The sequence below is a fragment of the Neoarius graeffei genome, chromosome 5 (assembly GCF_027579695.1).
Source record: "Neoarius graeffei isolate fNeoGra1 chromosome 5, fNeoGra1.pri, whole genome shotgun sequence".
NCBI classification, from domain to species: domain Eukaryota; kingdom Metazoa; phylum Chordata; class Actinopteri; order Siluriformes; family Ariidae; genus Neoarius; species Neoarius graeffei.
In genome coordinates this window covers 73,813,418-73,957,596 of record NC_083573.1, presented here as the reverse complement: position 1 = coordinate 73,957,596, position 144,179 = coordinate 73,813,418, and the positions used below count along the sequence as shown (strand labels likewise).

Below are 144,179 nucleotides of genomic sequence, written 5' to 3'. Positions count from 1 at the left end.
TATTATTCCCTACCTTTTTCACCAAGTCAATTTGAGGCGTTGGTCTACCCTGCTTTTTAATTTTAATTTTTTCCTCGAAAGAAAGACTGGCAAATGGCTTCGCCAAAATTAAATCAGCAATGCTTTGCATCCGTGCGCAGCTTTCTTGCTAGCTGACTAGCCCCCTCAAGTTCAAGTTCAGTCACTCAAATAAACAAAATTTCTGGAACTAAGATAGCAAACTTGACAACACTATATTAACACTTTATTTACAATGAAAATATATACAAACTAAAAAAGCTGGTAGAAACCGTATGTAATGAATGAAATCGAAATGTAAGCCGATCTCTTACAATACACCACAGCACTTGCGAATCCGCATGGGACTGAACTGATGTTGCCAGATACTGCTGACGTTATCCAGCCCAACATATGTTCAAAACCCGCCAAAATGCACTTAAAACTGCCCAATTGGGTGGGAAATCGCCCAATCTGGCAACACTGTCTGCTGCCTGTCTATAATTGAAACGAGCTGTCAATCAAAGAAAATATCCGGCCGCTTTCACCAATCACCAGTCTCCTCGCGGAAACTGCCATGTCCCTCCCATGTGAGGCTCGGAGTCCGTGGGCGGGCATTTTCGCAGTATTTGTCCAATAACCGTTTTGCATTTTGAGATTGAAAAGCGCATAGCTCCCAAATGCTGTTGAAGTCCATTGAGGCTGGGAGTCCGTGAGAGTCCGTGGGCGGGCATTTTCGCAGTATTTGTCCAATAATCGTCTTGCATTTTGAGATTGACAAGCACATAGCTCCCAATCCACTGAGGCTGGGCTGCATCGCGCTGTCACGAGGGGGAAAAACTCACGCACACATTAGGGGAACTGGGGAAAGTTATAAGGGAATGATTTCGCACTGTAGTTGGGTTGAGCACATATATTTCTATGATTCTGGATCTGAAATAGCAATGTTATAAGGTCGGCTATAACATAAGCCTAGCGCAATTCATCCTACACGATGTTCGTCATTTTTAGAGGAGGCTGAGCCTCCCTCGTTGTCTTAGAGCAATCGCCCGTGGTGGAGTAAAACACACAGCCAGGCTGTTTTTCTCTTTTGGTTTTGGCATTAAATGTTCAGTATATAAAGTGGCCTCCATGATTATGGAGGCTTTTTTCTGGCATACCTTCCAAATCTGTTGGCATGGAGGTGGAGTCTGATGGTGGTTTTGGAGACTTAGAAACCCCAAGATTTTACTTTTTCTCTTAATTTACCAAAAGTGACTCTTGGAGAATCTCATCTCATTATCTCTAGCTGCTTTATCCTTCTACAGGGTCACAGGCAAGCTGGAGCCTATCCCAGCTGACTACGGGCGAAAGGCGGGGTACACCCTGCAGGGATCCCAGACGTCCGCTATTTAGCGGAATTCCGCTATTTTCTAGCGAAAGTGTTTTTTTTTTTTAATCTCTTGTATATCCATTAAAAATATGTTTAAGTAAAATGACCAGCAGAATACGTTCTGATTTGGTTTGCTTGTTTAGCGATGTTTTCGTCGGCTTCGTTTGTTCTCGTTGACATTCGGGAACACTCGGAAGTTAAATTGATGTAAATACCACGAGCAGTGTTGCCAGATTGCGTGGTTCTCCGCCCAGTTGGGAGGTTTCAAATGCATTTTGGCGGGTTTTGAACATATTTTGGGCTGGAAAATGTCAGGAGTATCTGGCAACACTGACCGCGAGACTGTACGCGATAGAACAAGAAAACAATATGGCTGCGCCCATTTGCTAGAAAACATGTTTTAACTCCGTTCGTGCTTTTGTTTCTAATGCGCTGAACCTAATTCAGAGCACTGCAGGAACATCACAAAAGCAGAGAAAACTGGAGGAAAGACAGAATGCACCCCAGAAAAGAGCATTAAATTCCTTTGCAGTGAAACCTTTCAAAAAGAGAGAGGTTTAAATCAAATATCTCCAGTATTTGCTGTACATATGTACTGTACAGTGGTGCTTTAAAGTTTGTGAACCCTTTAGAATTTTCTATATTTCTGCATAAATATGGCCTAAAACATCATCAGATTTTCACACAAGTCCTAAAAGTAGATAAAGAGAACCCAGTTAAACAAATGAGACAAAAATATTATACTTCCTCATTTATTTATTGAGGAAAATGATCCAATATTACATATCTGTGAATGGCAAAAGTATGTGAACCTCGAGGATTAGCAGTTAATTTGAAGGTGAAATTAGAGTCAGGTGTTTTCAATCAATGGGATGACAATCAGGTGTGAGTGGGCACCCTGTTTTATTTAAAGAATAGGGATCTATCAAAGCCTGATCTTCACAACACATGTTTGTGGAAGTGTATCATGGCACAAACAAAGGAGATTTCTGAGGACCTCAGAAAAAGCGTTGTTGATGCTCATCAGGCTGGAAAAGGTTACAAAACCATCTCTAAAGAGTTTGGATTCCACCAGTCCACAGTCAGACAGGTTGCGTACAAATGGAGGAAATTCAAGACCATCATTACCCTCTCCAGGAGTGGTCGACCAACAATGATCACTGCAAGAGCAAGGCGTGTAATAGTCGACGAAGTCACAAAGAACCCCAGGGTAACTTCTAAGCAACTGAAGGCCTCTATCACATTGGCTAATGTTAATGTTCATGAGTCCACCATCAGGAGAACACTGAACAACAATGGTGTGCCTGGCAGGGTTGCAAGGAGAAAGCCACTGCTCTCCAAAAAGAACATTGCTGCTCGTCTACAGTTTGCTAAAGATCATGTGGACAAGCCAGAAGGCTGTTGGAAATATGTTTTGTGGATGGATGAGACCAAAATAGAACTTTTTGATTTAAATGAGAAGCGTTATGTTTGGAGAAAGGAAAACACTGCATTCCAGCATAAGAACCTTATCCCATCTGTGAAACATGGTGGTGGTAGTATCATGGTTTGGGCCTGTTTTGCTGCATTTGGACCAGGACAGCTTGCCATCATTGATGGAACAATGAATTCTGAATTATACCAGCGAATTCTAAAGGAAAATGCCAGGAAATCCATCCATGAACTGAATCTCAAGAGAAGGTGGGTCACACAGCAAGACAACGACCCTAAGCACACAAGCCGTTCTACCAAAGAATGGTTAAAGAAGAATAAAGTTAATGTTTTGGAATGGCCAAGTCAAAGTCCTGACCTTAATCCAATCAAAATGTTGTGGAAGGACCTGAAGCAAGCAGTTCATGTGAGGAAACCCACCAACATCCCAGAGTTGAAGCTGTTCTGTACGGAGGAATGGGTTAAAATTCCTCCAAGCCAGTGTGAAGGACTGATCAACAGTTACCGCAAATGTTTAGTTGCAGTTATTGCTGCACAAGGGGGTCACACCAGATACTGAAAGCAAAGGTTCACATACTTTTGCCATCACAGATACGTAATATTGGATCATTTTCCTCAATAAATAAATGACCAAGTATAATATTTTTTGTCTCATTTGTTTAACTGGGTTCTCTTTATCTACTTTTAGGACTTGTGTGAAAATCTGATGATGTTTTAGGTCATATTTAGGGAGAAATATAGAAAATTCTGAAGGGTTCACAAACTTTCAAGCACCACTGTATATATCTAATATTACTGAATCATTGATTTCTGCTCATATTCATGATTTTTGAAAAATGAATGTGGCTTATATTAGACTAGTTTTGACATTAACTTGAAACAAAAAAAATAAACAAATGAGATGAACTATGGATACTATTGTTATAACAAAATCAGTGGAATATTTAGGCAAGTATATTCTTCAAAGCTACATTTTCGTCTAATTTTTATAATTTTTTTTTGCCACTTATGTCATTGATTACAAAATATGGCATCAAATAGATACACATTATGGTTAAATTCTGTTGCTTTTCTATGTTAAATCTATGTAAAAAATGTGTTCTATAGCATCTTTAAATGTTAAAATCTCAACAGCTTCAGGCAGCCCCCTTGACCCCTGCTGATAGTTTCTCATCTCATCTCATTATCTGCAGCCACTTTATCCTGTTCTACAGGGTCGCAGGCAAGCTGGAGCCTATCCCAGCTGACTACGGGCGAAAGGCGGGGTACACCCTGGACAAGTCGCCAGGTCATCACAGGGCTGACACATAGACACAGACAACCATTCACACTCACATTCACACCTACAGTCAATTTAGAGTCACCAGTTAACCTAACCTGCATGTCTTTGGACTGTGGGGGAAACCGGAGCACCCGGAGGAAACCCACGCGGACACGGGAAGAACATGCAAACTCCGCACAGAAAGGCCCTTGCTGGCCACGGGGCTCGAACCCGGACCTTCTTGCTGTGAGGCGACAGCGCTAACCACTAGCCTACACCACCGTGCCGCCCGGTGATAGTTTCTTACATTCCTCTATTTTTTTCAATTACTGCTGGGATCCCTGACCCTGGACAAGTCGCCAGGTCATCACAGGGCTGACACATAGACACAGACAACCATTCACACTCACACCTACGGTCAATTTAGAGTCACCAGTTAACCTAACCTGCATGTCTTTGGACTGTGGGGGAAACCGGAGCACCCGGAGGAAACCCACGTAGACACGGGGAGAACATGCAAACTCCGCACAGAAAGGCCCTCGCCGGCCATGGGGCTCGAACCCGGACCTTCTTGCTGTGAGGCGACAGCGCTAACCACTACACCACCGTGCCGCCCGACTCTTGGAGAATTTTTATTTTTTGCCTCTCTTACCGCCCCCCTCACTATACGTGAGGGCAAAATAAACTTGGGTCCTCTTCCAGGCAAGTTTGTAACAGTTCCAGTTGGTGTCCACTTTTTTTTTAATTGTCCTAGCAGTAGAAATGGACATTTTCAGGTGAGTAGCCATTTTTTAAATAACTATTCCTTGACTTATGAAGGTTAACACACTTCTCCCTCATTTGGTTTGTGTGTTCTCTTATCTTTCCCATGTTGATGGATGACTAAGGGAATTTGGTCTCTGTCACCTCATATTTGTGCCCCAGTTAATCAAGAAGTCATGGATTACAACTTGAAAGTTCCCACACACTCCAATCAATTCAAACATGTACAATTTAAATGCTTCAGTTACATTGTGTTCACTATAATTTCCAGGGGTGTGAATAATACTTGTAGTGGCACGTGTTTTTGTTGAAAATAATTATTTCTTGATGAGAGATTTGTTTTTCTCTGAATAAATTTATTTCAATTAAAGGCTGGAATTTTCTCATTTTCTCAGTGTGACATGAAGCTACTTCACCAAAAGGCGGAATTTTTTCTAACCCTTTTTACTGATCATTACAAGGGGTGCTAATACTCATGGAGGGCACTGTATTTCACTCATAAAAAGATACAGAAAACACAGCAGGACCAGAAAGGCTTGAGCACTTATGTTATTCTTGTTGTCTGCCCTTTAGACTCTGCTCTTCAGCACTCAGTATTGAAATGTGCATGGAACACACTGGTATGGGATAACTAGTCATAGGAAAAATAATTAACTCCAAGAGGAAATTGAATCCATCTTAAAAAGGTTGACTATCAATAACATTGTAGACATTTTAAACATAGATTTATACCATCCAGAGTACAAAATCATTTCTGATGAAAAATAACTGCTAGAGCAGTTAAATCCCATTAAAATTGAATTTTAATTTTACAATTAATTGCCTGTAATTTTATCCTGCCACAAAGCAAACATTAGTGCTACACTAATTCTTTGACTTGCCCTGCTACACTAATTCACTGAAATCATGTGAGACATGACATGATTTCTAACAGCATGAAAGAAAATATACATTTCCTTAGGTATCTCATCATAAACTTTATAATCATGTTAAACTTTTTTTCATTTCATTTAAATTTCATTTAATCCACTATATTTTCTTGTTGCTAATCTTTTGTGTGTCTTGCACATAAAAGGAAAAATTCACACAGTGAGGTTGAATCTAAAATGGCTTTACATTCACTAAATTATGTATAGGATGGCATAATAGTCTTACACAATGAGGTATACGCTAAATAGTAGGTCTGGTTACTTTTTTTGCCGTTTAAAGGCTGCATTTAAAGAAGCAGGAAAAGTATTTCGGTTAAGCTGCCAGGTTCATCAGTGTGGCCTTGTACAGCATATACATCCACCATGTACATGCTATTTATTTAATCAGATGCCATTTCTACTGATTGCCGTGCATAGCATGAATCTGATTTGGTCCCAGCCGATGTGCAGGGCTGATCAACAGTTACTGGAAATGTTTAGTTGCAGTTATTACTGCACATGAGGATCACACCAAATACTGAAAACAAAGGCTCACATATTTCTGCCACTCACAGATATGTAATTTTGGATCATTTTAAGTATAATCTTTTTGTCTCATTTGTTATTTTTGCAGAAACATAAAAAATTTAAAAGATTTCACAAACTTTTAAGCACCAGTGTAAGCACTGTGAATTACCGCTCTCATTCAAAACCTATACTATATGCACTACACTGTGAATCATACAAAAAGTAAATCAACCTCCCTTTTCACACATGCACTTTTATGCAGAAATTCAGGGGTAATTATTCAGGAAGGGGTTAAATAAGAACGCCAGCCAGAATCTAAATCCTGCTAAGATGGAAGTGGTAAATGACCAAGATGATAAAAATTACAGAAAGGACTTGTGCGAACAGAAGTCAGTACATTTCTGGGAATGAGGACAGTGTCCTGATGACTTTGTCCTGCAGCTCTGAAGAACACAAAGCCTGAAAAAAGAAAACTGCATCTGATAAGGGAGTGTCTGAAGAAGACACAGTAGGATTGAATTAAAAAAAAACAAAACACTGCAGCTCAGTTCTTACTGTGGTTAGGTACAGTGGTGCTTGAAAGTTTGTGAACCCTTTAGAATTTTCTATATTTCTGCATAAATATGGCCTAAAACATCATCAGATTTTCACACAAGTCCTAAAAGTAGATAAAGAGAACCCAGTTAAACAAATGAGACAAAAATGTTATACTTGGTCATTTATTTATTGAGGAAAATGATCCAATATTACATATTGTGAGTGGCAAAAGTATGTGAACCTCTAGGATTAGCAGTTAATTTGAAGGTGAAATTAGAGTCAGGTGTTTTCAATCAATGGGATGACAATCAGGTGTGAGTGGGCACCCTGTTTTATTTAAAGAACAGGGATCTATCAAAGTCTGATCTTCACAGCACATGTTTGTGGAAGTGCGTCATGGCACGAACAAAGGAGATTTCTGAGGACCTCAGAAAAAGCATTGTTGATGCTCATCGGGCTGGAAAAGGTTACAAAACCATCTCTAAAGTGTTTGGACTGCACCAATCCACAGTCAGACAGATTGTGTACAAATGGAGGAAATTCAAGACCATTGTTACCCTCCCCAGGAGTGGTCGACCAACAAAGATCACTCCAAGAACAAGGCGTGTAATAGTCGGCGAGGTCACAAAGGACCCCAGGGCAACTTCTAAGCAACTGAAGGCCTCTCTCACATTGGCTAATATTAATGTTCATGAGTCCACCATCAGGAGAACACTGAACAACAATGGTGTGCATGGTAGGGTTGCAAGGAGAAAGCCACTGCTCTCCAAAAAGAACATTGCTGCTTGTCTGCAGTTTGCTAAAGATCACGTGGACAAGCCAGAAGACTTTTGGAAAAATGTTTTGTGGATGGATGAGACCAAAATAGAGCTTTTTAGTTTAAATGAGAAGCGTCATGTTTGGAGAAAGGAAAACACTGCATTCTAGCATAAGAACCTATCCCATCTGTGAAACATGGTGGTGGTAGTATCATGGTTTGCACCTGTTTTGCTGCATCTGGGCCAGGACGGCTTGCCATCATTGATGGAACAATGAATTCTGAATTATATCAGTGAATTCTAAAGGAAGATGTCAGGACATCTGTCCATGAACTGAATCTCAAGAGAAGGTGGGTCATGCAGCAAGACAACGACCCTCAGCACACAAGTCGTTCTACCAAAGAATGGTTAAAGAAGAATAAAGTTAATGTTTTGGAATGGCCAAGTCAAAGTCCTGACCTTAATCCAATCGAAATGTTGTGGAAGGACCTGAAGCGAGCAGTTCATGTGAGGAAGCCCACCAACATCCCAGAGTTGAAGCTGTTGTGTACAGAGAAATAGGCTAAAATTCCTCCAAGCCGGTGTGCAGGACTGATCAACAGTTACTGGAAACATTTAGTTGCAGTTATTGCTGCACAAGGGCGGCACACCAGATACTGAAAGCAAAGGTTCACATACTTTTTCCACTCACAGATATGTAATATTGGATCGTTTTCCTCAATAAATAAATGACCAAGTATAATATTTTTGTCTCATTTGTTTAACTGGGTTCGCTTTATCTACTTTTAGGACTTGTGTGAAAATCTGATGATGTTTTAGGTTATATTTATGCAGAAATACAGAAAATTCTAAACAGTTCACAAACTTTCAAGTGCCACTGTAAGTAACTGAAAAAAGCAGATGTTTCCTGAAAACAAACAAACAAACAAATAAAAACTCATACTGCATAATGAGACCAGTGAGGAACTCAGAGCAAACAAAGACCACCTCTGCCGAATGTATGTGTACCTGCTGGGCAAGGTACACCTTTTTTTTGGTATCTCCAGGTCCTTCACTTTCTTCTGCTGCTGGTTAGTTTGCTTGGCCACATCCATCTTCAGGTTCTCCACGTTAAAGAAACACACACATTGTACATGTACTGCAGTGACTCAACAGCATGAAGGACAGCATGATCACAATGACCCAACCACTCTCTGACACCAGATTACACAAAAATCCTTTGGTGTTTTGCTGGTAGCAGGGTGCCACTGTGAAATTTAATCATTTTTGTCAAATTTGTTTGTGCACTGAAAGAGCCAAATTGTCTCCTCTGTTGTTGTTTTTTTTTTTCAAAAAATGACTTTGAGCCTCACTGTTACTCTGCTGCACAGCAGTTTTCTAAAAGTAAAAGCTTTTAATATTATGTAATAAATGTTCTTCTGCTTTAACCCACACATTAATACAATTTGAAATACCTCAGTAAATAGCGATTAAATTTATGCATTTTATGAGCTGTTCAGAAAGCGTGGAAGAATAGTTACCTTCCACAGATAGAAGATAGTCATTTAAAAGACTCATGGGTAAAGTATGCACACATTGGGAACATGTGGGAGGGCACTAATAGCAACCAGATTAAAGAAATAAGAATACACAATGGGAAGCCAAAGCAGCCCCTTTCTGGTTCAAATCAAGTTTTCTGTCTACAAAACCAAATAAGTATGAAATCTTTTTACTGACAATTTTATATCAGTAAGATTTCTCCAAAGAAAAGTTATATTTTACAAAAAATACACTTTGTTATATTTATTTCTCAAGGAATTTTTCAACCAGACAGCAAATCCGCTTCATAACGGTGGAGCGGCTGGCTGCTTTATGTCCCAGGGCTCCCTTTAAAAAGATACACTCCTTTAGTGCCAGCAACATGTTTCAAAACAGTTGGAACAGTGGAAACAAAATACAAAAAGAAAGAAAGTTTCATATTTAATGTTAAAAGTGTAATGTAAAAAAACAATTACGTTAATTGGCAACAGGTCAGTAATATGATTGGGTATAAAAAGAGCATCCCAGAGTGTCTGAGTCTCTCAGAAGTAAAGATGGGGAGGGATTCATCGCTCTGTGAAAGACTGCGTGGGCAAAAAGTGCAACAATTTAAGAATAACGTTCCTCAGTGTGAAATTGTAAAGAATTTGGGGATCACACCATCTGTGTTACATAATATTAAAAGATTCAGAGAATCTGGAGAAATCTCTGTATGCAAGAGACAAGGCTGAAAACTGACATTGGATGCCTGTGATTTTCAGGCCCTCAGGCGACAATGCATTAAAAACAGACACGTGTCTGTAGTGGAAATCACTGTATGGACTCAGGAACACTTCAGAAAACCATAGTCTGTGAAAACAGTTCATTACTGCATCCACAAATGCAAGTTAAAACCAGGTATAAACAATATCCAGAAACACCGCCACCTTTTCTGGGACTGAGCTCTTTTATGATGGACTGAGGTGACGTGGAAAATTGTCCCGAGGTTTGATGAATCAAAAGTAGAAATTCTTTTTAGAAATCATGGACACCACGTCCTCCAGGCTAAAGAGGAGAGGGACCATCCGGCTTATCAGTGCACAGTTCAAAAGCCAGCATCTGTGATGGTATGAGGGTGCATTAGTGCACATGACATGGGTAGCTTGTATATCTGGGACGGCATCATTAATGCTGAATGATATATACATGTTTCAGAGCAATATGCTGCCATCCAGACAAAATCTTTTTCAGGGAAGGCCTTCCTTCATTCAGCAAGACAATGCCAAACCACTTTCTGCACATACCGGTATTAAAACTCCATGGCTCCATAGTAAAAGAGTCTGGGTGCTAAACTGGCCTGCCTGCAGTCGAGCCCTGTCTCCCATTTAAAACATTTAGTGCATTATGAAGTGCAAAATATGACAAAGGAGACCCTGAACTGTTGAGCAACTGAAACTGTATATCAGGTAAGAATGGGACAACATTTCTCTTTCAAAACTACAGCAATTGGTCTCCTCAGTTCCCAAACATTTACAGGATAAAGCGGCTAGAGATAATGAGATGGGTTGTTCCTTGGCCCATAGCCCACCTTTCCTCAAAATTTCATCAAAATCTGTTCACTACTTGTTGAGTTATGTTGGGAAAAGGCAAACAAACGGAGTTGACAGAGACAATGTTGGCAGAGAGAATGAAGTTATGCAATTAAAATGGTTAATTAAGTGCATTAATTCACATGTTTATGCACACAGCTAAATATTAAAATGCTGCTATTTTATCAGTAGAGAATTATAGTGCCTTGAAAAAGTATTCATACCCCTTGAACTTTTTCACATTTTTCCACCTTACAACCACAAACTTAAAAGTTTTTTATTGAGATTTTATGTGATAGACCAACACAGAGTAGCACATAATTGTGAAGTGAAACGAAAATGATAAATGGTCTTCAAAATCTTAAAGAAATAAAAATCTGAAAAATGTGGTGTGCATTAGTATTCAGCCCCCTGTACTCTGATACCTCTAAATACAATCCAGTGCAATCAATTGCCTTCAGAAGTCATCTAATTAGTTAATAGAGTCCTACTGTGTGTAATTTACTCTCAGCATTAATACACTTGTTCTGTGAAGGCCTCAATGGTTTGTTAGAGAACACTGAAGAACAAACAGCATCATGAAGACCAAATAACTCACCAGACAGGTCAGGGATAAAGTTCTGGAGAAGTTTAAAGCAGGGTTAGGTTATAAAAAAATATCCCAAGCTCTGAACATCTCAAGAAGCACTGTTCAATCCATCATTCAAAAATGGAAAAAGTATGGCACAACTGCAAACCTACCAAGACATGGCCGTCCACCTAAACTGACCAAGCGAGCAAGGACAGCACTGGTCAGAGAAGCAGCCAAGAGCCCCATGATCACTCTGGAGGAGCTGCAGAAATCCACAGCTCAGGTGGGAGAATCTGTGCACAGGACAACTATAAGTCGTACACTCCACAAATCTGGCCTTTTTGGAAGAGTGGCAAGAAGAAAGCCATTGTTGAAAGACAGGCATAAGAAGTCTTGTTTGCAGTTTGCCAGAAGCCATGTAGGGGACACAGCAAACATGTGGAAGAAGGTGCTTTGGTCAGATGAGATCAAATTTGAACTTTTTGGCCTAAATGCAAAGCGCTATGTGTGGCGGAAAACTAACACTGCTCATCACCCTGCACTAGGGGTGGGCGTATCGATCTGAGTATCAATAGTATCGATACCAAGGTGAGTATCGGAATCGAATCGATACTAGCGTGATGAGATCGATACTTTCGTCGCAGTTTCTCTTCAATACGTCCAGTAAATTACTCGAATTTACTCACAGAGTTCATGCGAGCGTAGTTTCTCTCTAAATCTGTCTGTGTAAACAGCGCACCTCTCTCTCTCTCTCTCTCTGCCGCTCACACCTTGCCCCTCACCCTCCCTGCTTTGTCGGAGAGCAGAGATTCAGAGCACTGACTGACAGCAGGCCGTGATGGCAGAGAGAAAGAGAAGCGCCGTGTGGACATTATTCACTGCAGTTGACAAAGACAATGCCACATGTGATGTGTGCAGAAAAGTTATTCGCTGCTGTGGTAACACCACCAATTTATTTAAACATATTGAAGCAGTTCACCCCAGAGAGAACACTGAACTGCAAAAAAAGTTGAGGAAGGGGGAGATCCCCAAACCCAGGCCAGACCTCCCCAAACCCAGGCCAGACCTCCGACACAGAGGCAGAGGTCTCTGGAAGAGACTCTTCAACCCAAAACTCAGGAATATCCAGGTAATCTCCAGCATAAAGTAATATTTTCACAGCGTAATTGGTGATCAGAGATGCAATTTCAGCAGACTAATTAAACTATTATCATATATTCAGCCAGTTGAAAAAAAATTAGTTGTTTTACTGAAACTAAAAAATATACACTTATATATGTCTCAAAACTGAAATATGAACATGGCTGAAAATAAAAACCCTTTTGTGTTAACTGTTGAAGGAAAAATAGTATTCTTATTTAGGCTACATGCAGATTACAGTTACAGAATTAATTATCTTAATCATTTTGTTATGTCACCTAGATAATTCACAAAGAGCCATGGATATCACGAAGAGCATTGCCGAGATGATCGTGAAGGACCTACAACCCCTCTCTGTGGTTGAACAGGAGGGTTTTAAGAGTTTAATCAAGACACTTGATCCCTGCTACAGAATTCCAAGTAGGAATTTTTTCACGGGAGAGAAAATACCTTCAATGTATGAAGAGTGTCGCTCAAAAATAAGAATGTCTGGATGCTGCTGACAGTGCTGTATTGACCACTGATATGTGGACATCAAGAGCCACAGAGGCTTATTTAACTGTCACTTGCCATATTATTGATGAAAACTGGCAAATGCAAGCATATGTGCTAGAAACCAGTAGTTTCTCAGGAAAGCACAGTGCTGATAATATTTGCTCGGAATTAAAAAAAATCACAGATAAATGGGGCATAACTGCCAAAATTCAGGCTGTGGTCACTGATAATGCTGCCAATGTGGTTGCTGCTGTACACAGAGCAGGTTGGGCACATTATCCATGTTTTGCACACACCCTTAATCTGGTAGTAAAAGACTCCATTAAGACCCTCCCTGAGCTTCTTGACATCCAACACAGATGCAGTGCTATTGTAGCTTTTTTCCATCACAGCACAAAAGCAACAGAGAAGCTCAAAGAAATACAGAAACAATTGAAGTTTCCAGAGCACAAACTGATCCAATCAGTTGAAACACGCTGGAACTCTGTATTTTACATGTTTGAGAGACTTTGTGAGCAAAAGGAAGCAGTGACCACCGTACTTTGCCTTCTTGGCAAGAGCTCACTGTGCTTGAGTGAAGAGGATTAGTCCATGGTTTGTCTCTCCCTTGATGCCTTGAGACCATTTGAAGAAGTCACGAGGGAGATATCATCTGAAAAACACGTGTCAGTTTCAAAGATGATCCCCCTGGTAACATTACTTCTTAGATCAGCTACATCTCATGAGGCCCAAGGCAGCAAGCTAGCTGCTGTGCTGTCAGCACAGTGCCAGCACCGTTTCAGGAATATTGAAACCCACTATGGTCTCAGTACCAGCACCTACCTGGACACAAGATTTAAAAACTTTGGGTTCCGGGACATGGCAAATGTTAACAGAGTGAAAAAAAACTTGTTGCTTTAATGCAGTCACTGAGCCAGTCCTCAGTCTATTCAGAATCAGATCCTCAACCTAGCACAAGCTCTGCCACCAGCACTGCGTCAGCAATGGCTCCTGCAACTACCTCATACTACCCTGCAGGAGCTTCTCCATCCCCAGCTGCAGCAAAAGGCGGGATATGGACAGAGTTTGACCCTCAAATCCTGGAATCGCAGCAGCATCGCACAGCTGGCACTGATGCGACTATTGAAATGTGCCGGTACACGGAAGAGAAGCCAATTCCACGAGATGGAGACCCACTTCTTGGGTGGAAAATGAATGAACCTACATTTCCCTCTCTGAGCAAGATTGCAAAAAACCATCTGGGAGTAATTGCAACATCCATACCTGCAGAAAGGATTTTCTCTAAGGCGGGACAGTTAATAACTCAGAGAAGAAGTGCAATAAAAGGGAAGAATGTAAACATGTTCCTGAACAAAAACCTTTAAATCTGTTATCAACATGGGAACAGAGCCAAAAGGGCACCTCAAGGGATACTTCCTTGGAGGGCTTTGTGAGCAAAGAGCCAAAGGTTACGAGCCACTTGTAGTTTACACCTGATTTGCACTACTGACTTTATTTTTCACACATATTTGCGTGCAATGGAAGGGTTTTTTTTGTTGTTGTGTTGTTTATATTGTTATATTTATATTTATTACATTGTTGCTTTTGTTTACTTATTTTGCACTACTGACTTTGTTACTTTATTACTGACTTTATTTTTCACAAATATTTGTGTGCAATGGAAGGTTTTTTTTGTGGTGTTGTTGACATTGTTATATTTATATTTTTGTTACATTGTTATATTTATATTTTTGTTACATTGTTGCTTTTTTGTTATTTTGCACTAGTGACTTTTTTCTTAAACAATTTTGTGTAGCAGAAGGTGATAAGGGAATTATTTTATTATTAATATACTGTTATGTTGTTTTATATTGTTGTAGTTAGTTAATAAAAAACATTTTTATTTGCCTAAAATCTTTGTCCTGTGTTTAATCATACTCATAATCAACTAAAAAAGGCAAAATCACAAAATTATTCAATGATCATAACATTTCAAGTAAAAAGTATCAGTATCGGCAATACTAGCCCTGTATTTACTTGGTATCGGATCGATACCCAAATTACCAGTATCGCCCACCCCTACCCTGCACACACCATCCCCACTGTGAAACATGGTGGTGGCAGCATCATGCTATGGGGATGCTTTTCTTCAGCAGGGACAGGGAAGCTGGTCAGAGTTGATGGGAAGATGGATGGAGTTAAATACAGAGCAATCCTGGAAGAAAACCTGTTGGAGGCTGCAAAAGACTTGAGACTGGGAAGGAGATTCACCTTCCAGCAAGACAATGACCCTAAACATACAGCCAGAGCTACAATGGAATGGTTTAGATCAAAGAATATTCATGTGTTAGAATGGCCCAGTCAAAGTCCAGACCTAAATCCCATTGAGCATCTGTGGCAACACTTGAAAATTGCTGTTCACAGACGCTCTCCATCCAATCTGGCTGAGCTTGAGCTATTTTGCAAAGAAGAATGGGCAAAAATTTCAGTGTCTAGATGTGCAAAGCTGGTAGAGACATACCACAAAAGACTTGCAGCTGTAATTGCAGCAAAAGGTGGCTCTACAAAGTATTGACGCAAGGGGGCTGAATACTAATGCATATCACATTTTTCAGATTTTTATTTGTTTAAAATTTTGAAGACCATTTATCATTTTCGCTTCACTTCACAATTATGTGCTACTCTGTGTTGGTCTATCACATAAAATCTCAATAAAAAACTTTTAAGTTCATGGTTGTAAGGTGGAAAAATGTGAAAAAGTTCAAGGGGTATGAATACTTTTTCAAGGCACTGTAAGTCACCCAATTAGGGCTGTGATGGAGCATGTTGTAGAGAGGTCATGGTCTAGACAAACAGACCCACTAAAAGCTTTGTGTTGCATCATCTTCGAAGTCCATCTTAGAATAAGTCACTCACACCAACCGTCCCTTCTCCCCAATACCCGTAGGTGAAATGAACACCATGGCAACCATTGAAATAAATCCAGCCCTTATTATGACCTTCCTAAAAGATAAATTCATCCGATAAAACACAAAGTCTGCTGTAAACATGTAGAGTGAGACAACATTAGATGCACTTGAAGTTCGAGGCCCTTCTTTCTAGTTTTGTTAAACAGAAAAATTCCTCCTCACCTTCAGAGCATACACCCAACTATGGGACCAAAGACGTACCTAATGATCATTCGCCACTCTGTTGTTAAAAAACAGGTTTATTTACAACCCCGATTCCAAAAAAGTTGGGACAAAGTACAAATTGCAAATAAAAATGGAATGCAATAATTTACAAATCTCAAAAAGTGATATTGTATTCACAATAGAACATAGACAACATATCAAATGTCAAAAGTGAGACATTTTGAAATTTCATGCCAAATATTGGCTCATTTGAAATTTCATGACAGCAACACATCTCAAAAAAGTTGGGACAGGGGCAATAAGAGGCTGGAAAAGTTAAAGGTACAAAAAAGGAACAGCTGGAGAACCAAATTGCAACTTATTAGGTCAATTGGCAATAGGTCATTAACATGACTGGGTATAAAAAGAGCATCTTGGAGTGGCAGCGGCTCTCAGAAGTAAAGATGGGAAGAGGCTCACCAATCCCCCTAATTCTGCGCCGACAAATAGTGGAGCAATATCAGAAAGGAGTTCAACAGTGTAAAATTGCAAAGAGTTTGAACATATCATCATCTACAGTGCATAATATCATCAAAAGATTCAGAGAATCTGGAAGAATCTCTGTGCGTAAGGGTCAAGGCCGGAAAATCATACTGGGTGTCCGTCATCTTCAGGCCCTTAGACAGCATTGCATCACATACAGGCATGCTTCTGTATTGGAAATCACAAAATGGGCTCAGGAATATTTCCAGAGAACATTATCTGTGAACACAATTCACCATGCCAGCCGCCGTTGCCAGCTAAAACTCTATAGTTCAAAGAAGAAGCCGTATCTAAACATGATCCAGAAGCGCAGACGTCTTCTCTGGGCCAAAGCTCATTTAAACTGTTCTGTGGTCAGATGAATCAAAATTCGAAGTTCTTTATGGAAATCAGGGACGCCGTGTCATTCGGACTAAAGAGGAGAAGGATGACCCAAGTTGTTATCAGCGCTCAGTTCAGAAGCCTGCATCTCTGATGGTATGGGGTTGCATTAGTGCATGTGGCATGGGCAGCTTACACATCTGGAAAGACACCATCAATGCTGAAAGGTATATCCAGGTTCTAGAGCAACATATGCTCCCATCCAGACGACGTCTCTTTCAGGGAAGACCTTGCATTTTCCAACATGTCAACGCCAAACCACATACAATGCCAAACCACATCAATTACAGCATCATGGCTGCGTAGAAGAAGGGTCCGGGTACTGAACTGGCCAGTCTGCAGTCCAGATCTTTCACCCATAGAAAACATTTGGCGCCTCATAAAACGGAAGATACGACAAAAAAGACCTAAGACAGTTGAGCAACTAGAATCCTACATTAGACAAGAATGGGTTAACATTCCTATCCCTAAACTTGAGCAACTTGTCTCCTCAGTCCCCAGACGTTTACAGACTGTTGTAAAGAGAAAAGGGGATGTCTCACAGTGGTAAAAATGGCCTTGTTCCAACTTTTTTGAGATGTGTTGTTGTCATGAAATTTAAAATCACCTAATTTTTCTCTTTAAATTATACATTTTCTCAGTTTAAACATTTGATATGTCGTCTATGTTCTATTCTGAATAAAATATGGAATTTTGAAATGTCCACATCATTGCATTCCGTTTTTATTTACAATTTGTACTTTGTCCCAACTTTTTTGGAATCGGGGTTGTACAAGCCATCTTTGCTGAGTAATTTTGTCCACAACAGCTAAAAGTATTAAACTAGACCTTGTCAGGAAAAGTAACCACAGAGTTCCTTTCTGTGGTTTAGGAAATCCAGTATACTGAGATGACATGCAGTTATGATTACATTTATATGGATTACAAAAAAATATATGCAGTTTATATTGTATAATCAAGACACAAATAAAAAATAATAATAATTTACTGCCAAGTTCTCCTGTTTGAGAGCACTGATCTCCTTGCTGTGAACCTCCTGGAGCTGCTTCTCTCTGAGGACAAATTCTCTCTCATTCTGAGCCAGCTGCAGATGTATACGCTCCGGTGAGGAGTACAGCAAAATAAGGTCATAGCCTCTGATTGCAGCTCCCTCTTTCTCTCATTTTCACGTAAATGATGCAGAGGAAACAAACTGTTGATGACATTTGCACATTGCTGGCTAAAAAAGTGTAATAATAGTGTTTACTCACTTTGCTCTGTTTCTGCTGTGTGTTGCTGTCTGACTGATCAGGACAGCCAGTGTGTGGACTGTCTGCTTCTATTCAGTGTTAGAAAAATGCACAAATGGACTCTGTTGAAGTACCAAGTTCACCGTTTTAAACCAGAGTCTGACCTACACAGAAACATGCAGGGCAGTGAATGTTAATAAAGAAAAGAAAATACATCCCAAAACTGCCCATCAGCACAAAACAATTGCTTGGCAATAATTCTGAATACAGTTCTTGGTTTCACGTGTTTGTTACACATCACTCCTGAGATACCAGTGATGCTGACCTCTCCTGCTTTCTGGATCTGCCTGATCCATCCTGTGGCCTACTTCTGGCTGAAGTTCTCATTACTTCACTCCTGTGAGGATGGCCCCATATGTACAGCTCCTGATCCATCTTGATGCCTTACTTCTAGCAGAGGTTCTCATCGCTTTGCTCCTGTGGAGAGTGGCCCTATATGGACGGCCTAAAAATAGACTTAGAAGATGGCTCTGGACAATTAATACGAACAGTTTTGCTATGATGGTTTAGGACTACGATTGCCATAATAATTTTCGGACTGCAGTTATCATGAACAATTTTACCATCAATGAACAGTTGATAACTTCAACAAAATAGACTTCATACTAAAACTATAATGGATAGCTTGGTTACACAATTGCACTTTTTGACCATATAGGACACACTTAGAGAAACAAGTTATTTATAATCACACTACCTGTTATCACCCAAATGAGGATGGGTTCCCTTGTGAGACTGGTTCCTCTCAAGGTTTCTTCATCATGTCATCTCAGGGAGTTTTTCCTTGCCAGCATCACCTCAGCCTTGCTCATTAGGGATGAATTTATGAGTTCATATTTTTAAAATCTATATTTTTCTGTAAAGCTGCTTTGCAACAATGTCTATTGTTAAAAGTGCTATACAAATAAATTGACTTGACCTGACCCCAGGTTGAAAATATGTCTTCTTCTTCTTTTGGCTGCTTCCGATTAGGGGTCGCCACAGCGGATCTTTCGTCTCTATTGCTCCCTGTCTTCCGCATCCTTCTCTACCACACCTGCCACTTTCATGTCCTCTCTCACCACATCCATGTATCTCCTCTTTGGCCTTCCTCATTTTCGTGTGCCTGGCAGCTCCATCCTCAACATTCTCCTTCCAACATGCTCTGCATCTCTTCTCAGGATGTGCCCATACCATCTCAGTCTCATCTCGTCTCGTCTTCTTCCGCTTATCCAGGACCGGGTCGCGGAGGCAGCAGTCTAAGCATGGAAGCCCAAACTTCCCTTTCCCCAGACACCTCGGCCAGCTCCTCGGGAAGAACACCGAGGCGTTCCCAGGCCAGCTGAGAGACATAGTCCCTCCAGCGTGTCCTGGGTCTTCCCCGGGGCCTCCTCCCGGGGGGACATGCCTGGAACACCTCCCCAGGGAGGCGTCCAGGAGGGATCCGAAAAAGATGCCCGAGCCACCTCAGCTGGTTCCTCTCGATGTGGAGGAGCAGCGGCTCTACTCCGAGCTCCTCCCGAGTGACTGTGCTTCTCACCCTATCTCTAAGGGAGCGCCCAGCCACCCTGCGAAGGAAACTCATTTCAGCCGCTTGTATCCGCGATCTTGTTCTTTCTGTCATTACCCAAAGCTCATGACCATAGGTGAGAGTCGGAACGTAGATCGACCGGTAAATTGAGAGCTTCGCCTTTTGGCTCAGCTCCTTCTTCACCACGACGGACCGGTAAAGCGACCGCATCACTGCGGAGGCTGCACCGATCCGCCTGTCGATCTCACGCTCCATCCTTCCCTCACTCGTGAACAAGATCCCGAGATACTTAAACTCCTCCACTTGAGGCAGGACTTCTCCACCAACCTGGAGAGGGCAAGCCACCCTTTTCCGGTCGAGAACCATGGCCTCGGACTTGGAGGTGCTGATTCTCATCCCAGCCGCTTCACACTCGACTGCAAACCGCCCCAGTGCATGCTGAAGGTCCTGGTTTGAAGAAGCCAACAGGACAACATCATCCGCAAAAAGCAGAGATGAAATCCTGTGGTTCCCAAACAGGATTCCTTCCGGCCCCTGGCTGCGCCTAGAAATTCTGTCCATAAAAATTATGAACAGAACCGGTGACAAAGGGCAGCCCTGACGGAGTCCAACATGCACTGGGAACAGGTCTGACTTACTGCCGGCAATGCGAACCAGACTCCTGCTCCGTTCGTACAGGGACCGGACAGCCCTTAGCAAAGAGCCCCGAACCCCGTACTCCCGAAGCACCCCCCACAGAATACCACGGGGGACACGGTCGAATGCCTTCTCCAGATCCACAAAGCACATGTGGACTGGTTGGGCAAACTCCCATGAACCCTCGAGCACCCTATGAAGGGTATAGAGCTGGTCCAGTGTTCCGCGACCAGGACGAAAACCGCATTGTTCCTCCTGGATCCGAGGTTCGACTATTGGTCGAATTCTCCTCTCCAGTACCCTGGAGTAAACTTTCCCTGGGAGGCTGAGAAGTGTGATTCCCCTATAATTGGAGCACACTCTCCGGTCCCCTTTCTTAAAAAGAGGGACCACCACCCCAGTCTGCCACTCCAGAGGCACTGTCCCCGACCGCCACGCGATGTTGCAGAGGCGTGTCAACCAAGACAGCCCCACAACATCCAGAGACTTAAGATACTCAGGGCGGATCTCATCCACCCCCGGTGCCTTGCCACCGAGGAGCTTGCAAACCACCTCAGTGACTTCGGCTTGGGTAATGGACGAGTCCACCTCTGAGTCATCAGCCTCAGTCTCCTCAGTGGAAGACATGACGGTGGGATTGAGGAGATCCTCAAAGTATTCCTTCCACCGCCCGACAATGTCCCCAGTCGAGGTCAACAGCTCCCCACCTGCACTGTAAACAGTGTTGGCAGAGTACTGCTTCCCCCTCCTGAGGCGCCGGACGGTTTGCCAGAATTTCTTCGAGGCCGACCAATAGTCCTTCTCCATGGCCTCCCCGAACTCCTCCCAGTTCCGAGTTTTTGCCTCCGCAACTGCCCGAGCTGCAGCACGCCTGGCCTGCCGATACCCGTCGGCTGCCTCAGGAGTCCCGGAGGTCAACATGGCCCAATAGGACTCCTTCTTCAGCTTGACGGCATCCCTTACTTCCGGTGTCCACCACCGGGTTCGGGGATTGCCGCCACGACAGGCACCGGAGACCTTGCGGCCACAGCTCCGAACAGCTGCATCCACAATGGAGGTAGAGAACATGGTCCACTCAGACTCAATGTCCCCCGCCTCCCTCGGAAGCTGGGAAAAGCTCTCCCGGAGGTGGGAGTTAAAGACCTCCCCAACAGAGTGCTCGGCCAGACGTTCCCAGCAGACCCTCACCATACGTTTGGGCCTGCCAGGTCTGTCCAGCTTCCTCCTCCGCCAGCGGATCCAACTCACCACCAGGTGGTGATCAGTTGACAACTCAGCCCCTCTCTTCACCCGAGTGTCCAAGACATAGGGTCGGAGATCAGATGACACGACTACAAAGTCGATCATCGACCTCCGACCTAAGGTGTCCTGGTGCCACGTGCACTTATGGACACCCCTATGCTTGAACATGGTGTTTGTTATGGACAAACCGTGACTAGCACAGAAGTCCAATAACAAAACACCACTCGGGTTCAGATCGGGGAGGCCGTTCCTCCCAACCACGCCCCTCCAGGTGTCACTGTCATCGCCCACGTGAGCATTGAAGTCCCCCAGTAGCACAATGGAGTCCCCAGTCTGAGCACCCCTCAGTACCTCTCCCAGGGACTCCAAGAAGGCCGAATACTCTATACTGCTATTTGGCCCGTAGGCACAAACAACAGCAAGAGCCCTCTCCCCAATCCGAAGGCGCAGAGAGGCGACCCTCTCATTCACTGGGGTAAACTCCAACACATGGCGGCTGAGCTGGGGAGCTATAAGGAAGCCCACACCAGCCCGCCGCCGCTCACCACGGGCAACTCCAGAGAAGTGGAAAGTCCAGCCCCTCTCGAGGAGCTGGGTTCCAGAGCCCAAGCTGTGCGTGGAGGTGAGCCCGACTATCTCTAGCCGGTACCTCTCAACCTCCCGCACAAGCTCAGGCTCCTTCCCCCCCAGCGAAGTGACATTCCATGTCCCAACAGCCAGCTGCTGTGTCCGGGGATCAGGTCATCGAGGCCCCTGCCTTCGACTGCCACCCAATCCACACTGCACCAAACCCCTACTGCTACCTCTGTGGGTGGTGAACCCACAGGAGGTCGGGCCCACGTCACCTCTTCGGGCTGAGCCCGGCCGGGCCCCATGGGCAAAGGCCCGGCCACCAAGCGCTCGCATACGAGCCCCAACCCCGGGCCTGGCTCCAGGGTGGGGCCCCGGCTGCGTCCTACCGGGCGACGTCACGGTCCTGGATTTTTTCTCCATAGGGGTTTTTTGGTGAACTGCTCTTGGTCTGGCCTGTCACCTAGGACCTGTCTGCCTTGGGAAACCCTAACAGGGGCATAAAGCCCCCGACAACATAGCTCCTAGGATCATTCAAGCACACAAACCCCTCCACCACAATAAGGTGGCAGTTCTAGGAGGGGCAGTCTCATCTCTCTTAGCTTAATTCCCAAGCTCTCCACATGTGCCGTCCCCCTGATGTGCTCATTCCTTATCCTGTCCAACCTTGTCACTCCCATCACAAACCTTAACATCCTCAACTCCACCACCTCCAACTTTGTCTCCTGTCTCTTCATTAAGGGTACGGTCTCCAATCCATACATCACAGCTGGTCTCACTACTGCCTTATACATCTTACCTTTCACTTTTGCTGGGACTTTCCTATCACAAATGACTCCTGTAATCCTTCTCCAACTGCTCCACCCTGCCTGCACTCGCTTTCTCACCTCACTATCGCAGCCCCCATTTTCCTGCCAGTTGACCCCAGGTACTTGAATTCACCAACTTTTTTTACGTCTACTCCTCGCATCTTCACTACACTCTTATCCTCATTCTCATTGATGCACATGTATTCTGTTTTGCTACAGCTCACCTTCATTCCTCTTCATTCCAATGCATACCTCCATCTCTCCAAACCCAGCTCGACCTCCTTTCTACTTTCACTACATATCACAATATCATCCGCAAACATCATGTTCCATGGTGACTCTTGCCTCACTTCGTCCGTCAAGCTATCCATCACTATGGCAAATGAGAAAGGACTCAAAGCAGATCCGTGATGAAATCCCACCTTCACCTTGAACCATTCAGTCGTTCCAGCTGCACACCTCACTGCCATTTCACTGTTCTCATACATGTCTTGCACCACTCTAATATACTTCTCATTCACTTCACACTTTCTCATACAATACCATAACTCATCTCTCGGCACTCTATTGTATGCCTTCTCCAGGTCTACAAACACACAATGTAGCTTTCTATGGCCTTCCCTGTACTTCTCCATTAACATTCTTAAAGCAAAAATTGCATCTGACGTGCCCTTCCTTAGCATAAACCCATACTGCTGTTCACAGATTGCTACTTCTCTTCTCAATCTCGCCTCTAATACCCTTTCCAATACTTCATGGTGTGGCTCATCAGTTTCATCCCTCTGTAATTACTGCAGCTCTGTACATCTCCCTTACTCTTGTATATTGGGACTAGCACACTCTTTCTCCATTCATTCGGCATTTTCTCATTCTCTAAGATCATATTAAACAATCTCGTTAGGAACTCCACAGCCAGGTTGAAAATATGCAAGTTTCTTTAATCATACAAAAGGTTCTAGAGTAAAACCTTGATATGATCCTCATATGATCACTTACTCCCATTCACTCATATGACAAGATTAAACTATAGCTGAACTGAAACACAACTCAATTTGATTTATTTAGCAGCAGTAAACAGGAAGCAATTTCCTCTGGTTATATGACAAGTTATAACACCCACATGAAATTAGACAACCTGTAATTTTTAACCTATATCTTGATTTTGAGCAACAAATACAACCCTTTCCAAGTTCCGTAAAATAGTGGCTTGAATGGGTACATTTTATTTATAAAATACAGAAAAGAAAAAAGAAAATTCTGTATTTCTTCTCCAATTTGACATGATCCTGATGTCTCATTCATCTCATTATCTCTAGCCGCTTTATCCTTCTACAGGGTCGCAGGCAAGCTGGAGCCTATCCCAGCTGACTATGGGCGAAAGGCGGGGTACACCCTGGACAAGTCGCCAGGTCATCACAGGGCTGACACATAGACACAGACAACCATTCACACTCACAGTCAATTTTAGAGTCACCAGTTAACCTAACCTGCATGTCTTTGGACTGTGGGGGAAACCGGAGCACCCGGAGGAAACCCACGCGGACACGGGGAGAACATGCAAACTCCACACAGAAAGGCCCTCGCCAGCCCCGGGGCTCGAACCCAGGACCTTCTTGCTGTGAGGCGACAGCGCTAACCACTACACCACCGTGCCGCCCTGATCCTGATGTATAATTGTGTATTTTTTTCCCTTTTGGACCACAGTCATGTTGAACGCTTCATGGGTAAAAGAATATTAAAATGAACTGTAGGACTCCCTATGTGTGGGTGGAGCACAGAGGACGGCAGGACAGAGACCAGATTCCAAAATAGCGTTTTATTGCTAGACTTTTCAGCTAAACAATCATTCATTCAAAGCCAGACAGACACACACAACCGGCGTCTGGTTCAGGGCAGAGCTCCCTCCGCTCTCACTCTCCCTCCTCATATAGGGCGCGGTCACTGGGAAGACACACAAACACGTTAATTGCTCTCAGGTGAAGTGATTCTGCCACTTACCTTCCCTGACTCCACCCTCCTGTCACAGACCGGCACTTGACCACGCCCCCGCTGCCACATACCCCCACCGCCCGACTCAGGCCGGGCGCCCGTCCGGCCTGCAGCCGACTCCCCCCTTGACGGGAGAGGAAGTCCGCCACGACCATCTGCGCCCCCGGCCTGTGGACCACCTTGAAGTTGAAGGGTTGGAGTGCCAGATACCAACGGGTGATCCGCGCGTTGGCATCCTTCATGCGGTGGAGCCACTGGAGGGGCACGTGGTCCGAACAGAGGGTGAAAGGGTGCCCCAGCAGGTAGTAACGGAGGGCGAGGACCGCCCACTTGATCGCCAGGCACTCCTTCTCAATCGTGCTGTAGCGCCCCTCACGCACTGACAGCTTCCGACTGATGTAAAGGACCGGGCGGTCCTCCCCCTCCACCTGCTGGGACAAAACGGCCCCCAGCCCTCTGTCCGACGCATCCGTCTGTAACATAAAAGGGAGAGAGAAGTCAGGGGAGTGTAAAAGTGGCCCCCCACACAGTGCAGCCTTTACCTCAGAGAAAGCCCGCTGACACTGCTCCGTCCACTGGACCGGATCTGGCGCTCCCTTTTTAGTGAGGTCAGTCAGCGGGCTGGTGACGTCCGAATAATTAGGTATGAACCTACGATAGTAGCCAGCCAGCCCCAGGAACTGTCTCACCCCCTTTTTGGTCTTGGGCCTCGGGCAGGCCGCAATCGCTGCTGTCTTATTAATTTGGGGACGCACCTGCCCGTTGCCCAAGTGGAAGCCCAGATACCGTACTTCCACCCGCCCAATCGCACACTTCTTTGGCTTGGCAGTGAGTCCCGCCCGCCTCAGCGACCTAAGGACGGCCCTCAGGTGTTGCAGGTGCCGCTGCCAGTCATTACTATAAATGATAATGTCGTCCAAATACGCGGCCGCATAGGTGGCGTGGGGCCGGAGGACCCTGTCCATCAGCCGCTGAAACGTAGCGGGCGCCCCAAACAGCCCAAACGGAAGTGTGACGAACTGGTGTAAGCCAAACGGTGTGGAAAAGGCCGTTTTCTCCCGGGATAATGGAGTCAAGGGGATCTGCCAATATCCCTTCGTCAAATCCAGTGTCGAGTAAAAGCGAGCCGTGCCTAGTCGATCGAGCAGCTCATCAATACGAGGCATTGGGTACGCGTCGAATTTAGACACCGCATTGACTTTTCTATCGTCCACACAGAACCGGACCGAGCCGTCGGCCTTGGGAACCAAGACCACCGGGCTGCTCCAGTCACTGTGGGACTCCTCGACGATGCCCATTTCGAGCATGGCCTGAAGTTCTTCCCGAACCACTTTTTTTTTGTGTTCGGGTAGCCTGTAAGGGCGGCTACGCACTACCACCCCCGGGGGCGTCTCTATGTGGTGTTCTATGAGGTTAGTGCGACCGGGCAGGGGCGAGAACACGTCCGAAAACTCGGCCTGCAACTGGGCGACCTCCGTGAGTTGGGTCGGGGAGAGGTGGTCTCCACAGGGGACCGGAGAGGTACGTGATGCCAATGTCCCTTTTTGAACCTCCGGCCCCAGTTCCGCCTTCTCCGGAACTACCGACACCAACGCCACGGGGACCTCCTCGTTCCAGAGTTTCAGCAGATTGAGGTGGTAGATCTGTAGCGCCCCACCCCTGTCTGTTCGCCTCACCTCATAGTCGACGTCCCCGACTCGCCGTGTGACCTCAAAGGGCCCTTGCCACTTGGCGATCAATTTGGAGCTCGACGTGGGCAGCAGTACGAGTACTTTATCTCCCGGTGTGAACTCTCTAAGGCGCGTACCCTTGTTGTACAGGCGGGCTTGCCGTTCCTGGGCCTGCCGCAAATTCTCCTGAGTTAGGTGGGTGAGCGTGTGGAGCTTTGCGCGCAGGTCCATAACGTACTGAATTTCATTCTTACTTTGTGAAGGTCCCTCCTCCCAATTTTCCCGCAGCACGTCCAAGATGCCGCGTGGCTTACGCCCATATAATAATTCGAACGGGGAGAACCCCGTGGAGGCTTGGGGGACCTCTCGCACTGAGAACAGCAAGGGTTCGAGCCACTTATCCCAATTACGTGCGTCCTCACTTACGAATTTTTTAATAATATTTTTGAGGGTGCGGTTGAACCGTTCCACTAAACCGTCCGTTTGTGGGTGATAAACGCTGGTGCGGATCGGCTTAATCCCCAATAACCCATACAGTTCGCGCAGTGTTCGTGACATAAATGTAGTGCCTTGGTCAGTCAGAATCTCTTTCGGGATTCCAACTCGGGAGATGACGCGGAAGAGCGCCTCTGCAATACTACGTGCTGAGATATTGCGCAGAGGCACTGCTTCCGGGTATCGCGTTGCATAGTCCACTAGAACTAATATAAAGCGGTACCCTCGTGCTGACCGATCTAATGGCCCGACGAGATCCATCCCAATTCTCTCAAACGGGGTCTCGATTAACGGTAGAGGGCGCAAAGGCGCTTTTGGAATGGCCGCTGGGTTTACTAACTGGCATTCGCGGCATGCCGTACACCACCTACGGACATCGCCGCGAATCCCCGGCCAATAGAATCGGGCCATTATTCGGGCTAGTGTTTTATCCTGCCCCAAGTGTCCAGCCATGGGATTAAAGTGAGCCGCCTGGAATACCAATTCCCGGCGGCTCTTTGGAATCAAAAGCTGCGTGACTCGCTCTTTAGTTTGAGTGTCCTGCGTCACTCGGTATAATCTAGCCTTCAAAATCGCGAAGTAGGGGAAGGACGGGGTGGCGTTCGGCGGGAGCGTTTGACCATCGATTACTCTCACTTGGTCAAACGCATGCCGCAGAGTCTCGTCTCGCGACTGCTCTAATGGGAAATCCGCGAGGGATTCCCCAATAGAGAGAGGAGGAGCCGGCGGCTCCTCGCTCTGACGCGGAGATGACGTAGACGGCTCTGTGACAGCTGCTCCCGCCAAAGCGACACCGGGACCTCCCCCTGTCAAATGGCAGGACCCACTCTCTACTAGGCGCGTCATTAACCCCCGAAATCCCGGCCAATCCGTCCCCAAAATTAAAGAGTGGGTAAGACGAGGATTAACCGCCGCCTTCACTATAAATTTTTCCCCTCTGAAAATAATGTGGACCGACACCAAAGGGTAGCTGTGAACATCCCCGTGCACACACAAAACCTTCACCCCTTGTGCTCCCCCCAATGCCTCGTTTTGAACCAGGCTTTGGCGAATCGAGGTCTGATTACAACCAGAATCCACCAACGCCTGATATGTAGCCCCTTGGATACTCACCGGTATGCGATACGCTCCGGCCTGATCGAGGGCGGCCTCTGGCGCGTCGGGGATCCGAACCACCGCGCCCACTTCCATTGCTGTGCACTGCTGTTGAAGGTGGCCCGGTTCCCCGCAGCGCCAGCAAACCGGCCCAGGCTTTCCCTCTGCACCGGTGATCTGGGGCTCACTCACCTGAGGGGGGGGGGGGGGAGAGACAGACACAGAAGGGAGAAACGGGAGGGCACCGCGGGTGCGGCGGGCCGGCTGGGGTGGGGCCCCCCGCCTCCGTGGTGGGGGAACGGGGCGAGGATGAGACACAGGAGGAGAGAGAGAGAGAGAGAGAGAGAGAGAGAGAGAGAAGAGATGATGTCATCTGCTGTCCTGCCGCCGGGACAGCCGCCAGATGATCCTCCGCCAGCTCGACTGCCTGATCCAGCGACGCCGGGCGGTGGCACTGGACCCACTCCGCAGTTCCTGCTGGTAAGCGGGCGACGAACTGTTCCAGTACCACCTGGTCGACGATTCCCTCGGCGTCGCGATCGCTGGCCCTCAGCCACCGCCAGCAGGCGTCCCGGAGCTGCTGGCCGAACGCGAACGGCCGGCCGACTTCCTCCAATCGCAGCGCGCGGAAGCGCTGGCGCTGTTGTTCCTGTGTGCGCCCCACGCGCTGGAGGACGGCCCTGCGGAGGTCTGCGTAGGCCAGCCGGCGGTCGGCGGGGAGCTGTAGCGCGGCCAGCTGTGCCTCTCCCGTGAGCAGGGGGAGGAGGCGCACCGCGCGCTGCTCCATCGGCCACCCCGAGGCATCGGCGACCTGTTCGAACAACGTGAGGAACGCCTCGGGGTCGTCCTGCGGGCCCATCTTGGTGACAGTGAGGGGAGACGGGCCCGCGGCCGGAGCGCTGGTGGGCCCCGCCGACGCAAGGAGATGCCGGAACGCCGTGCGATCTTCTTGCTGGGCCAGCACCAGGGCTTCAAAGCGCCGTTCTTGTTCCTTTCGGAGTGTGACGAGCGCCTGGTGCTGGCTTTGCTGGGCCGTGGTGAGGGCGTGGACCAGGTCGGTGAACGGGGAGGATTCCATGGGGCTGCTGGGTTGGTGCTCCACTTCCCGGGTTTCGGCACCACTGTAGGACTCCCTATGTGTGGGTGGAGCACAGAGGACGGCAGGACAGAGACCAGATTCCAAAATAGCGTTTTATTGCTAGACTTTTCAGCTAAACAATCATTCATTCAAAGCCAGACAGACACACACAACCGGCGTCTGGTTCAGGGCAGAGCTCCCTCCGCTCTCACTCTCCCTCCTCATATAGGGCGCGGTCACTGGGAAGACACACAAACACGTTAATTGCTCTCAGGTGAAGTGATTCTGCCACTTACCTTCCCTGACTCCACCCTCCTGTCACAGACCGGCGCTTGACCACGCCCCCGCTGCCACATGAACATATTAAGTAGGGGTGGCATGGTGGTGTAGTGGTTAGCGCTGTCGCCTCACAGCAAGAAGGTCTGGGTTCGAGCCCCGTGGCCGGCAGAGGTGGAAAAACTGGATTGACAAAGTAAAAGTCCTGCTTAGGTTTTCCTTCTGCCTGTGCTCTCAACACAGGTGATTTCACCAATTAGCTCATCAACCTGGCTTAGGGGATGTGGTAATTAGGATCAGCTGGTTCATTGAATTGGCTGGAGCAAAAATGTGGCAGGGTTTTTACTTTCTGCACCCGGGTTTTTCCACCTCTGGTGGCCGGTGAGGGCCTTTCTGTGCGGAGTTTGCATGTTGTCTGCGTGGGTTTCCTCCGGGTGCTCCGGTTTCCCCCACAGTCCAAAGACATGCAGGTTAGGTTAACTGGTGACTCTAAATTGACCGTAGGTGTGAATGTGAGTGTAAGTGGTTGTCCGTGTCTATGTGTCAGCCCTGTGATGACCTGGCGACTTGTCCAGGGTGTATCCTGCCTTTCGCCCATAGTCAGCTGGGATAGGCTCCAGCTTGCCTGCGACCCTGTAGAACAGGATAAAGCAGCTAAAGATAATGAGATGAGACAAGAGACATATTAAGTAAAACTGCACAAGACCTATTTATATAATTAAAAGTTTCTTGACACGATGGATGGACAAGCTGATCTAATACAGATATATCGGGCCTTGATACATAACCTTAACCATTTAATGCTCGTGATATAAAGAAAAACCCAAGAGCTACTTCATGTGACCTACAGGCCTCTGCAAGCACATTAAATGCTTATGTTCATGACAGCACCATTAGAAAAACACTGAACCAGTATAGCTTTCATGGAAGAGAGATGAGGAAAAAAGGTCCCTTCTCTCCAAAAAGAATATGGCAGCATGACTTAGGTTTTGCAAAATTACATTGGAAAAAAGCTTAAAGGTACAGGAACAATATCCTTCAGACTGAGAAGACCAAGGTGGAGCTGTTTGGTCATCATGCACAGTGCCATGTTTGGTGAAACACAAAATCATACCAGCTGTCAAGCTTGGTGGTGGTGGGGTGAGGATTTAGGCTTTTAGGAAACTAGATAGAACTCGATGCCAACAGCGTCGATGGGGATGCCTCCGCCTGGTAGATTACACGCCTTATTAAGTTGTGATTTGGGGATGGACCTGTGACCTTTTAACCTCAAAATCTAATCAGTTAATGTTTGTCCCCAAATGCACAAATGGTGAAAGTTTGGTGAAATTCCTTTCATTTGCCTTGGAGATATTGTATTCACAAGGTTTTCAGACAGAAATTTGACCTCACAGTGACCTTGACCTTAGACCTTTTGATCTCAAAATCTAATCATTTCATCTTTGTCCCAAAGTGCACAAATGGTGAAAGTTTGGTGAAATTCCTTCCATTAGTCTTTGAGATATGGCATTCACAAGGTTTGGGGATGGACATTTGACCTCACAGTAATCTTGACCTATGACCTTTTAACCTCAAAATCTAATCAGTTCATGTTTGTCCCAAAGCGCACAAATGGTGAAAGTTTGGTGAAATTCCTTTCATTAGCCTTTGAAATATCGTGTTCACAAGGTTTCAGGACAGATGCACGCACGGACGGACGCACGGACAGATGGACAACCCGAAAACATAATGCCTCCTGCACCTTAAGGTGGCGGAGGCATAAAAACAAGATGAACTGTGAGCTACTGCTCACTTACGTATCCCCCCGTTCTCACTTATATCAGAATGCAAGGAATCGAAGGAATAGGACACTTATTATGAATGTTGACTTCAACAAATAATTAACCCTGAAACAAGTAAGTAAAGAGCAGTGTTCTCCCCAGGGATTTCAAACAGCATCCTGGCAAACTGTCATTTTGAAATAGCATTTTGCTTCTTGAAATAGCATCAAAATCCACCCTATATATTTCATAAATATATTCAGTCGGTAAACAGGAAGTTGATGTGGAACAGACCTGAAAACGGTATACACAGTATAGAACCCCAAGCTGAAGCTCGGTACCAAATATCAAGCAGTTGTGATTTGTAGTTGCTGACAAAAGTGTGATGAAAATTTTGTAAATCCTCCCTATATGTTTCGTAAATACATCAAGTCAGTAAACAGGAAGTTGATGTGGGACAGACCTGAAAACAGTATACACGGTATAGAACCCCAAGCTGAAGTTTGGTACCAAGTGGCTATGATTTGTGGTTGCTGAGAGAAAGGGTGCTTCAGAAAGAGAGAGGTTAAAAAAAAGTATACCCCCCTCCTTCGGAGCAGGGTTATAATAATGACTTCATATTGAAACCTGTTGTGCTATTTTGTTATCACGCGAGTTTGTTTTTTTTGATTACAGATGTTGGTGAGGACACATTCATGCAGTTAATCAGTTAGCCAATTATGTGGCAGCAACGCAAAGAATCATATAAATATAGGTCAGGAGCTTCAGTTAATGTTTACATGCTACATCAGAATGAAGAAAAAGTGTGATTTCTGTTACTTTGATGATGGCATGGATGTTTAACCAGAAAGGCTGGTTTGAGTATTTCAGAAACTGTTGATCACCTGGAATTTTCACACAAAAATCTCTGGAGTTTACACAGAATGGTGCAAAAAACAAAAACAGAGCGAGTGACAGTTCTGTGGGTGGAAATGACTTGTTAAGAGGTCAGATGAAATGACTAGACTGGTCTGAGCTGCCAAGTCAAATAATCATTCATTACAGCTATAGTGAGCAGAAAAGCATCTCAGCATGTACAAAACATTGACCTTTGAGATGGCTGGGTTACAACAGCAGAAAACCACATAGGGTTCCTCTCCCAAAGACAGCTCTCTGGTCTTCATGTTGGTTTATCTTTTTTAACAACACATACCATCTTCACAAGCAGAACCCAGGGCTCAAACTAAGAGTAGACGTTCAGAGCTATTAACTGTTTAAACATTATAGAGACTAAACTTTTGTTCCAACACATAAGGACTGGGACTTACTCGAATTTTTGACGGGCTTACTCCAGTCCTTGTCAAGGAATGACCCTCTGCTTCCGGCACATGACTTTATGCGATTGGAGCAGAGGATCAAAGGTTGTCAATAACCAGAACCTCTCCCCGTCTTTGTCTAGAGTCAGTTGAAGGGCCCTGATGTAGATGGCTTCTTTTACTCCTCTAGTGAAGAAATCTGGTTCACTGTCTAGTATTTCCACTATGTTGAGCATGACTGTATGTCCCGGTGATTCTAAATGGACGTGTTGTGATACCTCTGATGTTGTTGAGCTGGGTCGTTTGTGTTCTGAGAACCTGGTTTTCAATAAGCGTTCCGTTTCTCCTATGTAACGTTCTCTACGCTGGCCTTTGGAAGTTTTTCCCTGGCAAGGAATCTGGTATACAATCCCACACTTTTCCTCCTTGGGAGTTCTATCCTTGGGGGCAACAAGAAGACTTCTCAGTTGAAAATTCGGGTTAGTCCGAGTCCTTATGTGTTGGAACAAAAGTTTTGTCTCTATAATGTCATTTACCAACACAGATGAGTCTACATGCAAACTGTTTAAACAATTAATCTAAGAGAGCACACCTGGGCAAAAAGAAACACCTGTCAGTCACATGTTCCTATATGTATGATCACTTGAAAAATGTACAGGTTCAAACAAAAGGTGCCCTGGTCTAAATTATTTAACACATCAGGATTTAAAAATAAAAAAAATAACAGCTGAAATTCTGATCTATCTTCTCATATTCATCTTTTATCAAATCACCTTCAGTATATAGCAAAACCAAAGAATTTGCCCTGCGATTCCAGTACTTTTGGAAGGGACTCTATATTACTCTGCAGTATCTCTGTAGCAGAATGCATGCATAGTTTAAGAGTCCGGACCCACAACACCAATAACTATACCTAGAACTACAACTATGACTGAATTTAGTTCCAGTCTGGAGCAGTCACACCACAACTATAACCCCGACTATAATGTCCTGCCACTCAGGTAAATAAATATATGTGGTTGTTTAGCAGTAGCATTCTACTGCCGATGATCTTCCATACATCTTCATTTTTTGGCTCTATCTTTGTACAGCTTATGCTCTTTGTTATCAAGCATGGGATTCTTCGACACTTGTATTATCAGCTTCTCCTCCATGATACAACAAGGGTGTACAAAGATGCCCAGGAAAAAGAGCACAAGATCAGACATCACCACATGTAAACAATTACTTGATTGGTCAGATGTTTTATCAGATAGGTCCAGGCCTAGAAAAATCGCTCCAGAAGCAAACTCAACGATGCAGATAAACCCAGGCCTGGGCTGTAGGTATCGTTATCAGTCCGGTGTGACCACCAACCACATAAACTACAGGGGACTGATTTATTTATAGTTATCATTGTAGTTATAGTTATTAGTATTGTGGGACCGGACCTTTACAACATGTTGGTATCTGTATCATATACACGCGATGTAAAAGGTGTCAGTCATGGTCCAAAAAATAAATAAAAAGACAATGTAGGGTTACTGGATATCCTCTCAGGATGTGCTCAACTCTATGTGGCTCAGTTCATCTGCCATGAGCCTTCAGAAACAATGTGACAAAAGCAATGGTTATGTATGGATCTAACTCGGTTGAGGCCATGTAAAAACCAATTGTCTAATATATATTTTTAGAGGTCAGTGTCCTGCTCTTGGGCTTAACTGCATCATCTCCACAAAGCCTGTGGTCTTGCATCTAATAAATGTTTCAGCTATATTTATGCTTTTGCATCTTTCTTTTATTGAGCTTAAACTGAAGGATTTAAGAGTTTGCTCACAAGAGCAAATCACTGCCATCCAAATTCCTCTGCTCTCCAATTTATTTTTAATCTTGCTGTGCAGTCAACCTATTAACGCATCCAAACCTGACTGTAATTATGCTGTCATTTTCCAGCTGATGTTCTACCAAGTGGAAGGATACTCCCTGAAGCCAGTTTTACCTCAAAGAACTAATTTACACACCTAATTCTCTACTGATAAAATAGCAGCATTTTAATATTTAGCTGTGTGCATAAACACCTCCCCTGCTTTGAGACACTAACTACAGTGACTACATAATTGTAAACTTAATTAACCATTTTAATTGTATAACTTCATTCTCTCTGCCAACTCCGTTTGTTTGCCTTTTCCCCAACATAAGTAGTGAACAGATTTTGATGAAATTTTGAGGAAAAGTGGGCTATGGGCCAAGGAACAACTCATCTCATTATCTTTAGCCGCTTCATCCTGTTCTACAAGGTCACAGGCAAGCTGGAGCCTATCCCAGCTGACTACGGGCGAAAGGCGGGGTACACCCTGGACAAGTCGCCAGGTCATCACAGGGCTGACACATAGACACAGACAACCATTCACACTCACATTCACACCTACGGTCAATTTAGAGTCACCAGTTAACCTAACCTGCATGTCTTTGGACTGTGGGGGAAACCGGAGCACCCGGAGGAAACCCACACGGACACAGGGAGAACATGCAAACTCCACACAGAAAGGCCCTCGCCAGCCACGGGGCTCGAACCTGGACCTTCTTGCTGTGAGGCGACAGCGCTAACCACTACACCACCGTGCCGCCCCCAAAGAACATCTGATTACATTTTAATGCAAATATGAATATGTGGCCTGGCAGAGGTGTGCGCTATACTGACTGCCTCTCTAGTTCATTCATTTATTCACTCAGTAACCTCCTGGTTAAGGTCATGGTGGATCTAAAGCCCATCTTGGGAATGCTAGTCCCAAGGCAGAAATTGTGCAAACAACAGGCTCAAAAGAGATTGATAGAATGCAGTGTAGTTGGTGATTTGCCAGAAAAATCAACATGATGCTTATTAAGCACCTGACCAAAAAACAAGTCCAGATGAAGTTAGGATGAAAATGCTACCCAGTGGCTGCAGAGATATTGATTAGTACCCAGACATGATGAACAGAGAAAGCAAACCAGTGACAAAACAGCTTCAATACATTCAGCAGAATGACTGATTTCCACATGGAATTTCAATCATTAAATTCAAACACCGAGAACTTTTGATAAGTACAAATAGAACAGGTCAGGTTATTTTAAATAGTATGAAAAAATTAATCCCTTTTTACATCAGTAACATTAATTTATAATAAATTAAACAATGAAAACAGTGGCTCTACATAAATGGCATACATATTAAAAAAAAAAAAAAGACACCACTTTCCTTCAATGGAAATGTGTAAAATACTAGACAGGAGTAACATTAAAATTAATACATTCCTAACATTTACAAGTTCTGGCAATCATGCTTTCACTTTAATACAAATCATTATGAACTACAAACAGATGCATCATATATGGTGACAACTGCAACAATGAACTTTGCAAACACATTGCATGGCTTGTTTTGTAGCAAACTTATCCATTATTCAACTAGTATGGCACCTGAACTCAAATCCTAGTGCTCGGTCTTATTTAAGTACTACTCAGCAATTCACCTGCCATATCGGGAATAAAATGAAATCCAACTTGCACAAAAAGTGTGACGTGGAGGACAAACTTTGGAAAATTAATACCTTTGAAAAATTAATCAGAAAGATTTACATCTTGCCCTTTTTAAATCAGGTCTCTAAGGTTGGCCTGCAGAGGTTTACATTTGGAATTTGGTTCAATTTATCTGATAAACTATAACATTGGGTTATTTTTGGTGCAGCACTGAATTATTATTATTATTTTACAAAAGCTGAACATAAAATGTACTTTGCAAAGTATCTATAATTTGCTAACAAATAATGTTGCAATCTATAGAATTTCTGAAATTGACTTCACTGTGCTTACTTTCAATTATTACAAAACTATAAAAGATGTAATATTTCCCAATTTATGAAGACAATGTAAGAAATCTCTGAGAAAACATGCAACTGTAACAAAAACTGAATAGGATAAAAGTTTAATATGGAAACTCTGGCATGCCCCAACAGGCACTAGTATAATTCATTCAATCTGTAGGTTTTATTTATTTATCTTCAATAGTGCTCACCATAGTATTCAAGTGGATTTGTATTGTAAACAACGTTTTCAAGATGTACCTGAGTCTATTGCTTGGTTATACAGAAATGGGGACAAATAAATATCCCTATTTCAGGATCTAAGAGGCTGGAATATATAGCCAGCAGCAGAGGAGTGCTGTGAGGCAGGAATCACTACACCCTGTTTCTGCAGCTCTTTAAGCACATCCAGTATGGAGTCCAGCTCCTGCCGGAAGGCTTCCAGCTCTCTGCTTTTCCCCTGAGCCAGTTTCTTCCAGCGCGTTACCTCTACCTGCTGCTCCTGCTCCACCACCAAGCGTGTCCGAGATATTATCTGCAACACGAAGGACAGTAATTAGCTTGTGATTTTTTTTTTGTGCGCGCGTGTGCGTGTATATATATATACACACACACATATACATTTGACACACATACCTGCTGTAGTTCTTGCTCACGTTGATTGTATCGGAGCTCCATGGTATGGATTTTGTGCTCCAAGCTGGCAAAGTGTCTCAGTTCAGGACTGTGGGCCTCTTTTGCCTGCTTCAGCTCTTCTAAAAGCTTAGTCAGCTACACACACACACACACACAGTTTAACTCTATATGATCTCAGCCTTGGTATGTATGCCTTCACCTTTTGTTAAAAACGGCAATAAGCAACTGATCAATGATTCTCTATTACTGAGCTCATCAATACCAAACACAAATGGCACACAAGTGAGTGAATGAATGCTAAATTAAACTATCTGCCCCCTCTTATACATAGCCTTAAAAAGGAGAGCAAGCAAGGTAAACTTCAGACGGATACATAAAGAACGAGTAGAAAAAGACTGAAAAAAATGAAGTAACTGTGTATATGGAAATTAACAACTATTAAAAATATTCAGTGTTGGAGATTAAAAGAATTTAATTACCTGGTTCTGTAACGTCTCCTCTCGGAGTTTAGACAAAGCAAGAGCCTCTTTAGTTCTTTGTAGCTCCTTCAGTTGCTCACGCAAATGCAGTACCATGACCTGATCACCACACACAAACATATATATATATATATATATATATATATATATATATATATATATATATATATATATAAATAAAAGGAGACATACCCCTTTTCAATTACTTTATATTATTCCCTGAGATGCTTTTGTAAAGTGTGCAAGTTTTTTTTTTTTTTTTTGGGGGGGGGGGGGGGGGGGGGGGGGGGGGGAATAGAAGCCTAGGCTCATTTTTTCCTCATGCTGTTTTAGCCTGGTATAAAACCCCCTTAGGATAAAACAGGCCTATTTCATGTCTTTAAATTTTGGACATGTGCCTTTAAATTTAAGTACGTAAAACAGCATCATTTATGTCAACAGACTGGCTGACAGAATCTGGATGGTGGATGACAGAGTTGGATGTTCGCAAATCATGGCAAAATATTTACATATTTAAAAAGGCAGAAATTATAAAAAAAAAAAAAGCATCTCGGAAAACTAATAATAGAAAAATGTGTATAGCATATCCCCTTTAACAGTCTCAACCAATTTAATAATAATAATAATAATAAAGTTGTCTCAAAACATAGGAGACATACTGCTTTTGAACTACCTATGGGAAGAATGAACATATGAATATTAAATACCATTACTGTCATTGAATGAAATTCAGTAAAACATTTCTTCCCTGACTGGGAATTGATCCCAGACAGCAGCAGTAAGAGACAGACAGACAGACATTCAACTAACAAGTTAATAGCTCTAATGGTATTGTTGCCCCTGCAGCAAGTAAAGTCAATAACGTTCTAGAAAATCAGCATACATTTATTACCTCTGACGTTAGTGTTCGCTTGTGCTAAATGGCCAACACACATGGCAAAATTGCCTTTTAAATACTTACATGTTCCCAAGATTACAGTAATTAAATTCTCCCAAAAGAAGACCGGCGTATGAGTAGGTACGGTGGTACTTGAAAAAGTTTGTGAACCCTTTAGCAGTTTCTCTATTTATGCATACATATGACCTAAACCATCACCAGATTTTCACCCAAGTCTTAAAAGTAGAGAAAAAGAACCTGATTAAACAAATACAAAAAATATATATACACTGTAATTTATTTATTAAGGAAAATGATTCCATATTGCATCATGAGTAAATAAAAAGTATGTGAACCTTTGTTTTCAGTATCTGGTGTGATCCACTTGTGCAGCAATAACTATAAACATTTGCTGTAACTGTTGATCAGCACTGCACATCAGCTTGGAGGAATTCTAGCTCATTCCTCTGTACAGAACAGGTGATGGGTTGTTGATGGGTTTCCTCACATTAACTGCTCGCACATTTCTATTGGATTAAGATTAGGACTTTGACTTGGCCATTCCAAAACCTTCATTTTATTCTTCTTTAACCATACTTTGGTAGGATGACTTATGTGCTTAGAGTTGTTGTCTTGCTGCATGACCCACTTTCTCTTGAGATTCATTTCATGGATAGAGGCCCCAACATGTCACTTTAGATTTCACTGGAATAATTCAGGATTCGTTGTTCCATCAATGATGGCAAGTCTTCCTGGCCTGGATGCAGCAAAACATTTAAACCAAAATGTCTATTTGGTCTCATCTATCCACAAACTTTTTCCAATAGCCTTCTGGCTTGTCCAGGTGATCTTTAGCAATCTGTAGTTAGGCAGCAGTATACTTTTTGGAGAGCAGTAGCTTTCCCCTTGCAACCCTGCCATGCACACAATTGTTGTTCAGTGTTCTCCTGATGACTCATGAACATGAACCAATGTGAGAGAGGCCTTCAGTTGCTTAGAAGTTACCCTGGGGTCCTTTGTGACCTCGCCAACTATTACACACCTTGCTCTTGGAGTGATCTTTGTTGGTTGACCATTCCTGGGGAGGGCAACAATGGTCTTGAATTTCCTCCACTTGTACACATTCTGTCTGACTGTGGATTGGTGGAGTCCAAACTCCTCAGAGATGTTTTTTTTTTTAAAGCAATACAGCCTTTGGGACAGACAGAACGGATGTTTTGATAAGTTTCAGTCAGGTTTTCGTGCCAATCATAGCACTGAAACAGCTCTTACTAAAGTCATGAATGACCTACGTCTTAATTCTGATGCTGGTAAAACATCAGTCTTGGTGCTTTTAGACTTAAGTGCTGCATTTGACACGGTAGATCATTCCATACTGTTACATCGACTGGAGCATTGGGTTGGATTTACTGGTATAGTAATCAACTGGTTAAAATCTTACCTACAACAAAGATTTTTTTTATGTGGCCATTGGAGGCCACAGTTCATCACCTGTGTCCTTGAACTGTGGGGTTCCCCAGGGCTCAATCCTGGGACCATTACTATTCAACCTTTATATGCTCCCACTTGGACAAATTATTAAGAATAACTCAATAAACTTCCACAGCTATGCAGATGACACTCAGCTTTACTTAGCTATGTCACCTAATGACTATGCCCCTCTTGAGTCTCTTCATAGATGCATTGACCAAATTAACAAATGATGTCTCACAATTTTCTTCAGCTGAACGCAGATAAAACTGAAGCAATTATATTTGGCAAAAAGGAGGAAAGGCTTAGGATTGCCACTGTTCTTGAAACTAAGGGGCTTAAAGCAAAGGATACTGTCAAAAACCTTGGTGTCCTTATTGACAGCGAACTTAACTTCAACAGTCATATGAAAGTGGTAAAAAAGTCTGCATTCTATCACCTTAAAAACATTTCTAAACTCAAGGGTCTCATGTCAAAACATGATCTAGAAAAACTTATTCATGCTTTCATCTCCAGTAGGGTTGATTACTGCAATAGCCTTTTCACAGGTCTTCCAAAAAAGACCATCAAAGAGCTTCAACTAATCCAAAATGCAGCAGCAAGGGTTCTTACAAGAACAAAAAGGGTAGTCCATATCACTCCAATCTTAAGGTCTCTGCACTGGCTCCCAGTGAGCTATAGAATTGACTTTAAAGCATTACTTCTTCTATTTAAAACATTAAATGGGATGGGACCCAGCTACCTACTCGATATGTTTCAATTATATGCACCAACTAGGTCTCTAAGATCACAAGAGAAAAACTTGCTAGTAATACCAGCTGTCAAAACGAAGTGTGGTGAAGCAGCCTTTAGTTGCTATGCTGCTAAGCTTTGGAACCAACTTCCAGATTATATTAAAAATGCTCCTACTGTTGTTAGTTTTAAATCCAGGCTCAAGACAAAGCTGTTTTCAGATGCTTTCACTTGATTAATTTTTACCTAAAGTGTAATTAATTTCCTTTAACATAATTTCTTTTAATTTTGATTTTAATGATTTTACTTTCTTTAATTTCTTTTTAATCTTGGATTTTACTTTTACTTTAATTCTTTGTTACTGTTCTTATGCTTTTATTTTTTTGTGAAGCACATTGAATTGCCTGTGTGTATGAAATGCGCTATACAAATAAACTTGCCTTGCCTTTCAATTTAATAAGATTGGTGAAGTTTAGTTCCCTCTGAAAGTTGGCCATTGTGATACATGCTTATTTTTGTAATATCTTTAAAACAAACAAACAAACAAACAAACAAACAAACAAACAAACAAACAAAGGCCATTCTGTGGGTGGAAAGTTGTTTAATTTGAGGGGATTCCCGAGCAAATAATGTGCATGAAATCACTCGCTTTGCACAGTCAAGTAGACGTAATGAATAATAATAAATTCTCCGCTATTTTTTCTTGCTTCACCGTGACCCAATTCAAGGTATTAAATCATGCATCACGTGGCGGGCTTTCCCCATTCGCACAAGGCACTGTGGGATACAAATTTGAAACCGGAGAGAAAAATGGAGGATACGAATGAAACGTGAAAGACTGACTACAGTAACAGAAAGTAAGAAGACATTATGTTGTGAAGGAAAGGAAACGCAGGACCAAGCTAATAAACATCGGCGGTCAGCGAGCACCTCGGTGTGATCAGCTGTTCGTTTAGCGACAAGATGATGTAATTGTCAGTGCATGGTCAAGGTAAACCTGCACATACGCACATGGACTTCCTCGGTCTGCTTGACTGCACGAAGCAAGTGATTTCATGCACATTATTTGCTAAGGAATCCCCTCAAATTAAATAACTTTCCACCCACAGAATGGCCTGGGGTTTTGTGAGATATCACAATGACCAAATTTCAGAGGGAACTAAATTTCACAGATTTTATGAAATTGAAAGGCCATCTCTCTTTAATGGGATTCTAATCTACCTTTAGGACTTGTGTGAAAATCTTATGTTTGTCATATTTATGCAGAAATATAGAAAATCCTAAAGGGTTCACAAACTTTCAAGCACCACTGTGTTCTCATGTCCATTGATCATGTGCAGTTCTCTGAGGCTACATCCACACGACAACAGCAACGAGATTTTTTTTTTTTTTTTTAAATATTGCGTCCACATGGGCAACGGATCAGTAAAATATCAGGTTCATATGGCAACGCAACGCTTGCTGAAAACGATGCAATACACATGCCACACCACTACGTGCGCTGTAAGACGGTCCCATCGGAGACACCAGAACAATAGAAGTAGACGCATGCGCATAACTGCGCATGCGCACAGTGACTATCCCTGTCACTGTCACATGCACACACTTTCTCACTCCCTATCCTATGGATATAGTCCCTTTAAATCACGTGCTCGTTTTTTGAATGGAGACGCGCGGAAAGAGGAATGAACGGGGGTAGATAGAAGCCGGTACGCCAACATTCTGATATCCTCCAGAATTCTTTAATGGTCCGGAATAAATTGAATGCTACACGTTGATGGATTACTTTGTTCTTCTACGCCCTTTTTGAGGAATGTATTGTCGGACTTAAACCAACATCTGAAGAAGTGAGCTCGCTCCTTTTTTTTTTTTCCTATTTTTGCTGGCGGGATTGACTCTGCCCTAAGGGCTATTCTCTCACTCTCACTCTTTGCACCATTACACAATAAATATTCACAGTGAAAATATTTTGTAAGCGCGTTTCATGAACCAAGTTATAGGATTTGTTGACAACTTGCATCAAGTTCGTTACACTTCTACCCGGCGTGAAGCACATGTGGTTGTGACGTCATCGTAAACAAATCCGTTCTACTCATCCAGACGACTTCGCAACGGCTCCGTTGCCAGATTTTTTTCACTCTGGAACTCGTTCTCAAAAGATTTCGTTTTGGGGCACCCAAAACGCCGGTGCCGTGTGGACGCCAGGCCGAAACGATAAACAATTTTATCAGATTCACCTGAATCCATTGCCGTGTGGACAGGGCCTGAGTGCACTGTCCTTGTTGGCAGAGTGGGAATGGAAACACTCCGTATAATGCATTGCATTTCTCTGCAGTGGGTGGAGATATTCAGATGAGGGGGTGGTATAATTTTAATGAGCTCACCTCTTTGGAAAAGAAGGGGATGCAAATCTGAACGGCTTTTTGAAATTACGTTTCTTGAAATAGGCAATCGAAAAGAAACTGACTGGATGTCTTATTTCAGCATATGTGTGAGTTGGTAGAAATTCCAGATACCCAAATATACGTGCACAAGCAATGCAAAAGTGAGTTTTTCGTAATTACATTAATGGCATTTAGCAGACGCTCTTGTCCTGAGAGCAACATACCCAGAGCAGCCTGGGGAGTAGTTGGGGGCTAGATGCCTTGCTCAAGAGCACTTCAGCCATCCCTGTTGGTCCAGGGAATCGAACTGGCAACCTTTTGGTCCCAAAGCTGCTTCTCTAACCATGAGGACATGGTTAGAGAAGCATGTAATTTGTAATTTGAGGACATGTAATTTGTCCCCTTTAATATATTTCATACAAAAATAAAACCATCTGCTATATAACAAAATAGGCTTATCTTAATGCTATTATTAATTGTTTATTATTATGTTTAATATTATTTCTAATAATTAGAACTGGCACATGACTCAAATTGATTTCATCACCATGGAAAGGAGTTCAAACAGTAACCTGGATACACTGTCTTAAGGTTAATGAACTGATCTGAACCAATTTTATGCCACAAATGTGTAAGATGTTGATGGATACAGATCTTGCAATGTGGACATAGTGTCTGCTGACATCATGCTTGTGACATTTCAAGTAATTTCTTTACAGAGTTTGACATTAACTGACAAAGAAAAACAGCATAAACAAATGTGTGTGTGTGTGTGTGTGTGTGTGTGTGTGTGTGTGTATATATATATATATATATATATATATATATATATATATATATATATATATATATATATATATATATATATGCGTGTGTGTGTGTGTGTCATTTATAATTAAAACAAGAGTACAAAACAAAACCATACCTCCTGTGATTTCACTTCATTTGTGAGCTCAGCTACTTTGGAAGAGGAATGCTCCAGGGCATGGCCAGCTACCAGATGCTCCATTTCTCTTTGGTGGTCAGCCTTTAGCAAGGCCAGCTGTTCCAGGTTTTGCTCCTGAACCCTAGAAACCAGCACAGCTTTAATATAGATATTTAGTCACTGCCTAAAAGCAGAGCTCCTGATGAGGAAAATATTTCCAAGTGCACAAAATCAACCTGACTATAATAATAATAATAATAATAGTAATGAACCAGGCGGCACGGGGGTGTAGTGGTTAGCGCTGTCGCCTCACAGCAAGAAGGTCCGGGTTCGAGCCGCGTGGCCGACGAGGGCCTTTCTGTGCGGAGTTTGCATGTTCTCCCTGTGTCCGCATGGGTTTCCTCTGAGTGCTCCGGTTTCCCCCACAGTCCAAAGACATGCAGGTTAGGTTAACTGGTGACTCTAAATTGACTGTAGGTGTGAATGTGAATGGTTGTCTGTGTCTATGTGTCAGCCCTGTGATGACCTGGCGACTTGTCCAGGGTGTACCCCGCCTTTCGCCCGTAGTCAGCTGGGATAGGCTCCAGCTTGCCTGCGACCCTGTAGAACAGGATAAAGCGACTACAGATAATGAGATGAGATGAGATAATGAACCACTGAATTGTGTAGTGTCGTGTGTTTCACGCCTATAAACTGTTGCATTGTCTTGTGACAGTGATACCAATAATGAGATCCTCATCACCGTTATGAATACATATTTATTCCTTTCTTTGACACCGCATGCCATGCACCAGAAACACCACCACGACGTTTATTATGGTGCGAGTCTGCCTGGTGGACAGTAGTGAACCAGCGCTTTTACTTTACATCATTACTATATACTTATGATCAAATATCAAACCTGATGTGCCAAACAGTTGTCTGGTTACATCTGTCACGTTCACCAGCGTTGGAGCAGATTGCAAAATCACATGCACACCATTAGGACCAATTACCATGCACCTGTTCCTGATTAGAGCTCAATCACAGTGGATACATATAAGGACTCTCAGTAACACACAGACTTTGCAAAAGCCTTGTATTTGTACTTCTTTTCTGGTTTTGACCATGTTAGTGTTTTTGGACTCTGAATATTGTATTACCCTCCGATATCCTTTCTGTGCCTTGCTGACCGTTATTCAACTCTGCCTAGCGTGCTTCCAATAAAACTCTTCCTGCACTCACATCCGTCTATCGCTCTTACATGACAGAAACTGTCAACTGTCCAACAAACTTTTTTTTTTTTAATTATTATGGTCGGGTTCTTGCCCGAACTGATAATCGCATCATCAGTTTTTCTTTGGCTAATCAGACACAAGGTACACCACCACACTTGCTGGAGCATTTAGGGGTTAGGTGCCTTACTCAAGGGCACTTGAGCCAGTCCTGCTGGTTCAGGGAACTGAACCAGCAACCTTTTGGTCCCAAAGCTGTTCCTCTAACCATTTGGCCATGGCTTCCCCAACAAGCTAGTGGACTAATAAAACTGTTTCAACTAGTTTAACATGAAACGGTCATGAATATTTTCCCATAAAAACGTGTTAGTAAATAATACCACGTTATTTTTTTACAAAATCAAATAAAAATAACCACTGGATAAAAACTCTCTCTTATGTAAATAAAGATACAAATTTCATTGTCAGGTGGTCAAGTGTTTGAGATCATACGTTGCCTTGGGTTTCCTGTGGTGGTACATGTTTGCAGATACAGACATGATATGGTCAAAGCCATCAAAAATCAGGTCGACACATTTCTATAAAAGTGTGGGGTTCCGATCAGTAACGGAGCAAAACGCGTGCAAACATACCACCAATATGACCAGTTCATGACCAGTGGTTTACATACCTCTGGAGCTCAGCATGTGCTTGTGTAGCAGCATCCTGAAGTAAAACTTTTTCTTCTAACCACTGTTGTTCCAGCTGCTCCTGTCTGACCCTCAACCTCTCGTTCTCCTGCTGTACTTCAGAAATATGGGAGCCTGAGAAAACTCCAGGCTGATAGTCTTTTTCATCATGAGTAGATGGGAAAGTCTCAACCAGGACAAGGGAGGGATCTTTGCCTGTCTCTCTGGACAGAGTTCTGTTTTTTTGGAATTTTGGGCTAAATAACATGCTCTTCCTCTCTCTCTGCAGCCGCTCCACAGTGCGCTTCAGCTCCTGGATGGTGCGGCTCTTGGTGGCAAGCTCCTGGTTCAGGCGCTCCATCCGGGTGATATGTGCTGCTTCTGCCTGTTTCTGGTATCGTGAGAGTTTTTCTGGCTCTGCTAGGGAATGAACCTGCTGAAGTTGCTTCTTCAAAGTGGCCACTTCAGACTTCAGAGTGCTTACTTCACTCTGGTGCAGTTCCTTCAGTTGTTCCAGTTCCTGCACTGCGTGGGACTGCATCTCTGACATCTTAGATGAGCAGTCACTACACTCTGGGCTTTGCTCAGCTAATCGTTGCTCCAAATCAGAGATCTGCTGTTCATACTGGAGCTAGAACGAGAATTAGAGACGTGTAAGCAGCATGGTTTCAAGACTACAAATTCAAATACATTAACACAAAACAAAGGACGTCAGAAAATGCTCATGTTTATTCCAAATAATAAAGATAATTACAAAATGAATATTGGGTATATTCGCCCTGAGCCCAGTGCTATAAAAGAAATTTAATTGTTTACATATTTAATAATTATATGAAGAATTAATAGTACCAAGCCATACAATTTGTAAATGAACGAATGAAAATTACAAGGGTGGACAAACCATAAATTCATTGCACTGGGCTAAATCCTTTTATATTTATCCTAATTTTCCTCCCAATTTGGCCATTTGCAAATTCACACCCACTAGTTACCTCTTCCCTATCACATGGCAGCTACTAACTGTATGTGCTTTCAGAGAAACACGTCAAGTTTTTCCTGAGAGCCCACATGAGTGCCTGGGGCTACATATTTGTGTCCTTAGAAAAATGTTAAATAGGCAATCTCAGCAGAAACAAAGTTAAAGGTCTGAACTATGAACTGGGTGTCCAATTATTACCACAATATGAAATATGTTGATTATGTGCAGGTTGTATTATGAACCTTTAAAAATAAGCCACAAAATGCCATTCAGCATGGCACCATCAATGAATAATGTTTATAATCCCAATTTAAAACAAGATCAACTGTGAGCTACTGCTCACTTACGTATAAGCGAGAGTGGGGGGATATCAGAACGCAAGGAATCGAAGGAATAGGACACTTATTATGAATGTTGACTTCAACAAATAATTAATCCTGAAACAAGTAAGTAAAGAGCAGTGTTCTCCCCAGGGATTTCAAACAGCATCCTGGTAAACTGCCATTTTGAAATAGCATTTTGCTTCTTGAAATGGCGCCAAAATCCACCCTATAAGTCATTCAGTCGGTAAACAGGAAGTCGATGTGCAACAGACCTGAAAACAGTACACAGGGTATAGAACCCCAAGCTGAAGCTCAGTAACAAATATCAAGCGGCTGTGATTTGTAGTTGCTGAGAAAAAAAAGTGTTCCGAAAATCCACCCTGTATGTTTTGTAAATACATTCAGTCGGTAAACAGGAAGTCGATGTGCAACAGACCTGAAAACAGTATACATAGTATAGAACCCCAAGCTGAAGTTTGGTACCAAGTGGCTATGATTTGCGGTTGCTGAGGAAAAAAAAAAGGGTGCTTCGGATGGACGGAAACACGGAGATATGGACAGACAGAAGTAAAAAACCAGTATCCCCCCCCAAGCGGGGATATTAAAAAAAAAAGGCATAGAAAAAACTGCAAGTAAATAAGGTTAAACAAGTTCCCTGGGATTTAGAGCTTTAAACAGATATGCAGTTCTCACTGCTTCCTGCATCTTGACCTGCTCTCAGTGATTTAATTTCAGGATGAGAACACAGGAAAGAGCTTGGAGTACATTTTCATCTGTTCTGGTTAGTTCAAATTAATCAACGGAGCCAATACATTACTGCAAATAACTGCATGAACTTGAAGCAATTATATAATACTTTATTTAAAAAAATAAATTCCAGAAAGCAGCACCCTTTTGACTGTCAAACTGGTTACATGGCCACCAACAGACAGTCTTCCACAATTCATTCTTTGGTAGAAGGGAGCCAAATACATAAATACATACACGCACAACTCGGAGACGGTGCAGCACTGAGAGTCTGACATGTTGCTACTGTTCCCGTCATTTCAGCAAATGGTCTGCAAGTGGTTACTGCACAGTTCCTGAAGAAATCACTACAGGGCAGAACTATCACTACTGTTAGGATAGTGTAGCAGTTCGGATGGGTGGTTGGAGCACAGAAGGACGGCAGGCCAGACCCGAGTTCACAAAACCCGTTTATTACAGCTTTTCAGCTTGCTTTCACTCACACTTTCACTCACTCACACACATCTGTTGTGGTCAGGTTGGGGAGAGAGACCGCTCTGCTCTAGCTCTCTTCCTTAAATAGGGTGCGGTCACTGGGGAAGACACACAAACACATTAATCAACCTCAGGTGCAGTGATTCCGCCACTTACCTTCCCCGACTCTGCCCTCCGGTCACAGACCGACGCTTGGCCACGCCCCCGCTGCCACATACCCCCACCGCCCGACTCAGGCCGGGTGGCCATCCAGCCTGCAGCCGACTCCCCCCCCTTGACGGGAGAGGAAGTCCGCCACGGCCATCTGCGCCCCCGGCCTGTAGATCACCTTGAAGTTGAAGGGTTGGAGTGCCAGATACCAACGGGTGATCCGCGCGTTGGCATCCTTCATGCGGTGGAGCCACTGGAGGGGCGTGTGGTCCGAACAGAGGGTGAAAGGGCATCCCAGCAGGTAGTAACGGAGGGCCGCCCACTTGATCGCTAGGCACTCCTTTTCAATGGTGCTGTAGTGCCCCTCATATTTCAATGGTGCTGTAGCTTCCTACTGATATACAACACTGGGTGGTCCTCCCCCTCCACCTCCTGGGACAAAACAGCCCCCAGCCCTCCGTCCGACGCATCCGTCTGTAACATAAAGGGGAGAGAAAAGTCAGGGGAGTGTAAAAGTGGCCCCCCACACAGTGCAGCCTTTACCTCAGAAAGAGCCCGCTGGCATTGCTCCATCCACTGGACCGGATCTGGTGCCCCCTTTTTAGTCAGATCAGTCAGCGGGCTGGTGACGTCGGAATAGTTAGGTATAAACCTACGGTAATAGCCAGCCAGCCAGCCCCAGGAACTGTCTCACCCCCTTTTTGGTCTTGGGCCTCGGGCAGGCCGCAATTGCCGCGGTCTTGTTAATTTGGGGACGCACCTGCCCATTGCCCAAGTGGAAGCCCAGATACCGTACTTCCACCCGCCCAATCACACACTTCTTCGGGTTGGCGGTGAGACCCGCTCGTCTCAGCGACCTAAGGATGGCCCTCAGATGTTGGAGGTGCCTCGGCCAGTCATTACTATAGATAATGATATCGTTGAGATAGGCGGCCGCATAGGTGGCATGGGGGTGGAGGACCCTATCCATCAGCCGCTGAAAACATAGCGGGTGCCCCAAACAGCCCAAAAGGAAGTGTGACAAACTGGTGTAAGCTGAACGGTGTGGAAAAGGCCGTTTTTTCTCGGGATAATGGAATCAAGGGGATCTGCCAATAACCCTTTGTTAAATCCAGTGTCGAGTAAAAGCGAGCCGTGCCTAGTCGATCGAGCAACTCATCAATACGAGGCATTGGGTACGCGTCGAATTTAGACACCGCGTTGACTTTCCTATAGTCTACACAGAACCGGACCGACCTGTCGGCCTTGGGAACCAAGACCACCGGGCTGCTCCAGTCACTGTGGGACTCCTCGACGATGCCCATTTCGAGCATGGCCTCAAGTTCTTCCCGAACCACTTTTTTCTTGTGTTCGGGTAGCCTGTAAGGGTGGCTACGCACTACCACCCCTGGGGGCGTCTCAATGTGGTGCTCTATGAGGTTGGTGCGGCCGAGCAGGGGCGAGAATACGTCCAAAAACTCGGTCTGCAACTGGGCAACCTCCGCGAGTTGGGTTGGGGAGAGGTGGTCTCCACAGGGGACCGGAGAGGTACGTGATGCCAATGTTCCCTTTTGAACCTCCGGCCCCAGTTCCGCCTTCTCCAGAACCACCGACACCAATGCCACGGGGACCTCCTCGTTCCAGAGTTTGAGCAGATTGAGGTGGTAAACCTGTAGCGCCCCACCCCTGTCCGTTCGCCTCACCTCATAGTCAACGTCCCCGACTCGCCGTGTGACCTCAAAGGGTCCTTGCCACTTGGCGACTAATTTGGAGCTCGATGTGGGCAACACTACAAGTACTTTATCTCCCAGTGCAAACTCCCTGAGGCGCATACCCTTGTCGTACAGGCGGGTTTGTCGTTCTTGGGCCTGCCGCAAATTCTCCTGGGTTAGGTGGGTGAGTGTGTGGAGTTTTGCGCACAGGTCAATAACGTATTGGATTTCATTTTTACTTGGTGAAGGTCCCTCCTCCCAATTTTCCCGCAGCACATCTAGAATGCCGCGCGGCTTACGCCCGTATAACAATTCAAACGGGGAGAACCCCGTGGAGGCTTGGGGGACCTCTCGCACTGAAAACAACAAGGGTTCGAGCCACTTATTCCAATTACGTGCGTCCTCACTTATGAATTTTGTAATTATATTCTTGAGGGTGTGATTGAACCGTTCAACTAAACCGTCCGTTTGTGGGTGATACACGCTGGTGCGGATTGGCTTAATACCCAACAACCTATACAGTTCATTTAGTGTACGTGACATAAATGAGGTGCCTTGATCAGTCAGAATCTCTTTCGGGATTCCAACTCGGGAGATAACGCGGAAGAGCACTTCTGCAATACTGTGTGCTGAGATATTGCGAAGAGGCACTGCTTCCGGGTATCGCGTTGCATAGTCCACCAGAACTAATATAAAGTGGTACCCTCGTGGTGACCGATCTAATGGCCCGACGAGATCCATCCCAATTCTTTCGAACGGGGTCTCGATTAATGGGAGAGGGCGCAAAGGCGCTTTTGGAATGGCCGCTGGATTTACTAACTGGCATTCGCGGCACGCCGTACACCACCTACGGACATCGCCGCAAATCCCTGGCCAATAGAACCAGGCCATTATTCGGGCTAGTGTTTTATCCTGCCCTAAGTGTCCAGCCATGGGATTAAAGTGAGCCGCCTGGAATACCAATTCCCGGTGGCTCTTCGAAATCAACAGTTGCGTGACTTGCTCTTTGGTTTGAGTGTTCTGCGTCACTCAGTATAATCTATCCTTCATAATCGCGAAGTAGGGGAAGGACGGGGTGGCATTTGGCTGGAGCATTTGACCATCGATTACTTTCACTTGGTCAAATGCATGCCGCAGAGTCTCGTCTCGCGACTGCTCTAATGGAAAATCCGCGAGGGATTCCCCAATAGAGAGAGGAGGAGCCGGCGGCTCCTCACTCTGACGCGGAGCTGACGTAGACGGCTCTGTGACAGCTGCTCCCGCCAACACGACACCGGGACCTCTCCTTATTAAACTACGGCAGGACCCACTCTTCACTAGGTGACTCATTAATTCCCCAAATCCCAGCCAATCCGTCCCCAAAATTATCGAGTGGGTAAGGCGAGGATTAACTGCCGCCTTCACTATAAATTTTTCCCCTCGAAAAAAAATGTGGACCGACACTAAAGGGTAGTTGTGAACATCCCCGTGCACACACAACACCTTCACCAATTGTGCTCCCCCCAATGCCTCGTCTTGCACCAGGTTTTGGTGGATTGAGGTCTGATTACAACCAGAATCCACCAACGCCTGATGTGTAACCCCTTGGATACTCACCGGTATGCGATACGCTCCGGCCCGATAGAGGGCAGCTCCTGGCGCGTCGGGGATCCGAACCACCGCGCCCACCTCCATTACCGAGCACTGCTGTTGGAGGTGGCCCGGCTCCCCACAGCGCCAGCAAACCGGCCCGGGCTTCCTCTCTGCACTGGTGCTCGGGGGCTCACTCACCTGAGGGGGGGGGAGAGACAGACACAGAAGGGAGAAACGGGAGGGCACCGCGGGTGCGGTGGGCCGGCTGGGGTGGGGCCCCCCGCCTCCGTGGTGGGGGAACGGGGCGAGGATGAGACACAGGAGGAGAGAGAGAGAGAGAGAGAGAGAGAGAGGGGAGAAGAGGTTGTCTGTTGTCCTGCCGTCAGGACAGCCGCCAAATGGTCCTCCGCCAGCTCGATTGCCTGATCCAGCGACGCCGGGCGGTGGCACTGGACCCACTCTGCAGCTCTGGCTGGAAGACGCGCAATGAACTGCTCCAACGCCACCTGGTCGATGATCCCCTCGGTGTCGCGGTTGTCGGCCCTCAACCACCGCCCGCAGGCATCCCGGAGTTGCTGGCCAAACGCGAACGGCCGGCCGACTTCCTCCAAGCGCAAAGCGCGGAAGCGCTGCCATTGTTGCTCGGGGGTGCGCCCCACACGCTGGAGGACAGCCCGGCGAAGGTCCGCATAGGCCAGCCGGCGGTCGGCGGGGAGCTGTAGCGTGGCCAGCTGCGCCTCTCCCGTTAGCAGGGGGAGGAGACACGCCACGCGCTGTTCCATCGGCCACCCCGAGGTCTCTGCCACCTGCTCAAAGAACGTGAGGAAGGCCTCGGGGTCGTCCTGCGGACCCATCTTCTTCAGGGTGAAGGGGGACGGCCCCACGGCGGTGGACCCCGCTGATGCGAGGAGGTGCCGGAACGCCTGTTGCTCTTCCTGTTGAGCCAGCACCAGGGCCTCGAACTGCTGTTCCTGTTCCTTCCAGTGGGCGACTAGTGTGTGGTGCTGGCTTTGCTGGGCCGTGGCGAGGGCGTGGACCAGCTCGGCAAAAGGGGAGGACTCCATGGGGCTGTTCTGCTTCGGCGCTCCAAATCCCGGGTTTCGGCACCACTGTATCAGTTTGGATGGGTGGGTGGAGCACAGAAGGACGGCAGGCCAGAACTGAGTTCACAAAACCCGTTTATTACAGCTTTTCAGCTTGCTTTCACTCACACTTTCACTCACTCACACACATCTGTTGTGGTCAGGTTGGGGAGAGAGACCGCTCTGCTCTCGCTCTCTTCCTTAAATAGGGCGCGGTCACTGGGGAAGACACACAAACACATTAATTGACCTCAGGTGCAGTGATTCCGCCACTTACCTTCCCCGACTCCGCCCTTCGGTCACAGACCGACGCTTGGCCACACCCACGCTGCCACAGATAGGTACCACTCTTTCATGAAACACACCCCATGCAACAATAAGCAACATGTTTGCCTTTAGCCAGAGATTCTGGACATAGGAGAATAGGAGCCAGGGGCGAGAAGAGACTGAATGGGGTCATTATGGAGAAGGGTTACTTTTTTGATGTACTGAGATATATGCTTGTGAATCTATGTGCACCTTCTTTGTTTGATGTATGTTCAAGACTGTTGGGGATTTATACCCTAAAGGCCCGGTCCCACAATACCAATAACTATAATGATAACTATAAATAAATCGGTCCCCTGCAGTTTATATGGTTGGTGGGCACACCAGACCAATAACGATACCTACAGCCCAGGCCTGGGTTTATCGGGTTCAGAGAGATTGCTTCTGGAGCGATTTTTCCAGGCCTGGACCTGACTCGATAAAACATCTGACCAATCAGGTAATTGTTTACATGTGACATTGCCTGAGCATATGCCATTTTAACCCAGGCATCTTTGTACATCCTTCTTGCATCATGAAGACACGGAATACGGATTCACAGAAAATTTAAAAAAAAAAAAAAAAAAAAAAAAAAATGCATGGATCTTTTATTCACGGATATCTGATTTTCCATGAAATATCAAAAGTAAATTAATAAAGTAAACATATAAATGCAGGCAAGATATTTTAATTATGAACTTCAGCAGTCCAAAAAACGTAATTGTTTGAGACTTTTTAAATTTTTTAATCCGTGATGCATCATCCATACGAAATCGGTAACCAATCTGTAATATACTGAAACGTCTGTGACCAATCTGTAAATTATTAGCATCCGTATTAAAATCCGTAGCCACTCCGTATTTTGTATCCTTTATTATATTTCCATAGTCCATGACCTATCCGTATTATAATCAACCACCGGAGTATGTGATGGGTTATTTTGGAGTCCAAGCTGTACAGTATGACCTAGAATAATGTGCTCCTACTTGGGAAAAAAACTTCCATGACACTTCCTAAGTTGCATGCATTTATTTCCCTGAGTGGCAGGACCAACCGATATTATAGTCGGGATTATAGTTGTGGTGTGACTGCGCTAGACTGGAACTAAATTCAGGTATACGTATAGTCAGTTATCGGTGTTGTGGGACTGGACCCTTAGGGCCTCTGCATGCTCTTGCGACAAGGCTTTCGCAGATAGCTTTTTGCAGACAGTTGTAATTTATCGTTGAGCGGGGAGTAATAGGCGTGCACGATGTTATTCACCGCCACAACGCAAGGGGGCGCGAAGTCACGAAATCGCTAGGAGTAGTTGGTGGGTGTGGTTAGTGGAGTGTTTATCCTCCGGTTACTTATAATGACTAGAACTGGAGTCGTATAGATGTACGTACTTCCTCACTTCCTCGATCAACCGCTCTTCGTGCTGCTCCATCTTCGCTCGTGTTTTTAAAAACGGCGGTCGTGAAAACAAACCAAACCGGGAAAGTAGGGAAGCGGAAGTGTGTGTACAGCGGATGTAGAGTGGACCAATCAGAGCCCTCGTCTGCGACGCTGTCTGCGAGGCTTCTGCGGTGGTCACAATTTTTGGGAGGTGCGTGCAGAGCGTCTGCAAAGGGGGGGGGGGGAGCTACGCAGACGCCATCTGCGAGGACTGGGTTGTCAGCATAAATTGGCCTTTAGGAGTATATAAGTGAACTAGACCACTGCCTGCTTGGGCTGTCTGTCCATGCAGGGCTTTATAAAAGTTTGCCTCTCAGTTTGGAGATATTCTTAACTGAAGAAAGGTCCATGCACAAAGCTGGAGAAGATTTACAAAAACTGTATAAGCTACTGACATTTTCTTGTCCTCACAGGAATTCAGATGCAGAAAGACTTGAAAAGAAATTCAACATATTTAGGGCATCTCTAAACATATTGCAGGACTGAGAGTAGTGTGTTTTACATTACATTTAGCAGTGTTGTTCTAGGCTGTATGCAAATGCAAACAACTCATTAATGTAATTGGATTTGTGTCTGCAGTGGTCTTTTCTATAGCAGTTTCAATACAGTGCACTGAATATAGATTTGTATCCTTTTTTTATTATATTTCCATAGTCCATGACCTATCCGTATTTTGTCATGAACCAATGTAAAAAGCTCTCTATGCCCTACTTTTGCCCATGTTTTATTCCAGCTCATTACGCTCATTGGTTCCAATTAGTCCAGCTCAAGCTAAGATAAATTAAAAGGCTATGTGGTCCTGGGTCATGGACAGAGAAACAACAATAGCTATAAAAAAGCCCGGGTTATTATCTGTGGAGTTTCTCATATTCTTTCAGTGCGTGGGTTTCCTACCATCATAAATATGCCAGTATGTGGTCTGGCAACTCTAAATTGTCCCTAGGTGTGTGTGTGTGTGTGTGTGTGTGTGTACGGTGTCCTGCAATGGACCTTGTATCTAGTGTTAAATTGAGATGCATGTGGAAAATATCAACAAAAACAAGCTTGAGCATAAATATAAATTTTGTCCATAAATTTGAAGGTGCGAGTGGGCAGCCTATACATTTATCAAATAGATGCTATGATGGCTTGCATTGTCTATGCATTTTTTCACAATACTGGTTACTATGAGAGTGCACTTGAGATACTTGAAGGAAGTTCGATTTATCAAAAAAAAGAAATCTTCGTTTCTACAGCAACAGCTTCTGTAAAGCGTCTCTGTAGTCTGAATCATAAAGTGTGGAATAAAATACATAGGTGAGCTGTTTTTCCTTTCTTGCATTTGGTATGAAGAAGTGTTCAGTATACATTTCACTCATACAAAGAAAGACAATACAGCAGGACCAAAAAGGCTCAAATTATTCTTTTCTTCTGTCTTGTAGGTTCCGTTCTTGACCACTCCGTGTTGAAACCCACTTGGGTATGTGTCAAAATTTAAATCGCTTAATATTCACTATACAGTATATACATTCATTATGTATAGTGATAAAAATGGTACCGATTGTACACACTGTACTATATAACCAATCGCATGCGTTGCTTTTAAATCTTTTTTGCAATTTGAATATCTTTATTTTAAACCCAATTAGATCTTGTTCAAAGAAGCAGCAACAGTGTTCCGATTAAACTACTTGATAATTAGCGGGGCCTTTTTACAGCATATGTATGTGCTGTGCATCTGTGGTTTATTTGTGTGTTTACATTTTTTAACTCAAAAACACTCCCCCACAAATATTCATGCTCGACTGCATGTACATTCTTAATATAAATTATATGCCTGTTTTATAAGAGAATGGGTTCCTCATGTGGTCTTAGTGGGGTTTTTTCTTTGTTACTGTAGACTCTGGCTTGTACATTCCAGATGTGATTTCCTTACATTACATCAGTTCCCATTTCACCGAATTGGCCTTTTTAGCAGACACATCTTGTACATGTCTAGCCTGACTGTTCCGGAGGTGTTATTGAGAGATTTTGCCTCAATTTTGCAACAGAAAAGCAGCATAGTTTAACCAGAGCGTCAGTGACGCAGTAGCTCACACGGCCATACCATGAGAAACCAGACTCGTTTATAATTAGCCAAGTTCTTCTTCATGAGAACAATTAGATCTTCCAAACAAACCAAATCAATAAAAATCCATTGAAAACTCAGGGAGGAGTCGCGATTTTCCTCAAAGTTCATTAACTGGCCTAATTAGTAACCTGTTAATGAGAAATCACAAAACCAGGAAGTAACTTTTGTGCAGACTGATTAGATCTTCCAAACAAAGCAATCAGAATCAAAATCCAGTGAAAACTCAGGGAGGAGTAGCGATTTTGATGAATTGTGGGTGGACAGACGGCGGACGCTGCGTGATGGCAATAACTCGGCGCCCTACGGCCGATTAGGTAACAATGACAAACGCACTTGTTAGGTTCATGCACAAGAACTGCTGAAGTAAGCCACTCCGCATGTTTGTGTTTTAGATGCATGCCATTTATCATGCTGTTGGTTCACTAACAGGACAATAACTCTCATCTTACATTGTATAAATTTTATTCGTGCGCTATTAGCTACTTAATGACAATAACAATAACTGCATCCATCTCTACCCAGTAGGAATTTTATGATTTGAGCTTCAGTCAAAGAAAAATAGGGAACTAATTAAACTACTGAGTACTTGCAAGTAAAAAATTACTTCTAGGACAGATACTTTATTTTCCTATTTAATTATAAAATTAAAGGTAGACCGCCTTTCAGATTTTAAGTGTAGGTCAAAAAAGAATTTGCCCTGACACCCAATTATTTTTTTTTAGTGGACCGAAAGCTACTGAATTCGAATCACAGATTTCCAATTTTATTAGTTTTTTTTTTTTAAATAGAACAATTAATGAATTTAGGGCCACGTGGCTGTAAATTCTCCGCTATTTTTTTCTGCTTCACCATGACCCAATTCAAGATACTACGTCATGAATCACGTGGTGGACTTTCCCTGTTTGTGCAAGGCATTGTGGGATACAAATTTGAAATAGGAGAGGAAAATGGAGGACATGAATGAAATGTGAAAGACCGACTACAGTAATGGAAAGCGAGAAGAAAAGACATTGTGTTGTGAATGAAAGGAAACGCAGGACCAAACTAATAAATATCAGCGGTCAGTGAGTACCTCAGTGTGATCAGCTGTTTGTTTAGTGACATGATGATGTAACCATCAGTGCACGGTCAAAGTAAACCTGTAGATGGCAGTAATGCGACACTGGATGCCAGCTGCCGTAAAACCCAAAAGAACAAGGTGGTAAACCTGTGCATGGACTTCCTCTGTCTGCTTGACTGCGCAAAGCAAGCGATTTCATGCACATTATTTGCTAAGGAATCCCTTCAAATTAAATAACTTCCCAGTCACAGAATGGCCTGGTTTCTTTTGAGATATTGCAGAAATAAACATACAATGACCAAATTTCAGAGGGAACTAAATTTCACCAATTTTATGAAATCGAAAGGCCGTCTCGCTTTAAAGCAGCTCTCTACTCTGATTTTCCTACCTTGATCCTTTGGAAGTGCTGCTCCATGGCTCTGAGTGAGCGTTTGGCTTCCTCGTCATGGTCCTCAAGCTCTGCCTCTAGTCTGTGGATGCGCCTCTCCAGCAGGGCAGCAGAATGTGAAGGCTGAGGTGCTGCACATGGAGGACTTTCTCCTCCCCTTTCTCCACCTGCAGTTGCTGCAGCAAACATCAGTGCAGGCAGAGAGTTTGGGTGCCTACGGCGAAGAATCTCCTCCATTTCTTTCACCTGAGCGACAGATTTGAGGATATAAGCACTGGGAATGATCTCTCTTGTTGTTACAGAGATTCTTACAAACACAGTTGTATGTTAAAACGGTGTTTTTACTAAATACCAAACAGTTGCTAAAGAATGTATGGCAAAACATGCAAACAAATATGGCATATTAAAACGTACTCTGCTGTAGCATTCATGGCACAAACAGGAAACAATAAGTTCCCTTTTTACACATGCACGTTTACGCTGAAATTCGAGTGTAATTATTCAGTGTGAACACCAGCCAGAGTCAAAACCCTGGCAAGACTGAAGTGGCTTGAAGGAGGAAGAGAAAACAGCAGCTCAATTCCTGCTTAGGAAAGCAAGCCCAAAAGGCAGAAGTCTTGAATAAACAGACACTGCAGAGTGAGACAGCTGCCCCCCCAGCTGAGAGGAGCTCAAAGGATATGAGATACAGCTCTACCCATCATGTGTACCTGTCGCTCGAGATCCTGAATTCTCTTGGCCTCTGCAGCCCTCTCCTTCACTTTCTTCTGCTGCTGGTTAGTTTGCTTTGCTACCTCCATCTTCAGCTTCTCCACCTTAAAGAAACACACACACACACACACACGCACACACTACATGTACTGCAGTGACTCAACAGCATGAAGGACAGAATGATCACAATGACCCAACCACCCTCTGACACTGAGGAAATATTACACAAAAATCCCTTTGTGTTTTGCTGGTAGCAGGGTGCCACTGTGGAATTTAATCATGAGCAATTTGGGTAGTGGACCCTGCATACAAATGAGGTCACTAAAATGAATACATGTCTCATTTGTACAAAAAAAAAAAAAAAAAAAAAAACACTGACTTGCATTTGAGCCACTGTGCTGTATAGCAGTCTCATTTGATGGATGCTATAAGTAATATGTGAACTTCTGCTTTAACCCACATATAAAACACTAACAAAAAGGCATGGAAGAACAGCCATCTTACACAAATGGCAGACAGCGATTTAAAAACAAACAAACAAAAACTCCACACACTACTGTGTAAAGTATACACATATCTGATATGTGGGAGGGCATTAATAGCAACTTTATTAAATGCTAATAAGCCTGGAAAGCCAAAGAAGCCCCTTGTTGATTCAAAGCAAATTTTGTTTTTCTACAAAAATAATTATGAAATATTTCCCACTTCATACAAATTATATTTCTCCAAATAACTATATTTCACGAAACTAAACTCCAAGGACATTTATTTCTCAAACAACTCCTTCACCCAGAGAGCATAACCTCTCCGAAATATGGTCACTAGTGGACTGAGCAACATGACGACTGCTTTTGAATCTTCTGAATACAGAAACTATAATACATTCAAGAATGTTGTATAGCTCTATATAGTGAGCGGTTATGAAGAAGCCACCATAATATGCTTCCCACTCATGGACATCAAACAGCTAAAATCTGTACTTTCCAGTGTAAACCTTGTGAAGAGAAAAGATGTGGGCTGACTAATGATTCACAAAGGCTCTGGGGGTGCTGTGTATTCAGCACTGAAATATAATTAAGTAAACCAAAATGTCAAAAAGCCCCACAACCCTCACTAATCTCATGCACGCGCACACACTTTCTAGTTGGTAAATTTTCCAGAACGCAATAAAACTAAAAATCTGTGATTTGTTATTTCACATGAACATTTATTTATCACGAACAAAAGGACAAAGAAAAGATTTTCAATATAGTTTTACTGACCACCTTAATTGTATAGTGTAAATATAAACGAAGTTAGAATCTGATGCCTGTAACACACTCAAAAAAAAGCTGGGACTGAGACAAAATAAGACTGAAAAGATGATAGGAGATTCAAGTAACTCCATTTACAGTGGTGCTTGAAAAGTTTGTGAACTCTTTGGGATGACAATCCGGTGTGAGTGGGCACCCTGTTTTATTTAAAGAACAGGGATCTATCAAAGTCTAATCTTCACAACACATGTTTGTGGAAGTGCATCATGGCACGAACAAAGGAGATTTCTGAGGACCTCAGAAAAAGCGTTGTTGATGCTCATCAGGCTGGAAAAGGTTACAAAACCATCTCTAAAGAGTTTGGACTCCACCAATCCACAGTCAGACAGAATTCAAGACCATTGTTACCCTCTCCAGGAGTGGTCGACCAACAAAGATCACTCCAAGAGCAAGGCATGTAATAGTCGGCGAGGTCACAAAGGACCCCAGGGTAACTTCTAAGCAACTGAAGGCCTCTCTCACATTGGCTAATGTTAATGTTCATGAGTCCACCATCAAGAGAACACTGAACAACAGTGTGCATGGCAGGGTTGAAAGGAGAAAGCCACTGCTCTCCAAAAAGAACATTGCTGCTCGTCTGCAGTTTGCTAAAGATCAGAAGGCTATTGGGAAAATGCTTTGGTCTCATCCGTCCACAAAATAGAACTTTTTGGTTTAAATGAGAAGTGTTATGTTTGGAGAAAGGAAAAACACTGCATTCCAGCATAAGAACCTTATCCCATCTTTGAAACATGGTGGTGGTAGTATCATGGTTTGCACCTGTTTTGCTGCATCTGGGCCAGGACGGCTTGCCACCATTGATGGAACAATGAATTCTGAATTATACCAGCGAATTCTAAAGGAAAATGTCAGGACATCTGCCCATGAACTGAATCTCAAGAGAAGGTGGGTCATGCAGCAAGACAACGACCCTAAGCACACAAGTCGTTCTACCAAAGAATGGTTAAAAGAAGAATAAAGTTAATGTTTTGGAATAGCCAAGTCAAAGTCCTGACCTTAACCCAATCGAAATATTCTGGAAGGACCTGAAGCAAGCAGTTCATGTGAGGAAACCCACCAACATCCCAGAGTTGAAGCTGTTCTGTACAGAGGAATGGACTAAAATTCCTCCAAGCCTCCAAGGTTCAAATTGGTTGTTATCGCCGGGGTGGTTGTTTGAGGCTCTTTGTTCTCAACAGCCTTATAAAATGCCCCAATGGCTCAGTGCAAAATACAGCCTCTGACAACCAAGTCCCACTCCTGGCCTTCACGTGGCTGAACTGTTTCGTACCAACAGGAGATGGGGCGAAAAGCAGGTCACTGGCGCCTCAAAACCAGTTCTGGTGATGTGGTGTTCTTTGACTTATGGGTCTTTCTTTTCTTTGACATCTGAGTCTCCAACTCTTGACAGTTCTGTTTTAACATCTTTAGCTCGTGTACTTGTATGATTCGATCTTGTGTTATCCCATTTTGAACCCAGTCTCCCTGGATGCTGTGGAATTCCAGGTTGGTGTTAGGAAGGGCATCCAGCCGTAATACTCAGCTTCATATAGTGAATCATGGTTATTGTTTCTAATAGTGATAGTGAGTACAGGACCCCTAGAAATAGGGGTGTCGTCAACGGTAGAGTGGGTGTCAGGCATGGGCATCGCCAGATCGTCATCAAGCGACCACGCCAAAAGTTCCGGATAGCAACGCTAAATGTTGCCACTACGAAAGGTAGAAGTGGTGAGGTGGTGGAGACCATCTCAAGAAGTGGGATTGACCTGTGTTGTCTTCAAGAGATTAGGTGGAGGGGTGGCTCGGCCCATATGATTGTTGGTAAAGATTCCAAGTACAAATTTTTCTGGGTAGGAAATGAGAAGGGTACTGGTGGTGTCGGTTTTCTCCTTGCTGAGAGGTGGGTTGAGAGAGTTGTAGAGATTAATCGTGTCTCTGACAGAATCTCTACAATCAAGATCAACGTTGGTGTATCAATACTCACTCACTGTTCTCTCTGTGTATGCCCCACAATCTGGTCTGGATGAAAGAACTAAAGATGCCTTTTACGATCTGCTTCAATGTACTGTTTCAAAGATTGCTGACCCAGAGTGCTTATTTGTTTGTGGTGACTTTAATGGTCACATTGGAAGTGAGCCCTCTGCATATGATGGTGTACATGGTGGGTTTGGCTACAGTGAACGTAACATCGAGGGGGAGAGGATTCTTGAACTCTCTGTAGCCAATGACTGTCATCTGCAACTTCTTTCAGAAAAGGAAAAGCCACCTTGTTACTTACCAATCAGGAGGTGCCTCAACTCAGGTCGATTATATCTTGACTAAGAAACGTGATTTCAAATCAGTTCGTAATGTGAAAGTCCTGCCTAATGAGGAATGTGCTTCCCAGCACAAGCTGCTTGTTTGTGATCTCAGTCTTATTTTCCAGAAGCAACGGAAACAATCCTTTACTCCCAAGCTTCGTGTGTGGAAGCTGAAAGATCCTGTGGTGAAAAGAGAATTCCTGAGTGAGGTGAGGTTGGAAGTTAACAAAAGTCCCCATCCCTCTTCAGTGGATGGTCAATGGCAATTATTGAGAGACAGCCTCCTGAAAGTCAGTGACAAAATCTGTGGGTACACTAAAAAGGCAATTGGAGAAAAGAAACCTGGTGGTGGGATGACTCTGTCAGTTCTGCCATTGAGGAGAAAAGGTGCAGGTGGAAAGCCTGGAAGAAGGGTGGCAGTAAAGAAGATTACCTGCAAGCTAAACATATAGCTAAAAAAAAAGCAGTTTACACGGCAAAAAAAAAAAAAAAAAAAAAAGAGCTGAGGTGGGCAGTTTTGCAAATGTAGGGAAAGGTGATGAAGATATCTTTCGAATTGCGAAACAGATGAAGAAGATAAATAAGGATGTGGTGGGTGAGTGCTGTGTCAGGGATGATTGCGGAAACCTCACACTCAGTACTGAGGCAAAAGCGAAGGCTTTGAAAGATCATTATGAGCGATTATTAAATGTGGAGTTCCCTTGGTCAGTTGATGACCTGCCGACAGCAGAACCAGTACTTGGTCCCCCCCATCCTCATTAACACTGAAATGATGGCAGAGGCAATCAATAAGATGAAGCAAAGCAAAGCTCCTGATCCCTCTGGCATTGTGACCGAAATGTTAAAAGCCTCGGCTGAAGTCAGTTGCCCACTTCTCTGTGACCTTGCAAATGCCATAATCACTGAGAAAGTAATTCCAGACGATTGGAACATGAGTCATATAATCAATCTGTATCAGGGCAAAAGTGATGCTTTAGATAGAGGAAGTAACTGGGGGCTAAAGCTAACAGAGCACGGTCTTAAGGTAGTCGAGAGGGTACTGGAGAAGATCATTCGTTCACTGGTGGAAATAGATGAGATGCAGTTTGGTTTTGTACCTGGCAAGGGTACCAACGATGCCATTTTCATCTTGCATCAGCTGCAAGAAAAACATCTGGAGAAAAGCAAGAACTTGTATCTTGCCTTTGTTGATCTAGAACAGGGGTTCTCAACCTTTTGCAACCTGGGCCCCACCAAAGCTGGTTCATTGCAGTTGGGGGCCCCTCTTCTCGCCCCGCCCCCATCCCCCCCAAACACACTCACCCGCAGTGACGCCACCCGACCTACAGCACCTTATATCGACCGATAGATAGATAGATAGATAGATAGATAGATAGATAGATAGATAGATAGATAGCCCTGGGCTAGATTATTATTATTATTATTATCATCATCATCATTATTATTAGTAGCAGTAGCAGCAGCATTATCCATAGTAGACTAGCAGTAAGAAAACAACAAAAACAACAAATTATTTGGGTAGAGCTGAAATGGGGAAAGCAAAAATACAGTGTGGGGTAGTAGTCTTTAAAAAGACTGTTTGGGTTTTGCGCTGTATCGATGGATTGATGATAGTAGACTAGCGAGAGTCGGCACAAGTTAACTCGGCAAGAAACCAGACTAGTGTGTGTGTGGCAAGCACTCACACGGTGGCCACGGTATGCAGACTCACTCACGTGACGTTGCGTCATGTTCGCGTCACGGGCTTAAAATAACCTACACACAAGATTTTATGATAGATTGATGATAGATTTTATAATAGTATTGATTTGTATGTAATAGTCCAATGTCCTGCATTTTGACATGGGTAAATGTGTTGCATCTGCTTAGCTACTATAGCCTGTTAGCCCCAGATTTTTTTTTTTCCTCCATACATGAAGCCTACTCGCGACCCCCCGGAGTACCTCCGTGCCCCAACAGGGGGGCGCGCCCCCCGGTTGAGAACCACTGATCTAGAAAAAGCTTTCGATCGTGTCCCTCGTGAGGTACTATGGTGGGTGATGAGGCGACTGGGTATACCAGAATGGCTAATTTGTACTGTGAAAACTATGTACTCAAAAGCAAGGAGTAGGGTCAGGGTTGACAACTCCTTCAGTGACAGTTTTGATGTCCAAGTCGGGGTCCACCAGGGCTCGGTATTGAGTCCTCTGTTGTTCATCATTGTTCTTGAGGCCTTGTCTCGTGATTTTCGTTCTGGGTGTCCTTGGGAGCTGCTGTACGCTGACGACCCCGTACTTGCATCGGATTCCTTAGAGGGACTAAAGCAGAAACTGAGTTCTTGGAAAGCTGGAATGGAGTCAAGAGGCCTCCGTGTTAACATGCAGAAGACTAAGATCATGATCTCCGGACTAAACCTGGAAACACTGAAGGACTCTGGTGAACATCCTTGTGGTGTGTGCAGGAAGGGGGTCGGTGTTAATTCAATCTACTGCACTGGCTGTGCCCACTGGATTCACAAGAAGTGTAGTGGTATCCGTGGCAGATTATGGCCAAATCCCTCTTTCAAGTGCAGCAGATGTCTTGGTAAAGCCCGTCCCATCGATCGCAGACCACTCGACTCCTTGACAGTCGATGACCATCAGCTTGCAGTTGTCGATTCTTTTTGCTATCTGGGAGATAGCATATCTGTGGGTGGTGGCTGTGAGGCTGCCACAATAACCAGAGTCAGAGCTGCCTGGGGGAAGTTCAGGAAGCTGATGCCGATACTCTGTGCCAAGAGTCTGTCCCTGCACACCCATGGCAAAGTCTACGATAGCTGTGTTAGGGGGGCCTTGCTTTATGCTTGTGAAAGCTGGCCCTTGAAAAGATCTGACCTGGCACGTCTCCCAGAGGAATGAGAGGGCCATGCTCCGTTGGATGTGTGCTATTAAGCCTACAAATAACATCCGTTCACATGACCTCCGCCTGAGGCTAAACATAAAAGATCCTGATCTAGTCCTCAGGCGGAACCGTCTTAGATGGTTTGGCCATGTCCAGCGGAGTGTGTCTTGGACCAAGAAGGTCTGTTTCTTCTACGTGCATGGACGTAGGACACGTGGAAGGCCACAAATGAGCTGGCAAGAGGTGTTGCGAGAAGATCTTAAGTTATCTGGACTAGATACCAGAGATACTGCTAAATCGCGATTTGTGGAGGGAAAGAATAAATACCATGTGCCATCAAACCACATTGGTGGAAACATTGACGTAAACGGATAGTGAGTAAGTGAATGAGTGAAGCCGGTGTGCAGGACTGATCAACAGTTACCGGAAATGTTTAATTGCAGTTATTGCTGCACAAGGGGGTCATACCAGATACTGAAAGCAAAGGTTCACATAATTTTGCCACTCACAGATATGTAACATTGGATCATTTTCCTCAATAAATAAATGACCAAGTATAATATTTTTGTCTCATTTGTTTAACTGGGTTCTCTTTACTTTTAGGACTTGTGTCAAAATCTGATGTTTTGGGTTATATTTATGCAGAAACAAAATTCAAAAGGGTTCACAAACTTTCAAACACCACTGTAAAGGAGAACTGAAGTCATTTTTAAACCTGCTTTATTTCTTCATTAATGTGTTATTTAATTACGTTTTCCATTTTAGTACCCTTATATCATGACTCGTACTGGCAACTAATTGCAATTAATATTATACTTATCGGCCTATTCGTTTTTTAGCCATGTTGAATGTAGGTCGTTTGGTCCACGGCAGGCGTCACTTATCCGCACGATCTTCACGAGACTTGTGTGAGACTTTGAAACATGAAGTGTCAGCCAGGTGTTAGTGCCGCCATTTTGAAAACTGTTTTCCAAACGAAATATTGCACGAAAATGAGTTTAAATGATGACTACTGCCTACTTTTTTCCAACTTTCCTGACTGCTATCAAAACAAACAAAACTTCCGGCTTGATTACATCAGCATTCGAAAGAGGGCGTGTGCGTCTTTTGACAATGTTGGCAGATGTTGGCCACTTTGATTTCTGCTGTACGTTTTACTTCCGTCAGACGATGTCTCGCACAGGTCTCAACGAATCTCGTTCACAGCCGTTGCTTTGGCATATGGACTGATATATTACATAGCATATTTCAAACACTCATAACTTGCTATAGCAGTGACAAATAGCTATCAAAAATGCATTCCTATATTTAATAAAATGAGATAAATAAAATTTTGATAAAAAAATTTTGCCTTCAGTTCTCCTTTAAGGAGCTTCCACTATAAGCAGGTTAACTGGTAACAGGGGAGGGTATCATGATTGGGCAGAAAAGGAGCATGCACCAAAAGGCTTACCCTGTGTCCGAAATCACTTACTACTCACTATATGAAGGTAAGTCAAAAAGTTCTAAGACAGATGTTATAATTTCAAAAAGGTATGAAAGACAGCCCCCAGAATTCTACAAAGAAGGAATTCTCCAATGGAAACACCATTTACAGAAGTGTTTAGACTGAAATGGAGGATATGTAGAGAAATAGCTTTGTTAGTTTCATAAATAAAGATTTTTTTTTCAATTTGTCTTAGAACTTTTTGACTTACCCTCATATAGTGGACTATATTAGTGAGTTTGCCATTTTGTAGTGCTGTCCAAATGTACAGTGAGAATTATTACACCCTATATAGTGCACTCATAGTATCCCACAGTGCACTGTGAAAAGTAGTGTACAACCGATGGTCATTAACCAAGCAATATATACCATCAAGCATTGTGGTTGCATTGGGGGGGGGAGACCCCTGTAAGGTTACTTTACAGTTTACCGTGCCATGTATTCAGAAATACTGTAGGTCATGTGGTCTATGAACCACTTCTCTTTGTATTCATGCATGGGTTAGGTAAAGGTTAGGTCCTTCACATACCGTAGTTCCAGCGGTACGGTACATTCCCCCATGCATATATTTATTATTTTGAAAACCCACCAGCCAACTGATCTGGCACGTTTTAATTGTGCGACAGTAATGAAGTAAATAACGGTGCAGTGGAGTAGTGTCCGAAAGTTTTTTTTTCATTTTACCAATGAGCTCACTCATTTTACCAATGAGCTTCATTTTACCAATGTCCTCTATATAGAATTCCCTAGATAGTGAGTAGTGAATGAGTGATTTTGGACACAGCGTTAGTCTCACACTCACCCCCCCCCCCCCCCAAATGCTTGGACACACCCAATTCAATGGTCTAATTCATGTCTTAAAAGTAATGAGGGATGTCGTTTCTCTTTACTCAGTTGAGCGGTTCTTGATATAATATTGGTTACTACAGTCGTTGAACAGGGCTATATTTTTATCTGTACAATTTTAATCGAAAAGGCACAAAGCACACCTGTTAAATGAAAAGCATTCCAGGTGACAACCTCATGAAGCTGGTTAAGGTAATGCCAAAAATGTGCAGAGTCATCAAGGTAAATGGTGGCTACTTGGAAGAACCATGTTTCTTTCCTCACTTAACACTGTTGTAAAAAGGCATGACAACGCTCACTTTGAGGTATAATTTAAAAAAAAAAAAAATTGCTTTAAATCAGTATAATTTATGCCATCACCTTGGCCTAATCCAGTGGTTCCCAAAGTGGGGGGGGGTGCCCCCTGGGGGGGGCGCAGAGCCATTGCGGGGCACGGATAGAATGAATGAATGAATGAATTACACTGCTAGCATAACATGGAGAAGTTTTTGGCAGGGGGCGCGGGCAGCGCTCGAAACTAACGGTGTCCCGACGTCCCGGGGACCATAAAAAATGTCATCGGGACACAAAATTATTATATCTGGGACAATCCCGGGACAATGGAAAAAATAGATCTAGAAAAAAAGTTCTACATTAATATTATTTACAAAGCCGTAACACATACGTAGACATTCACCTAATTTGTCAATTTTAAAACGTTAACAGCGAAAAATACATAGTAGCTACACTTTCGATGCCCCTGCATCCGTAGGCTACAGAGCAGCGCATTCTGTTCTAGAATCTTCGGCCGGAGTCCGCATTATATGGACTTGGAATGGAATTGCTAGCGCACACGCTGCGCCGACTCTGGCCAGAACAAAAATGCTGAAGTGGTTGAAGCGGACCGACCGCGGGGAAGAAACTGAAAGCCCAGACATAACGTCTCCGGGACCTTCAGGATCCAAAGTGTCATCGCCTGGTCTGCAGGCAACGCTAGCAACTGAATGAACTTAATGAACACTGTTAGACACGTTATAAAATACAACAGGAATGATGTGGCTGGATAACGGAAAAAATGGATAAAATGGATAACGGAAAGTTCATAAAATGGATAACGGAAAGTTCATAAAAATGGATAACGGTAATGGATAACGGAAAGTTCATAAAACGGATAACGGTAATGGTGAAAATGATAAGTTGGCCTTATAAGTGCCAACAGATGTTCAAGGTATAAGTAGATGAAATGAACATAAAAGGGGTCTTATTTTCAACTAAAGTGTACTGCAGATGTAGGGAGTTGAAACATTTTCTGAATGAGCTAGTTGGCCCCTTTAAATAAACGGGTATCTATTCATACAGTGAGATCGCCAAAGTTTAATAAACTGAAAATGCAATAACTAATTTTGAAGTAGATGATGTATAGGACATGTGTCGCTTGTGTCTTGTGACTTATTGTAAAAAGGATATAAAGGGTTCAAAATCGCATAGTTACAAATATAATAGTAACTTCATATGATAATATTAACCACTGGTTATTTCAGAGAGGAAAAAAATGGGGACACTATTGCTTCCATTCGGGACAATACAACACAGAATTCGGGACCACTGGGGGACACAAAGAAAAAAAGTTAATTTCGATCCCTGGGCGCGGGGCTCCCACATAAACGCAAATCAGAGGATGAAGCATCGCCAAATGTGCTTCCAAAGCAAGTTCATTCCAAGGCAAAGACAAGAAAATATGACGACACATATCTTGTCTTTAGCTTCACCTGTCCAACGGTGGGTAATGAGGAGAGACCGCAGTGTGTTGTCTGTCTTAAAGTGCTAGCTTGTGACAGCTTGAAGCCGAACAAGCTAAGACGCCACTTGGAGACAAAACATCCAGAGCACAAAGACAAGCCAGCTGAGTTTTTCAGACAAAAACTCGTAAGCCGTGCTCAACAGTCCCTATTTACTAAAGCTGCATCCGTGCCCGCAAATGCTCAATTCGCCTCATATAAAAGTTGCCTACCGAGTGGCACAGTGTAAAAAGCTGCACACAATAGCGGAGGAATTAGTACTTCCCTATGCTATGGACATGGTATCAACTATGCTTGATGACACTGCAGCCAGCAAACTAAGGGCTATTCCTCTGTCCAACACCACCATCGGCAGGCGCATTTATGACATGTCAAAGGACATAGAGGAGCAGCTTAATGACAAAGTGCGTGACAGCCGCTTTTCTCTTCAGATGGATGAAGCCACTGACAGTAACAAAGACTGTTTATTAATTACTTACGTCAGATTCATAGATGGAGATGACATGAGGGAGGAATTGCTTTTCTGCAAAAAAGTTACTGGCAGAGCCACAGCAGAAGAACTGTTTAAAATCATTGACTCTTACTTGAAAGAGGCCAACCTGAAATGGGAGGACTGTGTGGGGATCTGCACTGACGGGGCGCAGGCTATGGCTGGGAAACGGGCAGGGCTGCAAGCACTCATCAAGCGCGTCTCCCTCAGTGTGCAGTGGACGCACTGCATGATACACCACGAAGCACTGGCATCTAAACAGCCGAGTCCCGAGCCGAATGATGTAATGACAGACGTTATTGCCACCGTCAACTACATCAAAACACGACCTGTCAAAGCCTGGATTTTTTCGGCACTGTGCGAGGAAATGGGCTCCGACCACACAGCTGTTCTGTTTCACAGCGAGTCCCGATGGCTGTCACGTGGGAAGGTGCTGTCCAGGGTCTTTGAACTGCGAGATGAAATCCGCATCTTTTTGAAGGAAGAGGGCAATGATCTGGCCCACAAATTTTACTGTAACAAGTTCCTCATGAAACTTGCATACCTCAGTGACGTGTTTCTGAAACTCAATGAAGTGAATTTGCAGTTGCAGGGCACAAATACACACCTCCCACATCTGGCAGATAAAATCACATCATTCACCAGAAAACTTGAGATGTGGCTGCAGCGAGTGAAGGTTGGAAATGTGGACTCATTTGAGAACCTGAAATCATTCACTGAAGACAACAAACTGCAGAACACAGTGATCCCATGCATGAAAGCACACATCTCTGCCCTTCAGAACCATTTCCAGAAATAGATGCAGGATCCCAAAGAATATGACTGGATCCGTGACCCCTCCAGTGCAACACCACCTGCTGACTCCAGCACATCAGAGGAGGAACATTTCATTGATGTCACCTCTGATTCAACAATGAGGCTGCAGTTTCAGTCAAAGACACTGGCTGCATTTTGGATTGGAGTGGAGAAAGATTACCCACTGCTACGTAAGAGAGCCCTGGCCATACTTCTTCCTTTTGCCACATCCTACCCATGTGTGAGAGGTTTTTCTGCTGTGGCCTCAATCAAGACAAAATACAGATCAAAGCTGGACATTGAAAATGAACTCAGAGTGGCAATCTCAAAACTGCAACCCAGATTTGAGAAGATCTGCAGCATGAAGCAGGCCCACACCAGTCACTGAAAAGATGCGAGGATTAAAGGTGTCATTTTTGCACAACAAATCTTTAGGTTTTTGTTTTTTTCTTCTCAGGGAGTTGGTCATGTTTTAAAACCCATTTTTGCAGAGGGGCAATGTTTGAAAACTGCATTGATAATGTTGAATATTAAAAAAAAAGAAACCTGTTACACAGTTAAGGTGCTTGAAAACAGTTATAATTATATTGCAACCTGTAGTTTATGGCAGTTTACTTTTATTTGTTCAAAAAAGGTTGAGGTTTGTATTAATAAACTGCAATGGAGTCTGAAAACAAAATGTGTATGTGTCCCCTGTTTATCTTTTTTTTTTTTTCTCTTTTTGTCGGGGGGGGGGGGGGCAAAAATTTTCTTATCTACCAAAGGGGGGCCCAGCAGAGAAAGTTTGGGAAACACTGGCCTAATCATTTAAATGGTCAAATAGTTTCAGCTCTCACAAATGTCCTACTCTTATTTCAGAGTCTAGTTATTACTGATAATCCATAAAACGGGCATTAAAAAATAATATTAATCAATTATGGTCCTTTCAAAGCCTCACAAAAATGCTAAAATGGGTCAAGCAGAAATTGATCGACACTCCTGGTATAAAGGGTTATGGCAAAACCGTCCGAGTTTGAGCATCATCTAAAGCCTCATTAACTAAATATCTATTTGGACGGCATGAAAATTATAGATCAAAACAGCTAAATGTACAGCTACATTTAGTCTAACCACAACTGGTCAATTTCTGCTTCGGTGAGGAATCTGGCAAAGAGTTAACTCTCACATTCAGATTTTATTGAGTGTCATGTGATGTCAGCACAATGACAAAGTGTAATTCATCAACAGTCTTTTACACACCAGGCAAATGAATGAATTCAAAATCAGATGGCTGGGAAAAGGTCAGTAATTAATGTAGTAAGATTACCACCTCACCTGCTCAGTTAGTCTCCGGGTCTCTGCAAGGATGTAATTTATTCTAATTCCCATGGGTCAACTGGTTCTTAAGGGAGGGATTAATCAAAGGGACATCACACCTCCAGATTTTATTGAGTGTCATGTAATCAAGGCTAAAGGCCTTATTCAGGTGTGAACCATCAGCATCCATTTACACACCAGGCAAACTAATTCCATCAGATGGCTGGGAAAAGGTCAATAATGACTGTAGTAAGATTACCACCTCACCTGCTCAGTTAGTCTCTGTATCTCTGCATTGGCTGATCTGAGTCTGGCTGCGTCTTTGTCCAGCAATTCCTGATTCTCAGCATACCACTGCAGTCTCTTCTTCAGCACAGCCACCTCTTCCTTATGCCTTTCCTGCAGCAGCTTCAACTCAAATCCTTTATCTCCTAAAACACACGACCACAGACCCACGCTGGAAAATGCCACATAATTCACCAAGGATAAATGTGCGGTTTGAAACACCCACACCAGCCTGCTGTACCTGAGGTAGAGATCACTTGTGCTTTTGCCAGGTCCCTTTCCTTTTTCATCATCTGCAAATCCACCTGCAGAGCCTGCTTCTCTTGTTTCCACCTGCGGCTTTCTTCCTGCAGCTGCAATTCCCTTCTCTGTACACACACACACACACACACACACACACACACGCTCTAAGACAAAACCAGCCATTTTTTTTTTAAAGAGCTAACAATTACAGGGTGTTTCAAAAAAATCTGATATTATTTGAGATGTAAATATCCCAGAAACTACATAGTCTAGGCAAATGAAACTGAACAGGCTTAATGGTGAGCAATATAAGATTTATTCCTCAAAATTTGAATGAGAAAGTCAAAAAAGGTATGTGGATTCCATGAACGATTTCACAAATTTTCAGTATGCACACCGCCTGAGAGAGACACACAGACAGCCTTCCTCTTTTAACTTTTTGGGCCGTGTTCAAATCTGCATTGCAGTTGGTGCATTTTTAGAGAATTCTCTCATAAATGCATGCTGCAGTCTTGTTCGACTGTGTTCAAGCATACTCTAACACACAAAACGCCTTTTCTTTTCCAGTGTATGGCATTTCTATACCTAAAAAGATCAAAACAAAAAACATTAAACATAAAATTTTGACCCGTTTCCACACACGGTGTTAAAATTTGAGGTCAACTGAATGAGAATTGGCAAAAGTTATTAGATTATGAAATTATATCAAATTTTTTGAAAACACCCTGTACATCCAAGCAAATTACCTGTGCAGCCTGCACCTCCGCCAATAGTTCAGTAACCCGGTATCCATGCACAGCAGTGTCCATACTCCCCACTGTCCTCTGCTTACTGCTCTTATTTAACTGTTCCCTACAAGATATTGGAGGTTAAGGCAGATTCTTGTGTGATAAATTCCTATGAATTAGAACCTGCATAGAAAGACTCAGTCTTGTATTCCAGAGTCCTGCATCATACTTTCTATAGAATACTAAAATCAAAACACACAATATTAAATATTTTAAACTCTTTAAACACTTTAGTATATTCCTAAATAATGAATTATGATAATAAAACAGGACTGGCATGATCTACATCTCATATGCCTCATGAACTGGCCACTCTAGAAATATATATATAATACTAATATGCTTTTCAGTCACCAAGTTCAACATAGACATTTATATTTTACAAATTATAATTTACAATGCTCAGCGTAAATGAGTCCACCCCCTTTGAAAAGTAACATTTTAAACAGCATCTCAATGAACACAAACAATTTCCAAAATGTTGACAAGACAAAGTTTAATATAACATCTGTTTAACTTATAACGTCAAAGTAAGGTTAATAATATAAACTTAGATTACACATTTTTTCAGTTTTACTCAAATTAGGGTGGTGCAAAAATGAGTACACCCCACAACAAAAACTACTACATCTAGTACTTTGTATGGCCTCCATGATTTTTAATGACAGCACCAAGTCTTCTAGGCATGGAATGAACAAGTTGGCGACATTTTGCAACATCAATCTTTTTCCATTCTTCAACAATGACCTCTTCCAGTGGCTGGATGGAGAGTGATGCTCAACTTGTCTCTTCAGAATTCCCCATAGGTGTTCGATTGGGTTCAGATCAGGAGACATACTTGGCCACTGAATCACTTTCACCCTGTTCTTCTTCAGAAATCCAACAGTGGCCTTAGATGTGTGTTTAGTCATGTTGGAAAAGTGCACAACAACCAAGGGCACGGAGTGATGGTACCATCTTCTCTTTCAGTATACAGCAATGCGTCTGTGAATTCATGATGCCATCAATGAAATGCAGCTCCCCGACACCAGCAGCACTCATGCAGCCCCACATAAGGACACTGCCACCATCATGTTTCACTGGAGGCACCATGCATTTTTCTTTGTATTCCTCACCTTTGCAACAGCATACAGTTTTGAAGCCATCAGTTCCAAAAACATTTATCTTGGTCTCATCACTCCAGAGTATAGAGTCTTCATCTCTGTCAGCATGGGCCCTGGCAAACTCTAGGCGGGCTTTTTTGTGCCTGGGCTTCAGGAGAGGCTTCTTTAGTGGACAGGATCCATGCATGCCATTCCTCTGCAGTGTATGCCGTATTGTGTCACGGGAAATAGTCACCCCAGTTTGGCTTTCTACTTCTTTAGATAACTGCAGTGAGCTTGCATGCCGATTTTCTTCAACCCTTCTCATCAGAAGACGCTCCTGTCGAGGTGTTAACTTCCGTGGACGACCTGGACGTCTCTGTGAGATGGTTGCAGTTCCATCTTTCTTAAATTTTTGTACCACTTTTGCTACAGTATTCTGATAAGTAAAGCTTTGCTGATCTTCTTGTAGCCTTCACCTTTGTGGTGTAAAGAAATTATTTTCTTTGGGGAATTCTGAAGAGACAAGTTGAGCATCACTCTCCATCCAGCATCCAGTCACTAAAAGAGGTCATTGTTGAAGAATGGAAAAAGATTGATGTTGCAAAATGTCGCCAACTTGTTCATTCCATGCCTAGAAGACTTGGTGCTGTCATTAAAAATCATGGAGGCCATACAAAGTACTAGATGTAGTAGTTTTTGTTGTGGGGTGTACTCATTTTTGCACCACCCTAATTTGAGTAAAACTGGAAAAAAAAAAAAAAGTGTAATCCAAGTTATATTATTAACCTTACTTTGACGTTATAAGTTAAACAGATGCTATATTAAACTTTGTCTTGTCAACATTTTGGAAATTGTTTGTGTTCATTGAGATGCTGTTTAAAATGTTACTTTTCAAAGGGGGTGGACTCATTTACGCTCGGCACTGTGTGTCATGTAAACAGTAATGGAAATAATGTCTTCATGTGTGTTGCAGAAATAAAAGCCAGACCACAATGTGTCTGTAGGTTTACATCCTGTGACTGATGTTATGGGACATTGTTTTAAAAGAAAGAATGCCATGATGACAAGACTCACTTAGTGATGGCTAATTCAGAGAGCAATCTCTGATTCTCTGCAAACATGGCCTCTTCATTTTGCTTACTTTGTACCTGGAGCGCCTTCAACTGCAGGTACAATTTTTCATTCTCCTGCAAAGTCAAAATCATTTAAACCAGTCAAGAGTTTAGTGTCACCAAAATGAATTTAAACAAATCAAGTACAAGGAAGAGACCGCTTTAAAATATTACGGGCTGAACCAAGGAATATAAATTGCATGAAAGAACAAGTGTGCTCCGAGAGCACAATATCCCCCGCTGGCAAATGTATTCATGCTATAAGTGCTTAATACACCCTTATGAAATTGTCAAAGTACAAGTTTGGTAATCAAGGGCCATAACTCTGGTAAAACGCAACTGAATTGAATGAAATTGCAATACGCGTATTATCGACATATAACAAAGAATCCTGTCAAGTTTCGTGAAATTCCTCCAAAAATTGAGAGAGGAGTTGATTTGAGAAGGCGAGTACCCTTCCCGGGATGGATGGATGGACAGACAGACGGACATCGCCACGACATAATCCCCCTTCGGACCTTTCAGCCAGCGGGGGATAAAAATGTACAAAAAAACAAATTTACTCCATTAAAGCCACAAATTCAAAGGAGAGGTACAGTATGAATTATCAGGACACATGTATTCATTGGCATATTAATTTCCTGAACTCTCAAATTATCTTCAGCTGGATTAGTTTTAGACAGGAAGTAAAAATTACTGTAAGTACTTAATCCACCCACATAGTCCAGTATGCTGCATCTTAATTCAAATGTATGCCAAGTGCAGAATTCTTAGCGCTCCAGCAGAGACAAGCTTACCAGATGGTAGCCTTGAATTAGTGTCTCCTGCTCCTTCATCTCCTTCTCAATCAATCTCAGTTTTTCATCTCTTCCTGGTTCCGAGGTCTCACCAAAACTCCATCTCTGCTGCTTGCTTGCCTCTTCTGCACTGTGCAACTGAAGGGCACGCATTTTATGACATACATTAAACTTGTTCATATAAAACAAGCTATAGGAACAATCTTTTTCAAAATTCCACAGTACACTCCACAGACGCATCATCTTGCTAAAAAGCAAAGTCACTTCTGATTCAGGTGCAACATGTTAATCTTAACTTATTTTACTGAGGTAATTATCGAACTGTTGTATCAGTTTTAATAGACAGGAACACTTAAACATCTGTACTTAGACTACCAAAATACGTCTGATGTAAAACCAACACATTTTGTTTAATCATTATACCAAAGCATTGTTGAATTCTTGAACCGGATTGGTTATAAGGTATTGATTAATTTTGTATAACAGCATGGTTGACAGTAGGACTAGCTGTAAGGTAGCGCAAAGGTTTTTAATAACGTGCTTGTTCTGGTACTTTATTATTTGTATAGTAACACCTAATTCACACAAACGGGTACACCAAACACTCCACGTAATCGAAGCTTAAAATAAAAAGATGTTATTGAACGAAGAAATTTTTATAATTATTTGCCAAAGTGAATAATGGTGAACAATAACAGAGACAAAGCTGAAGTTATTATTCAGTGATATTTACTGAGCCTAAGGTGGATAATTGTTTTAGTATAAATACACAGGTGATTATTTAAAAAAAAAAATCATATAAAAAAAATTTCAAATTTCAAAAGCAGCATGCAAATGTAATCAAGGCGTGCGCAGACTTGTCACTTATCTATGCTGAGTCACACAAAATACTTAAAATAAGTCACAATTCCACCTTACCTATAAATAGTTTCAGACCAAACTTTGTAGCATCTTTACTACATTTAGGAACAGCATTTTCTTTCATAATTTATAATTCTCTCTCTCACAGCGACAAAACGATTGACCACCATTTTGCCGAGTCGCTTGAGATGATTATCGAGAAATAACCCGAATCTTTTGACCAATCAGTGCATGCGATTTTCTTTAATCACCTACATATTTATACTAATTATCAGTATGGCGAAGCTTCCTCTAAAGTGACGTTTACATAACATTTATGGAAAGATGTTTTATTTCGTACGACACGGGACTCTCCAGGCAATGTGCAGTTCTCTGAAGCACTGACAAGCTGCTTTTTCCAAGTCTCATTAACTTCAAGAGGAAAAAAAGTGAGGCTAGTGAGGGAGCAAATGTTTATAGCTGCTATAATATAAAGGACAACAGGAACTAATTTGTTTTGAAGATGTTCCATAACATTAAACCTAACTATAACCAGATAAAAGTGTTATTCTTTAGTTAATAAAAAATGTAATTGTTGGCAAAATGCTGGAGTAAGAGATAGAAAGCACTTTGAGACATGCTGAAGTAATGAAAAAAAGTAATGAACTTTAGAGTGGTAAATCACACCACATCATTTTACTATAACATGCTCTGTTGTGTCCTTATTTAGTACAGGTTAGCAGCAATATATCAGCCTGCCAGACAAGCTCGGGAAGAGCTGAGAAATGGAGAGTGAAGATTAATAATAAAAAAATATATATGGGTCTGTCTCAGAACTGGGTACTGTGGGGGTACCCCATTAAATATACTCACAGTCAATAAACTATACGGTTTTGAATGGTGATGTTGGTTTTAATTTGAAATAAAACGATGAAAGAAATACAGATAAAACTAAATCTTTGCTATGAATACTCTATTTGGCAAAAATTCTGCAAATTTGTGAAAAATGGCGGCTTGATCTGGGACATGACAAAATGGTTGACTACATCGCATTCCCTTAAAAAGGTTGTAGTCCACTGAAAAGTCTACAGTTATCACTAATTGTATTTTAAGTTGTAACTTTATACACCTAAGGATTGGTGCGCTCACAGAATAATCATAACCGTAATAAAACATGCAAAATATTTGATCACCGTTGTAACTCCATTTTCCGCATACCCAAAACCAATACGATCGTGTGTTTTGATCTAAACGGAAAGCCTCAGGGTCAGGGTCACTACCTCACCAAAAGTAGTAACTTAATCACTACGCCATATAAAAATTTAGTTATAAATCTGCGATTTTGTTTTTTAAAACGAAAGCTGAAAGTTAGGCATAGAATATGTTTCTTACAGAATATGTTACGATGGTAGCTTGTCTTGTATGGATTTCTGAGCTATAGAATGAGTTGTGGTCCATTTTTTACCGTAGTGTGTTATTTGTGTGCGGGGAAGGACATGCATTAACAATTTGCATGTGTAGAATAGAATTTTCCACTCCAACAGTTAGAAGTTGATCGTGCTTCCATTTGCGGTCTTTCTGAACGCGGGTGATCTGTTCGGACGTTAATCACTGAAAAGGTGAGTTTTGGCAGTTTTATTTTGTTTTAGTCTTGCAGAATAAGGCAATAGAATGTTTCTTTTTCATCTTGCCTTCATATTTTGTAGTGTTTGCATATTTTTGGCCAATATTTTGCAACCATGGTCAATTTAGATCGAACTTTTGATAGAATCTACGGCCAGTCATTTTGCCCCGCCCCTGCCTCGCACTCTGTCCGGTGCGGTAGTGATGTCCCGTTGCTCACGCGCTGCAGCAGAGACCCGCGCGACCTTCAGCCGGTACAGTCACTGTTCTTTTACCACCGCCGTTATTCTCATCTTTCCGGTGTGTTCTTGATTTTTCCATTGTGTCCTCTTTCGCCATATCAAATACCGAAAATGTATCATATTATTCATATTTAAGTGAATAATCAATTCAGTCATCATAACTTGGCATTTTTAACCAAAGCAATCAAAAAGAGGAAATTTATTCAATATTTTTCACTCATCTGTGAAGGAGGGGCTTTAATTCTTCATGATGTAGTGATTTTATATGTAAATCAATTTTACAAAAGCATTTGAATTGTAATCAAAAAGTTTTGACAGTGGAGGCCAGATAAAGCAAGATGCTATCTTTATTCTTATTAAACATGGCAAAAGAAACATTGAGTGTTAGGTAAATGCAAAAAAAATAGTAAAATTAGAAAATTAATTTTTTGACCATAATGTCCCAAATGAGAGACCAGTTTCTGAGACGGACCCATACGGTATGTCAGACTTCGCCACCCAAATCAGGGCTATAACAGAAGCTGTGTATTGTAAAGAGCTTGTGATCTAGATGAATAGACCCACTAAAAAGCTTTGTGCTGCCTCATCTGGGAAGTCTATCTTCGAAAACACTCAGGAACAGAATACATCCCTCAGTGGGTGAACTGAACACCATGGCAACCACTGGAACTAATCCAACCCTTATTAATACCTTTCTTTTAAAACAAATTCATTAGAGAAAAAGAAAAGTCTGCCGAAAATGTGAAAAAGAAGGGGAAGACAGTATTAGATGCACTCCATGTTGAGCCTATTCAGAGATTCTTCTTTCTGGTTTTGTTAACATAATTCCTACAGACCAAATATGAGACTGAAGGAGGATCTAATAACTGTTCATCAAACCATAAAATTCAGACTGACTTTTTTTTTTTAATTTTTTTTTTTTAAAACCAAGCCACCTTTAAAGAGAGTAATTTTTGTCTGCAGCAGTTAAAATGGCCAACATGGGCATGGTCAAGAAAAGTAACCACAGATTGAGTGCCTCCCAGTGGTTTAGGAAAGTCATGATACTCACATAACATACAAGATGGATTACAATTACATAGCATATGCTGATACTGTACAATCAAGACATGACTGAAAATAATTTACTACCAAGGAACTGTAAGCAACTGAATCAAACCGAGAACTCATAAGATCCATAAATTAATTTATTAACCTTGCTCTGCAACATGTAGTTCTCCTGTTTGAGAGCGCTCATCTCCTTGCTGTGAACCTCCTGGAGCTGCTTCTCTCGGAGAAGAAACTCTCTCTCTTTTTGAGCCAGCTGCAGACGTATACGCTCCAGTGAAGAGTATTCCAAGGGAAGGTCACGGCCTTTGGCTGCAGAGCCGTCTTCCTCAGCCTCCCTCTATCACACAGATGACGCAGAGGGGAAAATAGACAGATGAAATGAGCACACTTATGGAACAAAGATTTAATAAACGTCTACATTAGCAGACTGATACAGCAGAAGTAGGGTGCATCAGTTGCCCCCTAAAAATGAAAAGTTCCTCCGATCATGATGCATTTTTGTTTTCATGTTCCTTTTGGGAAGAAAACACACAGGGTGAAATATTTTGACAAAATTCCAAAGTTTAATGGTGGCACCAGGAGCTCAAAGTTATAGAAAAAGCTGCTATTTTATGACTTTTATGACAAAATTTCGATCACTTTTCATGAAACATTATGGCACCTTATAGAGTATACCAAATATCTTAGATACACGTTTTTAGTACATATTCTAAATATATGATCAAGCACAGTTTGAGTTTTAGCTGTTCGTTGAATCATTGTTCAACTACTTTTAAACAATACAAATGTATTATGAAATCACATTAATGCTTCTCAATCCCTTGCAAAGGTTCTTAACATGATCTCTGGCTCACAAGAAATCAATAAATGGAGTCCAACATTGGGATTCAAACCTTACGTGAAAACATAAAATAAGCGTTTTTTGGCAAAAAATGAACCTCATGGTGCCACCATTAGACTTTTGAATACGGTCAAAAAATTTTACAGGATGTCTTTATTGGTGAAAAGGAACACCCAAACAAAAATGCATCAGATTTTATGAAAGTGAGGGCAACTGATGCACCCTAAGCAGAAGTGTTTACTCACTTTGCTCTGTTTTGTCTGCTGTGTGTTGTTGTCATCTGACTGATCAGGACAGCCAGTGTTTGGACCGTCTGCTTCCATTCGGTGTTGTAAAAAAGCAGCAATGGACTGTATTGAAGCAACAAGTTCATTGCTTACCTTCAAACCAGAGTCTGGACCTACAGAGACATGTAAATACACCCAAAAACTGCCGATCAGCAAAACTTTGCTGCGTTGCAATATTCCTGAACTTTGGCCCAATTCTGACTCATCTGTGACATCTAATGGTTTAACTTAAGTCTTGCAGATTGTAAACCCGATCACATAAAATACACTGAAACTGTGAATGTTGTAAAGGACCATAAATTCAATTTATATAACATTTAATCACAGTACATTATATCGTCACAGGTGGCTTGCAGGCTAAATATTTTTAGAGTGGTAATCACACCACCTTAAGTTCATATATTGCCTAAAATTTAAACCAGGCATGTTCGTGTATAGAATCATCCTTGCAATTCACATCACACATGTTCAACTATCACCAAAACACACAAGTGTCCACGAAACCTGGGAAATTGGGTTGTGTGTAAAACACGTTTTTTTTCGATGCATTTTTATGTATGTCTCACAAAAAGTGTGGTTTGAAATGCTGGTTAAAAAGGAAAGCATCTGCAGCACGTAGTGAAGCTAACAAGAGTGCTCTGAGAACACAATATCCCCCGCTGGCAACTATGCCATAACTCTGGTAAAATGTGACTGAATTGAATAAAATTGCACTCTTCACATTACTGACGTACTGTATAACAAAAGAATCCTGTCAAGTTTCGTGAAACTCCTCCAAAAATTGTGAGAGGAGCTGATTTCAGAAGGTGAGTACCCTTCCTGGGACGGACGGACGTCACCACGACACAATCCCCCTTCAGGCCTTTCGGCCAGCAGGGGATAATAAAAATTGTGAGGGAAGTTGATTTCCAAAAGCAAGCACACCTTGATGAATGCAACTGTTTGCTGAGGTCAGTGGGTCATCAGCTTGATGCAGTTAATGAAAGCAAGGGATATGCAACCAAATAGTAAGGATTATTTACTTTACTGTTTGTCCCTGTTCTTTTGCTTATCTAAAAATTGGGTGGTATGCCACCAAATGTGACATATTCAAAGTTTTCAAAACCACATCTAGATGTAAATATCAGTAAACGACAGCCAAAATTCTATGGGCTCATATTTAGCTTTTGATTTCAAACCCAAATGTCTTCGGTGTATAGCAAAAGCAAAAGAATTGGCCACCCTGTATCAATACTTTTAGAGGGAACAGTAAGTACAATATACAGTTGTGGTCAGAAGTTTACAGACACTTATCATGGGCATGGTTAAAAGGCATCACTGTTGACTTGAGGTGAAGTTGAAGAATTTGGAAGTTAAATTTTCATGTTAATTTTGGGCTGTTAATGATTTCCTTGAACTGTTCTTTTTCCAGGGTGGAATGATTGTACAGCATACATCTTTAATGACTTCAAAAAAAAAAAAAAAAAAAAAAAAAAAAAGAATTGAGTGCACAAGTTTGAATTTATTTTTTGGATTTTCTCTAATCCACACAGGGTCAAAATTATACATACAGGCTCAAATATATACATACACCCCCACTAAAATTTGGTGAAATGTCCCTTCGCAAGTTGCACCTTGACCAGATGCTTTTGGTAGCCATCAACAAGCTTCTGGCATAATTCTGGTTGGATATTTGACCACTCTTCTTGGCAGAATTGGTAGAGTTCATTTAAATTGGTTGTTTTCCTGGCACGGACCCGGCTTTTAAGAGTAGTCCACAAATTTTCAATAGGGTTGAGGTCGGGGCTTTGGGAAGGCCATTCCAAAACCAGTTTTGATGTGTGTTTGGGATCATTGTCCTGTTGGAACACCCAATTGTGTCCAAGTTTCAACCGTCTAACTGTTGACTTGAGGTGAAGTTGAAGATTTGGAAGTAGTCCTCCTCCTTCTTTATTCCATCCACTTTGTGCAATGCACTAGTAACACTGGCAGCAAAACAGCCCCAAAGCATGATGCTACCGCCACCATGCTTGACAGTTGGTACAGTGTTCTTAGGTTTGAAACGCTCACCTTTACTCCTCCTCTTGTCATTGTGGCCAAATAGCTCAAATCTTTGTCTCGTCTGACCATAAAACTTTTCTCCAGAAGGCATTTGGCTTGTCCATGTGGGCAGCTGCAAATTTCAGTCAAGCTTGAAGGTGTCGATTTTGGAGCAGGGGCTTCTTTCTTGGTCAGCACTCTCTCAGTCAATGGTGATGTAAAACTCGCTTCATTGTGGACAGTGACGCTGGTGTTCCGGCAGTTTCCAGTTCATGGCAGGCTTGAGTCTTGGTGGTTCCTGAACATTCTAATCAATTTCCTCTCATCTGAGGGTGACACTTTGGGTCTTCTTCCAGACCTTGCCAAAGTGGTGACACATCCGAATAACTTTACGTACAATTGTTTGAACTGATGATCATGGAATCTGCAGTTGTTTAGAAATGGCTCCAAGAGACATTCCCAACTTGTGCAAATCTACAATTCTCCTTCTTAGATCCTCACTGAGTTCCTTGGACTTTCCCATGGTCCTGAGTATTGGTCAATCCAATGAGTGCTGTCAAACAAGCACTTTTTATGCTGACAAAGAGAAACTACCAGTTGTAGTCAATCATGATCACTAACGAGAAGTTAATAAGCCTTGGCAAGTTAAAAGACATTGTAGAACCTTCAGCACCACTTAACAGATTTAAGTGAATGTATGTATATATTTGAGCCTGTATGTATAAATCCAAAATGAATTTAAACTTGTGCACTCATTTCTTGAAGTCATTAAAGATGTATGCTGTGCAATCATTCCACTCTGGAAAAAGAACAGTTCTGGGAAATCATTAACAGCCCAAAATTACCATGACATTCATGCCCATGATGAGTGTATGTAAACTTCTGACCACAAGTGTAAATACTGGAGCCTATAATTAATGTGAATATAGAGCAGAGGAGTCAATACCTTTTACAATACGTGTTTGAGAAAACATCCTTTTAGAGGTCTGGTTTTGACTCTTTCCTTGAGTCAGCGGAGATGGACGTTTAGCTAAACTGTTGGGCCTGCTTGGTGTGGAAGCCCTGGGTAATGGATTCATGCTAGCTTTCTTATTCTTCACAGAAGGGACTGAAGCTTTTCCAGAGGCAGCTGAAAAAGAAGCTGTGGTAGTGGGTCTGCAGTGGCCCTGCATGAAAAGTTCATAACAAACCAGTCATAATTAGTGTCATTATTACAAAATCACAGGAACACAGATGCATATGAAGAGAGAAAGCAACAATCTTAATTCATTAATGGTGATCATTGTTTTCAGGCTATGGCACAGAGACTACATTTATTATAACTTTTGATGTCTGAGAGACAGCCTGTGGCCTCACCTGGGACTTCTTGCCTCTGCCAGAGGCAACAGGAGGTACCTCAGGGAAGTTATCCTGCTCCTGCATGAGCCTATTCACCTCTTCTGTGATGCTCCTGTGTCTGTGATAGGAAGATATTTGATATGGCTCCACTGAGCTCTTGTTATCTGCTTCCCTAAGAGCCACAGGAGAGTACTTAGTTTTAGCCTTTGTAGTCTGGCCCTGTGAGTCCAAACATTGAGCCTTCCTCTCTATAGCTGCTTCACTAAAACACACAGAGAGAGAGACTCAACCTATCCATTCCTAATAAACACCACAGACATGTGAAATGCTCCAGAGAAATTACCTTAGGGCCTCGAGACACAAGCCAAAGGCGATTCCAGAATCTGGTCCAATAGCACGCATCAGTTCTTCAGCAGTGGGTAAATCTTCAACACAAACAAGGCTACCAGTGATTATGTTTGAGAAGCCTAGTGGTCGGTGGTATACTCAGAGAAATGAGACACCAGTAGAAATTTCCAACTGGGAGATATTTCAGTAAACCAGGGCTTTTCAAAGTGTGGGGCGCGCCCCCCCTGGGGGGCGCCAGAGTTCTTCAGGGGGGGCGCAACGTGAGAGACAAAATGGATCGATTTTTAGTACCTAAAGCTACAGTGAGTGAGGAGACGGCCAAGCAAAAAAAACAGAGCCTCCAGGATGTTGCGATTTGCAACTTCAGCGCAAATTCAACCAATCCCCCACGAATTCAGGGCGGTGCTGCAATTATATCCAATCACCGCAACTTTCCCGCAAATTTGACCAATCGTTGGCGTCGTCTTGAGGTGACATCGACAAACTACCTTCCGCCTTACTTCCGGATGTCTATGTTCAAGAGAAGCAGCATGCGCGCAGTGTTGCCAGATTGGAGGTTTCAAGTGCATTTTGGCGGGTTTTGAACATATTTTGGACTGGAAAACGTCAGCAGTATCTGGCAACATTGCATGATGTGCGAGTCAGTGTTTATGTAGGCTTAAATTCTGTTACTGAAAGTGTGTAAAGTGACTGTGTGCACTTTATTTTTTTACTTAATACAAGAAATTAATGGATGCCAACATTTTTGCCAAAATGGTATTTTATTTTCCATTGTTTAGGCAGCTTCAGCATCATACTGTGAGATTCTGTTCAAATTGTTTTTTTTTCCTTCTATGAAGCCTGAGCCATTTATTTTTAGTTTATAATTATTGTTTAATTTATTCTTCAGGAGAAACTGCCTGCACACGGTACTAGTATTAATAGTTTTTTTTTCTTACATGAAAGCTGAGGCATTTATATTATATTTTAAGGTAACTTCATGTTGTGCTGTGAGGTTCTCTGCACTTTAACTTTTGAACCAACAGGTGCATTTGGATAAGTAAAGCCTATTTTTCTGCATTTTTGTAGTCCTGGTAATCTTTTATATTAGTAAAGTTGTTTATAGGACCATTTCTCAGTGTCTTTGTTTTTTAATCAATAGTTTTTCAGTAATAACTTAATATTTAACATATCACTCAATTTTAATCACAAAAAGAGAAAATCGCAACAATTTCTCGCAACTTTCACTTCCTCCCGCAATGTAATCGCAACAAAAACCTAAAAAAAACACCGCAACTTTCATCGCAATTTTTTTGGAAACCCCCACAACAGCAGACATTTTAGCCCGCAACAATCACAAAAAAGGCCCACGGAATCCTGGGGGACTGGAAAAAGAAGGAAGTATGACCACGATTATTTAAAGTTTGGATTTTCATGGACTGGATCTGAAGATGCTCCACTGCCACAGTGTGTTGTCTGCCAAGAGGTGCTAGCTAACGATGCTATGAGATGTTTAAAATGTGTAAAACAAGATGTTTTAAAAAGCATAGATGTTTAAAATGTGAAAAAGAAAAAAATAATGTGTAAAACAACCATTTTTTTTTTTAAATACGAATGGAACATTAAGTATAGCAACAACAAAAATTGTAAGGGGGGGGCGCTGTTGTTTATTTGCTCTCCGAGGGGGTGCTGACTCTCCCACACTTTGAAAACCCCTGCAGTAAACCATTTAGAATGTTTTGCAGTGAGTACTGCATGATAAAATGGGGCATGTTTAGACTGAAAATGTGGATAAAGAAATGTGGCGTTTGGAAACGATTACCATGACTGAGCACACGTCCTTGTATAAGTTATAAACAAATTACGCATCACATTTATCTGCCACATGAATTAAATTGATCAGTTGTGCATCTCTCAAATCAACGACATACAAGATGCAGAGAAACAGCTGGCCCATGAATAATTGGTTTGGAGTGATTATCAAATTAAATGAGCAACAAGTGCTACTGCTCTTGAAAGCCTCGCCACGTTTTTTTGCAAATTTGTTTTCATTACATTAATGGCATTTAGCAGACACGCTTATCCAGAGCAACATACAACATTACCAGAACAGCCTGGGAGCAGTCAGGAGCCTTGCTCAAGGACACTTCAGCCATTCCTGCTGGTCCAGGGAATCAAACCGACAACCTTTTGGTCCCAAAACTGCTTCTCTAACCTTTAGGTCATGGTTTCCCATGGTTTTCCCATTTGTTTCTTTGTAGCCTTAAATATTATTATTATTACTACTACTACTACTACTACGATAGCCGGGTTTTTGCCTGAACTGATAATCACATCAGTTTTTCTTTGGCCAATCAAACACAAGGTATGCCACCACACTTGCTGGAGCACCTAGGGGTTAGATGCCTTACTCAAGGGCACTTGAGCCAATCTTGCTGGTTCAGGGAATCGAACCAGCACCCTTTTAATTCTTAAATTGTACATGATCATTAAAAGCATTCAATTCTTTGTGTGTGATGCCTTATGTCTGTAAAAGATTCCAGTGAATTTAAATTTAACTGTACGGGGTAGTCATAAAATGTGTCCATCACAAAATATAACAATATTACTATACAAAATGCTGAACCTAAACACCACCATTCAAAATTCAGGTTACATCTCACACTCCGAAGGGACCCGATTTCAAAACCTCAATATCCCAACTTATCGAAGTGACAGGCAGTTAAAGCACTTCAGTTCCATTAGAAACATGGCTACCTCATGTAAATGTTCATTATAAGCAGATCCCTGCAGACTTGCTCTTACTGACCTGATTCTGTAGTGGAGGCATGCTGGGTGGTTATTTTCAAACATTCTGGAGTGGAGAGAGAGGAGGGACTCCTGCTACGCTCCTTCTCTCGCTCTTCACACTCACCAACTGAGTGAGTGATCTGCTTGTAGGCCTCCTGCAGAGCCTCCATGTCACTCGCCCCGCTCTGACCATATGTCAGTTCTACAGAAAGTGGCAGCAAATGAAACAGAAAAGATAGAGCAAACATGAAAAAGGCACAAAAGCAAAGTAAAATAGGTAGCTAATTAAGACGATCATCATTAGCTCATTATAGCAAGAGAACATGTTTTCTACCCAAGAGAAATGTAAACAGACCCGTGGTGCTTGGTCTTGCTGCCTGTGCTGTTTTGGAGTCAGTGTACTCCGTGTTCTCTGCCACATCACTGCACAAAGCAGGCACTGGAGCTCTATCCGTGGAGTTCAGAGAGTCATGCAGTGACACTAGCAAGAGAAAAAAGTGTTTCAACATGTGCAGCAAACACACACACACACAAAAAAAAAACAAAAAAACACAAAGACACAAAGTATTAGGGCTACCAAAGGTAGCATGTAAATAACACGAATACATTTTAACATCTTTTTTTTTTTTTTAAACACCATTAATGCTTTTTACAAATATGCTCATTTCAATTGTCTGCAGTCCAATCTAGATTAATTACTTGCACACCAGAACTGATGATTGAATGATTGAGAAAGCAAGGACTTTTAAACAGGCTACTGGATGTAGATGAGTAACCTCAATTACCTCGAGGTTAAGGCACATTATGTTGATGAAACAGGAAACTGTGTTCTCATGCTCTGATTGTAATGAAAACAGAAACAATCACTACGCTGAAGCATGTGCCGACCATTTCACGGCTTTTAGAACACGTTGTACAGATAATCCAAGGAAATGACTGCAGCTGCGAGACAGCTTGCCTTCTGATTACCTGCTCTGCAGTCTGTTACCATCACAGTGAACTCCTAGAAATTGTCGGGAATAACAGTGTTCACCAAATTCCACAGAACTACCACAGCAGCAGCAAGGTGAAAATGAACACACCACTTTGTTCATTCTGCAATCTTTGTGCAGTGGACAATAATGCACTACTGCTTTACAATGTTGACAATATCTCTCACACAACAAGGTTTACATTTACTTATTCCCTTTTCATATACTACCTCAATATGCACACTCAACTCTGCACATTATGTCGTTTGTGTCATTTATTATCCGTTTATTATCGGTCTACTGTGTCATTTATTGTCTGCAGTGTTGCACTTTATGTTGTACTGTAGATTTGTAGTCCTGTGATGTTTAATGTAGCACCATGGTCCTGGAGAAATGTTGTTCCGCTTTAACTGTGTACCGTACCAACTATATATGGCTGAAATGACAATTTTTTTTTTTTTAAATTACCTTAACCTGTTAAAAATATCTTTCTTTAGACTCAAATTTGGGGGGAGGATGGATGGATGGTTACAGTAGACAGATTGCTATACAAATGAATGAAATTCATCATGGCTAATCCAAAATCATCTGAAGGCACTGTATATAATCACCTTTAGCCAGCATGCCACACCTTACTGGCTTCTGCAACAGAGGGGGAGGGGGAAGAAAAAACAACAACAAACAAACCTAAATTCGTTTACATAAGTCATTATATAAAATTCAGCAGCGGTGTCTTATTTACAATATCTACAGCAAAAGCCAGCAAAAAGATAAATGTGCAAAAGCACTAGTTCCATGACAAAATGTAAAACTATGGACACTAAATGATATACTCACCTTCTCTTCAGGTTCCTTATCGTTTGCTTCATCTTCAAAATCATCACTATAAGCAGGAGATGCTGCTGTGGAAATACAGGAGTTGATCGTTTACATTTTGAAATACATTTATATATTAAAAAAAAAAAATAAATTGTCCTCTGAGAGTCTCCTTTCGTGACAGGCTGAAAGGGCCACTGCTAACAACAAACCTGATGATTTGGTTTGTCAGAAAATGATGCTTAAGTGTTTTCCTCAGGGTATGACAAGTCAACATGACCATTCAAACTAGAACTGTGAGTAAACTCACAATAGAATACCCCCGCTTACAAGCCTGTCATAATATATTGCCATATATAAGGGAATAAGTTGAATTATATCCCCTTTGAAACATCAGACCAGGACTATTTTCCTTCAAGCACATGTTCAGGTGATATACTGCAGCAGTGTAAAGTTTCATCTAAATCCATCAAACCGTTTAGTAGGAGTTGCACTTACAAGACAAACTAACAGACGGATGGACAGGGTGATTCCTATATATCCCCCCCCCCCCAAACTTTGTTTGCGGGGATAATAATAAAGGCAGTGTCAGGGTGCATATACATAAACATCTCTAGTTCTAGAACGCGACATGGAAAGTATGTTTGTATATGATGGGATAAAATTACGACAAGAGAGATTGGATGCTTGGCGGAAACAAGATGAACTGTGAGCTACTGCTCACTTACATATCCCCCCACTCTCGCTTGCATCAGAATGCAAGTAATCGAAGGAATAGGACACTTATTATGAATGTTGACTTCAACAAATAATTAACCCTGAAACAAGTAAGTAAAGAGCAGTGTTCTCCCCAGGGATTTCAAACAGCATCCTGGTAAACTGTCACTTTGAAATAGCATTTTGCTTCTTGAAATAGCGTCAAAATCCACCCTACATGTTTTGTAAATGCATTCAGTCGGCAAATAGGAAGTCGATGTGGGACAGACCTGAAAACCGTATACACGGTGTAGAACCCCAAGCTGAAGCTCGGTACCAAATATCAAGCAGTTGTGATTTGTATTTGCTGAGAAAAATGTTATGAAAATTTTGTAAATCCACCCTGTGCGTTTTGTAAATACATTAAGTCACTAAACGGAAAGTTGATGTGGGACAGACCTGAAAACGGTATACACGGTACAGAACCCTAAGCTGAAGTTTGGTACCAAGTGACTATGATTTGTGGTTGCTGAGAAAAAGGGTGTTTCGTTCAGACAGACAGAGGTAAACCAGTATACCCCCCTCCTTCGGAGCGGGGGTATTAAAAATAAAATGTACATGTTTGGTAGGAAGTCATTGCTTATGCACCATTCTCTCACCTGGAGTGCCTTTCACAGAACTTGAATCGCTTTCTCCATCTACACTTTGCTTTGTCAAAGGGACATCGTCTTCCCTGAAAAGACACCCATGCACATAGACATGAAATACACAAGCACAAATGCATGAATATTTGCCACCATTTTTAAAAAGAATTCTACACAACTAATTCAAAGTCATATTTTCTCCACTGTCTTTGTAGCACCTTTGTGGAGACACAAAACCAGGGCTGAAGGATTCCTGCTCTTTATTCGGTCTCGAGTCTTCAGTCACAGACCTTGCTTGTTCCTCTTCCTCATTCAGAGTTTGCAAGTCCACAGCAGCAGCACTCTGTGCAGATCCATAGATCACTAGTGAATCTGTGCATCATCAAAAAAAGGAGGAAAAAGAAGAGTTTGATTCCTGCAATAATCATTACATGAGCCAATATGTCAAAAAGAATTAGGATTAAGAGAGAAAAACCAACCCTCCGGCTCTAGACTGTCTCTGCTGAACATGACCTCCTCGCCTCTGGGCTCATCATGAAAGCATCGCTCCTTTGCTTGATCATCAACCTCCTGGATGGTTTGGGACGCCCTTAAGGATTTGCGGAAGGTCTTCCCAAGAACTATAATTTCCACAAGTAACATAAAGGAACATTAGGAAACACGTACCAAAAACTGAAAGACGTCTCTTAGCAACACTAGACTGGAACAGAGAAGGTGCATTAGCTGCACTCCAGCACTGCGTTTTATATTTGAATTGAACAATCACATTTACATTTCAATTGTCATTTGAAGCCTCTCCATAAATAGTATTGTTCAGTCACATTTAATTAGAGCTAGTGTTTACAGAACTGCCAGGTGTATTACCAAGTAATGACTACACACACACACACACACACACACACACACACACACACACACACACACACACCCCATTTTATTTAAAAAAAAAAAAAATACAAAAAAACCCCAACCCACATCCTGAAATTACAGGCATTAGAAAAAACTTGAAGCAGGGTTTTCATTTAACCTGCTCCATTCCATCATTTTCCCAACTGAAAGTGAGCATTAGTAGACACATCAGGTGAAAATTCAAATTCAGTCCAAATTGCTGGAAACTGGATTCCTTGAATTCAGACTTGAATGCTGAACAACATACTTTTTACAGAGTTAAAATACGTTTATCCATTCTTGAGATATTACAAATCAAAGATTGAAGAAATGGCTTAATTTTTTAAAAAGCTGCTGTAATATTATGCCTGAGGATCACATGCTCCAAAATGGGCCTCATTAATGAATGAGATCAAATGTTTTTTCTTAATAATTTTTCTATTTTTCAAAATATCTACATGGAAATTGGCAGACACATAGATGGTTGTATACAAAAAAAAAATAGTAAAAACAAGTTATGCAAATTCATATCTAATTAGTATTAATTATGCTAATTAAGTAAAATGTTAAATCAGTACACTCTCTTCTTCAAAGTTTCACCAAATGGCTTTATTTGTGCAATATAAAGCTGATCTTAACTCTCATTTCTACATCACAAAGAAGGAGAAATCAATGTTAATTACAATTACAAATTCAATTACAAAATATGCATGAACAAGCAATGAATGTCATTCACATCTACTATTCTCTATCAAAAAAGTAATAAATTATTTCTAATATCCTCTTTGTGCTCTGTAGGGCTTCATATTTCTAAATGTTTATATGAAAGAATATAAATGATTATTTTGATTAACAGCTTTCACAGCTAACCTCGAAAAAACTGTGATCCACATCCAATAAACCAGGGCTTTTCAAAGTGTGGGGCGCGCCTCCCCTGGGGGGCGCAACGTGAGGAAACATGAACCAGAATAAGTTAATATTGCGGACATTTAGCGAACTTCAGCTAGCCTTTGCCAGAGACAAAATGGATCGATTTTTAGTACCTAAAGCTACAGTGAGTGAGGAGACAGAGTCTGGGCCAAGCAAAAAAACACACCCTCCAGGATTTCGCGATGCTGCGATTTGCAAATTCAACCAATCCCCGCGAATTCAGGGCAGTGTTGCAATTATATCCAATCACTGCAACCTTCCCGCAAATTTGACCAATTGTTGGCATCATCTTGAGGGGACGTCGACAAACTACCTTCCGCCTTACTTCCGTGTATGTATACGTTCAAGAGAAGCAGCATGCGCGCAGTGTTGCCAGATTGGACAGTTTTAAGTGCATTTTGAACATATTTTGGACTGGAAAACGTCAGCAGTATCTGGCAACACTGCGTGTGCGAGACAGTGTTTATAGAGGCTTAAATTCTGTTACTGAAAGTGTGTAATGTTTACAGTGAAGGACTGTGTGCACTTTACATTATTTTTTTATTTAAAGGTGGGGTATGAGATTTTTTTCAGGAGTATTTTTTACCATATTACTTGAAAAGCTCCTCACACCCATGTTGCAAGCAGTACAATAGAAAGTTTGACCCAAAAACGAAATATTTTAATCCAGTCTACAGTGTAAAATAAAGGAAAAACGCCATCCAATCCTATCGAGGTACCACCTCAAAATGATTGGATACTGACACGTCAATCAGACTGAAGCCTGCGAGCAGCCCGTCCCTTCTGTGTGTGTGAGAGAGCGAGCAGCCCCTCCCCCAACCCGCGCTCAGCATGGAGAGACAGAAATGTACAGAAAAAGGTCCCTCCAAACAACGGGGATTTACACGAAAACGGAAGGAGATATTCACAAAATTCTTTCACAGTGAGTGCCACAAGGCTCCCCTGAACACACCGATGTAATTTTTTTGTCTGTAGTGTAAAAAATGAGGTCACTAGAGTGAGTTAAAAACGAGTGACTTTTCTGGCAAGTTTATAATGGCAGTCTATGTGGCTGCGCGCCTGTCCTCTCCTCGCTTTCAGGCTTCTCATTCAAAAACTGCAAGTCCTATCGTGTAGGTAGACACATTGTGTGAATCAGGACAAGTGTGGCTACTACTTTGAGAAAATTATGTGTGTGGAGTGAAAATTGGGGCTGAAAACACAGTTTAAATGAGAAAGCTTGAGCTATTTTTCCAAGCTCTCTACACTCTAACTTAACGAGACGCGGGGGGTGGGAGCATGGCGAGGGCGGGCTTATTTCTTTTCAAAATATGGCTTGCGAGAATCGTTATTCCAAAATCTCATACCCCACCTTTAATACAAGAAATTAATGGATGCCAACATTTTTGCCAAAATGGTATTTTATTTTCCATTGTTTATTAGGCAGCTTCAGCATCATACTGTGAGATTCTGTGCAAATTGTTTTTTTCTTCTATGAAGCCTGAGCCATTTATTTTATTAGTTTATAATTATTGTTTAATTTAGTCTTCAGGAGAGACTGCCTGCACACAGTACTAGTATTAGTTTTTTTCTTACATGAAAGCTGAGGCATTTATATTATATTCAAGGGTGGCTGGTGCATAAGGGCGACTGGGCGACGCACTGCCAAAACGAAAAAAAAAAAAGTTTTTTTCTTTTTTTAAAACAAACTTTCACCAGCGCTGCTCGAAGCAGTTTTAATCTGTCTCTGGGTATCATTGTCCAATCAGGGTGGTCTTGCTTCTAGAGTACCGCCCCTTTTGGGGCGATTTCAGTCACGCTGAAAATCGCCCAAGAGTTCACTGATAGAGTCCCATGTTAATATATTTTTTTTCTCCTGACTGACACTTCAATGCAATCTCTATGGGTTCCGGGGGGGCTTGCCCTAACGTGCTTACGTCACTGCGAAGCGCGGCAAAGTTGCGTTCGATCCGCTCAGTTTCTGAGGTGAGATGGATGCGGAAAGCAATTCAGTGCGGTCCTTAAAAGAAGTTCCATTTAGTCAGCGATCAAATCGAGCTAAACTGGCAACAAAACAAGCTGGACCCCCTCAACCAAATCTAAACATAAAACAAATTTCGACAAGGGGGGGGAAATCATATACTCGAGGTTTTACTTCAACATGGTGCCAGCGCAAATCCTGGCGAGCTGGCTGCAAGGACACCTCAGCGGTTTTCTGCCCCCCGTGCTTACTTCTCCACCCTGGAGGTGGCTCCACGGACAACACTGCTTGGACGGTCACTGGAGTTTCGGGCATCATTTGTTGGAGAAAATAAAAAAACATGAGTCATCAAAGATTCACACGGGCAGCTGCCTGAAACTTTCGGCTTTTGGGAGAGTGAACATCGCTACACAGCTGGATGAGGGCTACAGGCTAGCAGTTCACCGCCACAACGATGAGGTGAGCAAGAACAGGCACATATTAAACCGGCTCACCCAATGCGTGAAATTTTGTGGCGTGTTCGAGTTAGCTCTACGAGGCAAAGACGAAACTGAGGGCTCCAGTCACCGTGGTGTTTTTCTGGGTTTGGTTGACTATTGACTTGCTACCTAGGTCAATTTACTTCAGTCCTGTGGACATTTATGGTCCGTGTAGACATAACGGGGGAAAATTGCCCCCCCTGAAAAAAAATTCAGGAGCCCCCACTGATTATATTTTTAAGGTAACTTCATGTTGTGCTGTGAGGTTCTATGCACTTTAACTTTTGAACCAACAGGTGCATTTGGATAAGTAAAGCCTATTTTTCTGCATTTTTGTAGTCCTGGTAATCTTTTATATTGGTAAAGTTGTTTATAGGACCATTTCTCAGTGTCTTTTTTTTAATCAATAGTTTTTCAGTAATAACTTAATATTTAACATATCACTCAATTTTAAATCACAAAAAGAGAAAATCGCAACAGTTTCTCGCAACTTTCCCTTCCTCCCGCAATGTAATCGCAACAAAAACCTAAAAAATACCGCAACTTTCATCGCAATTTTTTGGAACCCCCCCCCCGCAACATTAGACATTTTAGCCTGCAGCAATCACAAAAAAGGCCCGCGGAATCCTGGGGGGACTGAACAAAGAAGGAAGTATGACCACGATTATTTAAAGTTTGGATTTTCATGGACTGGATCTGAAGATGCTCCACTGCCACAGTGTGTTGTCTGCCAAGAGGTGCTAGCTAACGATGCTATGAGATGTTTAAAATGTGTAAAACAAGATGTTTTAAAAAGAAAAGCACAGATGTTTAAAATGTGTAAAAGAAAAAAAATGTGTACAACAACCATTTTTTTTTTAAATACGAATGGAACATTAAGTATAGCAACAACAAAAATTGTGAGGGGGGCGCTGTTGTTCATTTGCTCTCTGGGGGAGGGAGGCTGACTCTCCCAAACTTTGAAAACCCCTGCAATAAACAATTCCAATTAATTGAATTGAAATTGACACTCGTGTTTCTGACTTCCGTTTTGTTTTTGTTTTTTTAAAACATCATTCTGACCACTAAGATCTCAATATTTTTCATCAAAACAACTACAGTTATATTCTAAAAGTTATTTATTTACACGAATCTGATTTAAAAAAAAAAAAAAGTAGGTATGAGAATGAGATCAAATGTATGAAAACTCACTTCAAAGTCTCCTGTGAATCATAACATCAAAACTAGCTGACGGAAAATTTTACTGAATACTTCATCAGAAACAGTGAGAGCGAGAGAACATCCATACAAGTTATCTGATTGATATTCACGAGTAACCCAGTCAGAAACTGATCAGAAAACATAATTACGTCAACCTGCACAAGAACTATTCATATAATTAAAGATTTCTTGACATTATGGACAAACTGATCTAATACAAGCCCACAAGCATAATAAACGAACAAAGAAACATCGAATTACCAAAACTCCTATTACCTTGCAAATGCTACTTAGTACACTTGCACCTGACAGTCTGCCTGCCAGCCATACATACCGGTACATTTCCTCTTTTATGCATGAGGACCACTGCGCATCAGTTCGCCACTACCATTTTCACATTGCGTCGTACCTTTAATCTCCCACTGTTACAGCCTCATCAGTATTTATCATATTTTGTTACTTTCCTTATCCATTATGTTTTTCTATATTTTACTTGTTCACTATGTCTATGTATATTTTATTAACTTTATTACACCATACTCAGCCTCATTTGTACAGTCCTGTTGTCACCCACTCTGTATTTCACTATGCTTTGCACCCTGTATAACTGTATGTGACAACAAAAACTTTTGCATCCCATCTCAGGCATTACCCTTGCTGCTGTTCCATGGGTCACTCTTTCTGTTCTCTGTAGGAGGATTATCAGAGGTAGTCTCAGTGGAACTGTGGGAATTCTCAGTCATATCTGGTCTTTTACCACTTGAAACAGTGAGAGCGTCATCTTCTGAGGCACTACTTCCTTCTGAATCACTGGACTTTATGGAGGAATGAGCCTTAGGCTTTGATGCAATGTGTTCAGAGCTATCTGCGCTGTGAGACAGCTCCTGATTAGGTAGAAGCTTTCTGCCTTGATGGCCAACTTGGTCAAGTGCCTTGCTGCGTGGTTTAGGGATGGGCTTAGGGGGGACTAGTGGTAAAAAAATAAGGGCAAGAAATAAATACAAGTTGTAGAGCAAAAATGAAATAAAATGATTGTTGTTCAGACAAAAAAAAATTATATATAAAACGTACGTACGTACATACGTACGTACGTACGTATGTAAGTAAAATAGGCAGGGTGATATTTTATAGGGAAGCTACAGGGAACAAAGCAAGGAAGCAAAATGTGAAACAATGGTGGTATAGTTACTGTATAATGAAAGCAAGTGGTATGCGTACACACACACACACACACACACACACACACACACACACACAACTCAAAATTAGAATATTGTGGAAAAAGTCCAATATTTTCCAACAGTTATTTAAGAAAGTGAAAATTTAATATATTCTTTACTCATTACACGTAAACTAAAATGTTAAGCATTTTTCTATTTTAATTTTCATCATTATGGCCTAGAGCTAAAAAAAAAAAAAAAAAAAAAAAAACAACAACTCAAAATATTAGAATATTTCATATCCAGTTTGAGTAACATAGTATAAATACCATGTATCACTCAGTCTAGTTCAGTACACGCAACCACAATCATGGGGAAGACTGCTGACTTGACAGTTTTCCAGAAGACGTGCAAGTGGTTAGCACGGTCGCCTCACAGCAAGAAGGTTCTGGATTCGAGCCCAGCGGCCAACGGGGGCCTTTCTGTGTGGAGTTTGCATGTTCTCCCAGTGTCTGCGTGGGTTTCCTCCGGGCGCTCCAGTTTCCCCCACAGTTCAAAGACATGCGGTTAGGTTAATATGGGACGGCCTTGGGCTGAGGTGCCCTTGAGCAAGGCACCTAACTCCCAACTGCTCCCTGGGCACTGTTAGCATGGCTGCCCACTACTCTGGGTATGTGTGTGTGCACTCATTGCTCACGTGTGTGTGTGTGCGCGCATGTGTGTTCACTGCTTCAGATGGGTTAAATGCAGAGAGGAATTTCACGTGTGTTGAATAAAGTTGTGCTTTCTTTCTTTCTTAGACACCCTCTACAAGGAGGGTAAGCCACAGAAGGTCATCCCTGAAAAGGCTGGCAGGAAAAGGTGCACAAGCAACAGGGATGACCACAGCCTTGAGAGGACTGTCAAGAAAAGTTGATTCAAGAACTTGGGAGAGCTTCACAGAGTGGACTGAGGCTGGCGTCAGTGCATCAAGAGCCACCTCACACAGACGTCTTCAGGAAATGGGCAACAACTGTGGCATTCCTAATATCAAGTCAACATCAGAAGTGTCTTACCTGGGTGAAGAAGAGAAAGAACTGGACTGTTGCTCAGTGGTCCAAAGTCCTTTTTTTCATATGAAAGTAAATTTTGCATTTCATTTGGAAATCAGGGTCCTCGAGTCTGGAGGAAGAATGGAGAGGCACAGAATCCAAGGGATTTGAAGTCTAATGTGAAGTTTCCACAGTCTATGATGATTTAGGGTGCCATGTCATCTGCTGATGTTGGGCCACTGTGTTTTATCAAGTCCAAAGTCAACACAGCCGTCAACCAGGAGATTTCAGAGCACTTCATGCTTCCATCTGCTGACAAGCTTTATGGAGATGGCAATTTGCTTTTCCAGCAGGACTTGGCACCTGCCCACTGTGCAAAAAACTACTACCAAATGGTTTACTGACCATGATGTTACCATGCTTGATTGGCCAGCCAACTCGTCTGACCTGAACCCCAGAGAGTATTGTCAAGAGGAAGATGAGAAACACCTCACCCAAAAATACAGATGAGCTGAAGGCCGTGATCAAAACACCTCGGGCTTCAACAACACCTCAGCAATGCCACAGGCTGATCGCCTCCATGCCATGCCGCATTGATGCAGTAATTCATGGTAAAGGAGCCCCAACAAAGTATTGAGTGTATAAATGAACATACTTTTCAGAAGTTGGACATTTCTGTATTGTAAATCCTTTTTTGAATGATCTTAGGAAATATTCTAATAATTTGAGATACTGGATTTCTGATTTTCATGAGCTGTAAGCCATAATCATCAAAATTAAAACAAAAAAGCTTAAATTTTGACTTCACATGTAATGAACATAAATATATGAAGGTTTACCTTTCGAATTAAATTGCAATAAAAATGAATTTTCTCATGATATTCTAATTTTTTGAGATGCACCAAATATATCTATCACACACAAACATACAGAGTATGTAGCAAGGGGTATTTCTAGTGGTGATGCTTAATGGAAACACTCAGGGTGAATAAAAAAAAATATTTGTACCCTGAAATGGACTCCGTCTTTGTCTGCTGTCCATGGCATGACTGTCCACAGCATGGATTTTTTTACTCTTGACAAATTTAAACTTACCAGCTTCATGTGGGTTAGCAAATAGGAGAATTGAGGAATAAATAAGAAATTTGGTTTAAAAAAAAATGCATACACAAAAGAGGTGGATAGAAAACTGATTTGTCAGTACAGACCAAAGACAAAATTCAGGGAAGAGGATTTTATCAAGATGCCCTGGAGTAATAAAAAAGACAATTAAATCTCACAATTAAGTACCCAATGCAAATACAACTTAAACTTGTTTCCTAGAATCACATGAGCAGAAGGAATGACACACAATGGGTCTCGTTTTGGAAGCTGGATACAAAATAATTGTTCATAAATCATTCATAGGAGCATTTACACAAGAAATTTGATATTCACGAAAACTCTAAGTTCAGGGAGAGGGGGGAAAAAAACAAACAAACCCACAAGTCTTATGGGAGGTCCGGCGTGTGTGTAAATTTATTCCACTGATCAGCTTCAAATCACATAATTGGCAGGGATTACTAACATTTTATATTCAGATTATGCTGTTAAAAATTAAAAAGCTTATTTCTATTGTGCACACTAATGTAATGAAAAGGTCATTTTATATTAATGGCTCTCATTAAATAAATATTAAGTATGAAAAACCAAGAAAAGAAGAGAAAGAAACCAACAGCACAAAAACAAATTAAAACTAGTAAGACTAGTAATTGAATTAATGTAAGTAAGAAACGATGACCGGCTTGGTTGTGCATATTGGTGGCATTCGACTACAGGATGAATAAATGGACACTGCATGTAGATGGGAATATTTCGAGGTTGGTATGATTTCTTCTCCCTCCCCCCAGAGGATATAAGCTGGTGTATACATCAGATCTGTATTGGTACACAAGAGGCCCAAGAGACTTTTTGCTGACAGTCACTGAGACACTTAAAACAGCCTAGCAGTTTGTTTATACTGCTTATTTCATGTTTACCTGCTATACCTCAAGTGCCCTTGACTGTTTGGTTATTTGTACCAATTTATATAGTGTGTGTGTGTGTGTATATATATATATATATATATATATATATATATATATATATATATATATATATATATATATATATATATATAGAGTGTTTAGTCTAGTTCATATCTAGAGTGTTTATACTGTTTATATTGTCTGAGTGTTTAGTCTGTCTTATTCTTATCTAGTGTTTATACTGTTTATATTGTTTGAGTGTTTAGTCTATGTCTAGTTCCTATCTAGTGTTTATACTGTTTTTTTTTTCAATTATTCTATTTTTATTTATTGCATTGCCAGTTTGCACCGTGGGTCAGAGAGGACTGATATTTCATCTGTGCTCTATGTCGAGCATGTATAGCATATTTGACAATAAAGTTGACTTGACTTGAGTTTCCCTGTGCGAGGTCCTTGGTGTTCATGATCACCTGGGTACAGTGGAGGGATCCATTTTACTGCCTCTTTTTCCCCACCATGTCAAACCATTTTCACCTCAATTCATGTTTGGCCTTTTCAGTTGCCTTTACGCTGAATAATATTTTTTTAATTGGATAAGGTGAGGCAAAATAACTTCCACTTTTACCTCTGAGAAATTCGTTTACATACTTTAAATCACAAATTCATGCTTCCACCTCTGTGAGCATTTTGGAGTTCTGTGGGCATCACTAAATGGAAATCAGCCGTGGCATGCATGCGCTTTGTTAAAGCCGTATGTGGTTTAGTTTCAAAGAATTGCCAAAGAACTTGTGCAATTATATCTTTCTTTTTCAGAGATGATCTTTGAACTACCTGGCAGCAGCCACAAAGGCACATCAAGTTGGCTGGGCTTTGTGGGAGATGCAGCATTTCCCACACTTTGGCACCAGTCCCATTAAAAAAAGGGGGGGGGGGATTTATTTATTACCCCCCCCACCAAGAATTCAGTGCATCTCATTGCCAACTAGGCTGCGAGATAAACACGGTTCAGGGTCAGGGAAAGGACAGAGATAGAGATTTAGCATATGACTAAATTAAGTAGTCTAATCTTAGTTATTTCTAATATGGGTCATATTATCATACTATATAAAATCACAAGCTGTTGTACACATAGCCTTTTATTGGTATACCCAGTCCTCGAGGGGAAAAAAAAAAAATCTCCCAGCCTTACTTACCCAATGGGCAAGCAGCACCCAAAACATATTTGCCCGAAAAACAATTCCACTTGCCCAGAGCTTTATTTTATTTTGGAGAGGACAGAATACAGTTGATTTTTTTTATATAGGTGAAGCAGCAGAATTATCATAAATCCACCAAACCATAACACCAAAATAAGCACACACATTCAGAAAGTTCTACTAGCAGAGGAATTAGTAATTTAGGGTATATTAAACTGTAGCGTTTTGAAAGAGTATAATAATAATGCTGGAGCTTTGTTTCTGTTATCAAAGGAACACAGTCCTGTGCAAAATGTTACCATGGAACCAGAGTGTAAAAATGAACCTATAGTTCGAGAGAATTCTACACAAACACACTGAACTTTATAACAGCTGTACACATGTGAAATGGAAATAAATCGACTAAGGCAGGAAAAAGCTATTTTGGATAAAACGGTTATTGTCTGTTATACACTTAACCTGCGTGACTCAATTGTGCCTTTGAATCGAGAATAAATGAAAAGGGAACTGAACATTACCAGTTTATTGAAATTATTCTTAGAAGGGTGATTATAGTTACTATATAACTACAGCTACAACAGGAATGTGCTGATTTTGTTAGGCGTTTGTACTTATTGTACCATCCACTGTTAGATAAAATTAAAATAAAATCTTACAATATTGTTTGAAAGTCTAGAGCAAGATATTTTATTTTACAAATAATAACACCTCAGGTATTGTTTTAACAATAATAAGAGTCTCTGTATAAATGATTGAGTGCAGATAGCTCTGTAACTACAGTACATGTCCTTGGGGTGGCTGAGACATGGATGAGTGGGAATAAGATCTAGCCCACAGTTCAAGTCAAAGCTCTTTGAGAGTAAATGCTTTGGCTTTCATAACATTCTGTTCCCAAAAGCTGTCGTCAGGGAAAAAGTCTTTACACAAAGAAGGTTTTCTTGCTTCTGTAGTTTTTTTTAAAACTGTTCTTCCGTGTCGGGACTTTTCGGGAAAAAGAAGGTATATTCCAACATGTAGCTAACACTAGGCCACAAATCTGCACAGTCACTCCAATCGTTTTGAGGAATCTTGTACGGATCAGAACCGCTAATAAACTCTCGTTTCCGTGTATATCTATCCTGCGCTTCTTTCTGACCAAGATTGTCCAAGTAATCCGGTAATAGAGCTTTTTTTAGCTGTAGTTTTCTTTGGACAACAGCAACAGATGCCGGACATCTCTGCTTGGCTTCAGTATATGAACAGCCAATCAGTGGGTACCGTATGCGTTTACGATTTTTATGTCACGATTTACAACCAATGGGAGACACCCTTTGTCGGCTGTCCACCAATTACAGGCTCCCGTGCCACGATGGCGGTATGTTGATACATATTTAGAAAATAAAAATATCATTACAAAATATATGAAGTCATCAAGACAATTTAAAAAAATCATATTTATTATTATTTTTAAACACACACACACACACGTTAGAGGTAAGGAACATTATTTCAGTGATGTCATTTATTATTAACTCCAATCATGACATAAAAGTTCCAAGTTTGACACCTGCCTGCTTCAACCACACTGCTGGCACACGTCCTTGACCCTCGTCGCCCTTAGCCAATTGGCATAATTACATCATTACGTGGACCCCTCTGAGCTGAGCTTTTCCAGTACACTCGAACACATGCATACTTCAATGAATTATAACCAAAAACAGGGAAATTTGAATGATTTCCTCAAAATATTTTTGTACTTGTATATAGTGTTGAATAAAACCTTTTAATGCATTTCCTGTGAAACGAGTCAAGCTACTTTAGACTGGTCCCCTGCTCTCTTAGTGCCTGTGTTACTTAGGCCCTGTTTACATTATTTCGAATCAGCGGATCAGATTAATGTTTTTAAAACGATTCGCGTACACACACAAATAGCAGGAAGTGAAATCCGCGCCGTTTTTCAGCAGTCGCGTCACATGATCAACGTGGCATGACCAACGCCAGCGAATCAGGAAGGTGGATGTCACAGTGACGTTGTCCAATGACGACGTCAGTTAGAGCTCAGCACTGCGTATCCTCGTTCCTCAATGTTTACACAGCACCGGATCAGATACGTACTGGGTTGAATACGTGGGCCCTGGCGGATTCAAATTGTTCCGCCTGTGGAGTCGTTTCCCGGCGTACGGACAGTGCATCCGCACCGAAAATGGTACGGATACGGTCTAATGTAAACACCACCTTAGGTTGCTAGCACTAACTTTTGTCGTCCGATTGGACGATTACTATTAAAGTTTTACTTGTTCTTGCACAGACTTTAGTCGTCTGGGATGATCGGACATGAGGTTTTTCGAGTATTGTGTACCGTATGAAAAATCAGCACACCCAAATGCCAAAATACTGCAAGTAGCCCTAAATATGTTTTGAACTTGAATTCTTAGTTGTGGAAGATCTTTTTTTTTCCCTCCTGAGCACCAGCTCCCTATGAGGAGAGAGCAAACCCCACCACAGGCAGCTGCCAAGAGAACAAGAGTGCTCTGAGAGCACAACATCCCCCGCTGGCAACTATATCTATCTATGCTACAAGTGCTTAATATACCCTCATGAAATTGTCAAAGTGCAAGTTTGGTAATCAAGGGCCAATAACTCTGGTAAAATGTGACTGAATTGAAGGAAATTACAATATGCGCATATAACAAAGAACCCTGTCAAGTTTTGTGAAATTCCTCCAAAAATTGAGAGAGCAGTTGATTTCAGAAGGTAAGTACCGGTACCCTTCCCAGGACGGCTGGACATCGCCACGACAATCACCCTTCGGGCCTTTCGGCCAGCGGGGGATAAAAAGTGCTTCGAGCTGCTCCTTTTCAGGCACCCAATCATAAGCTGGTTAGCGTGTTGACATGTTTCAAAATATTGTTGTCATAGAAACAAAACTGATGCACAGCGTGGGATTGCTTTTTTGAAGATATGCATCCCAAACCCCTGCTAGTTCCTTTATTCCAGGGGGGAATCTATGGACACGCACCCTCACAGCCTATAGAGGGAAAATTAAGCTAATTTCATTTTAGTGTGTTGCACTGTTCATCTTAGTTTTGATTTAGTTTTCACTATTCTTGAAAACAGTTGTTTTAATTTCAGTTAATGGAATTTTTTTCACTGCTAGTTTTAGTCTTTGTTAACTATATTTAACACTGCTGTGGATTGGGGATCCATTTAACAAATGCACATGAATACCTTTTTAAATGCTTTGCTTTTGGATCATGTCCTGCCCTCCATGGCTATTCCACAAATTATGACAATATAAAAAAGGAGGGGCGGCATGGTGGTGTAGTGGTTTAATTCACTTAGGCCCTGTCCACACGGCAACGGATTCAGGTGACTCCGATACAATTGCTTATCGTTTAGGCCTGGCGTCCACACGGCACCGGGGTTTTGGGTGCCCAAAACGTAATCTTTTTGAGAACGGGTTCCAGAGTGGAAAGATCTGGCAATGTTGCCGTTGTGAAGTCGTCTGGATGAGTAGAACGGATTTGTTTACGATGACGTCACAACCACATGACTGTGAGTGCTTCACGCCGGGTAGAAGTGTAACGAACTCGATGCGAGTTGTCAACAAATCCTATAACTTGGTTCATGAAACGCGCTTGCAAAATATTTTCACTGTGAATATTTATTGTGTAATGGTGCAAAGTGAGAGAGAGAGAGAGAGAGAGAGAGAGAGAGAGAGAGAGAGACTCTGCCCTTAGGGCAGAGTCAATCCCGCCAGCAAAAATAGGGGAAAAAAAAGGAGCGATCTCACCTCTTCAGATGTTGGTTTAAGTCCTACAATACATTCCTCAAAAAGGGCGTAGAAGAGCAAATTAATCCTTCAACGTGTAGCATTCAATTTATTCCGGACCATTAAAGACACCGCCTTCCGCGTAGAATCATACGTCATCCTCGCCGCCATATTGGATAGGTCAAAGCGGAGAATAAAGATTCATGTGCTGAGTTTAACTGTACCAACAGGTTTACCGTCCAAATGAGATCACATGGGATTACCTTTCACAGGTGAGAAACAACAAATTAATCCATCAACGTGTAGCATTCAATTTATTCCGGACCATTAAAGACGCCGCCTTCCGCGTAGAATCATACGTCATCCTCGCCGCCATATTGGAGAGGTCAAAGCGGAGAATAAAGATTAGCTGCGTTTAACTGTACCAACAGGTTTGCCGTCCAAACGAGATCACATGGGATTACCTTTCACAGGTGAGACTGGAAAAATACTTTTCATTGTATTTGGTCATTATAATGTAATTTTACGGACAGATTTTCCTGACTTTGTGGCTAATATGAAGTCTCGCGCATAATAGTTTATGTGCATGCGTCCTTACTACTTCTATTGTTCTGGTGTCTCCGAAGGGACCGTCTTACAGCGCCCCTAGAGGTGTGGCATGTGTATTGCATCATTTTCAGCAAGCATTGCGTTGCCATATGGACCTGATATTTTACTGATCGTTGCCCATTTGGACGCGATATATTTTTAAATAACATCTCGTTGCCGTTGTCGTGTGGATGTAGCCTTAAAGGTGTAGTGGTTAGCACTGTCGCCTCACAGCAAGAAGGTCCTGGGTTCGAGCCCAGCGGCCGACAAGGGCCTTTCTGTGTGGAGTTTGCATGTTCTCCCCGTGTCTGCGTGGGTTTCCTCTGGGTGCTCCCGTTTCCCCCCACAGTCCAAAGACATGCAGGTTAGGCTAATTGGTGGCTCCAAATTGACTGTAGGTGTGAATGTGAGTGTGAATGGTTGTTTGTCTCTATGTGCCAGGGTCCTTAGGGTTTTTGTCCAGGTTTTTTTTTTTTTTGTCCAGGGTGTACCCCGCCTCTCGGCCATAGTCAGCTGGGATAGGCTCCAGCTTGCCTGCGACCCTGCACAGGATAAGTAATCTGTGGTTGGCAGAAGGGAGCAACTGGACTTGCTTGAAGATTCTTGAAAACGTTTCACCTCTCATCCGAAAGGCTTCCTCAGTTCTGTCTGACTAATAGGGAGTATCAGGTATTTATCCTCTCATGGATCATCATAGAATCAGAATTCTGATGGCTGCATTGTAGGTGGCTGATAAAAGATGTCTTAGACCCCACTGTTCAGTGATGGCCGTTCCAGGTTGACAAAAATGAACGATCCTCTCTGGCTAAGATGTCTGCCAGTTTTCTGGAAGTCCTCTCATACTCCCGCACCAGTCGAAGGGATCTCATCCCAAAGTGCGTCAACCTGGAACGGCCATCACTGAACAGAGGGGGTCTAAGACCTCTTTTATCAGCCACCTACAATGCAGCCATCAGAATTCTGATTCTATGATTATCCATGAGAGGATAAATACCTGATACTCCCTATTAGTCAGACAGAACTGAGGAAGCCTTTCAGATGAGAGGTGAAATGTTTTCAAGAATCTTCAAGCAAGTCCAGTTGCTCTCTTCTACCAACCACAGATTACTATGTACCTGGATGACTGAGAACATTCAGACATGCACAGGATAAGCGGCTACAGATAATGGATGGATGGATTAAAAAAAAAAGTCCTGATTCAAAAGTGGCTTTCATACAAGACGTCCATGCTAACTTGCAAATCGAGGCTCTAAGCAGCCCAACAGTCTTGTGTTTGCTTGTTTTTTGATGACTGCAAAAACCCTAAGGACAGGTACAGCCTCAAGAGTAACTCAATTACAAGCTTAGGTTTAGCTCCTATCAATAGTAGTGTTATGTACCAGTCAGCAAATTATTCTTGTCTTTTCTGTGTTCAGTTTCTTAAAGACAAATTTCAACAGGTCGTAAAGCTTGTTTGTTTTGTAAGTAGCAGCAGCAGCTTATAAAAAGAAAGGTGGATGCATGATGATCTTGTTTAATTTTTCAATGTTAAGGCACTAACAAATCAATAAAGCAGTACTGTATCCTACTTGTCTTAGTTTATCCTTCCGTTTGTGGCTTTGATCAATAAATAAAGTGAGAACAGATTAAGGCTACATCCACACGACAACGGCAACGAGATGTTATTTAAAAATATATCGCGTCCAAATGGGCAACAATCAGTAAAATATCAGGTCCATATGGCAACGCAACGCTTGCTGAAAACGATGCAATACACATGCCACACCTCTAGGGGCGCTGTAAGACGGTCCCTTCGGAGACACCAGAACAATAGAAGAAGTAAGGACGCATGCGCATAAACTATTATGCGCGAGACTTCATATTAGCCACAAAGTCAGGAAAATCTGTTCGTAAAATTACATTATAATGACCAAATACAATGAAAAGTATTTTTCCAGTCTCACCTGTGAAAGGTAATCCCATGTGATCTCGTTTGGACGGCAAACCTGTTGGTACAGTTAAACGCAGCTAATCTTTATTCTCCGCTTTGACCTCTCCAAAATGGCGGCGAGGATGACATGATTCTACGCGGAAGGCGGGATCTTTAATGGTCCGGAATAAATTGAATGATACACATTGATGGATTAATTTGTTGTTTCTCACCTGTGAAAGGTAATCCCATATGATTTCATTTGGACGGTAAACCTGTTGGTACAGTTAAACGCAGCACATGAATCTTTATTCTCCGCTTTGACCTATCCAATATGGCGACGAGGATGACGTATGATTCTACGCGGAAGGCGGTGTCTTTAATGGTCCGGAATAAATTGAATGATACACGTTGATGGATTAATTTCTTCTACGCCCTTTTTGAGGAATGTATTGTAGGACTTAAACCCACATCTGAAGAGGTGAGATCGCTCCTTTTTTTTCCCCTATTTTTGCTGGTGGGATTGACTCTGCCCTAAGGGCAGAGTCTCTCTCTCGCTCACTTTGCACCATTACACAATAAATATTCACAGTGAAAATATTTTGTAAGCGCATTTCATGAACCAAGTTATAGGATTTGTTGACAACTCACATCGAGTTCGTTACACTTCTACCCGGCGTGAAGCACTCACAGTCATGTGGTTGTGACGTCATCGTAAACAAATCCGTTCTACTCATCCAGACGACTTCACAACGGCAACGTTGCCAGATCTTTCCACTCTGGAACCCGTTCTCAAAAAGATTGCGTTTTGGGCACCCAAAACGCCGGTGCCGTGTGGACGCCAGGCCTAAACGATAAGCAATTGTATCGGAGTCACCTGAATCCGTTGCCGTGTGGACAGGGCCTAATTCACTTAAAGGTGCAATGTGCAAAAATTTGTCACTCGGAAAAGTCATACTCCACATTCTAAACAAATAAGTAGTGCATCACCAGAAAGTTGGGATGTCCACCCTGATCCTAAGAAACAATGAAATGCACAGTCCGCCCTCCCAAGCACCCAAATACACCACCACTCTCATAGAACTATTAATATGCCATTTTTACCTGATCCACAACTGTGTGCATACAATCTCACTTTACAGTCATCAGTTACATAAAAACACAACTACTGTCAACTAACAGCAGGGCAAAATTCAACAAAACTGTCGAAACTCTGACAGCCAGTCAAGATAACATTAATTTTCATGTGTGGCATTAACCTATACTTTATATTATAGCTTGCTTAGCTCAGTTTTTAGCAAGAAAACACCTACAGCAAGAATAACTGATGACAACTCCCACATCAGTAAGGCAGTAGCTCAGCTTTTAGCAAGAAGACAGGCACAGCAATCTGCACATCAGTAGTGCCCAAGACTGCTATGGGTCACGACATGGCAGATATGTAGCCTTTTTTTAAATTAATAAACATGGCTGATTAAAAACACACTGCCCATGACTCAGTAAAAAAAAAAAAAACCATAGCTGAATGTTTTGAAATGACATTCATGAAATGAATGTTTGGCTTTATAATTGGGCCAAAAAGAGGAATTCTACGTTCCCTTTATGAGAATGCGCTCTGACAGTTGCCGGCTCGCAAATTAGCAGATCTTCCCCATAGCCACTAAAAAACTGCTCACAAACATATAGGGACCTCTAACTTTATCTCATGCAAAGTGCATGTGCTCAGTCCAAAAATGAAATTACAAGGTCCAGGTATGTGAGTGGAGGCTCTGTGATCCAGTCTTTCACTGCTGTTCAGTGTTTGGCATTGCAATTCAGTTTCTCCCGGTAGGGTCCCTTTTCTTTCTCTTTTCCTACTCCAAAAATACAACTATTAATCTAATCGTAATCGCGAGGTCAGCCTGTATGATCATGTAACTGCAAAAGGCTGCAATTTAATTAAATAAACACTGTGCGTGTGTGAACTTGATAATCTCCTTTTGTGTCCAATCTGCTCACTGTCTAAACTCATGATGTGTAGATGGCCAATCAGTCTCCGTTTATACAGTAAAGCACGTGCAGTGTATGGTCATGTGATTACGCGGCGTGTAGAACAGGTGGTGGAAGATGGATGCTAATCAGCAGGTTCATGCTGAATTGGTGGCCAAGAAAAACACTACGTCTGTCATTTGGTGATATTTTAGATTTAAGCACAGCGACAATGGGCAGAAAGAAGTACTCTCAGGGCTCAACATTAATGGTAGCCCAACTGTCCGGGACAACCAAACGTTTGGTCCGGATAAGTCAAATCCTCATCTGCCTGTCCGACGGGACAAGTTCAATATTTGTTGAAAATCACAATTTTTGTAATTATTCAAGAGTAACATCAATAAAGTTCCAACAAAACAAGTTCAATCCCCTTGGTGATCCGGCCATGTTATTGTTTACGAAATTCTGGGGAAGCCGAGTACAACAGGTGCATATGCAAAAATATTCATGTCGTAATATCTAATTATAGATTATTAGACTCTGAATTCATTGAAATCAGATAAATCGCGATCAAATACCTCAAAATGAATATCTGTGGTGAATCTTCATTTCATTCAGACAGTCATTGTAGTTTTCTTTTGTATGGTTCACATTAACCATCACGAGTGTCGTAAAAATATTTCGCATGAATTTTACGACAGTGCCAAACTCTCTCACAGCTTTTCTTCATACACAACATGATTCTGTCACCCTTATGTCCAACTTGTTTTATTTCAGTTTCATTTCTTTAAATTAATTTCTATTTCAAGTTTTTTGGATTTATCAAGATTTAACTTGATTTCCTCCAGAAGCTTTGAATCTGGGTGAGTCTAACTCTTAAAATTGCACATCAGGTAATGGGTTATAACAACACAAAAGCACCGCAGCAATGGAGATGGGTAGTCAGGATGTGGAAGATCCACCTCCAGCTAAAGCAAAGACGAAAACTTTGGCTGGTTTGTTCAAGAGTAGCGCACACAACGGCAGCAGCATCAGTGTCAGCTACATTTGATCCCATGGCAGTTTAGAAAAGCAGCAATGGCTAAACTCAACATTTACATGCCCCTGTAGACCATGGAGAAGATTCACTGAAATGGTGGAAGAGCCACAAAACAAACTTCCCCTGGCTATGCAAACCAGTACAGAAATATCTGTGCATTCAAGCAACAAGCTCTGCTTCCAAGAGAGCTTTTAGCACAGGCGCTAATGTTGTATCAGCTCATCCCTCATGTCTAAAACCAGATAAGGTGAACATGCTGGTATTTTTGGCAAAGAACCTCTGCAGTGATAGCTGGGATATGGAGGTACAACTTGATATTTAAAAAAAAAAAAAGGAAAAAAAAAAAAAGTACAATAGATAGCTCTAGGGGATTGGGTCTGATTGGATATACAACTTAAGGAATCACTTATATCTCATCTCATGTTTACAAGAGGTTGTACAAAGAAAATTTTTTAGGTTACATGCTAATAAATGCCCTTGTTTGTTTGGGCATTCAAAATTTGTATTCTTATTTATTCTTCTACTTATTTTACATAGTTGTATTTTTGAAAGTAAAAAAAAATCTGGAGAAATGCATTTATTTTGAAAAATATTTGTTATTTATTTCATTTTATGAGATTGTTTTCGAAAACAGTACTATACAAATTTTTAAAGTTTTTGGATTTTTTTTGTACAGGTTTGTATGTCTGAGTCAAGAAATACACATTTCAAAATTATCTGTAATCTGTGAATTTTTCTTGATAACCAAAGCACTCATACTCGTGATACTATTTGTTTATTATACCACGATCGCAATATTGTCTACAATAATCACAATATGACATTTTCACCAAATCGTGCCACCCGAAACACAACATAGTGAAACAAAATGGCAACTGCAAATCCAGGTTTCGGTGCGTGAATTCCAGTCATTTCTGCAAATTGCAGCGACCCATCTGCTTCTCTTTTTCTTTAGTTTTTTTGGCTGTCGGAGCTCAGAGACTAGTGTATGTAGGTGCCAATGACACGTGATGACTTCTCTCATTTTAGACCGAGAAAAGACTGAACACTACAGTGACACACTAAAGTGGACAGACGGTGCATCCTGTCTCGGGGCTCGATGATTAGCCTGCTAATGCCAGTAGATCTCTGGAATGCAATACAGACTTCTTTGGCACAACATCAAAGCTGTTACTAGTACTTTTGTTCATAAAGTTAGTTAATTTTTTGAATGCTGTAAACTAAAATTCTTACACATAGCACCTTTAATAATAATTAAAAAAAAAAAAAAACCTACTTCAATGCAATATCAAGTTGTCATTTGATTAAGATTTTCAGTATGTTATATTTTGGTGTTTCTCAGTGTCAAGGATATTTCCTTGGCAGGACAAGTCCTTCCAAGTCGGATCCTTCAGAGGCTAGGTAAGACTCCTTCCTAGCATTCAGAGAACACATAATGGAACAGGCTAATGAGTGTTAATGGTGTGTGATTTCTTCCTCTGTTAACAATATTGGCAGCTTGCAATCTTAGAACATCACTGCCATCTGCAGGACTGGTGTAAATACGTTTGGGAATACAAATGGTTGAGAGGGACAGCGGGAAGGAAGGTAATAAATCAAGTTGCATTTGATATTTCTAAAAAACAGCTTTAGCCATGGATTGTGTCCCAGGCACTAATCTCAGCAGGCTATTTAACATTAACACACATTTTGCCACTTTAGCTAGATCTTCTGTTTTGTTTGGGTTTTTTCCCCTGAATATTCCCTGCATTCCAAAAGTATGTGTTCCTGCAATAAAAACATGTCCCAGCCTGATGTTTTCCTATGAATCTTAGACCACAGTTTCGGCTTGCATGCCCTATACACAGTCGTGTTCGTGTGCGTCATTAAAAAGGCTACATGCATCCTTGACAAATTCTCTGAAAGCAGGATGCAGTCCATGGTAGGATGGTACGGTGGTGTCGTGATTAGCACGGTCACCTCACAGCAAGGTGGTTCTGGGTTCAAGCCCAGCAGCCAATGGGGGGCCTTTCTGTGTGGAGTTTGCATGTTCTCCCTGTGGGTTTCCCTCACAGTCCAAAGACATGTGGTTAGGTTAACATGGGGGCATCCATGGCCTGAGGTTGGGCTGAAGCAGGGGTTAAATTGGGATTGGTTATGTGGGGGGGCTCTGCCTCATACCCACCCCTGCCCCCGCCGCCCTGCCCCAATATACTTTTTGGAAAATAACCCTCTAATTTGATAACCATATCATATTGCACAGAGATATACACCTTATCTGTGTGTTGTAGGCCTATGTGTGTCTTGTAGTGCCCCCCTACACATTATGGCAGTTTGAATGTAGATTGGTTGGCCAATGTAACAGATTGTACAGGTTGCTGTACATTGGTTTGAAGGAAATGATTAGTGGGGGGTCTGGGGGTCCTCCCCCAGAAGTTTTTTATTATCATACATGTTATTTGCTGAATTCTGGTGCATTTTAATAAAGTTGTTAGCTGACTTTACAGAGGTAGGTTGAGCAATATCATGTTAAATCTTGTCACATGCCTACAGGTGAAAAATGTGAAGGAGAAATGTTCAGTGAGAAAATTTGAAGGCTTGCACAATCTTAAACCAAAACAGTTGATTTATTTTGGAGGATAAATGTTAAATATGCCAAAACACTGTCAGTCAAATTGTCAATCAAATATATTCATGCAGTGAATGCAACCAAATACAAACAACACTAACATTGGAAGCATTTATTATTATTGTTATTATGTATTCAATTATTTATTTGGCATGTGGTGCTTTTTGTATTGTCTAGAACAGGGGTCACCAAACTACGGCCCGCGGGCCAGATCCGGCCCGCCACCCCTCTTTGACCGGCCCCCCAGCCCCTCTGCCCCCCATCACTTGAACCGGCCCTATGAGGCAATCCCCAAAAGTGGTCATGGCCTATTTTTTTAAATTGCTTTTTGGTAAATAATAACATGTCTGCATCTTGTATTTTGTTGATTTTATCAATTAAAATTGATATTTAGTTATAAAATGAACTATTCATATTTTCCGAATTTTCGTCATATGCTCGCGATCAAGCAGTGACAGGCAGCGCACGCGCAGAGAACTGTCAGTGTTCAGGACAGCAAAATGGCTAGCGGTCAGCGAAAAGCTGACAGAGAGTGCAGAGTTTTTAAAGAACAGTGGACCACCGATTATTTTTTCGTTCAGTGTAAGGACTGTGCAGTTTGTCTTGTATGTAAAGAAAGTGTGCCGGTTTTCAAAGAATATAATCTGCGTCGTCACTATGAAACCCGCCACAAAGCAGGGTTCGAATTATAAATTTGACCCTATGGGGGTCTCTATTTAAAAAAAAAAAAAAGCAATGCATACTCGCTCTCCTGGACCAGCGCACTTTTGCTCACTGCAGTGCACAGCTTGCGCGCGCATGCACGCACGCACGCACACACACGGTGTTGCATATATATTATATATATATATATATATATATAGGAAGATCGTTGTGAGATAGAGGACAAGTCTTCTTCGGACTTAACTTCACATTCGATTTCGCAGGCTGCAAATTTCAGTTTGCGCGCATAGTGGTGTGGTGGTGAAGTACAGCCGTACATGTTGCGGTTTAATAACACGTTCAATACAAAGTTATGGCTGCATGGTGATCGGAAATGAAATGAGTTTTATTTATATTTATATGGTGATATAGGCTATTCAAGCTTATTATGGTGATATATGACATATTTGAGAGACTTCCACAGAAAATTAAGTTTGCTTCTTTCATGGGAGCCTGAGGGAATGGGAGCTCAGCTCCCATTGGCTCCCACGTAATTCGAACTATGCCACAAAGAGTATGCTAGTTTGCGAGGGCAAACAAGAGAAGACAGGATTCGGAGGATGAAATGCGGACTGGCTGCACAACAGAATGTATTCCTTCACCAAACCCAGATCAACCAGGCTGCTGTCCGAGCCGTTTACTGATGGGGACTTTGTTAAAGTATGCATGCTTGCTGTGGCCGAGGAGGTGTGTCCCGACAAGAAGGATGCGCTCAACGTGGTGAGTCTCTCCGCACCTACTATGACCAGGCGAACCGAAGATTTGGGGGACAACATGTATGACCAGCTGAATGAGAAAGCGTCAGAATTCGAGTTTTTTGCTTTGGCCATGGATGAGAGCAATGACGTGCAGGACACAGCACAACTGCTGTGATCTATTGATCTATTGCTCATATTATTATAATTTCACTGTTTTTTAAAATGTATTTATTTTATAGGCCTATTTATTTGACCTTTATTAAGTGCTGCATACAATTATTATTAATATTATTAATAATATCAACAGGCCTACCTACAATTTATAATTTTCCACTCACCTTTGCCAGTGTCAATCACCTCAACTAGACAGATGTTTCTTACCTTGACAGCTTTGATATTATTTTTATTAGAAAATAGATAAATGGAATATCAGTGGTATTTCAAATTAAAACAAAGTGTGAAGACTTGATTATTACTTTTGCAAACCACTAGTAAAGATAAACAAATATGTGCCAGGAATCAAGTGTTGATATAGTAGTGGGGATATAGTAGTGGGGATGGCCGTGCCAGGCTAGTAATCTCTACTACACAATGAGGCCTGCTGGTGGTCATATTTGTCTGGGTTATACAATTCTATGTGATATAGCTGACCCGACCCCGGCCCCCATCATAGTCAGGAACGACAATGTGGCCCCCAGAGAAAAAAGTTTGGTGACCCCTGGTCTAGAACATACATAAGATGAGCATATTATAGCAGCAAAATAGAAGCACAATCATTTGAATGCAGCAAAAGTTTTGCTGCATTCAAATGATTGTGCTTCTATTTTGCTGCTATAATATGCTCATCTTATGTATGTTCTAGACAATACAAAAAGCACCACATGCCAAATAAATAATTGAATACATAATAACAATAATAATTACACTAATAATACACCAATAATATTAACAATAAATAATAATAAATTAACATTAAATATTAACAATAAATAATAAAACACTAATAATATTAACAATACAGTGAACATAATCATTATCATATTTTTTTATTATTAAAAACAAAATATCAAATAATACTGAAGAGGGGAAAAAATAATCCTGATCTAAATATGTTGTGTTTTTATTTTTAGACAGTATGTGTTTTGCTAAACACATACTGTCTAAAAATAAAAACACAACATATTTAGATCAGTATTATTTTTTCCCCTCTTCAGTATTATTTGATATTTTGTTTTTAATAATAAAAAATATGACAGTGATTATCTCCCCCTTCCCCCTGGCTAATTTCTGTCGATAACTGGGGACTATGGAAATTGAACTCGCCAAATGCACAGACAGTTCGTTCAAGCACCTCTGATGGATTAGGATCGTATGCAGGTAAAAGGGGAGACGGTGTACGGAGAAAATTATAAACAAGTCACAATGCTGAAACACAAGCCCAAAAACCCGCAAACCACGACTTCTGATTTTTTTTTTAAAGCGAGCTCACAAAAAAAGAAACCCCAAAGTCGCTTATAAAAAGCGGAATTGGCAACCCACGCAGTGTTCCAGAAACCAGAATCTCTGATCGCAAGTTCTGTTCTAAATAGCTTTGACAGATCGTCTTATCAGGAAAACTATGATCTCTCTCATAAAAGTCATGGGTTTATTGATTAATAAAACGATATTTAATTATTCAGACTTCTGATTTTTTTTTTAAAGCGAGCTGACAAAAAAAGAAACCCCAAAGTCGCTTATAAAAAGCGGAATTGGCAACCCACGCAGTGTTCCAGAAACCAGAATCTCTGATCGCAAGTTCTGTTCTAAATAGCTTTGACAGGTCGTCTTATCAGGAAAACTATGATCTATCTCATAAAAGTCATGGGTTTATTGATTAATAAAACGATATTTAATTATTCAGAACTGAAAATCGTGAAAAGGGTTTGTTGCTTTTGATGTGTGCGTGATCATATGCCATCCGCTCCGAGCTTATGTGCCGGGGCTCAGCCCCGGACAGCCCCGGCCCAATTTAACCCCTGGGCTGAAGTGCCCTTGAGCAAGGCACCTAACCCCAACTGCTCCCTGGGCGCTGTAGCATAGCTGCCCACTGCTCTGCGTGTGTGTGCACATGTGTGTGTTCACTGCTTCAGATGGGTTAAATGCAAAGGACGAATTTCACTGTGCTTGAGTGCACATGTGACAAATAAAGGTTTCTTCTTCTCTTCAATTTGAAGGATCCTAGATATTGGAACGGTCCTTTGGTGGGATTGGCTGCTGTGGCATCCCTGAGGCCTTTAAAAGTCATCTTTGACATTGAGAAACACAGACTGTGTGCCACACAAGCTTCAATTTCAAACTCACAAAAAAAGGAAGAAAACTTAAAATGTCAATCTTTTAGGTTTTTTTTTAGCAATCCACCTTTCTTTTTCTGCATACTTGCTTAATTTCTGCCAAAAATTAAAGGCTGAACATTAATAAGGCCAGTTAGCATTCTGTATCTGTCTCAAAATGTTAGCTTGATACCAGTCACTTTACATTTCTTTTAAATAGAAATTTCAGATCCCTGTCTAATTGTACCTAATCGACAGTGCTGAACCTACCTCTTCCCTGAGTCTCATCACTGTCATCATCCTCTTGCCACCAAGGCACAGACCTCTGGCTTTTCTTCTCCTGTTGCTGCTGAGGTGCCTTTCCAAGGTTATCCAGAACACTGGGACGCTTCGAGCTGCTGCCCAAATCAACTGAGTCATCAGACACTGACTGTAAAGTAAAACAGAACATGAACAGGTAAACAAAGTATAAAGCACCTCCTTTAGTATGATGTTGCTGTCTGGGAAGACGGGTACCCTTTAAAAGATCCAATATTGGCTTTTGTACAAGAAACTTGGATGAGGGTTCACCAATTCATAAAAACTAGTCCATATCTTATCTCTAAAGCCTCCATTTGGTATAACAAAAATGTAATTGGTAAGAAACCTTTTGTGGGAGAAATGGGCCAGATCTGGAATTCATCTGCTCTGTGAAAATGGATTAAAGTCATTTGATGAAATTAAATGGGACTATAACCTTAGTCAAAGGGATTTTTGGAAATTTTTACAAATTGGGCACTGCATTAAAGCTACTACTATTACTATCCGGTTTAATGTCACGTAAACACCACCGGTGTGTTGAATGCTGCACGGCAAGTCCATAATTCCTTCTTCCATTAGTCCCTATCTAAAGCATCTTTGGGTGTAAGGCACCACTTCTTGAGGTCCTGGTTGACCAGCTCACACCATGTCTTGCAGGGGCGGCCCTTTTTCCTTGATCCATCCACCTGCTGGGACAGGACCCTTCCAATACAAGAGGTGTTCTGACGGATGTGGCCAAACCACTGTAGGCGCTTATATCGAAGGTTGTCATCAAGCTCCACTAGGCCAAGTCTCTGACGAAGACAGCTAAAGCTGACCATATCATCAGGCTTCACGCTACAAATCCATCTCAGCATTGCGCTCTTGTTCCTCTCCAGGCGCTTCACGTCTATGCTTTTCAGAGGCCAACTCTCACTAGCATACACCATAGCACTCCTTACACAGCAGCTGTAGATGTGGCCACGAGTACGGAAAGTAAGACTCTGGCATGACAAGAGGGGGAGCAATTCCCTGAACTTTCCCCAGGCTGCTCTGGAGCTTGTGATCGTGGCTAGCAGACATCCTCCACCAGGGTATAAGGTGTCACCAAGGTAACAGAAAGAGTCAACTGCATCTAGGACATGTTCACCAACAGGAACTTGGTTACAAGGCCTGGCATCAATTGGACAGGCAAGACCAAGACATCTATTGCACCTGAAGGATGGGTCTGCAGAGAGTCTGCCACAGATGCTGGTACACTTCTTGTGCACCCAGTGTTGACAACCATTACAGAAGACTAAAGCTAATTGGAAAAATAACCCTGATTCCCCAACTAGAATTCAGGAGTTATTCCAGGTAACTAGGCATCAAAAATGCAGAGCTTCTAAGTTTTATGAGCTTATTAGAGAGGTACGATCACCCAACCTGGAAGGGTTGAGACGGAGCTGGGAGAAGGATTTGGGCAAACAAATTTCAGATGACAGATGGAAGAAGTTGATTGCTTCTTGGTATAACTGTTCTTGTGAGGCACAGTCTCAGCTTATTCAGTACAAACTGCTTCATAGAAGTCACTGGACTCCCAATAAATTGGCCAAACTGAAACTTAAAGACAGGGACACCTGTTGGAGATGTGAGAAAGAAGCTGGGACTCTTGTTCACATGTTATAATCCTGTGGGAAAAAAAAAAGAACTCTTGTGGGAAGGGGTTATTACTCCCCTAAATTGACTGTTTAAATTACATCTTATTAAGTCTCCAGCTTTATGTATCGTGGGGCTGTTACCAGATAATACTACTGTGATGGGAAGACAGAGGTTATGGGTATGGTTGACAACTACAACAGAATGTAGAATAATACTGAGACACTGGAAGTCATCTAGTTCATGTTTTAAGGAATGGATCGAACTAGTGACAAGAATTGCTACATTTGAATGAGTCATGGGGAGATATTTTCAATCGAGTCTGGGGCTCTTTTTTGACATTAATAGAGGGGATATGTGATTAGGTAAATAAGTGGCACCTGATGTAATCGGATGCAAATGACTGGTTAACTCAGAGGTCAATATAAAGTATAGATGTAAGGCACCTGTTGTGTTGTCCTATTTATTTTTCTTGGTTTTGATATTTTCTTTTAATGTTAATGTACATGTTCTCATTAAAAGAGGACAGTGAACTTTATATACATGTTTGAATTTTATATGGTGAGGTTATGTATGATCTACGATGTTGCTGTTATATTTGGGTGGTGGTTCAGGAAAACCAGTAGGTGCAGCTAAAATCAGGAAAACAGACAAAAGTGAGAAATTCAGAAGCTGCTTTTTATACCGGTGATGTACAGATTTAAATTTCTACTTTACAAAACATAACTGTGTTATCAAAATGGCATGGAAATGTTTGAATTTAGCTTACTGTCTAACTTTGCCTTGAGACCTACAACCCCGATTCCAAAAAAGTTGGGACAAAGTACAAATTGTAAATAAAAACGGAATGCAATAATTTACAAATCTCAAAAACTGATATTGTATTCACAATAGAACATAGACAACATATCAAATGTCGAAAGTGAGACATTTTGAAATTTCATGCCAAATATTGGCTCATTTGAAATTTCATGACAGGAACACATCTCAAAAAAAGTTGGGACAGGGGCAATAAGAGGCTGGAAAAGTTAAAGGTACAAAAAAGGAACAGCTGGAGGACCAAATTGCAACTCATTAGGTCAATTGGCAATAGGTCATTAACATGACTGGGTATAAAAAGAGCATCTTGGAGTGGCAGCGGCTCTCAGAAGTAAAGATGGGAAGAGGATCACCAATCCCCCTAATTCTGCACCGACAAATAGTGGAGCAATATCAGAAAGGAGTTCGACAGTGTAAAATTGCAAAGAGTTTGAACACATCATCTACAGTGCATAATATCATCAAAAGATTCAGAGAATCTGGAAGAATCTCTGTGCGTAAGGGTCAAGGCCGGAAAACCATACTGGGTGCCCGTGATCTTCAGGCCCTTAGACGGCATTACATCACATACAGGCATGCTTCTGTATTGGAAATCACAAAATGGGCTCAGGAATATTTCCAGAGAACATTATCTGTGAACACAATTCACCGTGCCATCCGCCGTTGCCAGCTAAAACTCTATAGCTCAAAGAAGAAGCCGTATCTAAACATGATCCAGAAGCACAGACGTCTTCTCTGGGCCAAGGCTCATTTAAAATGGACTGTGGCAAAGTGGAAAACTGTTCTGTGCTCAGACGAATCAAAATTTGAAGCTCTTTATGGAAATCAGGGATGCCGTGTCATTCCGACTAAAGAAGAGAAGGACGACCCAAGTTGTTATTAGCGCTCAGTTCAGAAGCCTGCATCTCTGATGGTATGGGGTTGCATTAGTGCGTGTGGCATGGGCAGCTTACACATCTGGAAAGACACCATCAATGCTGAAAGGTATATCCAGGTTCTAGAGCAACATATGCTCCCATCCAGACGACGTCTCTTTCAGGGAAGACCTTGCATTTTCCAACATGACAATGCCAAACCACATAATGCATCAATTACAGCATCATGGCTGCGTAGAAGAAGGGTCCGGGTACTGAACTGGCCAGCCTGCAGTCCAGATCTTTCACCCATAGAAAACATTTGGCGCATCATAAAACGGAAGACATGACAAAAAAAAAAAAACCTAAGACAGTTGAGCAACTAGAATCCTACATTAGACAAGAATGGGTTAACATTCCTATCCCTAAACTTGAGCAACTTGTCTCCTCAGTCCCCAGACGTTTACAGACTGTTGTAAAGAGAAAAGGGGATGTCTCACAGTGGTAAACATGGCCTTGTCCCAACTTTGAGATGTGTTGTTGTATGAAATTTAAAATCACCTAATTTTTCCCTTTAAATGATACATTTTTTCAGCTTAAACATTTGATATGCCATCTATGTTCTATTCTAAATAAAATATGGAATTTTGAAACTTCCACATCATTGCATTCCATTTTTATTTACAATTTGTACTTTGTCCCAACTTTTTTGGAATTGGGGTTGTACTTGCAAAGATCATATCAGGTCAGGAACCAGTTTAAGAAACACAGGTCAGTCTGATAACGTCTAAAACCTTGATAATGAATTGTGATTACCTCACACAATGAAAGTCTCGCTTTGTTGGTAGCATAACAGAAACAAACAAACAATCAGTTTAGTTTGTACAGTAATCAGATTCCAAATGCCAGAATGCGTGTGATTCTCCTGTACCGAAACATCATCAAAACACAAGTGCACTTACTTCATACAGGTAACTGCACACGAAGGCTTTTTTGTGCATTTTTGTGACTTACAATGGTAAATGTTACCGTTTAAAAGTTTTAATTTGCTAATTTTCTATAAGTAAATTAGGTTATACACAAAGGCAGGCTGGACATCTTTCAGTGGAAATGGAATCAAATCTTTAAATAGGATTCCCCCCCCGGAGGTAAACAGGCTTGACAAGTGTTGCCAGGCAAAACAAACCTCGCCCGGCAGCACTTATTTTATACCTACATGTTGATAATAGTAATATTTCTCAAATCATCAGCTGTCAGGTTATAGTCCTATGAAAACCCATGACCTTTTTGACATTTCAGTCATTCAAGGGCAAAGATTATGATGCCAAATGAAAGCCCATATAGTACTTCATACAAGTTGAGAATGGCGAATATCTGTCTACCATCAACCGTTTTCAAGTTACAGCCCTCTGAAAATCCGTGACCTTGAGTTTGACCTTTCGAGGTCAAAGATCATGGTGCCAAATAAAAGGCAATATGGGAGTTCCTATATGCTCATAATAGTAAACATCTGTCTATCAGCAGCCATTTTTGAGTTACAATGGATAATGTTATTTTGACTGAAAGGTTGACCTTTCCGGTGACCTTGACCTTCAACTTGACCCAATTACCCCCAAAATTTAATCAGGTAATCTACGGACCATTACCCACCTACCCTGAAAACTTGAAATCAACAGGTGCAACCGTCTAGACGCTAGATTGTTAACAAACAGAGACACAAACAAAAACCAACCAACAAACAAACAAAAACAGCATCGATTACAATACATCGCCCCACAACGCGAGGTAATAAAAAAGATGCAACTTCTGATTGTCGTCATTAGATACGAGTCATCACACACATTCGAAGTAAAATAATGCCCATAACTGATCACAAAACATCAAGTAAGTCACAGTATAACCTACAGAGAAAACATCTTTCCAAACAAGAACCATGCAAATTCAAAACACACACACAGTTTAACCTCTTTGCCAAGGTCCCCAAAACTGAGGTGTCAAAAAGGGTCAACGTTTTGTTCCAGAGAACGCTGTTGCTAAGCCAAGAATGCACACTGTTCGCCCAGGGCAGAAAAAGAAATCCAGTAACATTGTGCCTACTGTTGGCATTGGCGCTGTGGGGGGGGGACATCAAAATGGGTAAGAGGAAGCTGGTGAGCATTTTTCCTTCCAGATTTTCACCTGATCTAGATGCTGAAACTTTGTGAATCTTACAGAAAAACTTGGCTGTGAGGTTACTGGTGAAGAAAAAGATTGACACCGAACACAGCAGATGCTGTTCATTTAAAGTATCTGCTGAATGGACCACTGGCCAAAGGCAGCAAGGAAAGGGGGACAACCTGGAGTATATTTTAGAATAGGAATGCAATACTTTATACTATTATGAGCATATAGGAACTCCCATATTGCCTTTCATTTGGCACCATGACCTTTCCCTCGGTCATAAACATGTTTGAAAGCGATTTCTTTAATCCATTTATTTCGAATGGTGAACCAAATTGTATACACTCACCGGTCATTTTAATAGGAACACCTGTATGCGCACGCGTGACTGTTACACTCATTCTTACAACACGATGACATAGTGGCTACAGCCTCTATATGAAGCAGTAGCTACAAAAATGCTCCGTTTCTCAACATTCAGTGAATGTGGATATAATAAAACAGTTATTCCACTCAATCTCACCATATGGCTTAACATGGTGCTCCGTGCCTCATCGGCTACCAGCTCATGTACGACTTGACTTCGTGGAATAACTTAAATATTCAAGCAAAATGCCGCCGCTGCCTTGTGTTAGTTATACTTGTGTTAGTGAGGCCTGTAGTGTCCCAAATTCTTTTTATTCTTTATATTCATGATCTGTTCAAGCAATTGAAAGCCTCTAATACTAGATACACGATTGTTAACACTTTATTAAACCATATCATGGCTGCAGATGATCTTGTAGATTTTAGTCCATGTAGTTCAACTGGTCTCCAGCGGCTCCTTACTGTATCTTCTGTGTATGGTATGGAATGTGATATTAAATACAGTGCCAGTAAGAGTGATGTTATGATCTGTCGAATCCAACTGGACGAATGTTAAAAATTTCCTGACTTTAAAATTGTCTGATAATAAGCTTGTCTGTAATGAGGTAAATTATCTCATCTCATTATCTCTAGCCGCTTTATCCAGTTCTACAGGGTCGCAGGCAAGCTGGAGTCTATCCCAGCTGACTACGGGCGAAAGGCGGGGTACACCCTGGACAAGTCGCCAGGTCATCACAGGGCTGACACACAGACACACAACCATTCACACTCACATTCACACCTACGGTCAATTTAGAGTCACCAGTTAACCTAACCTGCATGTCTTTGGACTGTGGGGGAAACCGGAGCACCCGGAGGAAACCCACGCGGACACGGGGAAAACATGCAAACCCCGCACAGAAAGGCCCTCGCCGGCCACGGGGCTCGAACCCGGACCTTCTTGCTGTGAGGCGACAGCGCTAACCACTACACCACCGTGCCGCCCTGAGGTAAATTATCTTGTACATTTTTTCACATAACAAATGACAGATGATATTTATAGGCACATGATGTATGCACATGTAAACATTCTCTTAGGCAAGTTTAGTGCATGTACTGATGGAGTGAAGATCCCTCTGTTCAGAACATACTGTGCCCCACTCTATACTGCACCAGGGATGAGAATGGAAAATATTTAAAAAGTCTGAAAAAACCAGGGCGGGGCCCATGGCCCAGGGGTTCCAGGCGCTAATGATTTTTGGCTTTTTTTTTTTTACACCAAAACCATTAATTTTATCAGCAAAAAGTTGCAATGTATTTGGAAATAAATTCCCCTTCTTGGTGGACTCCCAGGTGAAAATGATTAATATGGTACAAGCGACTTGTTTTTAATCAATTCACATTTGATGATTTCAAAAAATCAATGCACCTTTTAATATAAACGAGCTCTACCGTATTATATTTCTGCATTTTTGCTATTCATGTCTTTGAATACTCTAATCCTTTAAAATGAAGTGCAAACCAGAAAAAAGTTCTGTCATATAATTCTCTTAAGCTTTCTTCTGATGTTATCATGGTAGCAGGAGGTCTTGCATATTAAGCAGGCAACATTCAACATCACTCATCACTTCCCTTTCAACTGTTGTGCGTACTAACTAGGTTTTTATCTGGACAGGATGTTGTGTAATGTAATGCATATACCATATGGTCAATTTGAAGATCGAGATGGTGATTTTGAGTTAAAGAACAGGCATGTACAATGGGCATTACAAATTAGAAAAAATTTTTTAAATCAAAAACTATAAGTTCATCTCGGCCTAAAAAAATGTGGGCAGACGCTCCCGCGCGGCACATGCCAGCAATTCCCCCCCATGAAATGAGCAATAAGTATGATACACGGTATCATACCTAAAATTTTATCAGAAATATAGATATGATACTATGATTCTCCCCAACATGCTACATTAGACAAGCTAACCTCATTTATAAAAAGATACACACTTATATATGACGTGTATTTCATATATATGTTGTATATTCATACATTGTTACTTTACGGAAATCTTCAATAAGTTTGGTCTTTTCATGACAGCCTGTTGTTGACCTAAATATAATGCACATGAAATGACACTCCTCACCTCAACATGTCCTTTACAATCATTTAAGCCACCATGGGCAATGCTGAAACCACTGCTGCAAACAGTACATCACGCGAAACTGTCATTATTTTCTACCCTTATTAGACAGGGAGATTCTTTTGTGTAATCTGAGGTGAAGTGGGGTTTGTACTTTGGTTTTTTGGGGCGCGCGCTCTCTCTCTGCTATGCCGGTCCTGTCGGCTGCACTGACTCATCTAAAGGCTTCAGTCCTCGAGAAAAGGGATAAAAGCCCGCCCACACTGAAAGATGATTGGCTTATTTTGCTGAGTAACCCAATCAGGATGCTCTTTGTCTGGCATGCGCTACATGAACAGGCAGTGTTGCCACATTGGGTGGTTTTAAGTGCATTTTGGCGGGTTTTGAACATATTTTGGGATGAAAACGTCAGCAATATCTGGCAACACTGCACACAGTCTCCCTCGCGCGCGCACATTCTAAGATGCGTGATGCAGACCTTAATGTTGCGCGCGCGCACGCTCTTGCTCGCTTCTATCAATATGCAGGAGACTCCCGGAAGTTCCGGGAGACTTGGGATGTCTGCGTTATAAAGTGACCACAGATCATTAATCATACCCCCCCGAAAATTTCTCAACGGATTTACATCGATCTCAAAAACGATCATTTTGGTCTGAAAAAGTCGGAAATCCGCCGATTGGCGGAAAATTCTCATCCTTGCTGCACACTTGTGGTCGAATTACAAAGATACGTTTATAATGATGCCAGGAGAATTTTACTGAAGAGACCTAAATGGTGTTATGTCTGTGAGCGTTCTCAGTCAGTCATTCAGGTCATCGTAAAAAGTAGGTGCTAAAGAAGGCAACTGGACTTGCTTGAAATTCTTGAAGACGTTTCACCTCTCATCCGAAAGGCTTCTTCAGTTCTGTCTGACTAGTGGGGCGTTCCAGGTATTTGGAACTCCCTGGAACGCCCCACTAGTCAGACAGACCTGAAGAAGCCTTTCGGATGAGAGGTGAAACGTCTTCAAGAATTTCAAGCAAGTCCAGTTGCCTTCTTTAGCACCTGTGGTCTAAATGGTGTTAGTGCGAGTGAAATGTCTGTGGCTACAGGAGTATGCTTTATAAACCGTTCTCAGAAAGCTCATGTATAGATTTATTTGCTGGCTTAATAACTCTGAAACTAAAATCATTTTGGGCTTATCAAACATAAGGTTTAGTACCGCACACTACTAATCACAGCTGGAGAGACATTAGTATAGTTGTCTTTTTCTAGGACACTGACTCGTATGCTTTTTAATCCATGATTTTGTGTTTTTGTGTGTAATTTATTCTGTTATGTTTTGTCTTTTACCTGGACCCGGAGTCTATCATGAGTTTTTGACTGATTGATTTGATTCCTCTCTCTCTCTCTCACACTCACCTCTTTCAAGAACTGTTCAAACTGTTGATCTAGCTCCTCTTGTGTCAGTCGGTAAGCCATTTCCAGAGCAGGTTCTCGAGCTTCTTTACATATTCCTGAGCAGAAACATTAGTTAGCATAACTAACATAATTAACTAGCATACACAGTTACACAGTACAGACAGATGTGTATGAGTTACCTGTTGGTCCTGACAAACTGTCCGACAGTGGGCTCGAGATAATTCGTGTCTCTCACTCACTCACACACACACACACACACACAAAAGTGCACTAACCAGGTGTCCAGCAGGAAGTCAGTTAGGATGTTAGACCTAGTTACCTGCCTCATACATCAACAAACAGGACTCTCAACCTGCTGGCTAAGACTGTATCAAGTTTTTATCGCCTCTCACAACAAAAACATCCAAATACAAAAAAAAAAAAGTCCGACTATTTGTTCAAGTTACTGCTCTTATTGTTATTGTGTTAAAGAATCCCACAACAATTACCGCGAAAGGATTATTTTTAAGCTCGTTGGTTCTTCTTCTTCTTCTCTGTAAGCTCAGACACTGAGTTCACGTCGCCCCCTACTGTTCGCCTGTGTTATTACTAAGCAAACATCAGGGACTAGAGCACACAACTCCCTTTAATGTGTAAAATAATAATAATAATAATAATAATAATAATAATCCATTATCTGTAACCGCTTATTCTGTGCAGGGTCACGGGCAAGGTGGAGCCTATCCCAGCTGACTATGGGCGAGAGGCGGGGTACACCCTGGACAAGTCGCCAGGCCGTCGCAGGGCCGACACACATAGGGACAAACAACCATTCACACTCACATTCACACCTACGGTCAATTTAGAGTCACCGGTTAACCTAACCTGCTTGTCTTTGGACTGTGGGGGAAACCGGAGCACCCGGAGGAAACCCACGCGGACACGGGGAGAACATGCAAACTCCACACAGAAGGGCCCTCGCCGGCCACGGGGCTCGAACCCAGAACCTTCTTGCTGTGAGGCAACAGCGCTAACCACTACACCACCGTGCCGCCCTAATAATAATAATAATAATAATAAATTAATTAATTAAATATATTCATACAGTGTGAAATCTTTGTAAAAACTTATAACGTATCTTCCATATTCCTGTAGCCTTAGCAGTAGCTGAACAGTTAACCAAGTCTTATAATAATCTTTTTTTGGAGCTGAGCAAAAAAACTTCAATTTCTTAATTAATCATAATATTATAATATCATAATAAAACCTCATTCTCAAACAGAGTAATAAGCCAGTTAAAAGTTTTGGCCAACTGTTTTTATTCATGCATTCATTTTATTTAGTAACCACTTTATCCTGGATGTGGGGCATAAGGGATGCAGAGCCTATCACAGAGACACATGGTGTGAAGCAGGAATGTGCACACACACACACACACACACACACACATATTCATTCATGCCTAGCGGCAACTTTTTCAAGGCTGGCCCATGGAGCAAATTTGAATTTCCCTCCGGGGATATAAAGTAATTCTGATTCTGATTCTGATGGAGCCCTAAGCAGAATTTGATATGGGGCCCCCACCACCTCAGCACCACCAATCTTATTATTGTCAGTGCAAGCACACCTACTGGAAATCTAACACACCCTTTGTCAGTTTTGTTAGTTGTAGCTGTGCTGCTTACATCATACCAGCTTGGCATGTTTTTACCATTCTGTGGTTTTTAATCTTAAAAGATAGCAAACTCACAGGAGTAGTCTGGTGATAATTTGCACTTAAATATTAAAAGTGATAGGACTAAATGGCATACTAAAGGCGGCAGGGGTGAATCCAGGAAAATGGGGAGGGGTGGGGCGTCAACCCAGTAAGGCTAGGGGTCTGGGGGCCTCTGGCGGGCCCCGGAAGCTCTGCAGTTTTTAAATGCCTGGAGATGCATTTTGAGCTGTCAGAGACATGTTGTAAGTGAAGTCTCTTAAAGAAAATTACCATATCAAAAATATGTTTTAAAAGTAGGCACTTTCAAAACCATTTTATTTGTCACTGAAATTGATATTGTCGGAGTTGCAAGTATATGCGTAGAACATAATTACAATTGATATATGGTAATATTTATGAAAGTTGCATTGTCATATAATGCATTACCACATGACACACTACAGTGTGGTACACCTGACCACAAAACACCTTATCAAAAAATTATTACTATTTTAGCAACTGCAATCTGAGCTCCTGCTCAAGACATTCAATGTACATATAAGACAGTGAATATACCCAGGTAAACTGTGGTAATGTAAGCTGCCATTTAAGACAGAGCTTAATACTGAGATAACTACAAACAAAGAATGCAGGACTTGCATGTCCATAATACAAAGTCAGTAACTGCAATTTGAGCTCCTGAGTCAAATAGACTGAGAGAACTATACAATGATTGTGTGAGTTGCATGTGAACAAGTCCTATAAGAAGTTTTAGTTCCCAAGACTCAGGGGATTTCAAGCAAATTTTCTTCAGAGCAGTTGCAAAAATCAACATCTCTCACAGACTTATCCAGCCGCTGTCGTAAAAATCAAAGTGAGGCTCACCCCCAAAACAGCACGTGTCCCATGTACATACACAGGGTATAGTGAGTACAGGGATACCCTGTTAATGAATACGAGCAGTAGCCAGACCGCCAACGTGTGTGTGTGTGTGTGTGTGTGTGTGTGTGTGTGTGTGTGTGTGTGTGTGTGTGTGTGTGTGTGTGTGTGTGCGTTTATGCAGTAAGCCTGCTGCAGCATCTTATCATTTTGGCTTGTGAACATGCATTTTAACCATATCATAAACATAAAAGGATGGTGCACACCCTTTACATGTAGTCTACAGTGCAGTCCTGGAATACAGTATGTTATTATGTCGATGCATGACGTTCCTGCGCCCTGTTAAAATCCAACAGGGCTTGCCCAGCTTGCTTTTCACTGCGTTCATGTCAAGAGCAAAAAAAAAAAAAAAAACTTAAGCAAGGACCTACTATTAAATATAAATTTATACCATAAACTCTTCAGCTCAATCCCACAAAATGATTTATTTTGTTTATTTTTTAAACCTTATTAATTAAAAAACTGGCAGGCATATCTCAGTATCTGCAATACAGTCAAGCCACAATTCCAAGTAGCCAATACTAAAACTTTTTTTTTTTTTTGGACGGAGCCCACCCCCGTTTAAATTCACGCCAGGATGTACTGAAAATTAACACAAACCAGCAGACAATGCATTTTTGATGCTTTTTCCATTGATGCAGAGGAGAAGACTGTAACACAACAGTCATCTGATTGACTGTGCTTGCATCAAAATGCAGCTAATATCTGTATAGTACACATGCATATGAACATGACAACAGCTCTGATAGAGGCAGCGGGAATTGATTAAACCCGTAGTATTAGCTAGCCAACCTGTTAATTTATTACATTGTTTGCATAATTACCACTGATATATCACAAAAGGAAAAAAAAAATCAAGCCCTATTGAATCTATATACATTCAATTGCTCTTGGGGGCCCTCTGGTGGCCACAGGTGGCCCTAAACAACAGGCGCTTAGTTTGCTTAAAGCAATTAACCAGGAAATTTTGAAATTGCGTGGTTATGAAATCTCATCTCATTATCTGTAGCCGCTTTATCCTGTTCTACAAGGTCGCAGGCAAGCTGGAGCCTATCCCAGCTGACTACGGGCGAAAGGCGGGGTACACCCTGGACAAGTCGCCAGGTCATCACAGGGCTGACACATAGACACAGACAACCATTCACACTCACATTCACACCTACGGTCAATTTAGAGTCACCAGTTAACCTAACCTGCATGTCTTTGGACTGTGGGGGAAACCGGAGCACCCGGAGGAAACCCACGCAGACACGGGGAGAACATGCAAACTCCGCACAGAAAGGCCCTCATCGGCCACGGGGCTCGAACCCGGACCTTCTTGCTGTGAGGCGACAGCGCTAACCACTACACCACCGTACCACCTGGGTTATGAAATGTCATCATTATATATTAATACAAGATGTTCTACAATGTTGTAGATGAAAAAAATTAAGCGGACTTTAGCTTAAAAAACATATTAAAGTTGTAACATCGGTCTGTTGGGCCATTTCCCCAAGCACGGCCATACTGGATTCATCAGATACATGAATGTATTAGGAGACAAAAACAAGGGTGGCGCTGTGTGACGTAGGATTCAGCATGACAGCATACCGTGTCATGCATCAAACAGATGGAAGATAAGCAGGTGATTTTTTTTAACAAATAGGCAATAAACTAGCCTCTACTTTATTTTGATTCTTTTTCTAATACTGCATTGCCATAATTTTTGTCGACAAATGTAAACTGCCAGAGAAATCACGCTAGACCATAATATTATACTATAGTCTAATTGTCACAACAGAAGGTCTCTCAGGCATGCTCTCAACAGCACGCACTCTGAACTGACTCATGCATGCACTGCGAATGACACACACCTGCACTGGATTAAGGTGCAGTCAGCACACCTAAATAAGGACTCAGAATGCAGACTTACTTTATGAAGTATTGCATTGTTGTAATACATTACTAAGCCTTGTTTCTTGACTGATTCCTGTTTCCTGTTCTTCGGTTTTTACCTGCTATATATACACATTATATGCCTATCGATTTGGACTGTTTGCACTTTCTTTATGATGAAGGTCTTCTGCACTTACATCTATCTCCAGCCATCCCTGACACAGAATACTTCACCCTGCTGACACTAGTACAGCATGCACTTGTACACCTCCGCTATGCTCATGGAAAATGATATCACACATGATGGAGTTACGGTGGCCTCCATGACAAAAAATAGTTGTGTCCATTTTCATCACTTTAGTGGTTATATCGTTAAGAACAAATTCAACATGCAGCTTTTTAATTTTTTTTAAAAATAAAGAACAGACATAAAAACAGACTTTTAGCTCAGTTTGTTTATTTGCAAGATACTTTCTTTAAATGTTGGACCGGCCCTGACATTATAGCCAGTCCACCTACCTAACTGAGGTGGGGGAAAACTAAAAACCTGGATAAATCCTACACAGAGGGAGAACATGTACAATTCCACACAGACAGTGTCCTGAGCTCAGGATCAAACCATGGACCCTGGAGCTGTGAGGCGGCAGTGATACCTGAGGCAGGAACACATCCTTAGGGACACCAGTCTGTCGCAGGGCACCATCTATACACACATTCACACGCTCATTCCTGCTTCAGGGCACCAACCTCCTCTTGCTCCACAGTGCCACATAAGTTGCAAGGATTGTATATTTTTCTACTCGTTGTAATTCAAAGGTATGGAAAATTGTAATGGTTTTAGTGGTTTTATTAGAAGGTATATGAAGCTAACTGTTTTGAAATTCAGAATCTAAAAAGATTTTGAATCAAGAGGCAATGTGACTGACAGACAATTTGAACTGGATGTTCATGGTCTACATCAGTTGTATTGATCTTACATTTATGAAGCCTGGTGCAACCATCGAGACCAGAGCTTTTCATATGAGCTGATTTGACAGCTGTTGGAATATAAAGAAGACCTCCACAAATATTACAACAGTGGTCTGACTTAAATATCTCTGGCCCCATGTTTAAGTTCGCTATCAAGCTAACCACCAGAGGAGTTGTAATAAAAGTCATTGCATTACAGTTACACCCTCCTTTAACCAATGCCTTTTATACAACCCCGATTCCAAAAAAGTTGGGACAAAGTACAAATTGTAAATAAAAACGGAATGCAATGATGTGGAAGTTTAAAAATTCTGTATTTTATTCAGAATAGAACATAGATGACATATCAAATGTTTAAACTGAGAAAATTTATCATTTAAAGAGAAAAAATAGGTGATTTTAAATTTCATGACAACAACACATCTCAAAAAAGTTGGGACAAGGTCATGTTTACCACTGTGAGACATCCCCTTTTCTCTTTACAACAGTCTGTAAACGTCTGGGGACTGAGGAGACAAGTTGCTCAAGTTTAGGGATAGGAATGTTAACCCATTCTTGTCTAATGTAGGATTCTAGTTGCTCAACTGTCTTCGGTCTTTTTTGTCGTATCTTCTGTTTTATGATGCGCCAAATGTTTTCTATGGGTGAAAGATCTGGACTGCAGGCTGGCCAGTTCAGTACCCGGACCCTTCTTCTACGCAGCCATGATGCTGTAATTGATGCAGTATGTGGTTTGGCATTGTCATGCTGGAAAATGCAAGGTCTTCCCTGAAAGAGACGTCGTCTGGATGGGAACATATGTTGCTCTAGAACCTGGATATACCTTTCAGCATTGATGGTGCCTTTCCAGATGTGTAAGCTGCCCATGCCACACACACTAATGCAACCCCATACCATCAGAGATGCAGGCTTCTGAACTGAGCGCTGATAACAACTTGGGTCATCCTTCTCCTCTTTAGTCCGAATGACACGGCGTCCCTGATTTCCATAAAGAACTTCAAATTTTGATTCGTCTGACCACAGAACAGTTTTCCACTTTACCACAGTCCATTTTAAATGAGCCTTGGCCCAGAGAAGACGTCTGCGCTTCTGGATCATGTTTAGATACGGCTTCTTCTTTGAACTATAGAGTTTTAGCTGGCAACGGCGGATGGCACGGTGAATTGTGTTCACAGATAATGTTTTCTGGAAATATTCCTGAGGCCATTTTGTGATTTCCAATACAGAAGCATGCCTGTATGTGATGCAGTACCGTCTAAGGGCCCGAAGATCACGGGCACCCAGTATGGTTTTCCGGCTTTGACCCTTACGCACAGAGATTCTTACAGATTCTCTGAATCTTTTGATGATATTATGCACTGTAGATGATGATATGTTCAAACTCTTTGCAATTTTACACTGTCGAACTCCTTTCTGATATTGCTCCACTATTTGTCGGTGCAGAATTAGCGGGATTGGTGATCCTCTTCCCATCTTTACTTCTGAGAGCCGCTGCCACTCCAAGATGCTCTTTTTATACCCAGTCATGTTAATGACCTATTGCCAATTGACCTAATGAGTTGCAATTTGGTCCTCCAGCTGTTCCTTTTTTTGTACCTTTAACTTTTCCAGCCTCTTATTGCCCCGTCCCAACTTTTTTGAAATGTGTTGCTGTCATGAAATTTCAAATGAGCCAATATTTGGCATGAAATTTCAAAATGTCTCACTTTCGACATTTGATATGTTGTCTATGTTCTATTGTGAATACAATATCAGTTTTTGAGATTTGTAAATTATTGCATTCCGTTTTTATTTACAATTTGTACTTTGTCCCAACTTTGAATCAGGGTTGTACAAGCAATACAAAATTTTTAGGATGAAGTGTTTCACTAATGGTGTGTGTGTGTGTGTGTGTGAGAGAGGGAGTGTTTATAGATGGTAGGACACCGGGCTGCAAAATTCTCCTGCATACACTCACTGGCCACTTTATTAGGGAGACCCATACCCCTGCTGTTTTATGCAGTTATCTAATCAGCCAGTCCCTTGACAGCAGCACAATGCATCAAATCACGCAGATACAAATCAAGAGCTTCAGTTAATGTTCACTTCAAACATCAGAATGGGAAAAATTGTGATCTCTGTGACTGTGGCATGGGTGTTGGTGCCAGATGGACTGGTTTGAGTATTTCAGAAACTGCTGATCTCCTGAGATTTTCACACACAACAGTGTCTGGAGTTTACACAGAATGGTGCAAAAAATTAAAAAACACTGAGCAAGTGACAGTTCTGTGGGTAGAAACACCTTGTTGATAACAGAGGTCAGAGGAAATGGACAGATTAGTTTGAGTTGCCAGGAAAGATAACTCTTATAATCACTCTTTACAACCATGGTAAGCAGAAAAGCATCCCAGCATGCAACAGCAGAAGACCACACTGGGGTTTCACTACTGCAGCCAAGAACAGATATCTTAGAATCAAGAACAAGTTCCTATTAAAGTGGCCAGTGAGTGTTCAGTAGCCTTACACTATGCATTAGGTTTTTTTTTTTTTTGGTTACATTTTTTTTTTGCACCATCTCTCAGAGGAAAGTGGTAGAAGACCATTCTTATTCTCACCATAAGCCAAAATGTAGAACACTGCTGCAAAATTATCTGATTCTCAGAATATTTTTGTTTTTTACTCGAGATGGAATACTCTTACTCAATGGTCTTGATCTTCATAATTAATTCGGAGGTGTTTTTAATTAATACAGAGGCAGAACGCAATATTTTAGATGTTGTGGTTTGGGTTTTTCAAATCATTTATTTGTATCAAATATTCCAAATATTGTTATGGTTTAGTTGTTAATTTGCTAGCTCATTCCACACCTGTTGTGATCCATCTGATACGTTCTCCATTGTTGCTGCTGGAGTGACAGATGCCTCTGTAAGTGCAGCCGTTTTGCTGGTTGTCTTCACGAGAGAACCATCATAATTGGGCAATTAAACAGGTGCTAATGACTGCTAAACTATATTGAACATTTAATCTTGCTCATTCAATAACCATTAGTTTTGCAAACATATCTCTAAGAGCTCTTAGGGCTCTCTTTACATTTGCTTTACTTACTGGAATAGTTTCTATAAATGATTTGAGGTTCATTACATTTTGAAAAACTACCACGTCTGTCTTTCTCATTATATTTGGTTGATCAGTGCAAATAGCCAGATTGTTTGGTGTGCTATGCTCAGTACAGTCATTAAACAGTATGGCTGATTAGCAGACTCTGTGGCAGCAATTTTCAACATGAATGCATGTCCTCACAGCACAGTCTGCTGTTTATTCAGTGTCGACTCTACAGGCTATCTTTCATGAAAACGGCTCCAAATAGATAAGCAGCCAGCAAAAATAGATTTAATCTTGTCTTCAGGATTTGAAAGTTAAAAGCATTTTGTGCTTATGATACTACCATAACCAGCTGACCATGAATGTAAATATATTATCTTATATTATATACTGTATATCATGTGTATTAAATAATCTCTATTTTTTGTTGTGTGTTGTCATGCATGATTATTACTGACTATGTTAATATATATAGGATATTACACAGTGGTGCAAAGATATGAAGTTTATCTTTGAGTGGTGAATGTATATATCACATACATGTCAAGTTATACGGTTTCCCCGTATTTTGTATGGGAAAATGCAATTTTTGGCTAATACGGTGTACACTGATTTTCATACGGGAAAATTACATTTTGTATCAGAGATTTTTTACGTTACTCCGAGAAAATTTTTGTAGCATCCACCATTTATTTTTTCAAACACACATGCTCAATGAAATGGAACTATTTTCGATTTATGTGGTTTTATAGTTGCACGTGGTTTTCTCGGTCATTTAAGTACATCGGCTCGGACTGCTGTGACGGCTGCAGAAGTTATGCTCTGCCAATTTCTCGTGGAACACAACATCCCCCCGACTGTGGCAGACCATTTTTCGCAGCTAGCGAAAAAAAAAAGTTTCCCGATTCAAAGACTGCACAGATAAGCATTTGTGGGTTTTTTAAAAAAGTTTTTACTGTTTGCATATAGGAAAGCTTCCTCCATTATCATGATAATTTAGGGAGGCGATACTGGGAGTCACCGTTTATACAATGGCAACTGTAGTTACCCGGCGATTTCTGGTTTCGCTTCCCTAAACATTTTAATTGCTGATAGACATTATATGTAGACACAGATAACCAACACCCGTTACTACCATCAGTCGTCAGTAAACTGGAAAAGTATTGAATGAAGAGTAATGGTGGTAACGACCGTTGGTAACCTGTGTTGGTAACTCGCCAGCGCCCCCTATAACGATCCCACAATTTCCTTGCGCGCTCCACCCGGATGTGACGTGAAGTGGAACTGCTTTAACTGTATCGAGAGCGCCTCGATTCGCTCTCTCATGTTCTGACTACTGGAGTGGTCGGACGGACTGTAGGCACGCTCGCCTACAGTGTTGAGACTAACCGCTATTGTCTGAGAACAGCCTGTTCAAATTAGTTTCGGCCGAACTTTTGAACGACCCGCTAAGTTTCAGCGATATAGTGGTTTTGATTCTAAACCTTTGCAAAGTTTAACTACAGTTAAGTAGTTTTCCACGCTAAGAGGCATTTGCGGACAGCTTCGCTCCTCTCAGCCTTTTTCTCGTCGACGCATCACCGGAGGTTTCTCCTGAAGCACCGTGGGCCAGCTAGGCCTTCATCTCCCTGCTTCGTTAGCCGCGGTTGGACGCAACGCGCCGCTAACCTCCTCTCCTCGGACTGCGACCCTCAGCGCGGACATCGGAGAAAGAACTTCCATCGCATTGAGTAGGCACTTGGGCAAATTTTTAATTTGTAGCTTATTCAGATGGTTGTTAGGGTCATGTTTAAGTTTTGAGCTATTTAGCATACCCGCTCAGACACGGAAGGTGTTTGTTTGTTTTTATTGTTTGTTTGTTTGTTTTTATTGGTTCTGTTTTTTTTCTTTGAACTTGTTAGACAGGGTATCTTGCATGATATCTTTCCTTAACTCCATTGCTAGCTTCCCTATCTGATTAGCAGCGCAGCGACAAGTTTGTTATTTTAAGCTCCGAGGCTAGACCGCTACAAGGCCTAGTTCTCTCCATCCAACACATATACACACTCTCTCACACTCTTTCTCTCTCTCTCTCTCTCGCGTTGAGTTCTTTGCCTAGATAGTCTGTTGGAAATTGTTAAGTGCAGTGTTTGGATCCAGCTGTAGCGTGGTCAGATTCTCCTTAGCAACTTATTGCTAGCTGGTAGGCTTGTGTTCTCGACTAGGCCTGCAGGCGCCATTTTTCCGACGCCATTTTGATACCTTCCTCATTGAGTTACCTGTGATACGACACCTAGGCACTGACCGCCATTTTGTTTAAGCATTGCCAGAGTGGCTAGCATTAGCATCTGCCCACAGATACCTACACAAAGCACACATTAGCCACAGAGCTAATCCTTTGTTCTATTTAGCTAACATTCCTTTGTTTTAGCTAACATTCCTTTGTTTTAGCTAACGACAAGCTAGGTCACACACACACACACACACACACACGCATCGGCTTGCCCTAGCCTCACACACACGCACACACAAGGGATTCTTTTCTTTTTTTTTTTTCTTTCTCTCTTTCTCTCTCTCTTTCCCTCAAATTTATAGTCCAGGTGTAATTGTTCCATTGTTTTGTCTTGTTATTACCTTTGCTGACATTGAATGTATTTTGAGTTTATTATTATTAGTGAGTAGTAGACAAATAAAAGCTAATAAAATTGAATTGCATTTTACTTGTTCCTGTTGTTTATTCACAAGGTCAACTATTTAGAACTCCTTTTTCCTTCAGAATTTAGCTTTTGTATACAACTGGGTTTCCCATCTAATACAGAGCTACCATTAATCTTGAATGTAACCATTCACGGTGAGTGTTAAGATTAATAATTTAAGATTTTATGAGACTGATCTTTATTTATAAATTGATTAATTTAATTATCAATTATTACATAATTTATAATTTAATTAATCCCAATTCAACCTACATTAAAGTGGTGCCCCGTGTGAGGAATAGTTTAATGACCTTGTGAATTTCTCAACAATAACTTGTAAACTGCTGTATACCCAAAATCAACTGCCAAGGTATAACACAGATGACTTTAATGGTGAATCATTAAGTGTGTTAATCACAGAACTGAAATTCAGCTGCCAACCACAGTTAGCTGATAAACTGGTTTAATTGATTAGTACATTAGAGTAATATCTAATCCAAGTACTTAATTAATATTATTAATAATAATAATCATTATTATTAACTAATTATTAATTAAGCTAATTAATACAAGTGAAACATTAGTGAAAACAAAGTAGCTAAGAAACCACATAAATTATTTAGCAACTTGGATTGAATTAAATTCTAACCTAATCAACACCTAGTATTAATTTCCTTTAAGTTAATTAATACATTTCGAACAAAATGTCGCGTTCCCCATCAAGGGAGTCAGAAGTGCCCCTCCTCTCTCTCTTCGACGTTGTAGGCGATTTAGGCCAAGTCCCGGAGGATAGGAGAAATTACTTCTGTGATCTGGACCAAAAGGCTCGCTTTGATGAAATACACATAGCCGTTAGGGAACTTAAGGAGCGTACTATGACTCTTCCAGAAGGGCTACCCAAATTGTTCATGATCTACTATAAGGAAATGGAACATGTGTGTATGACCCTCGAACAAGAGAAAAGAACACTAAAACGACAACTGGCCGAAGCTCAAAGGAGAGCAGAAAGCGCGGAGAGTAGCCTCGTGGGCCTGAGAGCCACACAAGATGAACTAAAGCGCGAAATAGAATACCTCAGAGAAGAAGTGACGCAAGCACGTCGCTCAGATGAGGGATCGGCCAAACCCTCCCAAGAACAGAGTTCCGCTCTGGAGGAGGAAGAACCTGAGCTTAGAACGGTAGATCAGACACCGCACTCAAGCTCAACTCGCGTGAAAGTCGCGCGATCGCCACCTCGTGGCGCTGGGAGTTTTTACTTTACTCCCCACTACACCCCCTCGCGCTTCAATATCGCTGCAGCCTCTAGCCCGCAGAAAACGCCGCGCTATGTACCCTCGGACTCCTCTGACGGAGAGGCCGCCTACAAGCCGAAACGCAGACATAGGCGATATGAGAGCAGCTCAAATAGCGAAGACAGCGAGGACCCCTACGGGTCAAAATCAAAACGCCTCGTCGCAGAACGCAAAACTAGGATCCGCCAAATCGACGTCCTTGCGAAAGACATAGAGCGTTTTGAGCCGGAAAATCATAGACACCGAAGCGTTAATGATTATTTCCGGGAAATCGAGCGTAGCCTCCTGGACCTGCCAGAGGCTACGTCGCATGAAAAGGCCAGACTAGTCTGGAAAACTTTAGGTAGTGGCGTACGAGCATTCGTTGAGACCTTACCGCAGTCAGTCCTCGACAACTACAAGAAGATACGCAAGTACTTGAAAGAGGAATACTCGTTGTACGAGGACGAGACTGCTGCGACGATGGGTGCTATTCTGATCAGACAGAAACGAAGCGAACACCCTCGCGAGTACTACCGTCGGCTCCGCGCAGCGTACTTTCAGGGCAGAAGCGAGCCCGGGCTAGAGGAAGATCGCAACTTCAAGTCCCTCTTCCTCCATAACCTTCACCCGTGCATCCGTAACCAAGTAACACTCGCGTGTCGCCAGCGCCCCCATACTATGAGAGAAATGCGTCGCACCGCACAACTAACGTGGGAGACGTTTGTCCGACCCACAGACCGCCACGAGGACGATCCCAGAGTCCTCAGCCTATATGAGCAGGAAGGTCAGTCCTTAGGCCTAGAAGGGGATGAAGCCCCAAACCGCGGGCCCCCTTGGGCGAACCCAAACCCCGGCCACCAGACGTCGAGTCAACCCAAAGGTAACTGGAAAGTTCGACAAGCTGGAGCCAAGGGGGAACAGGGCCCCAACGCCAAAGGGCAAGGTAACCGCAAACCTGGCAGTCACGGCCCTAAATCTCAGAATAGCGGACAGTCAAGGCCCCATCGCAACTCCTCTCGAAGGGAGCGGAGCCCTAAGCTAGCTACCGCTAAACAAGCCAACCAAGAGCCGCTTGGGATGGCAGAACTGAGGGCTGAATTAGCACGGATTAAACAAGCCAACCAAGAGCCGCTTGGGATGGCAGAACTGAGGACCGAATTAGCACGAGTTAAACAACTGCTGAGCAATAAGAACAGGAAGGGTAAGCTGAGCAAGGACAGGGACGAACCGTCAGCATGACTAGGCCGGGACCCATCCCCACCACCACCGCGTGTCTACCTCGTGGGGTGGGGAAAGGACCCCTGCCCAATAGGCAGCGATGAGTTGAAACCACCCCCCCCGGTAGTGAAGCCTGACCCGCAGGATGCACCCCTGACGCAGTTTCTTGGAGATTTGGTTAGGAAAGGCAACGCCAAGCGTATCTATACCCCAGTGGTGGTAGAAGGCAACGTTTCCCTCCAAGCTCTCTTGGATACCGGGTCAGAAATCACCCTGATGTGTTCCAAAGTCTTTGCAGAGGTTTCTGATGCGCGGCGCGCGCAAGGTAGACCCATCAGAACCGAACGTTGTGACGTCAACTTGGTTAGCTTCACCCAGAATCAAGCCCCAGTAACAACCATTGCATGGTTAGAACTCACCTTCCAGGGCATGTCCATCACTCACCCCACTTACATCTGCTCTGTCGGTGTAGAACCGTTCCTCATTGGCCAAGACCTACTAGATAGGCTAGCGCCCCTCATTGACTGTCGTCGTGGGCAACTGTGGGCCCAGGTCGCGTCCCCACAGACCCCAGATCCTCGTCGTCACGATCGAGCCTGTTGCGATGAAGTTAGCGTGGAGGCTACTCCACCGATAGCTGAGTCAGGGCAGGTCCCCGAGAACCTCGAGACCACTCCGCTCCCCCCTGAGCCGAGTCAAGACGCACCAAACTCAACCGACACTCTTCTCAACCGCAACGCGCTTGATGGCCACCCGTCTTTCCTTTGCTTTCTTGGCGAATCTGCCCCAACCAGGTACTACCCCTGGATATCTGGCAACATTGCTGTCAACGGCGTCACGGCACCTGGCGTCAGGTTAGCGCTTTGGTCAGAGAAGTCAGCCATCAGCCAAACGTGGTTCGACATAGTGCGTCAGAGCACTCCTTCCCCTGTCTTTGTGCAGAAGAGCCACCGGCTACTGTCAGCCGAACAACCCCAGAGCCCCATCAAAGCCACAGGCGTCTGCGCCGTGTCGCTCGCCATCGGTCAGAGAGAATTCCTTCATTTCTTGAGTGTCGTCCCCGGACTTCCTGACCCACTGGTCATTGGGGCAGACATCTTGGTCAGACTGGGAGCCCAACTGGACCTAGTCAACCGGGTCATCTGGACCCAAGCCGACGCTGCTAAGCACCCGTTCCAAGCTGACCCGGAACAGCTGCGGTCAGGACAAACGATTCCCCAAGCCTGCCATGTCGCTAGCGAATTTGACATCGTCATTCCCGCTAGGACTGCTGGTTCCCCTCTTAAGCTGGTCATCATGAAAGACCAACAGTTTCGTAGCTCCCAGGCGTTCTTCCAGCCTCTCAGATTCTTCATGGAGCTCGATTTAGCCGTGTGTGGGACTCCGCTGCTTGAAGTGAGTCATCGTTCCGCTTACCTCCTGGTTCAAAACTCCACGCGGGACGCCATCACGATCCCCGCCCGTCGGCCTTTAGGCCTTCTGATAGACCAGGCATTCCATGACTTTGAACTCACCATTCCAGTCATTGGTGAGCTGCCAACGCCGGACACTCATTCCGATCCAGTGGAACCTCCCTGGATCACTCTTCCTTTCCACATGATCCGCATCGAACCTCACATCATGCTTTGCGACGAGCGCATAGTCATGACCAAAACTGACACCCCGAAACACATGCTGGTGTATGCTCTTGCCACGCAATCGAGCAACGACACCCCTGCAACTGAGGTCGTCGATTCAGCTCTAGGTGAACCGTACCCAGGCTTCGAACGAGAAGTTCAACAACAGCTGGTGAAAGCTGACAGCCTGACCACGGACGCCCAGAGACGACAGCTCCGTGAACTGTTCTACGACTTCAAGGCGATCTGGGCGCGAGATTCCAATGACTGCGGAGTCACGGACATCCACACCGTCCGAATCCCAACAGATCCGAACGCTCCACCGACGTTCGTGCGGCAATACAAAATCCCGTTAGCCGCATACGACTCAATACAAGAAACACTGGACACTCTGCTGGAAAAGCAGATCATTCGTGAGTGTAACTCGACTTACAACTCCCCCTTATGGCCAGTGCTGAAACCGAACGGCAAGTGGCGTCTCACCATTGACTATAGGCAGCTGAACAAGCAAGTGCCCTTGTCAAGATGGCCCATGATCCATCTGGATCAAGAACTTGCCAAGGTGAAGGGTGCAAAGTTCTTCTCCACCGCCGACGTGGCGAGTGGATTCTGGACCATGCGCGTGGATCCAGCTGACCAGCACAAGCTGGCCTTTTCCTTTGGGAACCGCCAGCTAACTTTCAACCGATGTCCGTTCGGCTACGCGAACTCCCCCGCTGAATTCAACATCTTCTTGCATAAGGCAATGAGCGATGCCGCAGCTCGTGGCAACTTGATCTATGTCGATGACATCCTCATTAGGTCACAGACTTTTGATGCACACCTCGAAGAGATACGCCATGTTCTGTCCCAGCTGTCCAGAGCAGGAGCGAAGCTCTCTGTCACCAAAGGGCAGTGGTGTCGCACCAAAGTTGAATACGTTGGACTGTGCGTCGGGCCAGATGGCATTGAACCCCAGTCAGGGAGGGTGCGGGCTATCCAAGATATCAAAGCCCCATCCAACGTACCCGAACTCAGGAGCTTCTTAGGGGTCTGCAACTACTCCCGACAGTTCATCGAGGACTACGCGGAGATAGCACGACCGCTCACCGAGCTCCTCCGGAAGGATAAACCCTTCCAGTGGAGTGAGCCTCAAGAACTCGCGTTCAAGAGCATGAAGCAGAAGCTCTGCTCTGCTCCCTGCCTCGCGTATCCCGACAAAGACAAACCGTTCTTCTTGGAGGCTAGTTTCTCCACCCACTGCCTGAGCGCTGCACTGTCACAGCAGCATGACAAAGATCGCCGTGTCGTAGCATACGCCAGTCGGCCCCTCAGTGCTGTGGAGTTGAAATTTTCAGACTGCGAAAAAGCCCTGCTGGCCACGGTCTGGGCCGTTGAACACTTTCGCAGTTACATTGGTGGCCAGAAGGTGGTGATAGAGACCAATCATCAACCGGTCTCGTTCTTGAACAGCCAGAGGCTGAGAGAGGGAAGAGTTTCGAACAGTCGCATCGCAGCTTGGATGATGGCACTACAGGGCTACGACGTCGAGGTGAAGTACGCCCAGAACCACAAGATGGCGCTTGGCCGAGGCCTGGCGGAATGCCAGCATTGCGACTGCGAGAATAGTCCGGATCAAACCGAACTAACAACCGTACCTGCTCTCCCCTCCGACCACCACTACTATGACGAGAACGTCTGCAAAGACCTCCCCACCGCTTACATAGATGGATGCTCATTCCATCATGAACGCAAAGTCCAAGCCGGTGTCGGTATCGTATGGGCGAACGGCCCTATACAAGGGAAATACCAACATCGACTCGGGGCTAAGACTAGCCAATATGCGGAGGTAGCAGCCGTGCTCATCGTCCTGCAACAAGCTGCCTGTGAGAACATCAAGCGGTTAGTCCTCTGCTCTGATTCAAATTATGCCAGGCATAGCTTCGTCTCACACTTTCCCTCGTGGAAGGTGCAGGACATGAAAAACGCAAGGGGCAAGGAAGTGAAACACTCCGAACTCTTCGTAGCATGCGATCGACTCGTAACCGAACAGGGAATGTGCGTCTATTGGAAGAAG

General features: G+C 42.4%; 1 protein-coding gene across 4 annotated transcripts; it reads right to left on the bottom strand.

The window, feature by feature from the left end:
- Positions 1-35,267: 35,267 nt before the first annotated feature.
- On the bottom strand, positions 35,268-127,323 carry cep162 (centrosomal protein 162). Of its 4 annotated transcripts, none has more exons than XM_060922359.1 (27): positions 126,981-127,323; positions 126,802-126,896; positions 117,441-117,600; positions 91,228-91,368; positions 90,967-91,120; positions 90,764-90,837; positions 89,430-89,494; positions 89,204-89,234; positions 87,977-88,102; positions 87,641-87,823; positions 84,848-84,929; positions 84,523-84,766; positions 84,113-84,332; positions 81,106-81,260; positions 80,165-80,356; positions 76,265-76,402; positions 75,430-75,542; positions 73,229-73,334; positions 72,481-72,607; positions 72,222-72,385; positions 58,812-58,916; positions 58,102-58,347; positions 45,785-46,413; positions 43,901-44,042; positions 37,513-37,611; positions 37,034-37,168; positions 35,268-36,932 (listed from the first exon to the last, which is right to left on the bottom strand). In XM_060922359.1, exons 2-27 carry the CDS (start codon positions 126,859-126,861, stop codon positions 36,711-36,713), a joined length of 4,113 nt encoding a protein of 1,370 aa, XP_060778342.1. In that variant the 5' UTR covers positions 126,862-126,896; positions 126,981-127,323; the 3' UTR covers positions 35,268-36,710. The 4 variants fall into 4 exon arrangements, with proteins under 4 accessions (XP_060778342.1, XP_060778345.1, XP_060778344.1 ...); XM_060922362.1 differs by having other exon boundaries at positions 84,523-84,676; XM_060922361.1 differs by having other exon boundaries at positions 89,204-89,231.
- Between the last annotated feature and the right edge of the window lie 16,856 nt (positions 127,324-144,179).

Bases quoted from the DNA above. Each gene is read 5' to 3' on its own strand.
- cep162 (XM_060922359.1), bottom strand. From the start codon at position 126,861: ATGGCTTACCGACTGACACAAGAGGAGCTAGATCAACAGTTTGAACAG. The intron at 91,369-117,440 runs GTAGGTTCAGCA...TGGAAATTATAG, and splicing joins TGATGAGACTCAGGGAAGAG to TTCTTGGGAAGACCTTCCGC. The intron at 84,333-84,522 runs GTGAGGCCACAG...CTTTTCATGCAG, and splicing joins GCAGAGGCAAGAAGTCCCAG to GGCCACTGCAGACCCACTAC.